The 144,179-nt window shown below is 44.5% G+C and overlaps 1 protein-coding gene and 1 long non-coding RNA gene across 4 annotated transcripts; one reads left to right on the forward strand and one right to left on the reverse strand.

Moving 5' to 3' along the window:
* Window positions 1–683: 683 nt before the first annotated feature.
* On the reverse strand, window positions 684–98,298 carry LOC311523171. 3 transcript variants are annotated; one of them, XR_014712281.1, is made up of 5 exons: window positions 98,156–98,298; window positions 72,156–72,222; window positions 4,830–5,033; window positions 2,856–3,441; window positions 684–1,322 (listed from the first exon to the last, which is right to left on the reverse strand). It is a non-coding gene; the product is annotated as an uncharacterized lncRNA (long non-coding RNA). The 3 variants fall into 3 exon arrangements; XR_014712282.1 differs by having other exon boundaries at window positions 2,856–3,447; XR_014712280.1 differs by lacking the exon at window positions 72,156–72,222.
* On the forward strand, window positions 65,987–77,682 carry PLAU (plasminogen activator, urokinase). The gene is made up of 11 exons (XM_084632925.1): window positions 65,987–66,077; window positions 67,735–67,851; window positions 69,038–69,095; window positions 69,258–69,362; window positions 70,005–70,179; window positions 70,603–70,700; window positions 71,174–71,369; window positions 72,167–72,312; window positions 73,310–73,450; window positions 74,876–75,024; window positions 76,313–77,682. The coding sequence occupies exons 2-11, from the start codon at window positions 67,792–67,794 to the stop codon at window positions 76,505–76,507; spliced, it is 1,323 nt and encodes a 440-aa protein (XP_084489051.1). The 5' UTR covers window positions 65,987–66,077; window positions 67,735–67,791; the 3' UTR covers window positions 76,508–77,682.
* Window positions 98,299–144,179: the final 45,881 nt, after the last annotated feature.

Below are 144,179 nucleotides of genomic sequence, written 5' to 3' on the forward strand. Positions count from 1 at the left end.
GGCTGGGAAAGGTACATGACGCTCGCATCTTCAGGAACTCTGGTCTGTTTCAAAAGCTGCAGGAAGGGACTTTCTTCCCAGACCAGAAAATAACCGTTGGGGACGTTGAAATGCCTATAGTTATCCTTGGGGACCCAGCCTACCCCTTAATGCCATGGCTCATGAAGCCGTACACAGGCAGCCTGGACAGTAGTCAGGAGCTGTTCAACTACAGGCTGAGCAAGTGCAGAATGGTGGTAGAATGTGCATTTGGATGTTTAAAGGCGCGCTGGTGCAGTTTACTGACTCGCTTAGACCTCAGCGAAACCAATATTCCCACTGTTATTACTGCCTGCTGTGTGCTCCACAATATCTGTGAGAGCAAGGGGGAGACGTTTATGGCGGGGTGGGAGGTTGAGGCAAATCGCCTGGCTGCTGGTTACGCACAGCCAGACACCAGGGCGGTTAGAAGAGCACAGGAGGGTGAGGTGCCCATCAGAGAAGCTTTGAAAACCAGTTTCGTGACTGGCCAGGCTATGGTGTGAAAGTTCTGTTTGTTTCTCCTTGATGAAACCCCCGCCCACCTTGGTTCACTCTACTTCCCTGTAAGCTAACCACCCTCCCCTCCTCCCTTGGATCACCGCTTGCAGAGGCAATAAAGTCATTGTTGCTTCACATTCATGCATTCTTTATTAATTCATCACACAAATAGGGGGATAACTACCAGGGTAGCCCAGGAGGGGTGGTGGAGGAGAGAAGCACCAGGAGGGGTGGTGGAAGAGGGAAGGACAAGGCCACACAGCACTTTAAAAGTTTTAAACTTTAAAACTTATTGAATGCCAGCCTTCTGTTGCTTGGGCTATCCTCTGGGGTGGAGTGGCTGGTTGGCCGGAGGCCCCCCAACCGCGTTCTTGGGCGTCTGGGTGTGGAGGCTATGGAACTTGGGGAGGAGGGCGGTTGGTTACACAGGGGCTGTAGCGGCGATCTGTGCTCCTGCTGCCTTTCCTGCAGCTCAACCATACACTGGAGCATATTGGTTTGATCCTCCAGCAGCCGCAGCATTGAATCCTGCCTCCTCTCATCACGCTGCTGCCACCTTTCAGCTTCAGCCCTCTCTTCAGCCCTCCACTTACTCTCTTCAGCCTGCCACCTCTCCTCCCGGTCATTTTGTGCTTTCCTGCACTCTGACATTGTCTGCCTCCACGCATTCGTCTGTGCTCTGTCAGTGTGGGAGGACAGCATGAGCTCAGAGAACATTTCATCGTGAGTGCGTTTTTTTCGCCTTCTAATCTTCGCTAGCCTCTGGGAAGGAGAAGATTCTGTGATCCTTGAAACACATGCAGCTGGTGGAGGGGAAAAAAAGGGACAGTGGTATTTAAAAGCACACATGTCAAGGTTCCTCCCCCACTCTGAACTCTAGGGTACAGATGTGGGGACCTGCATGAAAAACCTCCTAAGCTTATCTTTACCAGCTTAGGTCAAAACTTCCCCAAGGTACAAAATATTCCACCCGTCGTCCTTGGATTGGCCGCTACCACCACCAAACTAATACTGGTTACTGGGGAAGAGCTGTTTGGACGCGTATTTCCCCCCAAAATACTTCCCAAAACCTTGCACCCCACTTCCTGGACAAGGTTTGGTAAAAAGCCTCACCAATTTGCCTAGGTGACTACAGACCCAGACCCTTGGATCTTAAGAACAATGAACAATCCTCCCAACACTTGCACCCCCCCTTTCCTGGGAAATGTTGGATAAAAAGCCTCACCAATTTGCATAGGTGACCACAGACCCAAACCCTTGGATCTGAGAACAATGAAAAAAGCATTCAGTTTTCTTACAAGAAGACTTTTAATAAAAATAGAAGTAAATAGAAATAAAGAAATCCCCCCTGTAAAATCAGGATGGTAGATAGCTTACAGGGTAATTAGATTCAAAAACATAGAGAACCCCTCTAGGCAAAACCTTAAGTTACAAAAAAGATACACAGACAGAAATAGTTATTCTATTCAGCACAATTCTTTTCTCAGCCATTTAAAGAAATCATAATCTAACACATACCTAGCTAGATTACTTACTAAAAGTTCTAAGACTCCATTCCTGGTCTATCCCCTGCAGAAACCAGCATACAGACAGACACACAGACCCTTTGTTTCTCTCCCTCCTCCCAGCTTTTGAAAGTATCTTGTCTCCTCATTGGTCATTTTGGTCAGGTGCCAGCGAGGTTACCTTTAGCTTCTTAACCCTTTACAGGTGAGAGGAGCTTTCCCCTGGCCAGGAGGGATTTCAAAGGGGTTTACCCTTCCCTTTATATTTATGACAACACATTTTATAGAACAATGGGTACACTCTTTCACGGTAAACCTTGCTGTTAACGTTACATACATAGCACATGTGTTTTCGTTCCAAGGTCGCATTTTGCCTCCCCCTACAGCATGGCTAGCCCCTCATCCCTCCCCCCTCCCCGGGCTAACGTGGCTAACAGCAGGGAACATTTCTGTTCAGCTACAGGCAAACAGCCCAGCAGAAACGGGCACCTCTGAATGTCCCCTTAAGAAAAGCACCCTATTTCAACCAGGTGACCATGAATGATATCTCACTCTCCTGAGGATAACACAGAGAGATAAAGAATGGATGTTGTTTGAATGCCAGCAAACATACAACGCAATGCTTTGCTCTACAATGATTCCCGAGTACGTGCTACTGGTCTGGAGTGGTAAAGGGTCCTACCATGGTGGACGGAATAAGGCTGCCCTACCCAGAAACCTTTTGCAAAGGCTTTGGGAGTACATCCAGGAGAGCCGCAAATGCCAGGGCAAATTAATCGTTAAACATGCTTGCTTTTAAACCATGTATAGTATTTTAAAAGGTACACTCACCAGAGGTCCCTTCTCCACCTGGCGGGTCCGGGAGGCAGCCTTGGGTGGGTTCGGGGGGTACTGGCTCCAGGTCCAGGGTGAGAAACAGTTCCTGGCTGTCGGGAAAACCGGTTTCTCCACTTGCTTGCTGTGAGCTATCTACAACCTCATCATCATCATCTTCCTCGTCCCCAAAACCTGCTTCCGTATTGCCTCCATCTCCATTGAAGGAGTCAAACAACATGGCTGGGGTAGTGGTGGCTGAACCCCCTAAAATGGCATGCAGCTCATCATAGAAGCGGCATGCTTTGGGCTCTAATGCGGAGTGGCCGTTCACCTCTCTGGTTTTCTGGTAGGCTTGCCTCAGCTCCTTAAGTTTCATGCGTCACTGCTTCGGGTCCCTGTTATGGCCTCTGTCCTTCATGCCCTGGGAGATTTTGACAAATGTTTTGGCATTTCAAAAACTGGAACGTAGTTCTGATAGCACGGATTCCTCTCTCCATACAGCGATCAGATTCCGTACCTCCTGTTCAGTCCATGCTGGAGCTCTTTTGCGATTCTGGGACTCCATCATGGTCACCTCCGCTGATGAGCTCTGCATGGTCACCTGCAGCTTGCCAAACAGAAAATTGAAATTCAAAAATTCACGGGCCTTTTCCTGTCTACCTGGCCTGTGCATCTGAGTTGAAAGTGCTGTCCAGAGCGGACACAATGGAGCACTCTGGGATAGCTCCTGGAGGCCAATACCATCTAATTGTGTCCACAGTACCCCAAATTCGACCCAGGAAGGCAGATTTCAGTGCTAATCCCCTCATTGGGGGTGGAGTAAGGAAATCGATTTTAAGAACCCTTTAAGTCGAAAAAAAGGGCTTTGTCATGTGGACGGGTGCAGGGTTAAATTGATTTAATGCTGCTAAATTCGACCTCAACTCCTAGTGTAGACCAAGGCTAAGAAAACAGGAAGACCATGATTATATTTCGCAGTCTTTGTAAATACTACATCAATGTCAGCAAAACAATGTCACGCTGTCCCCTAAAAATCCAGATGGCTCTTAATTTGGCAAAGAAGAAGATATAAACCACACACAGAAGAGAGATTCTTTAGCTGTGTATTGCTTACATCTTAAATTCTTTCCTTGTTTATATGTTACTTTACATGTCATGGTTTTGTGTTTAGTTTAGTTTAAACTTGCAACATACTAAACTAAACATACTCTACTGACTGAGCTAGCCAGGCATGTTGCAAGGTTAAACTTGTTCATCCCAGCCACCAATTCTATTAGAAGTAGTAAAATGAAAAAAACCCACTTACACATAATGAGTGGGATATTCAAAAGAATGTATGTGACTTAAGAACACAAGTCCCATAGACTTTCAACAGGATTTGTGTTACGCCTGTGGCTCTCAACCTATGCAGACTACTGTACCCCTTTCAGAAGTCTTGACTTCTCCCAAGTTTCACCTCACTTAAAAACTACTCACTTATAAAATCAGACACAAAAATACAAAAAAGTGTCACAGAACACTATTACTGATAAATTGCTTATTTTCCCATTTTCCCATATAATTATCAAATAAATCAATTGTAATATAAATATTGTATTTACATTTCAGTGTATAGTATATAGAGCAGTATAAACAAGTTATTGTCTGTATGAAATTTTAGTTTGTACTGACTTCGCTAGTGTTTTTATGAAACCTGTTGTACAACTAGACAAATGTCTAGATGAGTTGATGTACCCCCTGGAAGATTTGTGCGCACCCCAAGAAATATACGTACGCCTAGTTGAGAACCACTGTGGAACATCACATAAATGATTTTGAAAATACCAGCCTAGATGTCCTAGCAATTTTATCATCATCCAGTTAATTTAAAAATATTTTGTTTAAGGAAATGTTCAGCATTCCATCATGGGTTTGTAAATAATTCCAGGGTAGACTCACAGGAAGAAATGAGTGAGCAGAGATCTGAATGCAAGTTACTTTAGGAATTACCTGTTTTGTTTGATGCTGCTATAGACATGAAATATTCCATCATCCTCTTCATGTCCAATGTGTATACAATAAACAGATGATCCAATAAACTGGAGAGCCCTATATGTAGGTCTTCCTACACCCAACTCCTTCGGACCATAGGAACTGCGTGGTTGTATCAGATCCATTGTCCATCTAGTCGGTTATCTTGTCTCTGACAGTGGCCTGCAACAGAGATATTTCAGTGGAAAATACAGGCAGATGTAGGATAATCTGCCCCCAACGGTAGGTCTCTTCCTGATCACTAACAGAGAATGGTTTAAACCCCAAACCATGAGATTTAATATCCCTTTCAAAATTTTTATCAAAATGAATTATAACTCTGGACTTCCTTAGAAAGAACGAGAAGTACTTGTGGCACCTTAGAGACTAACAAATTTATTTGAGCATAAGCTTTCATGGGCTAAAGCCCACTTCATCAGATGCATGCAGTGGAAAATACAGTAGGAAGATTATATATATAGATACAGAGAACATGAAAAAATGGGGTTGCCATACCAACTCTTAACGAGACCGATCGATTAAGGTGGGCTATTATCAGCAGGAGAAAAAAAACTTTTGTAGTGATAATCAGGATGGCCCATTTCAAACAGTTGACAAGGTGTGAATAACAGCAGAGGGAAAATTAGCATGGGGAAATAGTTTTTAGTTAGTGTAATGACTCAGCCACTCCCAGTCTTTATTCAAGCCTAATTTAATGGTGTCCAGTTTGCAGATTAATTCTAGTTCTGCTGTTTCTTGTTGGAGTCTGTTTTTGAAGTTTTTTTGTTGAATAATTATGACTTTTAGGTCTGTAATTGAGTGTCCAGGGAGGTTGAAGTGTTCTCCGACTGGTTTTTGAACATTATAATTCTTGACATCAGATTTGTGTCCATTTATTCTTTTGTGTAGGAGACTGTGTGGTTTGGCCAATGTACATGGCAGAGGGACTTCCTTAGTATCTACATACATGTCCAATTGCTTTTGGAATCTTAAATTCTTGGCCTCAATGACATCCTCGGGCAGTGAGTTCCATAGTTTAATAACACACTATGTGAAAAGTACATTTCTTTTACTGGTTTTGACCCACCCCCCTTTAATTTAATTGAATGCCCCCTTGTTCTTATGTTATATGACAGGGAGAACAGACATTCCTGATCTACCTTTTCTGGAGCATTCATTATTGTATATACTTTTATCACCTTCCTTCTTATTAATCTTCTTTCTGAAGTCAATAATCCCATTTTTCCAGTCGGAGAGGTTTATTTTATCTCCTTAATCATTTTGTCGCTCTTCTCTGTACACTGAGTTCTGAAATATCCTTTTTGAGATGGTGTGACCAGTCCTGCACACATTATTCCAGATGTAGCTACACACTGATTTATATAAAGACAGTAGAATATTCTCTGTATTGTTCACCATCCCATTCCTTAGGAATTCTAATACTTCGCTTTTTTGACCGAGGCTGCACACTGAATAGAGGTTTTCATTGAGCTGTCCACAATGACAGGTAGATCTCTTTCCTGAGTTGATACAGTTAATAATTTTGAACCCTCTAAGATGTAGGAGTCGTTAAAATTTTCCCTCCAATGTGCATTACTTTGCATTTATCAACACTGTATTTCATTTCCCATCAAGTTGCCTATTCACCTAGCTTGTCACGTCTGAAGTTTCTCACAGTCCTCTCTGGTCTTGACTAAGTGAAGTATCTTTGTGTCATCTGCAAAGTTTGCTACCTCACTACTCAGCCCCCTTTCTAGATCATTAACAATTATAATAAATAACATAGGATCTAGCCCAGAATGTTGGAGGACCTAGCTGTTAGCCTTTTGCTATAATGAAAATTTGCCATTTGACTCCTCTCTTCTAGACAGTTTTTGATCCATGACAATACTTCACCTCTCAGCCCACGACCACTTAAACTTCTTTAGTGGCCTGTTCTGCAGGACCTTGTCAAAAGCCTTTTAGAAATCTCAATAGTCAACGATTTGCCATTATCCACTAATTTACTGACACATTCAAAGGATTCAAAGAGATTAGGGAGACAATTTTCCGATGCAGAAGCCATGCTGATGAGATTCTCTCAGATCATGATCTTCTAGGTGTTTTGTCGTTCTGTTTTTAATTATAATTTCAATCTATATGTCAGGTACAGACATGAGCCTTACCTGTCTATAATTCCCTGGATCAACCCTACGGCCTTTTTAAAAGAAAGGTACAACATTTACTGCCATCCAATCTTCTGCAACAGTGGCTGTTTTGAATAAGAGACTGCATATTTTTATTAGCAGCTCAGCTTTTAATATTTAAATTTCAGTCACCAAGAGCACCTTGACTTTAATCCTAGAAAAATACAGGTCTAGGGTAGGAATCTCCCCAATCTTCTCCATGGTGAAGTCTAATGGAAAGAAATAATTTAACTCCTCAACATCCTTATCTTCTGAATTGCTCCTTTTAATCCCTAGAGATTCAGTGCACCCATAGATTCTTCATAGGCTTCCTGCTTCTAACATAGTCAAAGTATTTCTTGTTTGTTTTTACACCTTTAGCTAGTTGCTCCTGGAAATCCATTCTGGTCCTTCTAACTTCCCTCTTACTTAATGCCTCCTGTAATTGATATTCCTGTTTATTGGAGTCACTAGGGTCAGATTTCCAAATTTTGAAAGAGATCTGTTTGGTTTGAACAGCTCTTTGAACTTTGCCCTTTAGCCATCATGATTTCCCTCTTGTCTTTCTGATTCCCTTTTTGTTCAGTGGTTCACATATCTTCTGAGTCTTTTTTTTCGGTAACATCCATCCCCCCTCTCAGGATTTTACTTCCTTTCAAAGAAATAAAGTGCAATGAAAATGGGTCAAATTCTGCTCTGTCATACCCAGGCATTAAGTTCAAAGAGTCGGCACAAATGTAACTGAAAGCAGAATTTGACGCCATAGAAAAGGGGCATTAAAAGAGGGAGAAGAGTAAGCGGGAAGTTATCTGAAATAGGATCATGGCATTCAAAAACGAGACAATTGGGCAAATGATAACCCCATGCAAAGGAAGCATACAGAGGGCATACCAGATATTACACTGATACAACAGAACTTAGCCATAAGAACCAAAGAAATTATGGAATGCAATAGGTAATGATGAACAGATGAGGTCAGAGCACACACTGTATACAGTGTGGTGTTTGGAGGAAATGAATAAAGTGACCTTATGAAGCCAATCGCTCTATCTTAAAAGTTTTTTTTAAGTCACATCCTAGTTTGTTTGGAAATGCAACCCACAGCTATGTAAAGAAACACTGACTTAGCGTCAGGTCATGATTGCATAAACCTGTTTACAGTAGTTGGGGTTTGGGCAGAAATAAAGGAAGCAGCATGAGAAAGCCATCATAAACTGTAAGGCTGACTGATGCAAGGTGAGTCTCCTCACTCAAACCAGGACAGTCATTTCCCAGCTGTGGCAATCTGTAAGCTTTCAAAGGGGGAGACAAGATTTAGAAATTGTTCTTCTGCATCAAATTATTTAATATATATTAAAAAAGCTCACAACCACATTAAGACTGTGATGTTACTTGCACAGGAAACGCATAGGGATTCAGGTGGTGGTGAGCACCTGAAATATTCTTTTGAAACTCTGATGCAGCTAGAGGCTTTCATCACATCACCATGTGAGATGGCGCAATGTGCTATGCAACTCCACAAGGATACATCAAACATGCTGTGTAGAAGTTGTGCTATTTTCTAGACTTCTGGGCGGACCAAGTTAAGGCTGCAGAGGGGAAGTTTTATTCTGAATGCCCTGATTTTTGTGCAGCCACAATTGTAAATTTAATATTGCATTGATGTAGAATTTTGCAATTTAACGTTCTGTTTTTTATAAAAGGAGAATACATTAAAAATTGAAAAAAAAATTAGGAGAGGATTTCAACAATGTTAAAAATAAAAATTAAAAAACTGTACAAATTATTTTTTCAAAGAGAGAACAGATTGGAGAGAGACAAATATATAAAGGAGAAGTCATTTCTCATCCCTCACTACAGCATCAGTAGTGCGACTTCACCACATCCCCTTATGCACTTTATTGCTTTACTCATCATGGAGCCTGACTACAAATTGCTGAGCCCCTTACGTTCCCAATAACTTCAACAGGAGTTGAGGGTGCTCAGCAATTGAATGGTGCCCCATGCAGCTGTTTTCTCACCATCCTTATCCACTTCTTCATGGGCCGGCTCCTGCTCCCACAGAAGACCATGGGTTTTGCAGTATACTTCAGTGGGAAGAGGATTAATCTGATAGCCGAAATGCACATTCCTTGACTTCAATGGGACTTTTGGGTGTACCAGGTACGCTGCAGCAGGGCCTCGCTGTTCATTTAACCCCCTATAAGCTAAAACAAGTTGTTATGCAAATAAATACAAATGATACATTAGAAAGAATGAGGAGGACTTGTGGCACCTTAGAGACTAAATTTGAGCATAAGCTTTCATGGGCTAAAGCCCACTTCATCAGATGCATGCAGTGGAAAATACAGTAGGAAGGTATATATACACAGAGAACATGAAAAAATGGGGGTTGCCATACCAACTCTTAACAAGACCCTTTGTCTCGTTAAGAGTTGGTATGGCAACCCTCATTTTTTCATGTTCTGTGTGTGTGTGTGTGTGTGTGTGTGTGTGTGTGTGTGTGTATCTTCCTACTGTATTTTCCACTGCATGCATCTGATTAAGTGGGCTTTAGCCCATGAAAGCTTATGCTCAAATAAATTTGTTAGTCTCTAAGTTGCCACAAGTACTCGTTCTTTCTGCTGATACAGACTAACACGGCTACCACTCTGAAATGATACATTATGTCTTCACAAGTATCCACTTTCCCCCACCCAACTCACATCTGCAGCCTTTACTCATGTCAAATTCACATACACTAAAATCCTATTGACTTCTATGTATGCGGGTACGGAATGTTATCCCTTATATGCTATTGCATGGCAAAATTTCATGCAGCTCTTTGAATATAGATACCTGAATGCATTAGTGGATGCTGGCAAGAAGAGAATCACAAAAGATCAGAGCCTGATGAGGACAGTGCGGAATACAGGCACTTACAATCATTATGTAGGAAAGACAAGTGTGGTCCAGTGGTTAGAATACAGCACTGGGAGCCAGAAATTCCTGAGCTCTAATTCCAGCTTTGTCGGTAACACCCTCTGTGGTGTAGGGCAAATCACTTTAATTGCCCTAAGTCTCAGTTTCCCCATACAATGGGGATTACATTGGTACCTACCTCACGTGAGTGTTGTACGGCTTAATTAGTGTGTATAGTTCTCAGAAAGTGTGACGTATTATTGCACATGAACCTGTGCTGCTGTAGGCTAGAAAATGCAAGTGGAATACACAGATTTAAGAGCTTGTTTTCAGTTCTTCACGCTGCACGTTACAGGGGAATCTGTGCTGATATCACCCCTTTCATCTGAGAATTTGCTGTTATAGCTACACTGGCAAACCTTTTCTAGTTTAGAGCAGGCCAAAGGCTGGGACCGTCAGAAGAGCCTAAAAGAGATGAGTGATCAAATTCCATTGAATTTCAACTCCCTTTGGCTCCTTTGAAATGAGCCTAAAGGACTAAGGCGGGAAATACCACAATTTTGGTTTCATCTGCACCTCCTGCTTTAGTGAAGCAAATGTGATTTGAACAAAACTGGGTGTCTGTAGCTCAAAATATATCTGCAAAGAGGCAAAGATTGTGTGAACTATTTGACAGGGAAAATATAAAATTAGCAACATTGACTTATCCTCATTCAAAAGAAAAAATGAGTTCACCCTCTCATTATATATACATATTAAATATTATGACAGGGTCGGGCCAGATGGCTATAGGAGAGTAATTTTTTTTTGAAGCAAAAGATTTTTATTTGCATAACACACTTACAAAGTAAAAACAGCAGCATATGCAATGTGTAACACAGCAACCAATCACAACTGTTTTTTCATTAGCTTCAGGGGAGGGAAGTGTTCAAGCTTGCCTGGGCCCAGAGCAAGGGGGCTTCATCGACTCTCATGGTCTTCCACCCCCTCGAGTTACCTGGCGCCACGCCCGAGTGTCACCAACAATTCCCTCCTCTGAAAGCACCCAACAAGAGGGGCAGGCTGTGGGGTGGACAATCCGGGGGGGGAGACGGGGCATGCGTACCCACGTGTGAAATGACCCCTCTAAGGTGGTGGTGTGCGCAGCAGCAATGGCTGGGGCCCCTTACTCTCTTCCCCAATCAAAGGGTCAGACAAAGGGATCCGGATGGGGACACCGAGCAGAGAACCTCGGACAGCGCCCACCGCTCCTCAAAAGCATCAAGGGAGTCGGTGGACGCCGCCCAGAGGAACTCCGCCTGGATACGTGAACGGACCGAGGATCGGAAAACAGCCCCACAGTCACAGGAAACTCCATCGACCAACCTCCTCTCTCTGGTTTTATAGATGGCCGTTTTAGCCAGGGCCAGGAGGAGGTTAACTAGGAGATCCCGCGACTTTGTGAGGCCACGGATGGGGAGTGCATAAATAAAAAGGTGAGGGGAAAAATGCAACCAAAAATGTAATAGGAAATTTGTGAGGCGCTGGAACAGGGGCTGCAGCCTGGCGCACTCCAAATATACCTGCGCCAGGGTTTCCCTCACACCACAAAAGGGAAAAAGTATCTGGAATGGGGGTGAACCGCGCCAAGTACGTGCCTGTTCTCAAAGCTCCGTGAAGGAGCCGCCAACTGATGTCCCCGATAGGCCTCGGAACCAAGGTGGAATATAGGCTGGCCCACCGGGGCTGCTCACCCTCCAAAGGTGGCAGAAGGCCTCGCCACTTTGTGTTGGGGCGGGACACTAGGGTGAGGGCGTGAAGGGTGTGGAGCGCGAGCATGTATAGATGTTTCCTAGGCGCGGTTTGGAAGCGTACCGGCTGCAGTTCATGCAGCCAGCTCTCAGTGAAGGGGCAAGGGGGTCGATTGGATCGGCGGGGCAAGGGTCCAATTAAAAAGTCCGGCGGGCCTGGGGTAGAGGGTGGGCGGGGCATGCCCTCGAGCAGGACCCGGTTGAGGTAAGCTCAAGCAGTGGGTGGCAAAGCGGCCTTCACCTCCTGAAATACGCGCCGGGGGGTAGAAGGTCTGGAGAGCCCCATGCACCAGGCGAGCATCAGGGGATCCAACCAGTCTCCCCGGTCATAGTCCAGGAGGTCTCTGACTCTCGTGACTTCTGCCAGGATCAAGCTCTGGCGCACCGAGCGGGACTCCGCCACCTGCACACGGAGCTGGGGGTTGTGTAGCAGGGGCTCTGCGAGGAGATCTACCCCCTCGGTGGCCGCCACGGACCTGGTCGTTAAAAACAGTTTCCAAGTCCGGAGGAGGTCCTGGTAGAAGACCGGCAGCCCAGAGAGGTCTCGCAGAAGACCTCCCCGATGGAGATAAAAGAGCTGCTGGTCGTATCGGAGCCCTCGGATGCGGCGCAGGATGGCGTGCGCCAGTGTGCTCCATGCCGAACTGCCTGCACCATAGAGGAGCCTCTGTAGGGCCTGGAGGCGGAAAACACGGACCTGAGTGTGTAGACATTTCAGGCCCTGTCCTCCTTCCTTCAGGGGTAGATGAAGAACCCCTACAGGGGCCCAGTGCGTTCCTGACCAAAAGAACCCCAGAATCGATGTCTAGAGGTTGGTCAGGAAACCCGGGTCCAGGACCAGGGTGTTGAGCCGGTACCAGAGCATGGACAGGATTAGTTGATTAAGCACCAGCGCTCTCCCTCGGAGGGAGAGACATCGTAGTAGTCCCATCCATTTCCGGAGCTGCTCTATCACCCCGCCCTCTAAATTTTCCCAGTTCTCCGGCAGAGAGGGATGCGTGGCAGAAAGATAAACACCGAGGTAGAGCAGCGGACCCGCGCTCCACCGGATGGTCTGAAGCGTGGGTGGGAGGGAGCTCGCCTGCCGCCAGTCTCCTACCACCAAGCCAGAGCTCTTGACCCAGTTGACCCGGGCAGAGGAGGCTGCCGAATAGAGGGCCTGGCAAGCCTCCACCCGCGCCAAGTCGCCGGGGTCCTGGATCACGAGGAGCATGTCATCAGCGTATGCCGACAGGACCAGCCGCAGCTCCGGCTCCCGCAGCACCAACCCTGTCTACCTCCTGCGGAGGAGACAGAGGAAGGGCTCGATCGCCAGAGCATACAGCTGGCCCAAGAGGGGGCACCGCTGCCGTACTCCTCGCCCAAAGTTGACTGGTTAGGTCAGGGTCCAGTTGAGCTTAACCAGACACTCTGCGGAAGCGTATAGCACCCGGAGAAAACCCACAAACTGGGGTCCGAAGCCAAACGCCTGCAGAGTGCTCAGGAGGTACCCGTGGTCTACTGTATCGAACGCCTTCTCCTGATCAAGAGACAGGAGGGCGAAAGACAGACCATCTCTCCGCCCGAGTTCCAAAAGGTCTTAGACTAGAAATAGGTTGTCAAAAATGCAGCGACCCGGGACAATATAGGTCTGGTCTGGGTGGATCACGTCCGCCATCACGGACCCTAGCCACAGCGAGATTGCTTTCGCTATGATTTTGTAGTCCGTGCTGAGGAGCGAGACGGGATGCCAATTTCGTAAATCGCAGAGGTCCCCCTTCTTCGGCAATAAGGCGAGCACAGCTCGTCTGCACGAGAGAGGGAGGACCCCGCTCTGCAGAGACTCGGCCCAGACAGTGACTAGGTCTGGGCCGAGGACGTCCCAAAACACGCGGTAGAACTCCATGGTCAGCCCGTCCATGCCTGGAGACTTATTGGTGGGCATACAATGGAGGGCTTCCGAGAACTCGGCCAGAGTGAGAGGCAACTCTAGCCAGTCTCGGTCGCTTGCGCTGACCGTAGGGAGCAGGTGATGTCTTTTTTGGCCCCCTTCATTTTCTCCAGGGCATAGAAGAAGCGGGAGCCACGATCCATCTCCCGAAGGAGACGGATGCGGGATCGAACAAAGGTGCCCCGGGCCTGATGGTCCTCGAGGGCCCGGAGCTCCTCCCGCTTCTCCCAGCACGCTCCGCAGAGGAGCGGGTCTTTGGGGCTGGTGGCCAGACGCCTCTCCAGCTCTAAGACCTCCCGTTCCAACTGCTCTATCGCCGCATTTCCCCGTCAGCTGGTGCCCCGGGTGTAGTCATGGCAGAAAAGCCGGGCGCGCACCTTCCCTAGATCCCACCATCGCCACGCCGAGGGAAAGGCACGCCGCTGCCCTTGCCAGGCCAGCCAGAATTCCTGGAAGGACGTCACGGAGCCCTCATCCTCCAACAGGCTGTTGTTAAAATGCCAATAGGCCGGCCCCGGCCTCTCCGCACAGAGGGAGGCTGTCGTGGTGGCTAGGTGATGGTCAGAAAATGGGGCCAGCCGAATGCTGGAGGAGTGGGCTCGTGAGAGACGGAAGCGTGATAGATAAATGCGGTCCAACCGGGAGTGGCTCAACCGATGGGCTTCCACCCGGACAAAGGTGAACGTGGACGTGTCATCCGGATGGTGGTCACGCCGGATGTCCATTAGGGAGTGATGTTCAACTGTCTCCTGGAGGGTGTCCGTGGCGGCCCGGCACTGCTCGGTCCCCGAGCGGGCTCGCTCCTCGAGGGTAGTATTAAAATCCCCTCCCAGGACCAGGCACTCGTGAGAATCTAAGGTACCGAGGAAGGTGGACGCCTGCTGATAGAATTGCAGCCGCTCCAGGCCCGATGTCGGGGCATAGACGTTAATGAGGTTAACCACGAGCCCCTCTATACGGACCCGGAGATGCAGCAGGCGACCCTGCACGGCCTCGGCAACCCCTAGCACCTCGGGCCGTAGGTTGGGGGAGAATAGGGTCGCCACTTCAGCCTGCCGAATCGTGGAATGGCTAAAGTAGACCCTGTCCCCCAACTCCAGCTGCCAACTATCTTCAGCGGTCGGATCCGTATGGGTCTCCTGCAGGAAAATCACAGAGTACCCTCCCTCCCGAAGGAGAGCACCTGGGACCTGCGAAGAGCCATCCTACAACCCCGAGTGTTCAACGTTGCGATGGTGAGAGGGGTCATGGGGAGGGCCAGGGGGGATCCTCTCTGGCAGGGACGCTCGCATCCCCCAGCAGGCTGCGCAACAGTCCTTGACCCATCCCATAGGTGAGTAATTGGTCACGGAAGACGCGGACCCGCCAGTAGGCCGCAGCATTCTGCTTCCCCGTCCCTTTACCTTCCCCCATGAGGGCCCTTGTGGCCCAGAGGATTTGAAAAAAATCCCCCCATCGCTGGAGAGCAAGCTGTACCTTGTTGCGGGAGCCATGGACATCCTCTAAAAACTTCCGCAGCTCTCCTCGCAGCTCATGGGGGGGTGGGGTTATGGTTTCCCGGTTGTTCTCCGGTGGGGCCCTTGGTGCAGCCCCGTGGCCCACTAAAACGGGCAAGCAGGGTGCGGACCCCCGACGGGGTGCCTGATGGGCTGGAGCTTCTAGGCCCGCCTCAAGCCCTGGGGCGATACGGGGTGGTGGAGGGAAAATAGCAGCCCCTAATGGGTCGGGGCAGGAGAACGCAAAGGCTGCTCCCTGGGGGTCATCGTTTGGAAAAGGGAAGGAGACAGCCCCGGGGGCAGTGATAACATGGCAGGAGGTAGACTGGATAGGGTTAGGGGCAGGGGCAGGGTCAGAGGCGAGGTTCTAGGTTTCGGGAGGCGAGCAGCTGGATGGTGGCGCCTCCCGATCAGGCTCGAGGGTTAAGGGGGTGGGGAGGGAGCTCTCAGTGATACCGGGCGCGGGAAGGAAATCAATTGCTCTGCACCAATGGGGGGTGCCCTTGGTGGCTCGTGTCCCGGTCGCGTGGCGCCGGCTGTCACCTGAGCAGGTTCAGTGGTCATCAGCGGGGTGCCATCAGCGGCCGGGTCAATGGAGGAGTCCAGGGGCTCTTCAGAGGTGGAAGCAGAAGCAGCAGTTAGGAGGAGGGAGCATGGGGAAAAGAGGGGTGGAGTGAGGTCGCCCAAATCGAGGTTTGCTGGCAAAAGGTTGTCCTCCCCCTGGGGTCAGATCTAGGGCCTCAATCTCCTCGAACATGGAGGAGAGGATACTTTCTATCGCCCCGGGGTTCTCCCCGCTGGCACCTGCCATGCCAGTTGCCTTGGGGTTCACGGGGGCTCAGGACAGAAAGGGCTTCCTCGAGGGTCTCGGAGGGGAGGGGAGACACTACCTTCCGGTGCTACCACATCTTTCCCGGCTGACACCGGTGGATGGGATGCACTCGTGGGCAAAGCGGAAGGTTCGGCATCGGTGCCCCCCTTCCTGGTCTTCCGGGGAGCCTCCGCCTCAGGTAGATGAGGCGAAGCTCGAGCCTTCTGCTTGCCTTGCTTCCCCTGGACTAGGGCCCAGCGCTCCATGGCATCATCTGGGGGCTGGTTAGCAGGGGTCGTGTCAGGGGGTAAAGGCGATGGCTCAGGGGCTTGGGGGGGGATGGTGGGGCGGCATAAGAGAGGGAAGATTCTCCCTGGGGCAGGCTCTCTCCCATGCCTGGTGGTATCTTTGCCACACTCTCCTCCATAGGCCCCGCCAGATTGTCAACAGCGAGGGCGGGGCTCTCCCGCTCGTCTGGGCATTGTAGGGGAGGTGCCCCTTGGGCCTGAGCGGGAGAAGTGGTGGTACCCGATACCCGAATAGGACGGGGTGGGGGTTCGGGTATCGGGAAGCGGCGCAGGAAGGCGTGCGCCAATATGCTCCATGTCGAACTACCTGCACTATAAAGGAGCCTCTGCAGGGCCTGGAGGCGGAAAACGCAGACTTGAGTGTACAGACACTTCAGGCCCTGCCCTCCTTCCTTCAAGGGTAAATGAAGAACTCCAACAGGGGCCCAGTGCATTCCTGACCAAAAAAACTCTAGAATCAATCTCCGGAGGTGGGTCAGGAAACCCGGGGCCGGGGCCGGGGCCGGGGCCAGGGTGTTGAGCCGGTACCAGAGCGTGGACAGGACTAGTTGGTTAAGCACCAGTGCTCTCCCTCGGAGGGAGAGACATCGGAGTAGCCTCGTCCATTTCCGGATCCGCTCTATCACCCTGCCCTCTAAATTTTGCCAGTTCTCCGGCGGGGAAGGGTGCGTGGCAGAAAGATAAACGCCAAGATAGAGCAGTGGACCCGCACTCCACCGGATGGTCTGAAGTGCGGGTGGGAGGGAGCTTACCTGCCGCCAGTCCCCCACCACCAAGCCAGAGCTCTTGACCCAGTTGACCCAGGTGGAGGAGGCTGCCGAATAGATGGCCTGGCAAGCCTCCACTCGTGCCAAGTCACCCGGGTCCTGGACCACGAGGAATACGTCATCGGCATACGCTGACAGGACCAGCCGCAGCTCCGGCTCCCGCAGCACCAACCCTTTCAACCTCCTGTGGAGGAGACAGAGGAAAGGCTCGATCGCCAGAGCGTACAGCTGGCCCGAGACGGGGGCACCCCTGCCGCACTCCTTGCCCGAAGCTGACCGGTTCGGTCACGGTCCAGTTGAGCCTAACCAAACACTCCGCAGAGGCATACAGCACCCGGAGAAAACTCACAAACTGAGGTCCGAATCCAAACGCCTGCAGAGTGCTCAGGAGGTACCCATGGTCTACTGTATCGAACGCCTTCTCCTGATCAAGAGACAGGAGGGCGAAAGACAGACCATCTCTCCGCCCGAGTTCCAAAAGGTCTTAGACTAGAAATAGGTTGTCAAAAATGCAGCGACCCGGGACAATATAGGTCTGGTCTGGGTGGATCACGTCCGCCATCACGGACCCTAGCCACAGCGAGATTGCTTTCGCTATGATTTTGTAATCCGTGCTAAGGAGTGAGACGGGACGCCAGTTTCATAAATCGCGGAGGTCCCCCTTCTTCGGCAACAAGGCGAGCACCACTCGCCTGCACGACAGAAGGAGAACCCCGCTCTGCAAGGACTCAGCCCAGACAGTGACTAGGTCTGGGCCGAGGATGTCCCAGAACGCGCGGTAAAACTCCACGGTCAGCCCGTCCATGCCCGGAGATTTATTGGTGGGCATGCGACGGAGGGCTTCCGAGAACTCGGCCAGGGTGAGAGGCAGCTCTAGTCGGTCTCGGTCGCCCATGCCGACCGTGGGGAGTTCCTCCCAGAGCACCCCGCAAGCGCCAGGATCGGTCGGATCCGGGGAGAAAAGGCTTGTGTAGAAGTCACGAGCCCTCCCACACATCTCCTCCGGATCTGTGAGGGGGGTGCCGTCTTCCGCAAGAAGGCAGGTGACGTGTTTCTTGGCCCCCCTCATTTTCTCCAGGGCATAGAAGAAGCGGGAGCCGCGGTCCATCTCCCGAAGGAGGCGGATGCGGGACCGAACGAAGGCACCTCGGGCCCGGTGGTCCTCGAGGGCCCGGAGCTCCTCCCGCTTCTCCCAGCACGCTCCGCAGAGGGACGGGTCCTCGGGATCGGCAGCCAGGCGCCTCTCCATCTCTAAGACCTCCCGTTCCAACTGCTCTATCGCCGCATTTCGCCGTCGGCTGATGCCCCAGGTGTAGTCACGGCAGAAGAGCTTGGCGCGCACCTTCCCGAGATCCCACCATCGCCGCACCGAGGGAAAGGCACGCCACTGCTCTCGCCAGGCCAGCCAAAACTCCCGGAAGGACATCACAAAGCTCTCGTCCTCCAACAGGCTGTTATTAAAGTGCCAATAGGCCAGCCCCGGTCTCTCTGCACGGAGGGAGACCGTTACGGTGACTAAATGATGATCGGAGAATGGGGCCAGCTGAATGGCGGAGGAGTGGGCCTGTGAAAGATGGAAACGGGATAAGTAAATACGGTCCAACCGAGAGTGGTGTGACCGATGGGCCTCCACCCGGACAAAGGTGAACGTGGAGGTGTCATCTGGGTGATGGTCACGCCAGACGTCCACTAGGGAGTGATGGTCGACTATCCCTTGGAGAATATTCGCAGCGGCCGGGCTCGGTTCGGCCCCTGAGCGGTCCCGTTCCTCGAGGGTGGTGTTAAAGTCCCCTCCCAGGACCAGGCACTCGTGCGAATCCAGGGTGCCGAGAAAGTCAGACACCCACTGATAAAATTGTGGCCGCCTGGAGCTCATTTGCGGGGCATAGATGTTAACAAGATTGATCACGAGCCCCTCCATACGGACTCGAAGGTGCAGCAGGTGGCCCAGCACGGCCTCATTGACCCCTACCACCTCAGGCTGTAGGTTGGGGGAGAACAGGGTCACCACTCCAGCTTGCCAGGTCGCGAAGTGGCTAAAGTATACCCCATTCCCCCACTCCAGCCGCCACCTGTCCTCGGCAGCCGGGTCCGTATGGGTCTCCTGCAGGAAAACTACAGAGTACCCCCCTTCCCGAAGGTAAGAGAGCACCTGGGACCTGCGGAGAGCCATCCTACAGCCCCTGGTATTCAGGGTCGCAATAATAAGAGGCGTCATGCGGAGGGCTGGGGGGGGTGGGGGTTTCGTGTTGGCAGGGGTGTTCAGGGCCCCTGGCGGGTTGCACAGCAACCCGTGACCCATCCCATGGGTGAGTAGATCGCGTTGGAAGCTGCGGGCTCGCTCGTAGGCCGCAGCACCGTGCCTTCCTTGCCCCCTGCCCTCCTTTATAAGGGCCCTTGTGGCCTGGAGGATTTGATCAAAGTCCCCCCATAGCTGAAGAGCCAACTGTGCCCTATCGCGGGCGCCACGGGTGTGCTCCAGGAACTTCCGTAGTGCATGCCGCAGCTCATGGTGGGGTGGGGTTACAATTCCCGAGGTGTTCCCGGGTGGGACTCTTAATACAGCCTCGTGGTCCGCTAAGGCGGGTAGACAGGGTGCGGACCACCGACGGGGTGTCTGACAGGCTGGGGTTATTAAATTCATTTCACGCCTTGGGGTGGAGGGGGATGGCAGGGGAAAAATTGCCACTCCTAATGGGTCGCGGCTAGAAAGTGCAAAGACTGCTCCCTGGGGGGAATCTGCGAAAGGCGGAAAGGAAATAACCCCAGGGGCAGCATTAACATTGCAGGAGGAGGGGACTTGGGCAGGGACAGGGGTAAGGCTCTGGGGTTCAGGAGGCAAGCAGCTAAAGGAAAGTGCCTCCTGAGCAGAGTCAAGGATTAAGGGGTAAGGAAGGGAGCTCCCAATAATGCTAGGCGCTGGCTCCATGGTGGTCTTAGCGGCCATGGCATCAGGTGGTGGACCACCTTCTGCAGGGTGCTCACCTGGGAAGGCAATTAGGGGGAGGGAGCATGGGGAAAGGGAGGCTGGGGTGAGGTTGCCCAGCTCGAGGCCAGCCGGCAGCAGATCATCCTCTCCCTGGGTGACCGGGGTCAAATCTAGGGCCTCAATCTCCGCATACACAGGGGAGAGGCCAGCTCCTGCCACCCCGGGGGCCTCTCCTCTAGGGCCCGCCTCAACGGTCGCCTCGGGGTCCGCGGGGGGTTCGGGTGGTATCCAGGCAGAAGGGGCGTCCTCAGAAGTCTCAGAGGGGAGGGTCTCCTGTGGAGGGGGGATTCTGCCCTCCAATGCCAGTCCGTCTTCCCCTCCCAACACCAGCGGATGGATCTCGCTCGTGGCCGTGGCGGGAGGCTCGACAGCAGTGCCCCCTTTCCTGGTCTTCCGGGGGGCTTCCGCGTCGGATGGATGCAGCGGAGCTCAAGCCTTCCGCTTGCCTCGCTTCCCCTGGACTAGGGTTCAGCCCTCCATAGCATCATCTGGGGGTTGGTTAGCAGGGGTCGTGTCGGGGGGCGGAGGCGATGGTTCAGGGGGTCGGGGGGGTAGCGGTGAGCCAGCATGAGGGGCGGAGGTTTCTCCTTGGGGCGGGCCCTTTCCTATACCCAGTAATATCCTTGCCACACCTGCCTCCATGGGCTCTGTTGGATTGGTACTAGCAAGGGTGGAACTCCCTTGCTCGCCTGGGTGTTGTAGGGAAGGTATTTCTTGGGCCCGGACGGAAGCAGTGATGGGTTGAGTAGGAGGAGGGTTGGTTTCAGGTGCCGGGCAGCCAGGGGCGTCGGCAGCGACGGGGCCGATGTCCTGCCGGGTCTCGGGGGTTTCGGGTGCCCCTCCCCCCCGGGCCAAAGGGCAGTCTCTGCGGACATGCCCCGCTGAGCGGCAGAGGTAGCACCGGGCCTCTCCGGTAGAGTAAAAGACCCGATAGCGGGCTCCCTGGTAGGGGACTAGAAAAGACCCCTCGAGCGCCTCTTCGTCACGCGCCCCTGCCGGCGGTAGAAGCTGCACTGGCCGGCAGAACGAAAGGACGTGACAGAGGGTGGGGTCCTTGCAGCCCAACGGGAGAGGGCTGATGACAGAGACAAGTTTCCCCAGGGTGGAGAGAGTGGGTAACAGGGCAGCATTGGGTAAAAAGGGAGGAACGGAGGTGAGGATGAGGCGAACGCCCAGGTCTTCTAGCGGCTCTAGGGGGACAAACACCCCCCACCCCCACTGCCAGGCCCTTCTCCACCGCCTCCTGGGCGGCAGCCTCCGAAACTAAGAAAAAAACGACCTTCCCATACATTTTGGAGGCTGCCACAATAGCCGTGGGTCCTACCACCTTCGCCAACGCCTGCACGTATGTCTCCACGTGGGGCGAGGCGGGCACCAGGAGGCAACAGACACCGTGCCTCCTGGTCAAAGTGGGGAAGGGGCCCCGACCACTGGTGATGGTAGCAGAGGCAGTGGGTGGGCGAGATGACAAGGCAGCAGGCAGGGGGGAGCCTGCCACCACCCGGGCATACGTCCTGGGGGCCGGGGGAGGGACTTTCGCAGAGCTGGTGGAGGGAACAGCAGGGAGAGAAGCCATGGTCGATGACGAGGCCACAGTGGTGGGGGCAGCCCCTGCCATGGAGGGCCTAGTGGTTTTAGCGGGGCCCTTTCCTTTCTTCCCGCCCTGGCCTTTCCGGCCAACTGGGGGGGGTTCCTAGAATCTGGAGGGACAGTGGACGTAGCAGCGGCAGTAATCGCCCCGGTGCCTCCTGCTGCCGGTGCCCCGGCGGTGGCAGGTGTTTTGACAGTGGTGGTGGGGGGGATTGGGGATTGAGCAGGGGGGTAGGTGGGGGAGGGACAACTGATATTGTTAGAGGGGCCTCACCCCTCTCATTCCCCGCCATTGTGAGCAGGGAGAGACGGGGAGACACCAGAAGGAGGAGGGGGGAGGGGGAAGCAGATTAACTGCTCCTCCCTACTGGGCTGCAGGCGGGGGGTGGGTACAAAATGGGTTGAACTGGAAGGGGGGAAAAACAGAAATCGGGGTCCAGTGATAGGGGCAAGCTGTGGGGTAAACAGTCCGGGGGGGGGGTGTGGACCCACGCATGTTTGTCCAAAGAGTCTCGTTTGGTCGGCTGTTATGTCCGGTCCAAAAGGCAAAGCTTCAAAGCAAACAGCTGGATCCGAAGGCAGATGGCAGGTTGCCAGCAGGGATGGATGGCGGGGGGCCGTGACAGTTGTAATAATGTTGGGGGGGCAGCGATGGATCGGGGGGCAGCTCCGTGCCACACCCCCTGTGCCGCCACAAACGCAATTAAACCACAGTCAAACTCCCCCCCACGAGAGTATAATTCAAAAAATTACTCAGTCTTATGGCCCCCTCCACGATGATTTGTAGCTTCCCTGGGTGATTTCCTCTGTCTTCTATCTTCTTCTCCAGCTTTGTTGGTTGTGTACCAAGGCTTCCGGCAGGCCAAGAATGTTGCAGAGATAAGAAGAAATTCCGAGCTGACAGCAAAATGGCTGGGTCTGGGGGCTTCCACTCCCCCCTCCGGGTAGCGGGTCGGCAATCTTCCCCCCCTCCTCCGGGGGTTTCAGCTAAGGCAAATAGCTGCACCCAAGAGCAGGCGTGGGGGGGGGGGGGAGTGCTGGAGACAAGCTGGCAGCCGACCAGCACTCAAACGGCAGCAAAGAAAAATGGCAAAAAAACAAAACAAAACAAAAAAGCATCTGACCCGGTCGGGGGGGGGGGGGAAGAGAGAGACTAAGGCAGGGTCAAAAAGTAAGAAAAATCCAGGCCAGGGGGCTTTAGGAAAGAATAGAAAGCAGATAGCTGAGGAGCAAGTGAGGGAGGTCCCATTTCCCAACAAAGAAGGTTTCAGAACAATCAGGAACCTTCTGGAGACAATTAATACAGGCTGATTAGAACACCTGCAGCCAATCAAGAAGCTGCTAGAATCAATAAAGGCAGGCTAATCAGACCACCTGGGTTTTAAAAAGGAGCTCACTTCAGTTTGTGGTGTACGTGTGAGGAGCTGGGAGCAAGAGGCACTAGGAGCTGAGAGTAAGAATGTGGACTGTTGGAGGACTGAGGTGTACAAGCGTTATCAGACACCAGGAGGAAGGTCCTATGGTGAGGATAAAGAAGGTGTTGGGAGGAGGCCATGGGGAAGTAGCCCAGGGAGTTGTAGCTGTCGTACAGCTGTTGCAGGAGGTATTCAGACAGCTGCATTCCACAGGGCCCTGGGCTGGAACCTGGAGTAGAGGGTGGGCCTGGTCTCCCCCCAAATCATCCCAACTCCCGATCAGACACAGGAGGAGTCAACCTGTACTGTGAATTCAGAAAAACGGCCAAGCTGAGGGCTGCCGTGAAGCTCCAAGGCGAGCAAATCCGCCAATAAGCACAGGACCCATCAAGGTAGAGGAGGAACTTTGTCACAATATATAAATATTAGTCACTGGAAGGAAGGAAGAAAGAAAGGAAGGAAAGCCCTTCTATCAAAGTAGTGAAAACAATGTTCTATTTTTTCTTTTCCTGCTGAATCTGAATATCTCTGGAGGAGTGGACGTCTGATTCAGAATTTCTGCAAGTTTTTAGTGAACCATAGCAGAAATGACTAAAAGCATGAGGAAATGGGAACAGAGACACAAAAAGGTATCAACTTTTTATCTTTCTAAGAATGAACCTCAGTTTACAGAGCCCTTTCTTTGTAGCCGGACTGACACATGCCACGGTCTTCAGTGCACTGTAAAATGATTCCTGGCAGCCGCACTTTCACAAGCAATACTGATCATCCAAAATATGGCACTTTTTGCATGGACCCACCCTAGAACCACATAAGAATTGAAATTCACCCAAACATTTTTGGGGGGTTAATACTTTGTTCTGTTGAAAACAAAGCTTCATATGGAGTGTGACTGATCACAGAGAGAAAAAAGGGCACACGCTTTAACCAGCAGCACCATAACTAAAGCAATGCCCCACTTACCTCCCCAAGTAGAGAGAGAGCTACTTCAGTTGGTGAAAAAAGCAAACAGTATTTACAGTCTCTTGAGTTTGATCATGACCCTAAGTTGAAGGCCACAGTTAATCATGAGGCGCTTGGTTTCCCTGAAGGTTAGCAATGAGCTTTCCAGCTCCACAATATTTGAATGCTTATTCAAAGCTCTAATGCTATCAGAACCCTGTTCGTCCTATCAAGATTGCATTACCATGCTTCCACCCAACAGCCCCTTGATCCTCCATATAGATCCCCTTCCTCCCAACTGGCTTGTGTTCCCTCTAAGGCCCAGTTACCTCACACCCTCCCCAGTCATCCTCAGTGGGATACATTCTCTCATATCTGAGGCATCCTTGAATGTTAACATTCCCTGTTGTCACTCAAGCTAGTTACCTCCCTGAGGCTCATGGTTAGGGTGACCAGACTGCAAATGTGAAAAATCAGGACAGGGGGTGGGGGGTAATAGGAGCCTATATAAGAAAAAGACCTCAAAATTGGGACTGTCCCTATAAAATCGAGACATCTGGTCACCCTACCCATGGTGGAGTGTGCGCCAGCTGGGCATCCTTTGAAGATCAGGGAGGGAATTGCAGGCTTCTGGGCCTACCCTCTAACCCCATTCAAACCTGCCACAGCATGAAAGAGGGGTGAAGAAGGAGAATAGTTGAAATGCCTGCACTTCGCTTTGGATGAAGGTAGATAGGGTAGGAGAGAGGTGTCCATAACTTAATTGTCTTGAACCTCAGAGAGGTTTGATTTAAGGAATGGATGGAGATTTATGGGTAAGGAGAAGGAGCAGGCTTCCATTTTTCCTTCTGAACATGTTTGCCCATCCCTCGCAGAGTCAAGTGGCCAGCCACTGCAAACTCTGGAGGAGACTGACTTTTTCTGCTGGTGACTCAGGGTGGCCACCTACATTTTCTAGGAAAATGCAGAAACTTGTGATTTTTCTGAAATAATTCCCTATTTCCCAGAACATCTGTGCTCTCGGGCAGTCTGCACCACATGTGCTTAAGCTTCAGTTACCTTCTATCATCTCACAGTAACAGAATAGATACAAACACTAGAGGTGGCGCAGATCTAGCATGTATTCTGCTACACAGCTTTGTGTTCCCCACAGGTGCTGCTCTCTACCTCCCAGTGCCCTCTTTGGCAGTGAAAGATACTATTGCAGTAGCCAGCCTGAGAGCACTAAGATGATGGAGTTGCTTTGGTTAATTACTCTACTTTTAAAAGTAAACATTGTAGCTTGGCTTCTGAAGCACTATGCTGTTTGTGATGACTAATGTTTGTATGTCTAACAGTCAGACACAAGTTTTGCCTATATTACTGCGAGCTGACGGTAATGCCATGTGTCAATGAAAAAGTAATTTCCCGTTGTTTTAAGCTAATGGCTCAAATTTGAAGCTTTCCAAATTGACCCAGCATCTTGAACAGTTATTTGCAAATTCCTAGGCTATTTGGTGATGAACATCATGTCCTATATCAAAGGAAAGGTTATTATATTGGTGATCTCAGTATGTCAAATTCTGTACATACGTCTATCTCTAGGCTAGATCAACACCCAGGAGTAAGTTTTATTTTTAGAGAATGTATATTTAGATAACTTAGGTGTAAAGTCAATTCCTCTAAATGACAAGAGGCAGGGTCTTAGGGTTACAGCACTGGAATGGGACTCAGGAACTCTAGATGCCATTGCTGGCCCTGCCACAGCCTCCCTGAGCCTCAGTTCCCTATCTATAAAATGGGGATAATATTTTCTTCCTCCTGTCCTGTGACTGTCTTATCTATCATTGTAGTACCCACCTCCCAATTATTTAAAATCAGAAACACCTACACTGCTCACTCCCCCTTCCTTCCCAGCCTGGAGGTAAACCAGTTTGATTAGTTTCAGATTGGGGCCAGGATTTTAAAAAGTGTGAGCTTGGAGATGGTGAATTTCTGAAGGTTCCACCTGAGATACTTTCGAAAGGGGGCTGGTTTTCAAAAAGTGCTGAGCACCAACTTGAGACACCTTTAAGGAGCTTGATTTTCAGTGGGTTGAACACCCCAAAAGTGAGCCACCCACAATCACCAGCCACTTCTAAAATAGTGGCCCCAATCTATAAACTAACTGGCCTGGGATATTTTATATTTGTGTGTCAGTGTGTTGTTGGGTGTATTGCATGTTTGGGTGTGGATGTAGAAATTAGAAGGAAAGAGAAATAGCCCTCCCCCCATCATTTATTATTATCATTAAAGCAGCATGAAAACACAACAATCAAGATAAGGGCCTCACTGTTTTAGATCATGTACAAACATAAAATAAGAAAAGTGTATAAGCTAAATAGGAACAAGAGGCAGTAGAAGAGTACAGAACACAATGGAAGAGGAAATGGGAAAGATAAGGGTGATATTAACAGTAAACACACACAGCACGTACTATTAACTCTTTTTTAAAATGAATTAGGTGGACAAAAGCTATAGATGAATCAGTAACCACTCCCCCATCTCCCGTCAGCCATATTAATCAGGTGTTTCACTGTAAGCATCATGGCAGAGGTGGGTCTTAAGAAGGGACTTGAAGGACGACAGGCTGGAGGCTGTGCAAATTGATTGGGGGAGAACAATTCACACGTAAGGGATAAACTAGTAGAATGTGTAAAGGCGCTTGGTGGGGCAGAAGCAGACAAGTGGGAAAGAGGCTGCTATTACTGGCAAAGCAATGTGAGTGGGTTACAATGCAATGAGGTAAGTAGGAGAAAGTAGCCTGGGAAGGGCCTTGAGAGTGCGAAGCACTGTTGTGCCTCTCATGTGGCAGACTAGGGAGAGTCACCACTGAAGCAACAAGCTAGGAAGATAATTTTGACTTCACTGTAACTCCTAGTTTAGACAGGTTTCAGAGTAGCAGCTGTGTTAGTCTGTATCCACAAAAAAACTGTATTACACTTGCGTCTTCATGAAAAGACATACCCATCCCATGAAGATTCTCTTGAAAAGAAGTCCTTGCAGAAGGCTAGTAGGTAGTGCATTCAGGGCTTTTTAAAACTGTGCCAGATTTAAAACTGTGCCAGATTTAGTGTAAGCAGGTCCAACTCCACTGAAGGCAGTGGCATCGCAGACTCTTAGGGCTTGCCTATATGAACAGTTAATTTGCAGCAAGCTTGGATATAAATCTGCCCTGCATTAGCCTGCCCCACACATAGTGTCTGTGTGGATGCTACTGCTGCATACTAACATTCCCTAGTAGTGCATTTAGATCAGCTTCCATTTCAAAGCAGTGTAGATCAAAGAGCACTATGGAACTTTTGGTGAGTGGTAATACATGAACACTTAATGTGCAGCAGGCTACAGCAAGCTAGATTTACACCCTCTAGCGTGCCCTAAACTAACTGTTCATATAGACAAGCCTTGATACCAGCTATTATTTTGACCCACAGAGGCAAGTTCCATTCATTTCAATGGATTTACACAAGTAAGTAGCATGACTCATTGCATGTCTAATCCTTTTACACTAGTTTTCCAGCATTATGGTTTAGCAGATAGTGCTTTGCCTTCTTATGCCAAATAAAGACCACTCATTTAGGTCCATTGTGTAATCTTAGAAATTATAGCCCACACCCAAACCAAATAACCAGCCTACCGTGGATGACCGAGAATGTTCTCAATTCCACTTGATAAAAAGTATGATAAGGAATATGATACCTCTACATGTGTGGGAGAATTACATACTTAGTGCTGTCAAAGTAGTGCTTTGACATACTTAGTCATTTACATACTTAGTGCTGTCAAACAAAACCTATATATTCTACCTTCCTGAAACAACAAATCTATTGTAATTAGTAAGCTTCAGGGACTGACGTAGAAGCATATTCTTCCAAGCTGGAACATTTAAAATGTAAGGAAGGAATCTGACATGTACAATAACAAGTTAATGCAAATGTTTTATTATCTAGTTTAAAATACAACCCCAAATCTCCAGGAACTAGCTGATATGGAACTCCCCAAGTATAACAAGCTGAAAGGGTATTTATTTCAGCCCTGTTTGTTGGGGTTGAAATAAATTGCAAGATCAGTATCCACAAAGCTCATTTGAAGTATCCACCATGCTACTTAAGGCAGTTATTTTCCTCCTTAGCCTCAGTAAAGGCCAAATCTTTGAGGTGCTGTATACCTTCAATTTCCATTGACTTCAACAGAAGCTGAGGGTGCCTTTTTCTTTGCAGGATGAATCGTTTAAAAATGGAAAACATTTACCAAACAAATGTTTTGCACAACTGCAGATTGCCCATGGGATGTTACACAAAGGTGACAAGGTTTTATCTAAATTATTAATAAACAGGGCACTGGACTAGGACTCTGATACCCAGATTGTTGTCCCTGATCTGCCACTGACCTACAGTGTGCCCATAGGCAAGACACCTCACTTCTCTGTACCTGTACTTCACCTCCAGCCATATGTCTGTCTATTCAGTTTTTCAGCAAAAGGACTGTCTAGCACAATGGGGCCCTGAGTGGAATTAACACAATACAAATAAGTGCCTCAGTCCAGCCGTAACTTTTTGCTATATATTTTAAGTAATAACCACTGAAAAAGAAATACAGGAGCATTTGCTCACACATTCCAGGAGAGTATATTTTCCTTTGGTGAAAATTCCTTCCATTTACCAGCAGGATAGCCAAACAGCCCTTTTCAATCAAAGTGAGCCACCCCACTAGAGAAGTGCCATAGGCTGACTTGCTATCCAGGTATCAGCAGTGTTTTCTTAGGCTTTAAATCAGAGGAACCCTTTAATTTTCTGACCTTAGTGACAACTTTATTGAAGTTATTTATGAAAAATAACTAGAGACACAGATGGCGGTGCTCAAAGAGGCCTCTCTCCTATGATTAAGGATGACATTATTAAGAGGGACTTAATACAATTTAGCCAACACACTGAAGGCCAGATCCTCCAATCAATTAAGTCCACTTTGCACTGCTCCTGAGCCAGATGCAGCCCCACACTCCCAGTATAAGTGGAGGGAGGAGGTATGATGGACCAGCACAAAGAAGAATTTATGACAGTGGCATGAGTTAGAGCTGCTCCCTTGCAGCTCTAATTTGCACCAGGGCCAGGCGGTTCAGCATTAGGGAGTGAGAGTTGAGACTCCATCCCTACATCTTTTCAGATGAGTACTGAATTCCTAAACAGATCGTTGAACAGCTGATCCCAATGTCCACTCCAGATGAACGACCCCAAAAACATCCCTTCAGCATTGGAGATGCAGACTAACTAGTGTGTTATATGGGGATTAGAGAGAAATCTCGGATACATTTGAAGGTCATCAAATGCTTCCCTAACAACCTGACCCACAGGCAAATTTAATTTACTTCATGGGAGAAGACACTGTTGTTGGTGCTCAGTTCTGGGCTGCCTGTTTCAACTGGAAAACTTGTCATCTTGTTGTAAGAAATAAGACAAATCAGCACTAGCCGAGGCAAGCACAATGTTATTTTTGCAGAGTCAGGAGGATCAAACAGCTGGGCTCTACCCAACTCATTCCTTCACTGTGATTCTCCTTCTGAACAGAGAGTACCCTCCGGGATCCACAATTATCCATGCACAAGTTAATAATGTGATGTGTGCTAAAGAACTCAATGAGAGATTGGCGTTCATAGCACAACACCTACTTAGATCTAAGTAGTAAGAGCAGAGCAGCGGCCACTGTGCTGCTAACACACAGGTGTTGGGAAGGTTGCATATTTCACTGTGAATGTCTTCTACAACTTCGATACCTCAGCTCTCCGTATTAATTGTCACGATTTCCTGAACAAATGTTAGGACAGCAATAACTTGACTTAATTATAACTTTTTAGAGTATCCCAGTCATTCTTTGTGTGTTGCCCAACGTAATACTTATTTAATATGTACATATAAATATACCACTAGGACTAGTGAGTACTGTTAATCCTTTTAAAATCTGTCACACTAAACTGTTCAGTATGACCGGTTGAAAATTTTCAGACAAGTTTTTTTCCCCATGGAAAACTGGGCTTTTGATGAAATGAGAATTTTCATGAAAACTGTTTGCTTTCCTTGAAATGTTTCTGATTATTTGTTGGAAAACAGGTTTTTCTGGTTGAGAGTGGGTATTGGCTGAAAATTGTTGGTTTTCATTATTTTAAAACGAAAAAAAGTTTTCTGCTAAAAAAAATTGAAGACAAAAGGATTTGATAGTTTTTGTCAATTTTGGTCAGGAAAAAAATTTCTGAGGAGCTCTACTGCTCAGAATAGTGTTACTGAATGATATATTTGCTCTGTAATAGACAAAACGATGAAATTATGCAGTGAAGGTCTTTCAAATGGGCTGTTTCAGTCCAAAAAACTTATAATTCCTTTTATTACCAAAATCAAAACCAGAAATCGTAAATAAACATGAGGTTTTTAATCTAAATAAGAGTTCAGTGTTGAAGTTAAACCAAAAAAACCAGTTCATTTATTATATATTTCCACACTTTCACTGGAAATAAGCCATTTAGTATACTTTACAAACCCTAACATTTGCTTGGCTGACAAGATGCATTAAAAATGATAAATGTTGTTAGTTACCTCCTTCATTTTAGGAATGAGGCCTATTTTTTGCTAGCTGGGAACATCAGCTTAAAAAATCTTTAAGCTAACGTTAAGGCACTGATTCAGTTTCAACAAGGTATATAAAGATTTGCCTAAGAGCTTGTCTACACAGGGAAATGGATTGTTTGGAAGAACTATACCAGTATAACTATAGTGCTATGGCTACGCTGGTATAATTCCCATGGGGACACTATCTGAGAATAAAATTGACTTTTTCTAGTATAATTACTGCTTCTTATACCAGAATCAGGTTGCCTTTATCCTCAAAGTGTCCATATGGGGAGTTATAGCAGCATAGCTATAGCTGTATAATCATAATTATACTGCTGTAGTTCTGCTGGTCAATTGCTAGTGTAGACAAGCCCCAACTTTCAGCAAATGAGAAGACTCATGGGCCTCAATGGGGCTACGTGCTTAAATGAAGGCTCAGGCTTTAGTACCTTGCTGACATTGGTGAGGCCTCATCTGGAGTACTGTGTCCAGTTTTGGGCCCCACACTACAAGAAGGATGTGGATAAATTGGAGAGAGTCCAGTGAAGAGCAACAAAAATGATTAGGAGTCTGGAACACATGACTTATGAGGAGAGACTGAGGGAACTGGGATTGTTTAGTCTGTAGAAGAGAAGAATCAGGGGGGATTTGATAGCTGCTTTCAACTACCTGAGAGGTGGTTCCAGAGAGGATGGTTCTAGACTATTCTCAGTGGTAGAAGAGGACAGGACAAGGAGTAATGGTCTCATGTTGCAGTGGGGCAGGTATAGGTTGGATATTAGGAAAAACTTTTTCACTAGGACGGTGGTGAAACACTGGAATGCGTTACCTAGGGAGGTGGTAGAATCTCCTTCCTTAGAAGTTTTTAAGGTCAGGCTTGACAAAGCCCTGGCTGGGATGATTTAATTGGGGATTGGTCCTGCTTTGAGCAGGGAGTTGGACTAGATGACCTCCTGAGGTCCCTTCCAACCCTGATATTCTATGATTCTATGAATCAAGGCCTAAAGAAATATAAGGCCATATTGCCCCCAGCTCTTACACAGGTGCCTGGGTATAGGGGGTACCTTCCTGAGCACAATCCCTCGCTGAGTTCCCCCTGGGATGAGGGTGCTTGGGCCCCAAGACAGGCCAGTGCTAGAATGACACAATTTGGCCATAGTCCGTAGCTTCCTGAATTTCTCTCTCTATCTCCCCTCCCACCCCCAACACACACACACACCCCTGATGTGGTGTAATGCACATGTTTACAGTCAGCATGAGTTTGGGACGGCTGCATTACTCATAGGAGGCAAAGCAACAAGTGAAATATACCTGTCATCCTACACAAGTACTGATAACAGTTGATATTGCACCACATATGGCCTATATTATAGAACGTTATTCTAAGAATGTTTGAGAGAGTTTTAAAACATTTTAAGGGGACTATTTCTTGTATCCCTCTGCCTGCGAAGCCATGTGCCTCAGTTTTCATGAGGCCAACTGTACAACGCTCAGAGAAAAGGAAAAAAATCAAGCTAAAAATATAATAAAAATAATAAAAAAAACTATTCAAATGATCTAAAATAACTTTCCTATAGCTAAAAATTCAATTTCTTGTTTCTGATGTCATCAAAGTGCAGTTGATTTCAGTGAAAGTTGCTGGGTACTGAGAAATTTTAAAAACAATCAGACCACTTATTTAGGTGCTTAAACATGAGATTTTTAGACACCTGTTTTTGCAAATATCAATTCTGCCACAACTTGAACCTGTGGTTTCCACCAGGCTGCTGTGGGTATTTCAAATCGATGATCGCATCACTAAGCCACCACCCCTCCAATGGATGCTGCACCGTGAGGGTTCTGGCATTGCCTCTTTAAAGAAAATAGATGTATTGAAACATACTTTGCATCTTAGATAATTGACAGATTACACAGATTCAATCACTAGTCAGAACATGGACTCAGCACATCATTAGAAAGACATTTTGCTTGCAGCTGACATAGTTTTGGAACCTGATTCTGAGAAGGCTTTGCTGGTACAATAAAAGATCAAAGCAAGCAGAGCTAGTTAGATTGGCCCAGATCCACAAATCAACAGAAGTTAGAAGCCTACGTACCTTTGTGGATCTGGGCCTTTGTATGTGCCAGTCCTGTGCATATCTGGGTTTTATTTTCATTAACAAGTAGCCTGAGCTCAGTTCTTAAAAGGGAGAAACAAGGGCTGACCTAGGAAAACTCAGCCAGATAAAAGTTTTAATGTATTTTTGCTCTTCCTGTAAGAGGAAGGCAAGTTAAATATTGCTCTTGCAAGAGCAATGCCTTCATGTTGTGCTGTAGCACTTGGCATGATTAATTTATCCTAGCACTCTAGCTACCAAAAAGGCTTTTCCAATTCTGAGCTGATAAGTAGTTAACCATCTTCATTACCAAGAAATTAAATAAATAGCATTTCTATTCAGAGTTTCTTCCAGTAAGTTATTTTGGTGCATCCTGGTCCAACAGTGTTACTTCCTCTTATTGGTTCTATTCTTGATATCAGAAGCAGGGCTATTGTGATCGCAGCTAGAATTGTTTATTTAGACAGTAGATAAACATAGCACAGGATGAAGTATAGGACCTTAAGTTTCCTATTCACACCAAATATTGGTCACCATGGACACATTTTGAAGATCACAAATTATTAAGTCAGTGGAGTTGCAAGGGTGTAGTCAAAGATAGAACTTGGTCCCCTATTTGTAAGTTATAAAACAATAAATCTGATATAAAGGAGGAAAGATATGGCTAATATACAAAAAAGCTTCTAAATTACACTAGATAAAATCAAACCATTTAAATAGAGATTTAATGCATTAAAAAGGGTACTACCATGCACAGGTAGTTAAACACTCTAACATATTTCTATAATACACCGAATAATTTATTTTCATTGTAAACAATAATTACTGTTATGGACTTTTAAAAATACCAATATGAACACAAAATCTGATAACAGTATGGCACAGACAGACTGAATGAAGTTGCACCAGGAAGGCTTTAGTTTCAAATTTTCAAACTTGCTGCCAGTTAGAGAGGTAGCACGGTCTACGGCAATGTTTCTCAGACTACGGGGAACAACCTGGAAGTGGGTTGCACACCAGTCCTGATTGGCTGGTGGTTAGAACTGTTTGGAAAAATTATGAAACATTTAACAGTTAAAAAAAATTTTTTTTCTGTACATTTCCCCCCATTTTTACCCCCATGATGCAAAAGTTTGTTGGAGTGGGTAGACTGTACAACAGTTTTTTTTGGTATTTTGTGGATTGTGGACCAAAAAAGGTAGCGTCTTCTATCGAGAGGAATGAGATCAGGGTTAGGACATAGTCAGGAGTTTCTGGGTTCTAAGCCCAGATGTTACTCTAGCTTGCTGTGTGGCCTGGGGAAAGTCACCTCATGGCTCTGCCTCCATCTCTGCAGCTGTAAAACAGGAATAATAATACTTACCATGCCCAACACACAGGGATATTCACGATCTTACTTGTTTACTGTCTGTACAGCACTTCGAACATATAAAGTGCTAAGTATTATTAATAATGGAAAGTAATATTCATGGAAAACTTTAACAGTGAATTTCTAATCTTTTGTCCATTTTTTTTATTGTAAATCTTTTATAACTTGAAGGACAAATGGGAATAAGCTGTAAAATGAAAGGCCAAGTGGTGCCTTCTAGACTTCCAGTTTGGATGTCTCACTCTCACAGGCAATACATGCCATGAGCTCAGTGTCTCAGCTGGTGAGCTCCCAATCCCCAGCACAATGCTGGGGAATGAATGAACAGGTAAGGGAACTCCTCATTACAATACAGTGACACTCAGCACTCTCGTCTCTACCAGTGATCTTCCACCTAACTCCACAAAATAGTCCACCTAAAATAGCAGTCCATCTAATTAAATAAAAGATTGTCATTATTAACATTTTCAGGCTTAAGTCACATGGAATGTCACAGGCCTCAAGTGCAGCAGAAGGAAGCAAGAGGCAAATCTGAAAGGTTAACTCTCTTCTCAATCTCACCTTCAGCAAGGGAGGAATATTGGGCTGAGTGAAGTTGCCACCTCACTGGTCTCTGCCCCAGGGATGAGATTTGGAAAGCCAATCCGCTTCTTTGGTGAGGGGAAGCAGGCAGGGGAGTGCCATGGGGCAACTGAGTCAGAGGAGACCACATGCTTGCATGTCTATTCCAGCAGAGTGAGAAATCAGCTAGCCCCCTTGGGTCTTTGTGGGCCCAGAGAATGCTCTTGAAGGAAAGGATGGGCAGCATGCATGATGGGCTGGGTACCTCAAAGGGGTGAGGCTGTGAATTATTTGGGAAAACTTGTTAATGTTTATCGATTTATACCAGATGCTATTCCGTAAGCAGCGAGCTCAGTGTTTTGGGAGCCCCAACCACAATTAAAAAGGTCCATTAGCCAGTGTAACAACCGACTTCACTTCATGATAGGTTAATCCCCCCCCAAAAAAGCTCCTAGCAAATAATAAAACTTTCCCTCCCCAAAACACAACGGGCTTTGGAGTGGGGCCAGCAGGTTAAAGAGCTCTAGGATCTAGCAGACTATTATGAGAGTTGTGGAGTTGTAAGGCAGTCACAGAGAACACTCTGCTAACAGCTCTCTCACACGTATATCAAGAGGCTTTAGGTCAGCTGACTGCACCTTGGGCAGAACAAGGGTGTCTCCCGGGGCAGAGTTCATGTGTCTCAAGGAGCATCGTGAATAGGGGGGTAGCTACATGAGAGAGCTCAGCACCGCATCCAATTGTCTACAGGATGGGGAACTGGGAGAAGGTCAACTAGTCATTGGCATCCTTCCCTTAAAACTCACTGAGAACAGGGCCTGCTCATAACTATCTGGAGTACATGTATCTAGAGCAAATATGACTAATTCATAGTTACCTTTATCCTCAGGCACCTGCCCTAAGTCAGCTGCTTTACTCACACCTTGCATTGCCTCTCCTCAGTGACTGATTCAGTGGATAATAAGACAACTTCCGGTCTGCCAAGTCTCCTCAGTTTGGCATTTAACGATCAATGGCATGAACTATCTCCAAGACTATCATGTTATTTGTCTTCCATGTACCTCAGTAAACAAAGAACAGAAGAGTCAGGTAGGGCTTGACTCACTCAGGATAACAACAGAGGTGCCGTGTGAAATGATTAGCATAAAGTACTGATGTACAAAGTACATTTCTGGGACCAGCTCCTCACCTCTGTTTCAGCCCCTTTATGCTGGGGCAACTGAGCAGGTGAGTAAGTTACATTGTTTCAGTCTCCAGCAGATGTACCAAAATCACCACCTTGCTGACACTCATTTACACCCTTGGTGGTGGTATCAGAAGATAGGTCAGGGAGTGTATAGGCAAAACATATTTTGAACTTACACAGTTTATGTAAGGACCAAGTATAACCAACTTTATACCTATTTTACAGGTAGGGAAGTTGAAGCACAAAGACTGAATTATAGTTGCCTCTAGAGATGATCTCACCAAATCAAGCCTTAGGTGCATTGCAAAGACAGCGACATGCAAGCATTCATTGTTGCTCCCTGTGCTGTGCCTGTTCTGGTGATTTTAAAAAGTATTTTAACTCACACAAATGTCTTAAAGCTGCACTAATGGAATATTGTGGTTTGGAGACAATACACAAAGCATGCTCACCATTGCCTCAAGTTTGCCCCTCCGTGTGTACTATAGACCACATGGAGCACTCTCGGCAGGGTCTGGGAACGGAGAGCTACAGAAGTAGCTGACTTCCCCTTTGCAGAAAAACAAAAAACAGGGAGGATCTGAGTATGGAGGGCCCTTCTGTATATGGATCATGTGTAACTGAGGCCATAGGTCTATTTATTAAATCCCTCTTCCTGTTCCCACTGTGCTAGCTGTGCCGAGTCTGAAAGCAGAACCCTTCCAACCCTCACTGAAAAGATTTGCCCGCGCATAAAGCCCGGTATGGTACAGCACTGGTTTGCCATAACATTTGTGCCTAAAATTTCAGGTTTGGGGTGGGACAAATGTAGAGACTTTTCTCCCTGTCTAGGTTAACAAGTAGGGCATAGACCACCAGTGGCACCTTGGCCTCTCCCTGTGGCACATCCTGAGGACTGAAATGCTGTGGTCTAACAAAAGTCTTTGTGCTTAATATTATAGTGGCATCTGGGTTAAAATTAATGGCCTATGATATACAGGAGGTCAGACTAGATGATCTAATGGTCCCTTCTGGCCTTCACCTCTATGAAACTAAGTATATGAGCCACCAGTGATTCAGTATAAGACAGCATGGGTTATGTGAGCACTTCACAAAGTGGCCTGTTTTCCTATTACTGCATTGACTTTATAACTGTGCAGCTCATGAGCTGCCATAGTTTTTGTTGTTAAACCCTGTTTCCTGAAATGGATCACTAAACAGAGCAATATCTGGGTATGTATTGGATTGAAAATTGGCAGACAGTCTCCACCTGGGAGGACAACTGCACCAAATATTTAAAAAACAAATCAATACGGGTACTGCTTTTTAATTCAAAGAATTTTTCAATTGGCTTTAGCTGCCATTTTACATTACTCTAATAAAAAGGATTCTGACCTGCAATTTGGGATGTGTGACTGGTCTTGAGGAGAAAACTTCCTGCAGTTGAGCTAGATGCAGTATAATGAAAATAAAAATAGCAATAAATTATTTATGCTCTGTGATCATGACCATATTAAACTATGGGCTAAATCCTACAGTCCTTACTGAGTCGTCAAGGGTCTGGCTCATTGAAATCCACAGGAGTCTTTTCACTGAGTTTAAAGGGCTTTATATCAGACCTTATAGGCAGAGCTCTCATTGACTTCAGTGGGAGTTTTGACTGAGGCAGGAGTGCAATATTTTGTGCTCTCTCTGAATGGGAATCACTTGACCCATTACTAAAGTGCAGTCACCATTCTGATGGAAAGTAGCAGCAAGTTAATAGTGTACTTCTGCATAATGTAGGGCAGGAAGTAAGGGAAAACAGTACACTAAAGTGAAGAAATGTAATTCAGGCAAGCGGAATTTTACTATTCAGGCTAAGTTATCATAAACACTTCATGTCCATTAAAACAAAGCGATTCCATTGACTATGCCAGTTCCAAGAAAACTATTTAACTCACATTATTTACTGGCTAGTATACATCTCCAGAAATCTTATTTCCACTGTTTAGACTGTTCACCATAACAAGATTCTCTTGCAGAATTTCAGAGTGGAGCAGAATCATGGGATTTATAAAGGTGAGGGTACTTTCAGGTCTGTAGAACTTTTTGAAAAGGTAGGTAGAGAGGGCACCTTTGACAAAACCCCAGACATGCACCTCTTGCTGTAATTAAACTTACTGCAGTATTTCCAATCCTACACACAAGGCAGATAATGCAAACAGCGCAGAGGAGCGTCTGGTGACTCCAGTTTCTGCTGAACGGGAGAAAGCTTGTAAGATCCCTCATAAGAGACATAAGGCCCAATTCCTATTTACACCACTCCAGCAACCACTCCAAGGCCATTTTAAGGCATAGGACTGTAGGTTCAAACCTAGGGTCCCAGCTGCTAGAGACATTTCATGAATCTGAGCTTTCAGTTAGAGGAGGAAAGTAGCATATTGCTCTCATGCTTAAGAAAAGCTTGAAAATGACAGCTGAGGATGCAGTGACACTTACCTTCATCTGCATACAAGCTGAATCAATTGCTTTGGGGGTGTGAACTGCCCAGGCACCTCAATGAGGTGTTACCACTAAGACCCACTGCTTTGGGGGACCCTGCCAATACCACCCCAATGAAGAACACTGTGGAAGGATAAGGAGAGTGCAGTGTAGCTGGCCCGCCCACCTAAGGGATGTAAGAAATGGGGGACTCCCCCCTTCCCCCGCTGCCTATAAGGGAGTAGAGCTTTTGCTGTTGCTCCTGCAAAGACTGGGCAGCCCAGGCAGCTGTCCCTGCCTCTCTGGGAAGAGAAGGAGGCACCATGCCAATGCCCAAGGGAGTGGGCAGGGCTATAGGTGGAGCGATATCATGGTGCACCTAGGGTCCCAGATTGCCCCTTTGCAGTGGTAGAGTAAAGGGTGGTGTAAAGGGGCAATAATGTAAATATAAACCAGGCCCTTAGTACCCAACCTTCAGCCTGCTCATTCCCTATTCTACTAAACTACAACAGCTAAAACATTTAAAGTCAGCTGGGACAGAATCAAAATGTGGCTCAACTTGTCAGGCCACAGCAGGCACAAACTCACTTCTGTTAACATTGAATATGCCTTTATTAATAGGAAAATCAGCTATTAATTATTTGTATTCTCATAGTGCCTAGGAGCCCCACTCATGGACCGAGACCCTACTGTGCTGGGTGAAAAGACGGTCCCCACCCCAAAGGCTACAAATGGCTCAGATTGTAGTAATCATTCACTGTTCTCTTCCTGCAATCTCTGTGCATGGTCCTAGTGAATAAACATTGCTACATGTCTGAGTTCTCCAACAATAAAAACCTGTGTCTGATCCGTTTTGCCTTCACCCTGCAGGTCCAAGGAGAGGGTAGAGTGAGCCTGCCCTTTGAACAGCCCTTGCTCTGAAAGGTGTGGCTGCCATGGCTGTTCATTCATTCTCTGAGGTTCTCAAATGGCCAGGTACAGGAATGGATGAAAAGCCTTATTCATGAACCAGGCCCAGCTATGCCACAGGCAGGTAGGGACAACACCTTTTGTTTGCTCAGGGATTTTTCACCCAGTGCCCTGCAAGGAGTCACTCTGAAGCTGAAAGGGATTTCAGCCATCTAATGACTTCAGCACTGCTCCATGTGAGTAATGGCTTGGCCATGCAAACTACACTGCACATCCCCACAAACTAGAGGGGAAAACCAGAAAGTCACAGGTTATCAGAAGGATCCTTTTGCTGTGACTCTAAACCCATTTTCAGTTCCTCTGCTCAGAACACCTCACTGACAGCACTCGCTCAGAACCATTCCCCCTCCACTCGCAAAGTTTGTCAGGAGAGCGGGGTGTTTACTACCTGGGAACTAGGTTTGCCAATTTTGGACAGACATATTCCTGGAGGTTTTATCACATGACATGATCTTTAATTAAAGATTAATCTTTACATTCCAGAAGATTCCAGGACAATCCTGGAGGGTTGGCAACCCTACTGGGAACCAACAGACCCTACCTCCTGGCTGGATTCACCATTACCTCCTATAGTCATTTACATTAGTTCGAAGTGGGTATAAAACATAGCCATGCTGATTTAGGAGCCTTTTACTTTTCTCTGCACGATTTAATTATTTACACCAGTGCAAAGTGAAGCAGGCTTAAAATGCCTGCAGCTGAGTTGTATTGGCTCCTAGTAACTAAATAAGCATGGTTAGAAAGTTTGATACCCAAAAATTAACCTAAGAACAACTGGCTGGGGAAAGACATAAACATGCAAAGGTAAAGAAGTTTAAAGAAAATCTGCTTCGTGGACACCGCTTCTGTCACCAATGGCAATCCCTTTTAGCTCACCTTAAGTCCAGCCATTAACATTTGATGCCTTCTGCAAATGGATCAAAATATGCACAAGTGATGTATATCAGTCTAATAATAAGATACAAGTTAACCTTTGGTCATGTTGCTTTGCACATGTCAGAACATGGGCAGCAGCACTGTGCATACACAGGAGTCTGGATAACTGGGAGGGGAAAGCCCGGGTAGAGGAGATGAGGGCATCCGTGTGGATTCCAGCAGGTGTGGAATTGTGGCATACTCCAGCACTGTTACTGAGGCGCTGCTGAGATATTGCAGCTGGGGTTTGGTGCTAACTACCTGAATTGCAGGGATGAATGAGAAGGAAATTCAGAACAGGTTGGTATTGCTGACAAAGTATACAGATAGAACCAAGACATACTGCTGATTTCTTTAGTGTTGCATGTTCTCACACTAGTAGCTGGTTGCTGGTTACACCCAATGCTGATGCTGAAGAACTATTGACAGTAATTGTGACTGACTAAATAGTTTTTCCAGGGAGACTGGCCTTATTTGTTTAAAGGTCTCTTTAGCACCCTCTAACACAGATTTCTGCTCTGGAGAGCTCCACTCAGGATCTTATTTTTCAGTCATCGCTTCCTTCTCCCCTGCTCTACTTGACTCAGTGGCCCAGCCCTTCCTCTGACTTCCTCTTCCTGGCTGAGCTTCTGTCAGAGTCCCCTCCCTTCCTTCATGATTGAGTGGGGAATTTTATTTTGGGGGAGAGGGGAAGGCAAGGGGATGGACTGGTAACTACCAAACACCTTCCACATGTCACACAGCAGAGTCTGAACCTTTTAAATCTTGACAATGGTCTTTTGGAGCCAGATGCTGTCACCTTTCTTCATGCTGAATAATAACCCCACTCCTCACATAGTCCTTTTCATTTCAGTGGGACCACTCAAGGAGTAAGGTGGTACACTCACTGATAGGAAGGATGGCAGAATGGGGCTTTTATTGAATAGTCAAGGAAAAGGAAGACAACCACTGTGAGGACTATTGTACTTAGGCTGATAGCAGAGACCATAGAGGGCTCTTCATGCAAGGATATCCATCTACAGGTATTTGAAGGTCTTTAAATGTCAAAGAGTAAGGGAGTCCGAAAGGCTGGAACTAGGAATAATGAACTTTTAGGCTAGTTGGCACACACTGAAGTCTATGAGAGAGGGAGGATAGTCTGATGGTTAAAGCACCAGACTGGGATGTAGAATATCAGGATTCAGTTCCTAGCTCTGTTACTGACTTCCGGTGCGACCTTTGGCAAGTCACTGAACACCTCATTTCTCCATCTAAAATGGGGATAATCCTTCTCCTTTGGGCTGTCTTCCCTATTCACATTATAAGCTCTTTGAGGAAGGATCTCCCACTACGTGTACAGCATCTAGCACAAGCCTCCGAGAAGCGGGGGCCTCTAGGGGCTACTGGAATATAAATAATTATTATTTGTGGGACTATTTTTAAACACTTTTGCAGGTTGCATTTTTTCAAATAAAGAACATTGCTTTCCTTACAACATAAATACTTCCGCATGCACGTGCTGTAACTCCAAAAGCAACAATTGTGTAGGGAAGGTGGATTTTTACTTTTATAAAGGTGTGGAGTTTTTTTTTAAAGGTTTATATTACCTTTAAGATATGGATACTGTTGGAGATTTTGTGAGATACATAGCTTATAACAACATCCATAGGCCTAGATGTGCAATGGGATCTGCTCATACAGACCATGTTCTTTTCCACCCCTACAGAAAATGTCTACTCTTTAGCAAAAAACCAAATGCCAAAATCACTTGATTTGGAAATGGTGCTGCAGTGCCTGATGGGAATTGTATAGTCTGGATGCCTCATGCTCTCTCACTCCTCTGGAGGCCAGGTTCCTTCACTTGGCTACATCTCCCCTGATGCACTACAGTCTCCAATCTTGCCTGTGCGTTTAACATTTATGCATGTGCGTAACTTTAATGGGAGTTTTCACACGCTTAAAATTAAGCATGTGTGTAATTATTTCCAGGAATAACTAGCAGTACTCAAACACAAAACCCCACTAACTCCCACTACAGACAGCTTTATGTTTCACCTAGCCACCTAAAAAAATAGTAAATTTCACAACTCCAGAAATAAAACCAGTTAAAACCCAAAACATTAATTATGGCAGTTAATCAAATGGTCTAAAAATAGTCCTATTACTATCAAACCCAAACCATTCACATGTAGCTAGACATGATAATTTTAATAATGCTAATAGTTAGCAAAGAACAAACTTTAGAAAGGTTTCAGAGTAGCAGCTGTGTTAGTCTGTATCCACAAAAAGAAAAGGAGTACTTGTGGCACCTTAGAGACTAACAAATTTATTTGAGCATAAGCTTTCGTGAGCTACAGCTCACTTCATCGGATGCATTTAGTTGAATATACAGTGGGGAGATTTATATACATAGAGAACATGAAACAATGGGTGTTACCATACACACTGTAAGGAGAAAAGGAGTACTTGTGGCACCTTAGAGACTAACCAATTTATTTGAGCATGAGCTTTCGTGAGCTACAGCTCACTTCATCGGATGAAGCTCACGATGTAGCTCACAAAAGCTCATGCTCAAATAAATTGGTTAGTCTCTAAGGTGCCACAAGTACTCCTTTTCTTTTTGCGAATACAGACGAACACGGCTGTTACTCTGAAACTGTAAGGAGAGTAATCACTTAAGATGAGCTATTACCAGCAGGAGAGCGGGGGCTGGGGAGAAGAAAACCTTTTGTAGTGATAATCAAGGTGGACCATTTCCTGCAGTTGACAAGAACGTCTCAGGAATGGTGGGGGTGGGGGATAAACATGGGGAAATAGTTTTACTTTGTGTAATGACCCATCCACTCCCAGTCTCTATTCAAGCCTAAGTTAATTGTATCCAGTTTGCAAATTAATTCCAATTCAGCAGTCTCTCACTGGAGTCTGTTTTTGAAGTTTTTTGTTGAAGTATTGCCACTTTTAGGTCTGTAATCGAGTGACCAGAGAGATTGAAGTGTTCTCCGACTGGTTTTTGAATGTTATAATTCTTGACGTCTGATTTCTGTCCATTTATTCTTTTACGTAGAGACTGTCCAGTTTGACCAATGTACATGGCAGAGGGGCATTGCTGGCACATGATGGCATATATCACATTGGTAGATGTGCAGGTGAACGAGCCTCTGATAGTGTGGCTGATGTGATTAGGCCCTATGATGGTGTCCCCTGAATAGATATGTGGACACAGTTGGCAACGGGCTTTGTTGCAAGGATTGATTCCTGGGTTAGTGGTTCTGTTGTGTGGTTGCTGGTGAGTATTTGCTTCAGCCCCCAACTAAAACCTCTCCAATGCATCATCAAGGATCTACAACCTATCCTGAAGGACATCCCATCACTCTCACAGATCTTGGGAGACGGGCCAGTCCTTGCTTACAGACAGCCCCCCAACCTGAAACCTAATTCTGTCAAGAATTATAACATTCAAAAACCAGTCGGAGAACACTTCAATCTCTCTGGTCACTCAATTACAGACCTAAAAGTGGTAATTCTTCAACAAAAAACTTCAAAAACAGACTCCAACGAGAGACTGCTGAATTGGAATTAATTTGCAAACTGGATACAATTAACTTAGGCTTGAATAGAGACTGGGAGTGGATGGGTCATTACACAAAGTAAAACTATTTCCCCATGTTTATCCCCCACCCCCACCCCCCACTGTTCCTCAGACGTTCTTGTCAACTGCGGGAAATGGCCCACCTTGATTATCACAACAAAAGGTTTTCTTCCCTACAGCCCCCGCTCTTCAGCTGGTAATAGCTCATCTTAAGTGATCACTCTCCTTACAGTGTGTATGGTAACACCCATTGTTTCATGTTCTCTATGTATATAAATCTCCCCACTCTATTTTCCACTGAATGCATCTGATGAAGTGAGCTGTAGCTCACGAACGCTTATGCTCAAATAAATTTGTTAGTCTCTAAGGTGCCACGAGTACTCCTTTTCTTTTTGTGAAACTTTAGAAAGAATCCCATAAAAGTATTCAAAAGCTAAACCAAATAAATTTCAATTTAAAACTCATAATGGAAATGAAAGCCATCAAAATACCCTAAAGTTTTCTACAAATCCTTTAAATCATGAAAAATCATGACAATTTTCATTTATAAAAAACAAACAACACAAAACCACACCATCGGTGAGGATTTGGGATTTGATCCTAGGATTTTTTGCAGGAGCATTTGGCATAGTTTTGTAAAGTTGGATGCCAACATCTGCTATTTCTAACTTATATTTTTGATTAGAGGTATTATTGGCAAAATACATATAATTTTTACATTTTGGGAATTATTTATTTCCAAAGGGAGAACTGAGGAAGCATCTCTACTTAACCTAGACAAAAACACCACAAAACATTGTGTAGGGAACAATTCTGCACTGGCTAAAGGATGAACAAGGTGATTTAGCAGGCATTTTCCACATCTGATTTGCACATTGCACTCCTCAGTGACACTGGTTAGAACAGAGGAAGTCACAATGGCTGAGGAGGTAGTGTATAGTCTTGTACTACTCAAGTTTGTTTGATCAGTTACAACACTTTATAGAGCATGAAGCAAGGTCATCCCAGGAGAGAGCTTTCCTGTGTGATTCTGTTTTAGCACTCAGAACTTGGATTATAAATATCTGTTCCAGACTAGAGAGAGGAAACTTCACTTCACTCTAGCCCTGTCTACATTACAAAATAGAGCTGTTGCAGAAAATGGTTGCAGCTGAACCAGCATTGATCACTATTTAGCTGTCAGTGGAGACAAAGACAATTTATGTTCAGAGCAGTTTCAATGAAATTGCTATTGTATTGACAGGAGCCAATACAAATACTTTCTGGGGTACGTCAGCTGGAATATGCACAGCATGGGCTAGATGAAATGTTGCTGACCAGGTCCTCTTGTACGTACTTACAGCTCAACCAAGGCCAGATCCAAGTCCAAGCAGTTTATTTACCAATTCTTTTTTAACGGTCAGCTTGCTGACTCCTGTAAAGAATTCTCATAGGTTGGTAAGGCACTGTTTTTTTCTTTACTGAAGCCATGCTGGTTAATTCCTATCATACCGTGCGCATCCAAGTGTTTTATTGTTTTTGCTAATTTACTTAGTGCTGACGAAAGGTTCAGTAGTATAATTTACTAGGTCACAAGGACAGTTAGCTTAGGAGGGGGGGGTTCTCTTTAAATTCTGGAGATCAACAGCCAAGCCAGTTGGTGCCAGCTGTGAGCAAGCAGTATGGTCCGAGTTTCTCATGCATTGGAGTCAGATATAATTGTACAATGTGGTACAGAGACCCCAGGTGGAACTTTCTAACAAGTACCTTTGTTTCTTGTGGGCTGCTTAAGATATGCACAGTACAAGGCAAATTCATCCCTGGATTCTGTCCATGAATTTGTCCCTATGACTTACATGAAGTTTATCTAGGTCCCACACATGCAACTTCAGAACCAGTGACATTACAGTACAGCTTTTCTATCCAAGGTAGCAGTTCATCTAGTGTAAGTGACCTCCCGGGGCAGAGTAGGAATCAGAGTAGGACTCAGAATGGGATGGTGCATCTAGAAGGGATATGGCGAGCAGCCACGGCACCACCTACTTCATGTCCACCTTCACGGGAGAAGCAAGAGCAGTTTTCAGGGTCAAGTGAAGTAGGTAGCTCCTTGCATGCCCTTGCTCCCCTGCATACACGTATGCAGGTAAGTTCATGTTGGAGCCTCTAGTAATATCAAATCAGGTCTCTAAACACCACAAGCAATTTATGGGCCTAACTGTGCAAACACTTGCTAGCAGGCACCGTGTTTACTCCTGTGAAGTCTCATTGAAATCAATGAAACTATTAATGGGTGTAAGTTCTACTCCTGATACGAAGTCTTTGCAGAACCAGGCTTTATAATACTTAACAACAATACTCCGCTCTCTCATGACATCTTCCATCCAAGGCTCCCAAAGTACTTTATAAAGCTATGCATGAAAAACATGGGAGACAGCTATAATTTTTATCAATATTATGTGTATCTCTATTTGCTTGATGATTGTAGGGAGGCCTGCTGTATGGAGGGCTAAAGGTTAACTCAGTACTAGCTGGCTTGTAGCCCAGACAGGAAGCCAGACAGTGACTTCAACTCAACTGCTGGTACTCAGATGGACAATGCAGAGGTTAATTCCTTTGAAGATTACCTCCTCCTGGGCCTCTCAAGCAGGAAAAGTGAAACAAAGCACTTGGGAGGGGTTAAAAGCCTCAGCCCAGGGGCTAAGAGGGAGACAAAGAGAGGCAATGACTGCCATGGAGACACTGTCCCTCCACACCCAGACATTAGGGGTTGGGGGAAGTTACACATGCCTAAAGCTGGTAGGTAGGACAAGATGCATGTAGGCCTTTTGTTATTTTCACACTTTTCTTCTCTGTTCTGTCCCTGTGAGTAAATAGGTAATGCTTTGTTCTGAAGAGGCTGGTCTGAGTTACTGCATTTAACTACTGGTCACAAGCCTCTATGGCAGATACCAAAACCAGCTGGACCTGCTAAGGAAACATGGAAGGCAAACTGGTCTGCAGTAACCTGGAGACTCCGTTTAAAAGCGGGGTGAATCATGGGATTCCACCCCAAGAGAAGCTGAGGTGCTGGGCTTGGCACTTAAAGAGGTGCCCGTGAAGAGACAAAGAGGGTCAAAGGTGTAGCTTACCCTGAACTGTGACACTAATTCTCACAGTATACCTGGAAGGAAAGTAGTCTCCTGTGTGCTGGAATGTGGTATCCATTCTGCATCAGCAACAGGTTTTAGAAGGGGAAAGAGAAGAATAACTTTCCCAGTAAAGCCATCAGGGGAAAAGAAGGCAGAAAATAATTTTATTAAGATAATGTTGAAGTAAAAAGAAAATGGTACAGAGTTTAAGCATAGAAGTTTCTGGTTATCAGGGAATAAGGTACAGATTATCAAGGGGTGCAAAATCCCGTTTAGGAATGGGTGGCGTAAGGAATACATAATCTGCAATCTCCCCGATTAGGGGTAAAAGTTTAACCGGTCAAAGTACAGACATTGAGATATGGGGGTATGTTGTCCATATAATGGCTATGTTCAGGTGTGGAGTATAATGAATGGATATGATGATGGGGATGAATCTACCCTCATTTGGTGGGATTTAATGTTCAGTGAGTTTATGGTTCCAGTTCATATGGTCCAGTGGAAAAAGTCTCTCAGTCCCTTTCCCATAGTTGATGCACGATGTCGTACTGGCTCACATCTCCTGGTACTGTCGGTGGCCGGTGATGTGTTCGATGTAGATGTCCCTGGACCATCGGATGGTGTCCAAGACCATGAGGCACCACATGAGCCGTGCGTAGCATCGACCAATCCCACAGGTCTGCAGCACACGCTCGTTGCAGGGGTCCCAAGCGCCCAGGGCTCCGACGATCAGGGCATCCATCTGCACCTCATAGCCCTTTGCTCTCAGGGTGTCGGCCACGGGGGGCGTATTTTTCCAGCTTATGAGCTCGGGCTTCGCGGAAGGCCAGGGTCCTGTTCTCGAAGGAGACCGTGATGTCGACGAGGATGATCTTTTTCAACCACAATAGACTCCCCAAGGGGAGGTGCACCGTTCCTGGAGGTACTGCAATACCAGGTCAATGCGTGGAGTGGATGGAGCAAGCTCCTATTCCATCTCTCTGTTCCAAAAATCCATTTAATATATAGTCCTCAGATAGAGGACGTAATCTACTCCAAGCTGGAATCTGGCCAGAATGTTGTGGCCAATATCTCTGCTGTCATCAGTAGTGTTGATGAATCTGCCAGTGATCACATGTGGACAGGACCTCAGTTTTACATCTTACCCCCCCTAAAACCATGCTGGGGCGTTGGTTCAGCACTGACTCAGAGGGCAGAGTGCCATCTACTGAATCACCAACACCACTTCCTGTAGGACTTTGGGGTTTTGGATGTGGTATTTCCAAGTACTGATTAGATTTGTGGCTGTTTAGCTAAGGATATCACAGAAAGGATATGGGTGCAAGACATATAGGTTTTCCATAGGTACAGAAGAAATATTTGAAATGAAATATCCTGTCGTATTACACAAAAAATTTGAAGTGCATTATGCAAATATATACTGTTTCTCTGTTAGGTGCTGTTCATGTCTTACAGCAAGGAAAACTCAGTCATTTCAAATACAGGAAAGAAGGCAACATTATCTGTCCTTTGTGGCCTGTGCCTCCTCCAAGACACTTTAAGGAATGCACTTCTAAGAGAGGCAAAGAGTCCTGATGGCATCTTATAGACTAACAGACGTATTGGAGCATAAGCTTTCGTGGGGGAATACCCACTTCGTCGGATGCATAGCATAAGCTTTCGTGGGTGCATGTATGCATCCGACTAAGTGGGTATTCACCCACGAAAGCTTATGCTCCAATACATCTGTTAGTCTATAAGGTGCCACAGGACTCTTTGCCACTTTTACAGATCCAGACTAACACGGCTACCTCTCTGATACTTCTAAGAGAGTAGTCATCTTACTTAACAGCTAGGCATGGTTATCTCATATTACAAAAAGATTAGCCAAACTTTTCTGGGAGAGTTATACTTTTATCTGTAACTTTGGTTGAAGAAATCTTCTTTTTAAATAACTCCTAGATACACGTGCGCACACACCCATGCCCCGGCTCAAATGTATCTGGTTACTGATGCTGATAAATGTATTTGTCCCTTGATATGAAAAATGAAAGATCACAGCCTCTGGCTCCCTGCATGGTAGGTGGCTGGCTCTAAATGGTTAAACAGCACATTTTCACTGAGGTGGTGCTGGCATGCCAGCACAAACAGCCACAGTTGTACAGGATATATAACTTGTTCCTGCAACCCTGCCAAGTCCAGGCAACCTCCCCTGGAATTTGACTGCTCTTTTATAATTCCTGTGAAGAAAATTTTGCTCATATAAATGTTTGCAAAAAAGCAGCTGGAAAGGATTAGGAACATGTTTGAAATAAAGTTATAAGTTAGGAATGTTTGAGATCCTTACGTATGAATTTTTGACTGTTTACCCAACTCTAGCTGTTCCTCCTTTGCTGGCTTTTTAAAATCAATTTAACTGTCTCCATAAGAGATCCTGGTGAAGAATCCAAAACTTCCCCAAACAATCTTCTCTAACTAGTGCTTACTAATTTTTGTGTCCCTAAGCAAGGTCAAGGATTGAAACAGCTGGAGACTGAGCTAATCCAATTTATAACCAAGGCTCCTCACAAATGGAGCTGTGGGATGCCTGGGAGGTCTTACATCAGCCAGCTCATGGCCAGACAAGAAGGCCCAATCCAACCATGACAGTGCATTAAAATTTCCACATTGCAGTTAATGGGAGTTTCTGGTGCACAAGCACTGGAGCATCAGTGATGCTGGAATAACCCTATTAATGAGTTTCTCCAGACAGTGACTGTACTGTGCGTGTGCTCCCTGAACACTCCGTAAACGGAGACTCAAGCCTAAGATGAGCCAAAAAAGCAGGTTGTATGTAAGCCACTTAGAAGCTGTGCCAGGCTTGTCTCAGCCAGAAGCTGCTTTTGCAGAGTGAGAAGTGCTGCTACCTATGATGCAAGCGGTGCGCTGAGGATGTCAGCCATTAGGGAGGTCAATGGGGCATCTTCTATGGCCACTACAATAAAATATTTTAGCCTACAGGAATCCTAAGGACCCAGTATGCATCAAAAGAGTCCACTGCTAGAGAACACAGATTCCACTAAGCAGGATGGTAGTAATACAGTAAAACAATACTCAGTCAGAGTGCACCACTGCATTCAAGAATTCAGTGCACACTGACTATGGATAAGATCCATTATTACTACAATCCCATGTCGGATTGTAAAAACAAAAGCTTTGCCTTGCTAGACCTCACATCCTCAGCACCACTAAAAAGCCTGTGAGAGCATTTGGGACAGACCTCCAAGATGGGGAACGGCAGATAGCTGGGGCTATATCCCAATAAGCTCACATTCCATGGCCAAGAGACTCTGTCATGTTGTAGAAAGATAGGATGATGATGCCTTTCAGCAGCATTTGTAGCACGAGAGCCTGGGAATTTATTGACCTTTGAGTAAACTTTTCCCAGCCATTCGAAACACTTAATGCTTCCAAAGATGTTCTTCCTTATAAGGATTGAATATCAGTCTCCTTTTCTTTGGTCTTTACTCCTTCTCCTGGATTTATATTTCTTTTCTGCTCTTTTAGGAAGCTTTTGTTTCTTCTCAGCTGCCCTACGTGCCCTGACAAGTGTTGATCCTTCAGCGTATTCCCAGAAATATTCCTCTTTGTGAAGAATTGGGAAATGTGGATCAACTCTGTGGAAGACTCTTTTAGTGAGAATGTCTGTAGCATCTTTGCCAAAAGAGTCTAATAAAGGTGGCTTAATTTTTTTATTTTCCTTAATAGAGCAATCTTGCCATCGGCCCCAGAAATGATGGGATTGTTGTCTGCAACATCCTTGTTATCTCCAACCCATATCTCACAGCATCATTCCTGAAAATTTACATATCATACCAACAGGTGTTTACAAACTTCCTGGCAAGCTGCAATTCTTAACTAAACTACAGCTTCTGGACTACATTTGGCTCTAATGGGGTTGTTCGCAATTGCACAAGAGCTGAATTTGGCCTGCTAATGACATTGGAAGTGTACCATCTGGAAACACCTACTTGTAGAGTCACGCATCACCCTGTTTCAAAGCTTCTAATAAATTCTGGAAATGTTCCACAGCCTTTATTAAAAACCTGAATATGATGTATGGTTCCTCCTTTACCTTTCAACTAGGGCTGTCAAGAGATTAAAAATATTAATCATGATGTTAAACAATAATAGAATATCATTTATTTAAATATTTTTGGATGTTTTCTGCATTTTCAAATATATTGATTTCAATTACAACACAGAATACAAAGTGTACAGTGCTCACTTTATATTTATTTTTAATCAGAGGTGAAAGTAACCCAGTACGTTCCGGTACGGCATACTGGCAAGAGCCGGTGTGCTGGACCGGACCGGCTTTCCCAGGCGGTGATTTAAAGGGCCTGGGGCGCCCGGCAGTGGCTGGAGCCCCAGGCCCTTTAAGTTGCTGCCAGAGCCCCACTGCTGGAACCCCCAGGTAGCGAAGGTGGCCGGGAGCCCTGGGGCTCCCTCAGTGATTTAAAGGGCCCAGGGTTCCGCTGTGGGTAGCAGCAGCCGGGAGCCCCTGGCCCTTCAAATCACCACTGGAGCCCTCAGCCGCCGCTGCTACCCTGTGGCTCCAGCAGCAGGACTCGGACGGCAATTTAAAGGGCCCAGGGCTCTGGAGCCCTGTGCCCTCTAAACAGCTCCCAAGCCCCGGGGCTCCCAGCCGCCTCTGCAGCTGGTAGCTCCAGTGGTGATTTAAAGGGCTGGTGCTCCAAGCTGCCTCTACTGCAGCCAAAGCCCGTAGCCCTCTAAATCTTGATTTAAAGGGCCCGGGGCTCTAAAGGCCCTGCCTCTTCTGGTTGAGGCCCCGCCCCTTCCGGTCAAGGCCCCGCCCCTGCTCAGGACTCCAGCGTACAGGTAAGTCCTTTAAGTTACTTTCACCCCTGTTTTTAATACAAATATTTGCACTGTAAAAAACAAAGAAATAGTATTTTTCAATTCACCTAATACTAGTACTGTAGTGCAATCTCTTTATCATGAAAGTTGAACTTACAAATGTAGAATCATGTACAAAAAATAACTGCATTCAAAAATAAAACAATGTAAAACTTTAGAACCTACAAGCCCACTCAGTCCTACTTCTTGTTCAGCCAATCACTCAGTCAAACAAGTTTGTTTACATTTGCAGGAGACAATGCTGCCCATTTCTTGTTTACCACCTGAAAGTAAGAACAGGTGTTCACAAGGTGCTGTTGTAGCAGGCGTCACAAGATATTTACCTGCCAGATGCGCTAAAGATTCATAGATCCCTTCATGCTTCACCCACCATTTGAGAGGACATGCATCCATGGTGATGACGGGTTCTGCTCAATAAAGATCCAAAGCAGTGCAGACCGACGCATGTTCATTTTCCATCATCTGAGTCAGATGCTACCAGCAGAAGGTTGATTTTCTTTTTTGGTGGTTTGGGTTCTATAGTTTCCGCATCAGTGTGTTGCTCTTTTAAGACTTCTGAAAACATGTTCCACACCTTATCCCTCTCAGATTTTGGAAGGCACTTCAGGTTCTTAAACCTTGGGTTAAGTGCTGTAGCTATCTTTAGAAATGTCAGATTGGTACCTTCTTTGCGTTTTGTCACATCTGCTGTGAAAGTGTTCTTAAAATGAACATACACTGGGTCATCATCCGAGACTGCTATAATAAGAAATATACGGCAGAATGCAGGTAGAACAGAGTAGGAGACATACAATTCTCCCCCAAGGAGTTCAGTCACAAATTTAATTAACCCATTTTTTTTAATGAGCATCATCAGCCTAGAAGCATGTTCTCTGGAACGGTGGCCAAAGCATGAAGGGGCATACGAATGTTTAGCACATTTGGCATATAAATACCTTACAATGCTGGCTACAACAGTGCCATGCGAATGCCTGTTCTTTCAGGTGACGTAAATAAGAAGCGAGCAGCATTATCTCCAATAAATGTAAACAAACTTGTTTGTCTTAGTGATTGGCTGAATAACAAATAGGACTGAATGGACTTGTAGGCTCTAACGTTTTACATTGTTTTGTTTTTGAGTGCAGTTATGTAACAAAAAAATCTACATTTGTAAGTTGCACTTTCACAATAAAGAGATTGCCCTTCAGTACTTGTATGATTTGTTTTATCATTTTTACCATGCAAATATTTGTAATTAAAAATAGTAATATAACGAGAGCACTGTACACTTTGAATTCTGCGTTATAACTGAAATCAATATATGTGAAAATGTAGAAAAACATCCACAAATATTTAATAAATTTCAATTGGTATTCTATTGTTTAACAGTGCTATTAAAATTGCGATTAATCGCAATTAATTTTTTAAATCATGATTAATTTTTTTGAGTTAATCACATGAGTTAACTGCGATTAATTGACAGCCCTACTTTCAACCCATCTATGTTCCAGGTACAGATTTTTTTTGCAGATACTGCCTGCTCTCGAGGACACATTCTCCACCATATCCCAAGTCACTCCAAAAGCTGTGTAAGAGTACCATAATACTTCAGTACTTACAGACAGCTCCATACTCAAAGAACTTCCCAATGTCATTGCTGCCATTTGGCAGGTATGTATAGTGACGTGCAAAGAGGGTAAGCACACAAAAGATACATGCAGTCAGTGACAAAACCAGAAACAGCACCCAGCTGCCCTGACCCTTAGTTCCATGCTCTATTTCCTGGAACCTACTGCTTCCAAAAGCAAAAAGTATATATATATTCTTTCTGCTTAATACCTTGAACATGGATTTCCTTTGGTTTTGCAACATGTGTCTGTTTATCCTCTTTTCCTGTGTTTTCTCACTCATTTGGAGTAGGATTAGTTCTTCTCAGTGATTATTTAAGATAGAAAAAAATGTTAGATGATATAAGTTACATCCTGTGTACATCACAAGATCCAAAGACAGTATACATTCCTTTTTAATATGAATTACAGTGGGAAGGACAGAGAAAACACCATTAGACAGTTAACGCCAAGCAGTGCAAGAAAAGCCGATAAGTAAAATTTTCAAAACTGTCCAAGTGCCTTGGGAGCATATGTTCCATTGACTTGAAAATGGTATGTAGCCTTTGAGTGCCTAAGTCACTTCTGAAAATTCACTTCTGAGACATTAAATGCTTTTGAAAAAAATTTACCCAAAGCTTCTGTATTGATTTTGCCATTTCTGTAAAGATAATAGGGGCATAAGGCTATTTGTTTAGGACCAAACTGTAAGTCTGTGAAGTGTTTCTACTGAGTTTTATCGTATGCTGCTGCACTTTTAAGTCAACAGAAAATCCTGTAGCCAAATGCCAAAAGCAGCAGTGTTAACTCAACTCCTAACCTAAATGAACCTCTTTCACCACAAGGAAGAGAACTCCACAGGGACTGAAATAGTAACATTAGCAAAGAAGCAAAAAGAAAAGGAGTACTTGTGGCACCTTAGAGACTAACCAATTTATTTGAGCATGAGCTTTCGTGAGCTACAGCTCACTTCATCGGATGCATACTGTCGAAACTGCAGAAGACATTATATACACAGAGACCATGAACCTCCTCCCACCCTACTCTCCTGTTGGTAATAGCTTATCTAAAGTGATCACTCTCCTTACAATGTGTATGATAATCAAGGTGGGCCATTTCCAGCACAAATCCAGGTCTTCTCACCCCCTCCCCACCCCCCACACAAACTCACTCTCCTGCTGGTAATAGCTCATCCAAAGTGACCACTCTCCTTACAATGTGTATGATAATCAAGGTGGGCAAAGAAGGCGAGGTAAGCAGCACTTTTATAAAATGTTGTCTTTGTTCCTGCTCCTCTCCCTCTTCAAAAGGGAACTCTCAGCTAGAAGGGGATTGGGTAAGAGTCCATCACTACATCGCTGTAGCTAGGCATGGGATTAGCTGCCACAGGGGATATATAGACAAGAAAGGCCATGTTAGTGCACTGCGCTCTATCATGTTAGGGGTGGTATGGATTATAAAGGGTTTTTTTATTGTTTGTGGAGGCAGGAAAAGAGGGTTCTAAGTGCCTAGATACCCTAGGTCAGATTCTCATCCTTGTTACACAAGTATAAATAAGTGGAGTGACTGGATTTATAAACAGAGCAACTGAAATCAGCATCTGGGCTTCTAATTCTACCAGATATTTTGGAGACCAATCCTGTTCCATTGAAATCAGTGTCAGCAAGACTAGGACCATCCTGTTCTCATATCTGTTTCAATACTATGTACAACATTTTAATGAGCATAACACAGTAACTTGGAGTTGGTTCTGTATTCCTTATTCACATTCCTGATTCCTGCAAGCACTTCCATTGAATTGAATTGTGTTTCAAGGGATAGGTAAGAAATAAATATTATAACTACATGAAAATTCTGCTTTTTTTTGTTCACCAGTTTCTATTAGCCTAGCGGCTCTGGCATAGCTTTCCTGTTAGACTGCAACATGAATAACCACCAGTGTGCTGAGGGGGAAAAAATGAAACAGGCAAATTTTCCACTGAAACTGTGGGGAAAATCTCAGCAAATTTTATAATAAAGTTAGGGAAACTCTCTCTTCCTCCCAACCCCCAATCCACAATTTTACAAAACGTTAGTCTCTCCCATCTTAAAAAATACTACCCATGACCCCACTTGCCTCTTCAACTACTGCCCAATCGCCTTCTTCCTTTCATCTCTAAGCTGCTTAAAGACACAGTTTACAATTGCTATTTGGAGTTACTCCCCTCCAATTCCATCTCAAAGCCTCTGGCTGCCACCCCTTGCATTCCATTGAAATTGCTCTTGCCAAAGTCTCCAATGACTTCTTCTAGCCAGAGCTCAGAAGCAGTAATTCATCATCATTCTCCTTGATCTATCAGCTGCCTTTGACCCAATCAACCATGCTCTTGAAATCTGCCCTCCCTTGGCTTCCACAACAGTCCTCTCCTGGGTCTCCTCCTACCTCTGTAATTCCTCCTTCAGAGGATCCTCCTTATCTCTTCTCTAACTTTCTGTAGGGATTCTACAGGGCTATGTCCTTGGTCCCTTTCTCTTCTCCTTTTATACCTTATCTGTGGGTAACCTCATTCAATTACCATCTCTGTTGACAATTCACAGATCTTCCTCTCTACTCCAGACCTTCTCTTTCCATCCAAGCTAAAAATCTCTGACATCTTGTGGATGTCTAGCAATCAGCTCAAGCTCAATGTCCCTAAAAAATAAACCCGTTTAATATTCCCCCTCAAGCCCTGCCCATTATCTCCTCTCTCCGTCACTGAGGACACCACTGCAATCCTGTCCGTCACACAGGCCTATGACATGGTAATTATCTTCTCCTAAAACCTCTCTCTAGGTGCTCACATCCAGGCTCTTTCTAAATCTTGCAGATTCTTTCTGGATAACATCTCTAAGATACAACCTTTCCTATCCATCCACACGGCTATTTTCCTATCCATCCACACGGCTAAAACTCCCATCCAAGTTCTAATCACCTTGCATCTTGATTACTGCAGCATCCTTCTCTCTGGACTTGACAAAGGCCATCTTGCCCCATTCATATCCAGTCAGAATGCTGCTGTGAAGATCATTTTCCTCGCCCATTGCTTTGACCATGTTACATGTCTCTTTGCATCCTTCCACTGGCTCCCCCTTCTCTATTGCAACAAACACCTTATTAAATTGCTGTTCACAAATACTGCCATGACTCCTGGGAGGTGTGAGGGGAAGGTGTGAGCCTTACTTAATCAACAATATCGGTCTATATTTATTAACTATTTCTGGCTGTTTATTCTGTGCCCCCTTTTCCCCATAATAAAGTTTTCTTTGTTGTACTATGGACACAGAGCTTGCGCAGGGGCAATATTACTTGTCAAAAGCATCCAGGGGATGGGAGGGATTCAGTTTTCCCAGGTTTCTGGAATGGGGCTTGAGTTGGTATTATTTGTTAAGTTTTTAGAAGCAACCACTAGACAATTGAATCTGCCCTTGTGCTGCCAACAGCACTTGGCAGAAGTGGTGCACAGGAAGACCTTTGTGCTTTCTCCCATGTTGCCACTGACACTTGGGAGCAGCTCCCTGCCAACCGCTGAAAAGCTGCCTCATTATCCTTCTTCAAAAGACTCCTGTTCTGTGATGCCTACAAAATAATCTTTTCCATGTTTAGGACACTGGTATGCTGAGACAACTGTCAATTGTGCTGAGCAGTATCATCTCATACTTTCCTAGAACATCAACTTGTACTGTATCAACTGCTGTCTCATTTTAGAATTAGATTGCAAGCTCTTTAGGGCAGGAACGGTCTCTGTCTTTTTCGTACAGTGCCTAGCACCACGCAGCCCCGGTCCGTGACTAGGGCCCCCACGCACCATCAGGGCCGGCTCTAGGTTTTTTGCCACCCCAAGAAAAAAATTTGGGGCTGCCCCCCACCCCAGCCCTGGGGTCCCCCCTTCTCCCCTGTTGCCCCAGCCCTGGGCTCTTCCCCGCCCCCCCACCGCACCCCCCTGACGCCCCAGCCCTGGATCACTGGTAACTTGCTCCCAGGGCGGGTCATCAGCATCCCGCTCATGACACTAGCAGGGGCGGCGGCTGCATCCACCCGACTCCTTCCTGGCGCTCAGGGGGCCCTGACTCTGCCCGCTCCCCCCTCGCCTCCAGCCAGTTCGGCGCTGGCAGGATCGGGGTAAGCAGTGGGACTCCTGGGATGTGCCTCAGCCCAGGGTCCCTCCAGCTGGGGCTCCCACCTCCAAGACTGGCTGGGAATCTGGAAGGCAGAGCCAGGGGGACCACCCAGACAGGGAGCTCAGGAGCCAGGGCAGGGCAGCCCCAGAGGGAGCGGCCAGTGGAGCCCCAGAGGGTGGGACGTGGGCCCTGCATGGCAGCACCCCGGGCACCGGTCCCCTCTATGGCCCTGATGTTGCTGCTGCTCCTGGCCACCATGCCACAGCCCCTGGGCAGCTCGGGCCATTTCGCCCAGCCATTGCTGCGGCGGTGGGGGGCGGCCGCCCTGCAACACTTGCAGACGGCTCCTCCGTGCGCCCCATGGGGCGGCCCCCAGCCTGAGTGTTCCGCGCTCCACGTGTCGGACCCCGCTGGCAGCACGAACCACAGTGGCTACCTGGGTGAGCGCCTGCAGGGCCGGCCCCCAAGCAAAAAAAAAAAAGAAAAAGAAAAAGATGGCCCGAATACCGCCCCTACGAATGTGCCACCCCAAGCACCTGCTTGCTTTGCTGGTGCCTAGAGCCGGCCCTGGGCACCATAGTAATACACATAATACAGACATATTTTTCTGCATACTCTGATTAGATGTTCTACTTCTTTAGAAGTTTGGATGGGGCCCATTGCAAAGGCACTTGATTGATTTACAATCAAAATAATCCTTTTACATATCAGGGATACAAATCTAGTTCCAGTCTGCAGCTGTTGACAGAGCTCTGCAGTTCATGGAAGCTGGGAAGAATTAACACACACCAACTCCTGCCCTCAGGGCAGACAAGTCTCCCCTGGAGGCTACTGTTACAACTCTGAATTCCACCTGAGAGGGTGGAGGTGTAAGAGCTAACAACCACACTCTTTCTTCCCCGCAGACCAGCAAAGGCTTCTGAGAGAGGATACTTCTCCAGGTATGGTAGGAACTATTCATACTTGTTAAGCTGCCTCTCCGCCAGGACACCTGCTATGGTGTTGGTACTGCTTGGCTAGGTGGCCCACAAGGTCAGTGCTTCCTTCCCCATGGGCAGACCAACCTAGGTTAGTCTAGGCATTTGTGGTCCTTTGCTGTGTGAGGGCCTGCTGCATGAGCAAGCAGGGAGGAATGGAGTCTCTAATGGCGTCCAGGGTGGGGATCTCTTGAAGAGAATAGTGCCCAGTGGTTGTATAGCATGAACAGCTGGAGTTAGACTGCCTCCCCAATTATATTACTACTAAGACTTGCCTTACAGATCTCACCCTGGGAGATTTGTTTGCTTCTCATCTTTCACTAAATCTCTCTTGTTCCTGTTGCAATGGTCTCAGAATGGAGATGCCCCAGCATCAAGAATCTGGGGGATGGGGAAGTAAATTGGCATCTGGTTCTGACCCAATTTGTCATTTTCAGTGCAGGTTACAGCTTTCTGACTGGCTAAAACTCTGCATACACAATGTTCCCTGTCAGCTCTTTCTGCGAAACTCCTGTAAGTTTCCAAATGCTTGGTTTCAGTGTGCTTTTTTCAGAGCAGTATAGGGTATGTGAACATAGCATTCCCTTGAAAAACTGCCTTACAGAGTTTACGGTCAGCATTAGCAGGACAGCTGACTCACCAAAAGACTCTCGGTATGTTTCTGTTTGTCTTGTTTGCCTTCTGGCCTTGGAGAGTCAAAATGAGGTTCTCACCCCCAATGGGCCAGCTGATTTTAAACTAAAGATGGGCCCATGCCTGCACACAAGCAGACATTTTGGGATGTTTTATAACTGGATCCAACATCTGCACCTCAGACTTTAGACATTAATTGACTCATCACAGCATGGCATATTAGTTTGTACAGAAACAAGTGACAGATGACTATCCCAGCTCTGCACATTTTCAGGCATCTACGCAAACCCAATCAACCCCAGAGAGGGTTGGAAGCGTATACAGACTGAATCTGCTTTGGGCATTTGTCACAATTCATGCACCATAGGTTAAAGACAGATATACTGTGCACCAATGTAGCAACCCACCAATGCAGCCACTTCTGGGGCAAAACAGGCAGCAGTGTGAGAGCACACAGCAACTCTATATTGAAAAACAAGGAAGAAAAACCACACCTCAGATACCCACTTTATACACCCAAGCTCCAAAGCAGAATGAATAAGATCAGAATGATGGCTGGGATTTATTTTCAAAGGTTTCCCAAGGAAGTTAGGCACCTAACTTCCTCCAAAGGAACTGGGTTCCTAATCCTTTCAGCCTCTTTTAAAATTCCAGCTGAAGTGTCTAACAACACTGTACTTGAGCAGGATTATATTGTTTTGATTTTTCAAGCTCCGTTCCTATCTGGGCACCACACTAAAACAGCTGAGCAAACAGTTGGTTTCTGGACTTGAGTGAAGCAAGTTTTTAAGACTGATTACATTGGCATTTGTTCAGGGATAAAAAGCAGACTATTACAGCTATTCATGGAGAAACATGCAACCTCAACCAGCTTCCCAAGAGTGGCCAGGGACCTACAGCTGATAAACTCTGATACTTTCACCAACAGGAATAAAAAAGATCACTGAAACAACACTAAGCAGGCTAAGTGCAGGACAGGAAGACAGTTAGTTTAAAAAATACAACCTGAGCAGCAGAATTATACCTAAAGGAAATGAGATCATCTTTCACTCCTTGATTAACACCACAAACAACTGACAAGTAACCTGGAGTCATTAAAGCATGAGAATTTTTATGATTCACATTTACTTAAAAATCAACTTCTTTGGAAATTCCTGACAGCCTACAGATGAGCTGTAGTTTGAGTGTAACAGTTAAAAAGGAAAATCACATATATTTGTTTAAGTTATCACCCTCCAGTGTTGCAAACTTTACCAGTTTATTAAAACATAATTGTCCTCCTTGTAAGAGCCAGAAGTGACCCGATTTGAAAAATAAACTTAACTGCTAAAGGGAGAAAACGAAATGGTTTACTGAACAGGTGCCCAAGTGTGTGAACTTTCAGCTAGAATATTCTAAAACAGTGTCTGTAATAGCACATTCCTTTACACATGTACCATTAAGACTACAACTGAGTATCTTGAGATCCATTCCCCTGTATTTTAGCATAACCCATTATCGGTTAGTTTTAAAGTGTAATTCTACAGTCAAAACAGAACAGATTCAGGAAACCTGCTGTCTGTATGTATTTATATGTTCAGTTTTTTACTCCAGTGAATGCTGCAGAGATTACAGTTTACAGGAGAATAAACTGAACTCTACCTTGGCTTGCACATCCTCAGAATTGTTGGCTAAATGTCAGATGCCAGGCTATATCCAATGCTCAGTTGCATTCATGTAACTGTGTAGAAGACAGATGAGTTTTACAGATAGCTGATGGAGGGCAAACTTAGACCTGTAGAATTTCTATGGGCCACAAGCAGGGAAGAACCCAGTTTGACTTTCATATTCCAAGTTGAGTTTGAGTTTGTCCAAAACCACAACAAACAACATTTTACTGGTTGTGGGACTGATTCTGATCTCAGTTATACCAGATGTAAATCATGAGCTACTCCATTGAATCAATAGAGTTACACCATCGTAAAGCCAAAATTAGAGAAATCAGAATCAGGCCCATAACAGAGCAAATACGGAGCCGTGGTCCTGCAACTGCATCCATATAGCAAGCCTGCTGCAGGTGTACAACCCTGCTAGCTTCAATGGGGTCCTGCGGAAGGATTTGTCCATGCAGCTGCAGTTGCAGGATTGGAGCCCTGATTTGGAATCACTGAGGCTTTGATTCAGCCAAGATCCTAAGAACGTATGTAACTTTAAGGACATTAACTTTAAGGATTTAAGTGTTATTCACTTCACACATGTGCCAAAGTTCCTTACTGAATCAGGGCCTGAGGCGCTAAATCTGGAACTTATGACACCATTTTTAAGAGGCACTTTTCAGGCTAGAACTTCAGTTCCATGGAAAGTTTCTATATTTTAGATAATGCTTAAATTATTTATTTAACTGACTATTTGATAGTTCTATCTATTGGGCTTTAAATAGAGGCCACAAGAACAAGTGTATGGTGAATGCATTTTATTTCTTCCTGATTTTAATATCTGACTATCACTTGTGAAAAAGAACATCCTGAACAAACAATTCCCAGGCTTTCACACAGGGAAATGAAAGCAAATGGAGATCTACTGCCTTTACAATCTCTCAAGCCCATACTGCTAGATAACCGAGCCCATGCTTTTTTAAAAACAGTCAGACATGTAGCACAGATACACACAGTGAACAATGTAGTGTCATATAGGAAGCAGCAGACCAGAGAGCAAGACTTGCTCACAGGTCACCGATCTCAATTTCCATATAGTACTGTAGATTCCTTCTTCAGCTACATGACTTCTCAGTCTTTAGTCAAAGTCTTTCCTGGGCACATCAGCTCATTGTGGCATTAGTTCTTTGGTGATCTCTTCAGCAGGCCTTTCATTCCCTCAGTAGTGCTCCCAGATATCTCAGCTTTGGAATTCTGAAGGCCTCCCTTATTTTTCTGTCCCATCACAGCTTTTGCATCAGACTTGCCAAGTGAAAAATCAACCCTATGCAGAGGTTGCAGGCAAGGCCTCCCCATCACTTAAGGCAAACGATAATGGAGAAATCCTGCCTCCATAGCTGCAGAAGGTCCCATGGCAGCAGAACAAGTCCAGCCTCTGGGGAACTGTGCACTCCCACCACCGTGCAACACAGATCCCTACTGTGGGGTTCTCCCTGTGCATCAGCACTTGGGGGCAAAGCCAGAACTGCCATAGTGCACCTCCTCCTGATCTCTGCCCCTTAGCCTGGTGGATAATGGGTGCACAGAGCTACGCCCACCGCAGCCTCATTCCCCAGCACCATTTACTCAACCATTCAGGCATGAGGATTTGGTCTGAAGGAGTTGAGAGGGGGTTGTTGTGATGCAGAAGGCCTTGTCAAGCCTTTACTGTGGTGAATGTTGCCCAGTATGTCTCAAATGGAGAGACAGTGGGCCAGAACCTCCCCTAGATGAGGCCTCATTGCTGCATCTCCTCAGCCGAGGTTTCCATCCACCGTCATGCCTGTCAACATGCGACAAGCCAGTGTAGCATGGGACAAAACAGCTGAAGTGTGGAATGCTGGGATTCTGCTGCACACTGCATCCAAAGGCAGATTATGAAGGTTTTTAACTCCAGAACATTGATGTCAATATTTTCTCTGAGTGAGAGGATGAGATGTGGCAAACAAGTAGAATTTAGGGGGGAAAGGAAAAAATCTACAGCATAATTTAGCCCATTTCTGAACTATTTCTAATGACACTGTTACAAGAGGGAAAGGAAACTAATATAACACTACAGCAACATTTAGCCCTTTTTTATCGACAAGAAGAACAGGTGGTTTGGAGTGATGTAGCTGAAGTGTAGTTCACTGCTTGTGGGTAGTTCATGATGTGTGGGCATATGCTATAAGGGGACAAATTCATCCCTCCTGTAATTTCATTGGCCACAGGGGTTTTACACGAGGGATGGATTTAACTCAGGGACTGTAGCAGGGATCTGAAGCAGTCTATCAGATGTGTAATAGTGAAGAAGGCAAAAAGGATTTTATCAAAGGCTTTTAATGAAGGTCCCATTTCTTCCTTTTCCTACTATCTGAGTGATCTACCTCCAGTCTCAACTGTGCAAATGGCATATTAAAAGTCAGCAAATAAACCAGTCTTCTGGGTTTCCTTAAAAATCTAGAGCAAGGTCTTTGCTGACTTACACCCTATAAAGCCCTGTTGAAGCCAACAGGGTTTCACTGGGATTGCGGCTTGGTAAAATTTGGCCCATTTTCTTCTTGGTAGCTCAGTCATAGATTTCCAAGATGGACGATTCTTCAAATGATTACATTAAATCACCATGCCAAAAAAAATGAGTGGTTCTAATGAAGCTTAAAGGCCGTGGTTGGTTTTCTATTCACCCTCAATTTTGGGCTTCCAAGTTAATCTATTTTCATCCCCCCTTGATACAGTAACCATAAACTCAACTTGCTTTCCTCAAACAAATGACCTGTTCTAATACTAGTAGCCCTGGCTGCATAAACAGAGTATAGGATTTGAGAGCATAAGTAATCCCTTTACGAGCTCCAACTGAGGGGAGAAGGAGATATAGGAGTCAAAGAAGTTCTGTGTCAGTGGTTCTCAAACTTTTCTTTTTGCGGACCACTTGAAAATTGCTGAGGGTCTCGGTGGGCCACTTAATGTTCTTTCCGAATGTTGGTTTCAGAGTAACAGTTGTGTTAGTCTATATTCGCAAAAAGAAAAGGAGTACTTGTGGGGGGAAATAACCTATTTCCCCTTGTTTTTTCCTACCCCTCCCCCCCCCGCCCCTCAGACGTTCTTGTTAAACCCTGGATTTGTGCTGGAAATGGCCCACCTTGATTATCATGCACATTATAAGGAGAGTGATCACTTTAGATAAGCTATTACCAGCAGGAGAGTGGGGTAGGGGGAGAGAAAACCTTTTGTAGTGGTAAACACCCATTTTTTCATGGTTTGTGTGTATAAAAAGATCTTATGTACTTTCCACAGTATGCATCCGATGAAGTGAGCTGTAGCTCACGAAAGCTTATGCTCAAATAAATTGGTTCGTCTCTAAGGTGCCACAAGTACTCCTTTTCTTTTTTCCAAAGGCTGTTTGTACATTTAGCTAACTATTGTAAAGCGCTTTAGATAAAAGCGCTATATAAAAGAAACCTTAATAATAATTAACGTTTTTTTGTTCTACAAATAAAAGCACACAACTCAGATTTGAATATCAGTACTTACACCTTTCTAACACAATGGATATGCCCTCTCTCCCCTGCCGTGGCAGCCCCAGAGCTGAGTCTAGGAAGGAGGGCGGTCTCTCCCCCGCCACAGCAGCCATAAACCTGAGGCTGGGAAGGATGGCCATCTCTCACCGGCAGTCACATCCCTGGAGCTGCAGAAAGTCACCTCTTTCTCTGGCCACTGCAACCCTGCATATCCCAAATTCCCCCCCATCCCCTCTTCTCACACCACTGTCCCCTCCCACCTACCCCTATTCCCCCCAAGGCCACCACCTCACCTTATATGTGCATCTTCTCCAGGGTCCAGGCATCTAATTAGTAGAGCCACACCTGCGCAGCTCCACTAATTAGGTGGGTGGCCCTTCATTCTCTCGTGTGCAGCCGTCCAGGCATGCACCTTAGAGGGAACTATCCGCAGACCACCTGAATGGAGCTCGCAGACCACGGGTGGTCCTCAGACCACAGTTTGAGATTCTCTGTTCTATGTTGTTCCATGTCAGTACATTGTTGCACAATATTATTGTGTGCTGATGTTGTTGCCATTCACCATCCCGCTACAAAGTCACAACATAAAGTGGGAAAATATTTGAGAGGCCAATTTTATTCAAAATAGATAACTGGAGAGTCCAAGCCCTCATTATTCCAACCGTTTCCCTGCTGGCACCAAACAAGAGCTCTGCCAGGGATGTTCGATCATATATCCTTGACTTCCATCTATCTTTCAGACCAGACATATGTAGGATGTTGCTCAAATTCTACTGGTCAGTTCGTAACAGGCAAGTCCCTTTTCAAGCACAGATGTTCACATGGGCCAGCTTTCTTAGACGCAATATCCTAGGATTCATACCCAGTGTAACACCTAAAGAAATACCCATGTTCTTGCATGCTCTTTCAGACATGACAAAACTGAACCTCTGTAATCCTCTGATTATTAGAAAGATCCCATAGAACATTTCTCAGAAATACAAGGTGCCACGTAGTAATGGGCAATTCCAGGGCAAATCACTTTCAATAGAACAACAATTGATCCCCATTCCCCGAATCCTGTGTTCTAGCCAAATTAAAGCTAGGGTAATATATTCTGCTAATTTAAAATTACCTCGAGTTTCATCTGGAGACAGTATTCTTGATTCACTGTTCTAAAAGCTTGTGTAGTTCTGTTGGTGCACAACACATGCCCTTCATCCCTAAGTGGTGGCTGTTTCACCTGAAAGGAATTATTTCCCTAACATATAGGGTCAAAGTCTACCCTAGTCTACAGGTGTGCCCTAACGGAACTCAGATGGTAAAGCAGTGGGATCCTTCAGAATAGAAGGTGCTGTATATTTTTACGTAAGTTTATATAACAGTCACTAGGTGCTGTTACAACACAAATAATGCATTTCCTCCCTTATCAAAAGCCTCACCCATATTTCTCCTCCATTTTTAGATACTACTGTAAGCGATTATTGATTGCCAGGAGGACACATTAAGATAAGGAACTCTACAAAGAGATAACTCAGACTACATTTAACTGTTAGATTATAAATGAGTTGCAGTGAAACTACAGTAGGAAGAGATTAGAATCCCCCTCCTGAGTCATTCTGCTCGGTTTTTGTTTAAAAAGAGGTAAGTGACCTCTTTTCTAAAAAAAAATTCTCCCAAGGGTGCAAAGCTTGAGACAACCTTAACCGGTATCAATCTTGTCATCGGGCTGGAATGCTAGTTGGAGCCAGCCAATCATCTTTCAGGCTAAGGGTTTATATACAGATGCACTTCCTCTGCAGAACAGTGAGAAACCGAGCACAGGGCTCAGATTGCTAAAGGACCTACAAGACTAAACCTGCTGCTGAGACAGCACAGAACACTGCAAGCCTTCCGCATTGTTAGTGGAGTGGTAAGTGCAATGTCTTTACAATCTAATTGTATTTTATAAACACACATGCAGTGTGCCATGCCAGTTGGAAATGAGTGGCTGCTTTACTAAAACCCACAGGCACAAGTTGTATTTTTAGCAATTTGAAAGGTTCATTTCAATTGCTAGTTCCTACTCCAAACATCATATAATGCAACATTAAAACATCTATCACTGCAGCCTGCAAGATTTTATGATTTGGGGTTCTAAAGAACTGAGCTTGGAAAATTAATGTTGGAATATCAATGACTGATGTCCCACTCTAAACTTGTGAAGAATTGCAGTCCACTAGCTCAATACAAATATTGTTTGTAAACAGAACAATAAGTTTTCTGCAATCTAAAATGGATTTGAGAAACATGTATTTGTCTAGCTACCTGAGGAATGATTTATTTCTTGCAGTAGTATACTGGTGCTTCTTATACTTAAGCTACTCTAGACATTTTTAACTTTTAGATATATACCCCCGTTTTGGAATTTGGGGCATGTAATATCTGATTTCAGGGGGGAGGGAAAATATTCCAATTAGCTGCGCTGATTTTCTTTAGAATGGTGAAAACAGCCATTTTATGGACATTTTTTTTTCATTCATCCATCATGTTTTGTAAGCCAGTTCGTTTGTTTGTTTAACTAGTCACTTATAGGCAGATTACCATTAACATGCTATGCTGCCTTTGCTGCACATGCACAACACCTCTGGCTGTCAGTGGCAACTACATATGCAGAACCAAGGCAGAATATGCCCCAGCGTCTCTTATATGCCAACTTTTTATATTGTAAATAAATGGGGGAGGGTGAAGAAAAAGGCTAGATTTTTAAAAGAATCCCATATAGGCACCTACCTGAAGAATCCGGGTTTTCTAGAGTGCTCAGCAGCTCTGACTGAGAACAAATTAGCTACTTAAATGGGAGCTGAGCTCTCCTGAGACTGCAGCTCCAATTTTGGGTGCCGAGCACTTTGAAAATATGGCCACGAACTACTGAATGCCCATTGAGAATAGGCAACCACAGTTGGACAGCAACCGAACAACACTTACACTGAATTCTGTATTGACAGCTCTGCTCTGCAGTTGTAGTTAAAGAGGGGAGCTCTCCACTTCCCGAGCCCTCTACTCTTTTACTTGAGTTTATACAGATGGGTAGTTTTAAATTTGCACAAATGCTTTGAGAAGGATGCAAAATAACGTTACTGAACTGACCATGGCTGGGTGATTCGAGGTGAAGGTTGCAACCAAATCCTTAACTGAGAGCAGGATTTGTCCTTGTGTTTCACCCATGAATGTACAAGCGTTCACACACAAGAGTGGGTCTGTTTAGACTTGCCCAGCTTCCAGTTCCAACTGCTATGATAGAGGTCTCAAGAAACAAAAGCTTTCTAGCTCCAGGAAGGGTTTTAAGGAGCATTAGCAAAATAAATCTATAGGGAATCTATCCTTTAAAACGAGTTCAAGACCAGGTTCAGACAACAAGCTCTCTTTTAATTCATGGGAAAGAAGAGCAAATAGTCCAAGCTAACTTATTCTTTACTCCTTCTCCTAAGCGTACTGTGGTTCATGCTGAAGTTCAAACTGCTGGATGAACAACTGTAACCTAGCACTCCAAGCCACAACACCACTTTAAGTTCCTCTTTTATTTTCAGAAGCAGAAATACTGCAGGTAGAAGAGGAACCAACCAAGTCACGACTTCCCCAACAGCATGAAGTTACTCATCATTATCTCAGTTATGCTGGGGGCACTCGTCACAAGCCTAGAATCTGTAAGTTTCGCAACAAGCACAGCCACTCACTCAGCACAGATCCTGCTTATTTCCATTTTTGACTAGACGATAAAATCTTCCCCTTTGATCACTGAACTAGGCCTATTATTACCGTCCTGCTTTCTGCCACATGTATGCACCAGGCTTTTTTCTGTGACACAACTGTGGTTTGAACCTTCTTTCCTGTAGTTGTCACCTATGGATATAGAAGAAACACTATGGTTTTCTGGAGAGAACTTTGATGGGGATTAGATAGGATGGAGAGAGCAGCAGCCTCTGCCATTTTTGCTCTTACTTTATTTCTTCTTAATTCTAGCGCTATTGCAGGACATCAAGTACTAGGAATTAGCAAAGATTTAATGCAGGATATTAGGCTTTATTTGAATGCCTCCCCCGCAATCCCCATGCTGACTTTGGATATTTTGGTTCCTATCAGCTTGTATCACGTAAGGCAATGCTGTCCATACACAAGGATTCAGCAGAAGCTTTCTGTAGCCAAGTCCTGCTTTTGAACTGACCGATCCCCTTCACTCCAAAGGGCAGAGTGCTAGGAATCTAATCCTGTCTTCTCCTGCTTTCGAGCAGAGGCCCCTGCCTGCAGTATAGTTCCAGTGTGCCAGGCAGAGTCAGGATCTGGAACACAGGACAAGTAGAACTACTGCTGTATAGATCCACTGGCCATCACTACCATAGAGCAAGGATGCACCAGCAGCAGGGTTAACAAAAGCTAAGGACTGTAGTGGTGGATAAGTCCTATGCCTTTATTCCACTGTCTGGTGTAGGTGAATGGGAAGGAGGTGGATTCCCCCAATGACCCTTTGCTCACTGTCTGGCCATATGGGCTTTGTTTCTGAGGCAACTTTGGCCTTCTTAGCAGAATTGCAAAAGAAATGTCAATTTGGTGCATTGAAGCAGTTGGGTGTTTTCATTCTACTTTATTGCAGTAGACTTTCACTGTATCCCCACTCATCCTACCTGGACTGCACTGAATGCCCCAAGTTCTGCTGTCAGTCGCATGCATATAACACTAACAAAGTCATTAGGGTTGCAGGCATGCAGGAAGGGACAGAGCTAGGGCCTGTCTATGTACACTCCAGAGACAGACAAAAGTGAGCACATAAATAAAGGAACAATCTGTAAGAAACTTTCCTTAAAAAATAAACAAATTTTTATTTTCCCCCCTTAGGCTGTGAACAGGCAGCAGCGACACAAGCTATCAAGCAAACATAAATCAGGACACCAGGGTAAATACTTGCCATTTCTATTTCTGTCTCTCTAAAACAACACATACTAGACAACAAAATTCCTTTGGAATAGTTACATACCAGACATGCGTCAACTATCCTTCAATTTATGGATCTACTGAAAGATTTATAACTTTGGTTATTGGTGTCTTTTGCTTGCAGATTGTAACTGTGTAAATGGAGGAACCTGCATTTCCTATCAACTCTTTTCCCAGATTAACCGTTGCTTATGTCCAAAAGGATACAGTGGACAGCACTGTGAAATAGGTATGATACAGTGGTTCCTATCCCATTCTATATTCCACCTTCCCCCCCACAACTGCCCATTTTCTAAAATTAAGGTGTTTCTAATCTCAGTTTCTGTGCACCAATAAAAATGAAAGTACCACTGACAGAAACACAAATGGATATTTCTTAATAACTTGTATTAATGCATAAGGGAAGGCGCAATGCCTAAATATTAGGGCAAAGACAACCAGGACTCCTGGGTTCTATTCTGTACTCTGTCACTAGCTGATCTTGAGAAGGTTACAACCTCTCTAATTCAGTTTACTAGTTTGTAAAATACAGTTGGTTTGTTTTACATTCATCTCCAGAAGTATTGTGAGACTTAGGTTGTGAAATATGCCGAGATCCTCACATAAAAGGTAACAGATTTGATTCAAGACATGATTTTTGTGTATTTTCGGGAGAACCAAAACACATATACATTTAGTCTTAGAGCTGCATGTGTCGAACACAGCAATGAAGTGACATTCCAGTCCACATACTGACCTGTTTGTTGGCAAGTGTGTCAGTGACAGGAATCTCATCCTGCTTCTCATTAGAATGGAATCACCTGGCTTCTTTCCACCGTGGCATACGGTGAACAATCCAGAATATGCTGCCAACTGTGTGTTCATATTTCAGACACTGAAAGTCAATGCTATACTGAGAACGGTCAGGACTACAGAGGGACTGTGTCAAAGAATAAGAAAAATGAAGAATGCTTATCCTGGGACTCCCCTTCACTAACAAGGAGAGCTTACCATGCAGGCATGAGAAATGCCCTGCAGCTTGGACTTGGGAAACACAACTACTGCAGGTAATTCCTACAGCTCTCATGCCTGTTGGGCTGGCTATTCCCCAGAGCACCTGGAGTGATAGGATGCATTCCGTGGAGTACCAGGAGTTTCCAAGACTGCTTGCTAAAATTTGGACTTGGTCCTTCAAGGTGTCTAGTCCCCTTATTCTTCCACTGAAATTAATGGTATTTGGGTGCTCTCTGTACTTGCTGTCTTGGGCCCTTCAACAGCCTTATAAAGAAATACCAGTGCAGCAAATAATATGGACGAGCTGCAGGTTTTATGCATAAAATATTTGCTTTTGTCCTTCTGCAAATTTACTCCTTTGACATGCTTTTCAATAGAAGACCCCTGACAGCCTCTTCAGGGGGAATTCAGATTTTATTGAGTCACTAGCACTTAGAAGCACTGTTTACAAAAAACATGTCTCCCTCATTTTCCAGAAACCCAGATGGAAAAGCTAAGCCCTGGTGTTACATTAAGAGGGGATATCTGACTCTGGCAACAGACTGTGACATACAACTGTGTCGCACAGAAAGAGGTAAGCTAGGATTTACTTGAAAATCACTTGGAGATTTGAACTTGACTCTAACCCCCAGACTTCTACAAAAGAATGGTACAAGATATGTTCAGTGCAAAACAGAGGAGCAGGAGAGATCCTTTAGTTTTTAAGGCACCTTTTCACAGTACACGGTGAATTTCAAACTGGAGTCCTCTAGTACAACTGGGGGCCAAATTCTTCTCCATTGCACTTCTACAGCCCCACTAGCTTCCATAGATTATCTGCAAGTAGAATTCAACCCATAATATCCACCATTTCGAATTATACATGCTCTTAAGGGCTAGATGGTGTGACTGAATGAGAACATCACAACACATTTTCTTGAAGATTTGTTGGACAGAATTAGTGGTATTTAAGCTAGTTTCAGCACCAGGACTGGTGCTTACTTGTAATTCTATGAGTGCACTTTAACTGAGCACACTTCCAACAAGTTTTTTCCTTTCCTTTCACAGAACCCACATGTGGCCAGAGGAGCTCCAGCAAGTACTTCAAGATCGTTAGCGGGAGCATTGCCACTATTGAGTCTCAGCCTTGGATAGCCACCATCTTCCATTATTCAAAGAGAATGGAGCAGGACAAATTTGTGTGTGGTGGAAGCCTCATTGACCCTTGCTGGGTGCTTACCGCTGCACACTGCTTCTCCCAACTGTAAGCACTCATTACCCCTCCCGTGTCTACTGCTGATTTATTTTTGCTTTGCCGCTTTGGGCAATGCCCCATGGCTAAAAACCACACACGTGTAACTCAGCCACAGCAGGACTGTTCTTTTCTTTAAGCAGAGCAGGGAGAAAGTTAAGCCATTAGAAGCCTATATCTTGTACCTTGTAGCAAAAGGGAGATATTTTGCTAGAGAGTGGAGCTCTGAGGGTGAAGTTTAAAACAAATTCAGATAGCAATTTATCCCTCCCTGACAGCCAGGATTATGTTCTAGCTCAGCTGTTTTCCAAACTCAGAACTTGTTCTCTGACTGGGGTCTGCTTACCTCCTGCACAGAACATTTGGTGATTGTGGAAAGCTGACTTCCCCCTGAATTCTAACAGTTTCAAGAGGTGTCATTGCCCAGAAAGCCCTGGACACCTATAGAACCAGCTAGAAACAAGACAGCCAGCTAGAAATACATTCTGGCTGAGGTTTTTCTAAGTAACTGAAGGGATTTGAACACCCAGTTTCCATTCATTTTAAACGAGGGAATCAGGACCCCAAATCCATTAGAAAAGTATTTAGGCTCAGACTCTCAAAGCTGTCTAGCTTCACTTTTCTACATGAACAGTTGCTGTAGTTGACACAAGACTTTTGAAACAGGGAATGAGAAGGGAGAAGTTCACAGGACTCTAAGATGTTGTTCACATTATGAACCAAATTATTTTTAAAACAAACAAACAAACCTATCCTTGCTCTCGGAAACCCGACAGTTTTCATGTCTCCTTTATTTACCTTCTTCTCAGGGGAACGGATTCATCAGGCTACACAGTTTTTCTTGGAAAGTCCAAGCTTGATGCAACTGATGACAAAGAACAAATATTTCAGGTGGAAAGAATCATCAATCATCATGAATATTCAGATGAAAGAGGTGACTTCAACAGTGATATTGGTAAGTGGTGTCCGAAATACATCTATAATCCTGAGCACATATGAAGTACACTGTTATAGTAGGGGCACTGATGCAGAAAGAAGCAATGCCTAGTAGTTGTCGAGTAGGGGGATCCCAGGAGCCAGGCACTCCTGATAACTAGGCCTGTTTTTGGCTAGAATTCCCTCTTGGGCAAGTCAGTGTTTGTAAAGCACTTTGAAGATGTGAAGTGGAATGTAAATGATAAGTATCATTGCATGACACTTTCCCACGCTGTAGATAAAAATTGATTTCATATTGCCCCCTCCCCCCACAAAATACAGACTTTACGTCTCTAATTCCATTGTACGCAATACAGATTTGCTAGTTTTACACCTGCTAACCTCAACCCCATCATCCCTCCACCAGTTACCCATTAGAAAAGACAGAGGCCTTGTTTTCACAGGTCTAGGCTCAAAACAGCTGAAGTTTCAACCAATGTTTAGATCTGAAGGCAGCATCTAGTGGCTGAGTGCTGTAGCACAACACAGCACATCCTCTTCCGCAGACCCTCAGCTGGAGGGACAGTAGATGCCACCCCCACTCACAAGTCACCGAGCTGTGTTCTTACAAAATGCTGAAAGGAGCACCTGGGGATTACAGTCTCACTCAAGAGAAGTTTTTTCATTCACTGTCACTCAGATGGATGAAGTTAAAGGGTGAAAAACTTGCCAATTTCAATTTGGAAAGATCTGTGTGACTAAAATAATAGTAAAAAGAACAGGAGGACTTGTGGCACCTTAGAGACTTGTGGCACCTTAGAGCATAAGCTTTGTGTGTATAAAAACAAACATCTTCTGTATTTTCCACACTATGCATCTGATGAAGTGAGCTGTAGCTCACGAAAGCTCATGCTCAAATAAATTGGTAAGTCTCTAAGGTGCCACAAGTACTCCTTTACTTGTTGGAAAGTTATCATTCCAGCTGATTATTTTCCTACTTTACAATATTAACTGTAACCACTTTGATTTTTATGTAGCTCTCATGAAAATAAAGTCTGCTTCCGGACATTGTGCAGTAGAGTCTGAATATGTCAGAACTATCTGTTTGCCATCTGAAAACCTAGTACTGAGGGACAATACCCAGTGTGAAGTTTCTGGCTATGGGAAAGAAGACAACTGTAAGTGAATATCATCTTAAACTTATACTGATGGAATGAGGCATATACGGCTAGTCAAACTTGGGAATCTTCTATACTTCAGCTTTTCATCATGGCAACTCAAGTCTGCCCAGTATACAAAGCTAGGCACTGTGCTATGGGGGGGAATTGACCAAAGTTCATTTTTTACTACAAATTAGAAGTGTAGGTGAGGGGATTTTTTTTGTCTTGAGAATGACAGGACAAGTCGATGTGATCTGAGCATGGTGTATTAAAACTAAGTAGTCTCCAAAACAGATAATTCATGTGTCTGGAACCACAGTCCTTCTGAGTAGTCTGACTTTTCCCCAACAAACAGTCACATTCTTCTTCACACCCTCTCCTGTTACAGTTATCCATACACTGAGTGATCTCTCCCCTCTACTGCCATATACCAGCATAGGTTTCCATCCCTCTCCTGAAATCTCTAGCACCAGTTGATCTTGGGCACCTTTATTCTTGGGAGAATCCTTCTTTAAAACCTCAGCAGGAATGAGGAACAAAACATAGGTACTAGAAGAGAAGTATAAAAATCTTAAAACCAGGAGATAGAAGGTGACTTTATGAAGAGCAATGGCTGGGGATTTTCAAAGGGCCTAAGAGAATGGAGCTCACCTCTCACTGGGTACTTAACTCCCTTGGGCTCCTTTAAATTCCACCCTATAACAACTGCAGCTTGCTGCAGTGCAGAAGAGGCACATGTCTGGGGCAGCACAGCTTGTGCATGTTATAGAAGTTTTAAAAGAAAGCCATGCAGTGCTACCAGTGTCCACTGAGACCCACCAAACTCAGATGAAACAATCACATTTACGCAAGTCAATGAGTCATGCAGATTGGCTGTTTTGATGTGCCCCATCATGCCAACAATTCAAGAGTGTCTTCCTCCTTTTATGCCAGACACATTCTTTTGGGACTCTGAATCCCAGCACCATCTCTGACTCTCCATGTCCATTTCCCTTGACATGCCCCAGTTCTAGGAAGAACTCTTACCAAAATTACCTCACACCTCTATAAAACTACACAAATTAATACAAAAGACACAAAGCATGCCCAGTCTTCTGTTCCTGCTGCAGACCAAAGAGCTGAAAGTTAGATTGGTCTTCTGCATGAATAGAGACTGCAGGTTTGGCTCCACTAAGAGAAGTTATCAAGTCCTGTTTCTGTCTGAGAATCAGGTAAGTTTTCTGTTTGAGAATCAGAAAATTCTAATGGAAACAATACATTTTGCACCTTATTCATCTACTAAAAGTAAAAATAAAAACATTTGTTGTATAACAAAGATGTAGTATTCTCAAAACTGATATTTTGTGTGGACAAGTTAACTTCTTCTGCTGCATGAAGAGGGAACATAACAGCATGAGGGTTTGTGGGGGAAAGCCAATCTAATCAAGCTCCTCGTGTTTGCAGGGGACATTTACTATTCCCAAACACTGAAGACAGCCAACGTGAACTTAATATCACAGTCATTGTGCCAGGATGAATACTATGACCAAACCAGGGTGAATGACAACATGGTCTGTGCTGGGGATGTGCAGTGGAAGTCTGATGCATGCAAGGTAGGAATGCTTACATTTTGTTTTAAAACCATTTGCTGACAGAGTTCCTCTAACATAATCCACATGGTTTGTGTTAATGGTAAATCATTGGAATCTTTGAAGTCCACTGGCCTTGCAGAGAGGGACCGGGGTCATTTTTTGAACAAGAACTCAGCTACTCAGCGGAGTTCACCTTACAGTAATCAGGTGTGATACAGAAAATATTCTGCTGGTGATGGAAGAGCAGCAATCTTTCTCCCCACCCCCACCTCCTTCCAGCTTGTGAAGGAACTGCAGTGCTGTTTCATGGCCTAGGGCAGTGGTCCCCAACCTTTCTGTTGCAATAGCATATTCATGTTCCCAGAAGAGTGTGGTGGGCGCTGGATGACCAGCCGCCGAAATGCCACCGAGAAGCAGCGTCATAGAGAAGCGCCGACACCAAAATGCTGCTGAGAAGCGGTGTCATCAAGAAGTGTCGCTGCCGAAATGCCGCCGAAAAGCAGCGGCATTTCGCTGGTGACACTTCTTGCTTCTGGGCGGCATTTCAGCAGCTGGTGGCCATGCTCCTCGGCGGCGGAAGCACTCCCATGTCAGTAGGCAGGCACACATAAATGCCCCAACGGGCGCCATGGCACCCGTGGGCACCGCATTGGGGACCACTGGCCTAGGGCTATAATAGCTTCTGTAGCTACTGCATGGCCACTCTGTTGGAACAGCAGTGGGTGGGTGTACACAGCAGTGGGTGGATGTACACAGCAGAGGAACTGCCCCTGCTCTTCTCCAGTTTACTCTAGTTTCATTTAACCAGCTGTGCATGGTTGTGAAAAGAACTATAGCAGAGCTGGTCTCCACAGCCTGGAGGAGATGCAGATCCCTTGCACAGGTTCCTCAAATCCATCTCTGTTCCCCTCGACCCTCACACTGTGAAGCAGGCCCTGCACGGAGTTGGAGGAGGAGGGAACATGACTTGCAATTAGCATTAAAATTCTCTTAGTGTTAATGGGCAGACACCTGAATATTTATTTCTCTTTTTCCAAGTGAGGATGGAAGGGGAATGGCTTTTGATCCTGCAAGACAATACCTGCCATCCTGGCTTAGGCCTTCTGTAACAAGAATGCTCCATGTACTAATCTAATGATACCAGACAGAGGACTTCATGTAACATAACTCACTCCCTTCTAGCCCATTGAGGGAGGTGCCTTTTCCCTTACAAGTATAATGCTGACCATAAAAGTTACTTGAGCATTCTATCCTAGCTTTCCAGGATCCTCAAAAATCAGATTGTGATCTTTTTTATTTGCTTTGTCAGGGAGATTCTGGTGGACCACTGGTCTGCGAGCACAATGGCAGGATGTCTCTCTATGGGATCGTCAGCTGGGGAGATGGCTGTGCTAAAGAAAAGAGGCCCGGCGTCTACACCAGAGTCACTCAATATCTTTCTTGGATTGAGTCCCACATGAAGGGAGTCAATTTCAAAAGCCGTAGCCTCCCTAAATGGAAGTGACCTTTCCTCAAAGCCTGGACCCAAAGCAGGAAGTCTAGAGCATTCATTTCAAATAACTGGAACTGAGCCACATATTGATGCAGTACATTGAAACCCTGAATGTTAGTTTGGAGTTGATTTGTGCATGTTTGTCTCTCGGGTCTTCATTTTAAATGCCTATGTGGTTTGTTTTCAGCATTCATAGCCATGTATCTGACAGATATCTCCATTGGCCACTACGTGGCGTACCTGAAAGTCCTTCCATGGAAGACTCAAATATTTAACACTGAAATCGTATTTCCAGTCAAGATACTGTACATGTCATGTTATCTCCCTACTTTATATCTGAATCACTATTAGTCACTTTTATAAGTACCTACACAAGTTTTATCAACCATCCAGTTATTGGGTTTAAATTGTAAGTTTTTTTTTTAAAAGTGTCTATTTTGTAAATATTTGGCCTAAATGAATAGTTGTTTTATTTTAACATTCTGAGGAATGTTAGGATACAAATCACTAGGCAGCAGGAACCCTATGCAGTGAGTGCCTGGTGCTAGTGAACAAGAAAGAGAATTTTTATCACTGCATTGCCATGAGCTGACTGCAGTTCTGATTAGACAAAACCAAAACAAAACAAGAAAAACGCCACACACCACTCATCTTAGAACAAAGGTAGTGAAGCAATTTTTGGCATAGAGGCTCAATCCTGTACTCCTTAGACATGCCGAATGCTCATGGACGTCAACGGGAGTTTTGCCTGGGTGAGGAGCCCTACTAGGGTGCTTTGGTGTAATGAGGTTAAGTAGGGACTGTGCTGCAAGAAAGCAAGTCATTATAAATAATCCGAGTTGACTTTCAGGCCACCTCTCAGGAATGTTTGGTCCCTTCCATAGAGCTTGATCCTGCCATCTCTGCATTTCTGTCATGACTGATGGCAGGATTTAAGGATTTACAATCACTCTTTAAATCTGTGACCAAATGCTGCCCCTGAATACATGCCCACTGTATGTTGCAGGGGTGTAAATTCCAGAATTGTGTCCCCACTCTTAAGTCAACGTTTGGGAGCTACCTCTTTTCCCAAGACTCATAGTATGCCAGTGCATTTTATTTGTTAACTAGCTTTTGTTTTTGTATGAGGGCTGGAACCTCAACTGTTATTTAATGATTTTACTTTGTTTAACTTATTGTTTGTATTTTGGGGGTAAAAACTGTCAATAAAAATTGCTATTCCTATGTGGATGTTTCCCCTCTTTTCTCTATTCTACAGTTGCAAGGGCATGATCTGAACACAGGACTGGGAGCTGTGAACTCCCAGTTTTCATCCCATCTCTGGCCTTGAGCAAGTCATGACTTCTGACTCAGTTGCCAAGTATTTTAAGTGGGGATAAACAACTCAGGGTTGTTGGACTTCATGTTTATAATGCACGCAAGAATAAAAAATGCTCAATATTGGATTAGCTGCTTCAGCCATGGGTAATGCTCAGGCTTATGAGTGAAGCAGGAGGGGGGTGGAGTTTAACACAGTAAGGTTCATTAAGGATTCTGTCATTTTTATGATCCTTAGTCACTAAAGCAAAGAGAACCAGATGTTCTCTAGAAAGCTGTTTGCGGTATGCAGAGGAAGTGTCGGCACAGCAAGTATGAGGCAACAGAAGGTGCTTCGTTCCTGACTCTGCTATATGAGGTTTACTGTAGCTCTTGGCTGTGGGAAGGAAAGAAATGGACCTTAGGAAAAGAGAGGTGGGAAGAAGATGCACCAGCTCTAATAACGGAATTAAAGTGCAATTCAGACACTTAACCCAATCTTGCTCTCCTTTCAAGCTCACATTAGAACCGTATGTTCAGACTTTTACCCTTTGGTGCTGCTATAGATGCCAAGGAGTTAGAAAGCAACAGATTCTCTTTCTTATCACCACCACCAAGGTACCAACCAGGGCCAGCTCTAGGATTTTTGCCACCTGAAGCAAAAAATTTTTTGGCTGCCCCCCCTTTTTTTCCTTGCTGTGCCCCGCCCCCCCGACTCCGCCCCTTCCCAACTCCTTCCCCAAATCCCCGGCCCCGCCTCCTCCCCTGGGCGTGCCACATTTCGCCCCCCACCCATTGTTTCCCACAGCTCCCCCACCGCAACCCCCCGCCCTAGCTCACCTCCGCTCCGCCTGCTCCCCTGAACACACCGCCACTCCCCTTCTGCCCCCTCCCTCTTAGGTGAGGGGGAGGCAGCATGTTCAGGGGAGCAGGCAGAGCGGAGGTGAGCAGGGGGGAGCGCAAGAAGTAACTGGGGGGTAGAGGAACCGCTCCCCACCGCAGCTCGCCTCCGCCGCCGCCTCCCCCAAGCGCGCTGCTGCTCGGCTTCTCCTCCCTGCCTCCCAGGCTTGCTGCGCAAAACACCTGTTTTGCATGCGGCAAGCCTGGAAGGGAGAAAGGGGGGAGAAGCGGAGCGGCGGCGGCGTGCTCAGGTGAGCAGGCAGAGGCGGAGCGGAGGCAAGCTGGGGTGGCGGGGGCACATTTCTAGGGGTGGCATGGCCGGCGCCGGAATGCCGCCCCTAGAAATGTGCCGCCCCAAGCACCTGCTTGTTTTGCTGGTGCCTAGAGCCGGCCCTGGTACCAACAGCAGCTTCTGCTAAGTCTGACAGAAAAATAAGGTCTCTTTGGTGCCGGCATCCAGTGAATATGGCCCCTGCCTAAGGAGACGGCAGCGTGCACGGGTGTGTGGGAGCCGACCTGCTTTTCCCTGCTGTCCCAGTGGTATCCCAAATTTTCGGGTGCCCTATGCAGCTGCATATGCTGCATATGCCTAAAAACGACCCTGACCACCAACCTAGACTAGACTGTAATGCGTAACACAAATATGGAATGTTCATTAATGAATGCATGGGTCCAAATTTCACCCTGGCATATACACCTTGCAAAGCCATCAGAGCTATTGGGATTGCACAAAGTGTGAAGCAGCACAGAATTTAGCACATCCTGTTTAAATCCTTTGACAGGAGTGGCCAAACAGCGGCTCACGAGCCACATTTTACAGTTAAAGTGCAGCTCGTGGAGCCCCCCCTGCCTCCCTTTCTCCACGTATCAGACTGCAGGGAGGGGAGCTCAGGAATTCTGCCCTGCAATGGGATGGTGGGGCTAGGGGATTCTGCCAAGCGGGGTCGGGGGGGGGGCACAGAGGGGAGGTTCTAGGGCTTCAGCCCCAAAGGAGACACCTGCTGGGGCTCTGCTCTTGCTGAAGTCCCAAGCTCCAGCAGGTGCCTCCCACAGGACTGAAGCCTTAGCCCCACCACCCTGCCACAGGGCAGAAACCCTGGGCCCTGGCAGGTGCCTCAGGCTCTTGAATGTCTGAAGATTATCGTGTGCAGCTCAGAGGGTCAGGAAGTTTGGCCATCCCTGCTCTATGGCATGTCAAGAACTCCAGCTTTACAAGAGAAAGCTTCAGAAAAAATATGAATCAAGGCAAAAACCTTACGAGTCAAGTACAATTTGCACTTATTTACACAAATTGCAACATTAAGAAAAAAACAAAACATAAACAGTCTCAATGACACAGATGACTAAATTAAAAAAAAAAAGAAAAACATCCCAGATCACAGGGAAGTTTAAAAACTGACTGATATTAAGCAACTTTGTATGTAATTGTCTTTTAAAAGCATTTAGGAAAAACTTTTGAAAGAGGCCTTGATTTCAGTCTCTGAATTAACTCTCAGACAAACCTGTTAACGAAAGATTTGTAACTATAAAGAAGAGAGGAGCAAAATTTGGTTCGGAGCCACACAAGCCAATGTTCTAGATGGAATGGGATTCTAATTAATTGCTTCCACCTCGCATTAACTGTGGCTCAAAATTGTTTGAATGCATTGTGTGTGTAATTTACTAGTACTGGATGACAAAGAACGTCCAATAGACTGCTAGGACCTTATTCCTCCATCAAGCGACCAGAAAAATATGTAAAAAGAAAAGGAGTACTTGTGGCACCTTAGAGACTAACCAATTTATTTGAGCATGAGCTTTCGTGAGCTACAGCTCACTTCATCAGATGTATGTGTATGTAAAAGAGACTATGACTGGTGTAAGTGTAAATTGCCACAGAAGGATTCAAACTACAAACCTAGAAGTATGAAAGGCGATGCATGAGAGGGGCAAAAAGGATCACATGCTCCTCCGCAGATGCCTGGGGAGGGGGCACATTTAGCAGGGAACTCCTGTGGCGAAAGGAGCCAAACGTGCGGCCACTGCTCCCAGGAGCCAGTGCCCTGCGCTGGCAGCTCCTCCAGGGCAGCTGTTCCAGTACCGCCCCCAGCCCTGTCCTCCGGCAGGGCTGTACAGACCCCAGGAGTTGCAGCCGTGTGGAAGGGCTGGGAGCAGTATAGCCGTGCCAGAGGAGCTGCCAGTGTGGGGCCCCACATTCTGCTTCTTTCGCCAAGCCCTGCAGTTCAGAAATCTGTATCTGGCACAGTGGGAGGACCAAGGCCCCCCCAGAGGCAAATGTGAGATGGAGAGGGGACGGTGAGAGCATGGGGGCCCCGGGCTGGGGGCAGGGAGGGGTCACATGGGGAGGTCACATGCCCCTTTAGCTGATGCCCCCTTTTGTGTCCCTCCCATGAGTCGCCTAATCTGGGAAGACGTTCCAGAGATTAAACAAACAGCAAGACTCATCAATCATGGACACCCACACTTTTGAATCTGATGCCCTTTCAGTGACATAATTCCAGCAAGATAGCTTGAAGCATTTCCAATTAAATATTCCCATGGGACAATTTCATCATTTATTGAAAATGGAGTGAGGTGTCCATCCTAACCAGATCTAAAATTTTTGGAAAGTAATTTTTGTTTGTTACATTTGTTATTTTCCTCCTCCTATTTCCATTTGTGTTTCAGTACCAACACAAGCTGACCACCAGAAACCAGTCAACCAATATGCAGCATAGAGCCCTTTGCATTGGGAAATGCTGCTGGCCTTCTACCTGTGTTACATAATCTCCCCACATTTCATAGCACAAAGCCTGTTCTGAACTCCTGGTAATCCACAGAGCTAACCTGCAAATCTCTCGCTCTGGGCTCCCTATGTTGAAGGCCTGACAATAGTTTAACCTTACTTAAACTAAAATATGAGAAACAACCAAACCATAATAAATCAAAGTGTCCCTCTAGTTGTGGAGTTTGCAGCTGTTCCAAAAAGAGACCTAACATGCAGAGACACCAGTGCTGCTAGCCATGACATTTTTAAAATCCTTGTCATAAATATAAAGGGAAGGGTAAACACCTTTAAAATCCCTCATGGCCAGAGGAAAAACCCTTTCACCTGTAAAGGGTTAAGAAGCTAGGATAACCTCGCTGGCACCTGACCAAAACGACAAGATACTTTCAAAGCTGGAGGGGGGGAGAAACAAAGGCTCTCTCTGTCTGTGTGATGCTTTTGCCGGGAACAGAACAGGAATGGAGTCTTAGAACTTAGTAAGTAACCTAGCTAGATATGTGTTAGATTCTGTTTTGTTTAAATGGCTGATAAAATAAGCTGTGCTGAATGGAATGTATATTCCTGTTTTTGTGTCTTTTTGTAACTTGAGGTTTTGCCTAGAGGGATTCTCTATGTTTTGAATCTGATTACCCTGTAAGGTATTTACCATCCTGATGTTACAGAGGTGATTCTTTCAGTTTTTTTCTTCAATTAAAATTCTTCTTTTAAGAACCTGATTGCTTTTTCACTGTTCTTAAGATCCAAGGGTTTGGTCTGTGTTCACCTATGCAAATTGGTGAGGATTTTTATCAAGCCTTCCTCAGGAAAGGGGATGTCAGGTTTGGGGAGAATTTTGGGGGGAAAGACGTTTCCAAGCGGGCTATTTCCCTGTTATATATTTGTTAGATGCTTGGTGGTGGCAGCAATAAAGTCCAAGGGCAAAAGGTAAAATAGTTTGCACCTTGGGGAAGTTTTAACCTAAGCTTGTAAAAATAAGCTTAGGGGGTTTTCATGCAGGTCCCCACATCTGTACCCTAGAGTTCAGAGCGGGGAAGGAACCTTAACAATCCTAAATTATTCTTCAAACTCCTTTATCCCCGAGAGTGCTGGTCAACTCCGGTGACCCAGGACAAACTACTGTGTATCTATTGTTTTTTAAACACGCTCATATGCAATGGTAATATCCATACAAAACAGCAGAGCCATATGAAAAACTGCATTTCAGTGTGCACCTTTGATCATCTCTGCTGCATTCTGCACAGTAGTTTGTCTCCACCAGGACTACCTCCAACTTTCCAAAACAATGAGCTGCTTTAAAACAGCTGCCATTCATTTATTTAAAATGGATTTGCCACAAAATTTGCTCTGAGTCTATTGGTCAGAAGAACTCGACAAACAATATTCAGACTTGGATCAATTGTAGACTTAGGGTATGGCTATACTTTGAGCTAAGGGTGAGACCCCTCCCCAGTTCGAGAAGACACACCTGCACTAGCTCTGATCCGGCTAGCACATGGCAGCAGATGGGATGGGACTACGATCCTGCCCACATACTTGCGGTGGCTAGCCCCTCCCATGGCTCATCCAGCTACGCTCTATGTTTCACACGCTTGCTGATTCAGGGTTAGTGTGAATATGTCTCCTCGAGCTGGGAACCATACCCCAGCTCAAAGTGTAGACATACCTTAAGGTCCCATATTTCCTTCAGACAGGGGAAATTTCTAGCTTTCCAGCTGGATAAATAGCTCTTGCTTCTAACTCTGGAAGTAACCAAGGTACCATTTTACAATTGTGACTTAACAGAAACAAGAGATACATTTCATGTCATTTTAGAATAGTGGCCTAAGGGAAGGAGGGAGACTGGGCATGTGCACACAGCCCCTGGCATGAGAGGAGAAGAATAAGGGACCCTGCTGTGGGGGAGGAGGAAGGGGCAGGCAGAACCCCTATCATCGGGGCAAATGGGATAATGAGGGTTCACAGAGCCCCTGCCATGCAGGGAGGATGAGAGAAGGAGGACCACATATAGCCCCCGCCATGTGGTGGTGGTGGGGGGCAATGGGACACACAACTCCTGTCAGCGGGGCAACTGGGGGACCCCGTTAACGGCAGGGGAATGGTGGGTATTGAGGACGAGGGAAATGAGGGTGCACATAGAATCCCTGGCAGGAAATGAAGGAGGATGGGAGGGCGGCACACATGGAGCTGGTGCAGTAGAACGGATGAATGCAAGGAGCCCCTGGTGTGTGTACTAAGCTCAGCCTACAGAAGCTAGGGAGTGTGCACTCCCCAAGTAGTCCAACAACAGAAATGAAATGGGGTCATCAACATCTCCAATTTAAGCGCACATAGCACATTCTGTTCTAATTCGATTAGACTCTCTATGGCTTTGATGTATATGGAGCAGAAAACAGATTCTACATGAGTCCCTTTGGGTGGGTTGACAAAGAGTACATGCCTGGGAGAAGACCACTAAGCAAAGAAAGTGATGCGGTTAATAAGCGTCTCTGCAAACATAACCCCATTTTCTTGTTGAATATAATGCCTCTCTTGAACATAAAATGAAAGATCTGGGGAATTAGCTCAATTTGGAGATTTGTGAACACAAGGGGATACTTTTTTTTTTTAAAAAAGGGGGAGGGGGTAAAGCCAACATGATGGAAGTTTCCTTCCCACACCTCTGATGAGCAAAGGTAGCTAGACTGCAAAATAATCTCATTTCTGGATTTATTCCACTTGGGTAGATGAATCAATCATCTCATTTCTGGATTTATTCCACTTGGGTAGATGATTCAATCAAGTCCCCAGCAGACAGGACTAGTCCTTCCTTAAATTCTGTCAGATTCTTTGTTGAAGGGGAGGCACCTACTTACCATAATTTATGGATCAGAGATTGGCCAAAACCAAAACTGACCCAAATGTAACCAGACTTTGAGGGAATCCCAACTTTTTTATTTAAATCTGTTTCTAGTTTAAGTACACTACAACCTCAGAGTTACAAACACCAGCGTTACAAGCTGATTGGTCAACCACACACCTCATTTGGAACCAGAAGTACACAATCAGGCAGCAGCAGAGACCCCCCAAAAAAGCAAATATAGTACAGTACTGTATTAAATGTAAACTACTAAAAAAGGGAAAAGCAGCATCTTTCTTCTGCATAGTAAAGTTTCAAAGCTGTATTAAGTCAATGTTCAGTTGTAAACTTTCAAATGAACCAGAAGGTTTTGTTCAGCGTTACGGACATTTCAGAGTTATCCATTCCCGAGGTCTGAGTAATTCTGAGGTTCTACTGTAAGTCTGTAACTCTAAGAAACCATGACCTGTCCTAGAGCTTTGGGAGCAACCATATTTCCCCCTGCCTCCAAACTACACTATCAGATTTAAGGAGTTGCCCCTAGGTGGAGCACCAGCCTCAGACAATGAGATGGGTTCCTTCCCCACAGTCAGCGCTAAGAGTGAACTCATTGTGCCTGCAGACATAAATCACAGTCAAGTGTTTATATTTATATTTCACCCTTTGCTCTCCTTTAATTTCAGCATTCAGAAAAAAAAGGGCAACAATAGACACTCACTAAACACCGAGTCCCTCCCTTATCATTTACGGCACTCACAAGCTCGGCTTCTGACAGAGGAGAGCAACCGAATCCTCTACGCTTGTTATGATCCTATACCTTTCTGGTTTTGCCTAGATTTACACCCAATTGTAGAAGAATTACCAGAAAAAAACCTGTCACGACAAAATTTCCCATCAACTCAGAATATCACTAAACCAGAAAGCAACCATGTCTGCATACTGACACACTCACAGAAAAGCAGGCAGGCTGGGGAATGAACAGCTGACAGGTGGTTTTATAAACTGTAGGGCTATTGATTTACTCACAGTTAACCCACGCTATTAACTCAAAAAAAGTAATTCTGAAAATTAATCGCAATTAATCACAGTTTTAATTGCACGGTTAAGCAATAGAATATCCATTGAACTTTATTAAATATTTCTGGATGTTTTTCTACATTTTAAAAATATATCGATTTCAATTACATCACAGAATACAAAGTGTACACTGCTCACTTTATATTATTATTTTTTATTACAAATATTTGCACAGTAAAAATAATAAAACAGTATTTTTCAATTCACCTCATACAAGTACTGTAGCACAATCTCTATCATGAAAATGTAACCTACAAATGTAGATTTTTTTTTGTTACACAACTGCACTCAAAAACAAAACCATGCAAAACTTTAGAGCCTACAAGTCCACTCAGTCCTACTTCTTGTCCAGCCAATCACTAAGACAAACAAATGTGTTTACATTTATGGGAGATAATGCTGCCCATTTCTTATTTACAATGTCATCTGAAAGTATGCCCCTTCATGCTTCGGCCACCATTCCAGAGGACATGCTTCCATGCTGATGACGCTCGTTAAAAAAATAATACATTCACTAAATTTGTGACTGAACTCCTGGGTGGGGGGGAGAATTGTATGTCTCTAGCTCTGTTTTACCCACATTCTGCCATATATTTCATGTAATAGTAGTCTTGGATGATAACTCAGCACATGTTGTTCATTTTAAGAACACTTTCACTGCAGATTTGAAAAAACGCAAAGAAGGTACCAATCTGACATTTCTAAAGATAGCTACAGTAGTCGACCCAAGGTTTAAGAATCTGAAGTGCCTTCCAAAATCTGAGAGGGATGAGGTTTGGAGCATGCTTTCAGAAGTCTTAAAAGAGCAACACTCCAATGCAGAAACTACAGAACCAGAACCACCAAAAAAGAAAATTAACCTTCTGCAAGTGGCATCTGACTCAGATGATGAAAATGAACATGCATCAGTCCACACTGATTTGGATCGTTATCGAGCAGAACCCGTCATCAGCATGGACGCACGTTCTCTGGAATGGTGGTTGAAGCATGAAGGACATAGGAATCTTTAGCGCATAAGGCAAGCAAATATCTTGCGACACTGGCTACAACCGTGACATGTAAACACCTGTTCTCACTTGCAGGTGACACTGTGAACAAGAAGCGGGCATTATCTCCTGCAAATGTAAACAAACCTGTTTGTCTGAGAGACTGGCTGAACAAGAAGTAGGACTGAGTGGACTTGTAGGCTCTAAAGTTTTATATTGTTTTATTTTTGAATGCAGTTTTTTTTGTATATTATTTTACATTTGTAGATTCAACTTTCATGATAAAGAGATTGCACTACAGTACTTGTATTAGGTGAACTGAAAAATATTTCTTTTGTTTTTTACAGTGAAAATATTTGTAATAAAAATAAATATAAAGTGAGCACTGTACACTTTGTATTCTGTGTTAATAATGAAATCAATATATTTGAAAATGTAGAAAACATCAAAAATATTTGAACTGTATTTTATTATTGTTTAACAGTGCGATTAATCATGATTAATTTTTTTAATCCCTTAACAGCCCTAATAAACTGCATTTATTGCCAAAATACAAATGGCTGGTTTTCCTGCAATGGTTCTTGTCCTTTTCAACCCCTTTTCTAACAAGTGAGCAAGTTACATCTAATAATGTAAAAAAGTCATTGACATCTAATACTGACCAATAGCTATGGACAGAAATGGAAGGTATATTATTATTTAGAACTGTCTCACTGTTACCTTTTGCTCCTCACATCTATTTACTGGGTTCACCTTGCCTTATAGTTAGACTGTAAGCTCTTTGGGGCAGCGACCACTGTGCATGTTTGGGGGGGGGAGAGAAGGTGGCAATAAATGGGACTTGGTGCTACCACAATATAATAAATATGTAGACTGTATATATGGTTATGAAAACTACCACAAAACTCTTGGTATTTCACAAGTCACAACATTCATCTCAAGCTCTGTGTCTTAAGAAACACACACACTTACTTGTTCTATATAGCTCTTGGGGGGTGGTACCCAGCTCCACACAGGCCAGTGGCATTGTTTGCCATGAACCACTTGGAGGTGCTAGAACATAGCTCGAAGCCAAGAGGATTACTGCAAGGGTGTCAGCAGCATAATTCAGGGGAAGCAGCATGGGAGGAGAGTCCTAGGAGTTCCCTCACCCTGGCCCTCAGGGAGCTACCTGCCAAATTCTGTGAATACATCTAAAAACTTTTAAAAGGAATAAATTGTTCCCCTTGTGCATCCCTTAAAATGCAGCCCATTCAAGGGGCAGAACCTGCCTCTGCTCCCTTCGCAATGTGCAATACCAGCTTCATAAGGGGAAAGCAAAGGGAGTCAAAGGGCTTGTCTACCCTTAAAAGTTCTACCACTTTAACTATAGCCATATAGTTAACACAGTTAACCTCTCTAGTGTGGACACAGTTGTACTGGTTTAGGTCTGCTTATTCCCATATGAGGGAAACTAGAAAGGAACAAGCTATATTTTGTCAAATGCTGTGAAGTTTTACAGCAGCTTGTTTGGGAAGACTTGCATCAAGCACTCACAACACTGTTGCTTGTGTGTAAAATTGGCAGCCCAAACACATGGTAGAAAGGAGCTAATGGCACCCTATACCATGGCATATTCTTCCACTCTCCCTTCAGGTATGTACCAACATGTGCTCAACTCTGCCACCTCACTTCAAAGGAGCTACAGCAAAACTTTCAGTTTGGGTTTTTATTGGTCCAGTCCATTGAATCTGTGTTTGCTTGGACTTTCTGCCTCCAAAAACAGTTCCCGAAGTCAAAACCAGCAAGCCTTGCATGTACTCCAGTACAGGTGAGTGAGCACTACACAACACCACCACCAATATGTGTTCAAGTTTTTTTAAAAAATTATTTCTGCCTTGGACCTTTCTACCAATATTGGGATGGCTGAGTTCTAGTAGTTTGAATATTTGCAAATAAATACACACACTTGAATACTCTGAGAAAGTAAATTTTAAAATTTGTTCCCCACCTGACAAGTCAGATCATCCATAGAGGAACAGAAATGATAGCATGCGAGTTGTGATCACAGACTAAGAAGCTCAAGTTTTGAACAGCAAATGAGAGTAAACTAAATTTGCAGGAGCCATCAAACAGTTTTGCACAGGAAAAATCTCAGCCTATTCAGGGTTTCTGCTTATAGGGAGAAGGCACAATTCATCAATAATTTGTTTACTACAGGTTAGTCTCTACTCCTATTCCCACCCTAAAAGCAACATAGGTGTAACACTAAACCAGGTGACTTTTGCATGGCTGCAGTGCAGCATAGCCATACGGACAATTGCACGTGAGCCTTTCAAAAACTGAAACATTAGCTGCTGTGGAATAGAGACCTGATTTGCCTTGGGTGCTCAGTTTATGGGCAGATTTGTGTAATCCACTGGTCAATGAATGTTATGACTCTCTCTCTCTCTCTAGTCTAGATGATCCAGAGGATGTGAATCTGTTACAACCCATGTAGACACAAAACCTGGCTCTTGAGCTCAAGTGGCAGAAACTCAAGCTTTCAGTTATGTAGATTCAATCACCAGCACTGGCCAAGACAGAGATCATACTTTTAGTACCCTTGATGTTCTAGAGTCCAACTGTGTTACTGTCCAGGGGAGGGAAATCTGTTAAGAAAACAGAAAATCTTAGTTCACAGTCACACTAAAGAGCACTTGAGAAAAGATGAATTTCCACAGACATATTTAACCTAATGAACAGAACTCAATGTAGCTTAAAGAAATGAATGCTGCTTGTTACTATCAAAGTCTATGTTTGTTCTGTGTCATTCTGGAAAGATAAAATAAATATCCAGGGACATTTCCAGGGATCAATCAGCATGATTGTGAAGTTCCACATTTCTTCCAGGCTGTTCTCATTAGAAATGGCAATTCTGCATATTTTGAACAGTTTACACTACAAGGATTATTAGACTAGTACAGCAGCATAATGTACAGAAGTTACTGAGCAGCAGCTCACTTCATTGCAAATTGGTAACACTTGAAAATAAGGGTCTAATCATTCATTCCTTTGGCACCAGTCAGTTCTGCCGCATGCACATGACATACCATTTAGAGAAAACAATTGAGGATATATTGTAGGGAAAAGCCCTAAGCTAGCAATTGTGGGACAGGACCTTTTCAAACTAATTTCTCAGACTATTATCCTATGCAAAAAGTGATGCTTCAGCTCCCAAGTGCAACTAGTGGAATTCTGCATCACAAGCAGATTACAGCAACAATCAAAGGCAAGATCCATTTTATTCTTGAAGACAGGTTTCAGAGTAACAGCCGTGTTAGTCTGTATTCGCAAAAAGAAAAGGAGTACTTGTGGCACCTTAGAGACTAACAAATTTATTTGAGCATAAGCTTTCGTGAGCTACAGCTCAGTTCATAGGATGCATACTGTGGAAACTGCAGCAGACTTTATATACACACAGAGAATATGAAACAATACCTCCTCCCACCCCACTGTCCTGCTGGTAATAGCTTATCTAAAGTGATCATCAAGTTGGGCCATTTCCAGCACAAATCCAGGTTCTCTCACCCCCTCACCCCCCTCCCAAAAACCACACACACAAACTCACTATCCTGCTGGTAATAGCTCATCTAATAGTGACCACTCTCCCTACAATAGCTTTGGATGAGCTATTACCAGCAGGATAGTGAGTTTGTGTGTGTGGTTTTTGAGAGGGGGGTGAGGGGGTGAGAGAACCTGGATTTGTGCAGGAAATGGCCCAACTTGATTATCATGCACATTGTGTAGAGAGTTGTCACTTTGGATGGGCTATCACCAGCAGGAGAGTGAATTTGTGTGGGGGGGTGGAGGGTGAGAAAACCTGGATTTGTGCTGGAAATGGCCCAACTTGATGATCACTTTAGATAAGCTATTACCAGCAGGACAGTGGGGTGGGAGGAGGTATTGTTTCATATTCTCTGTGTGTATATAAAGTCTGCTGCAGTTTCCATGGTATGCATCCGATGAAGTGAGCTGTAGCTCACGAAAGCTCATGCTCAAATAAATTGGTTAGTCTCTAAGGTGCCACAAGTACTCCTTTTCTTTATTCTTGAAGATACTCTGCAACTAAATCCATTAGAAAAATTAAGTGAAGGATAAAATACTAGGTAAGTAATGAATCTTATCCAACTGGACATTAATGACATGTTAACATCTGTTACTGAAGCCCAAGATGACATAACAGACCATGAGAGAGCACAGTGATGTACTCTACATGTGAAAGGCATCTTTCATGAATGACATGGAAGCTGGAGTAATCTCTCAGTCATGCAGACAATCTCTCCAGGTCATTAGTTCAGAGACATTAAGTAAGTTTTGTGGAGAAGTTTCCACTGTTACTGCCCCTGCTTCACTCTGTATGGATAGAAGACTCCCTCCTCCTGCACCAAATTCTTGTATTCACCATATTTGATAAGAATCTAAGATATGAATAATTTCAGAGAATTTACTGGATGAATTTCACATTTCCAATCACATTTTCTCTGTGAAGAGACAGAAAAACCAAGATCTGGTCATTCAAAATTAGACAATGAATAATCTGCACAAGTAAAGCTTAGCTTGTAGCTGTTTCCTGAGCAGTTCATTGTAAAATATTGGATACTCAAAATTACTTGAATTTTGAATATGTAGACTCCTGGAATGGCTTCTCTCCTCCGATTGGAAGAGTGACACTATTAGAATCTATTTTCGGAGGCAGTTGTGCTTACCGATTCCAAATTTGCTTTTCATCATTCTTCTGCAATATTTGCTTAAAATTGACAAGACATTCCAGAGTGAATTAGTTTGATGAACTATTAGTAGAAAACAAATGCAAAGGCAATCATGGAAGCTCATTTTTTAAAAAATTCAAACTGTTTGAAGGAGAGTTTTTGAAGTATGTAACCAGCTCTAGCTGCAGTCGAGACTGCTTTTTACAGCTAAGTAATTTACTCCAGGAAACAGGCTTTGTAACAGAAACAATGATGTCCTGAATTAACAAGGTATGAGCAGCTGCACCTCTGTTATATCAGATCTACAGGATGGTTGCCTTTACGGTATAGTGTAAAGCTTTCCTCTAAAGTATGTGCGCATTAGGAGTGGGTGTTCCTTAAAGAGGGCAGCTTTTCCCATAAGGATTTGCATTTACATAGTGTCTAATCAGAACATTAGAAGCCCTGGAAGTAATTGTGTTATATATACAGTATAGTAAAATGAAGTGCAAGAGGTCAAACAGACTTACCGAAAGTCTCACAGAATGACTGAGCAAGATGGTAAAAGAACTAAGAGGTCTAGTTCCTCAGCCTCTGCTACATCACTTGATCACTCTTCCTTCTAAAACACACTCCCATATTGCAATAGAAGCCACAAGAAGACTCAGACAGCAAAGCAAAGCAAAGCAAATACAAGCCTGAATGAAGCCAGACACATGTTAAGAACCTGAGTCCACAGCGACCAGACAGAATTAAATCCCCCAAGGACATAGGGACAAATACACTTCTGGTTTAACCGGTCATTCAACAGAGCTACTTTCTGCAGCATTTTCCATGCAACTCCAGGGTGAATGAGTAAATTAAGACTGATCCTTTCTGCATTAATTTACCATGTTGCCTTCTAAGGAGTTGTGGGGCAGTGGATTTTGAGAGATTCCCTGGCAGTGCTCCTCTGGTAGGAGCTGTGCTGTCAGGGATCCAACTGGCATGAGGCCCCTGCTAATCACTTTGGATCTGCTGGTTTTGAAGGTGGAAACCCCTAGCAAACTAGGACAGGTGAACCCCGCAAAGAAAACATTAGAGTTGACAGCCCTCTAAGCTAATAACTCCTTCACAGGAATGTCCTGTTCATAACCTAAGAACTTGGATTCTTCCATTTCAGCAGAGAACTGTCAGCCTGAAGCCACCCCGCACCTCCATATAGGGCAGTCACACAGGAAGAAGCTGTAGCAAAGAGACAAGTTCAAAGTGGATGATTCAGGCTCTGAACTGAGAGTGGAGAAATGGCCTCTCCCAGTACAAGTATGAAACCAGCAATTCCCCACCTTAATGAACATGGATGCTCAACAGTTCCTATAAGCCACTTAATCTATTAACAAGCATGTGTCTTTCACAGTGCACAGATCATATGGCTTTTAAAAGGGGAGTCTGGAACAAGGGAGACCAGACAAAGGTACAGAAACTTAGTAAGTGCCCTGGGGGGGGCAGCTCTGAAAGCCAACCTGTGAGAGAGTCAAATTCCGATTGTTGTATGCAGTGTAGTTGTAGCCATGTCAGTCCCAGAATACTAGAGAGACAAGGTGGGTGAGGTAATAACTTTTATTGAACCAGCTTCTGTTGGCGAGAGAAAGCTTCTCTCTTACCAACAGAAGTTGTTCCACTATGAGATATTACCTCACCCATCTTGTCTCACTCAGCGTGACAAATTTAACAGGGCTCTGAGCAAAGTCAGCCATGTATGACAAGGACTCGTATCTTATGTGATCAATCTGCTAAGATTGTTTCTGCTGCTGCTCTTTACCTCCTGCTCAGGAGAGAGTCACCAGGAGGATATGGCTCCACAGAAGCTGGGACTAGTAAGATGTGGAAGCTACCTTACTAGGGATTCTGAAAGGCATGGAGTAGTTGGAGACAGTGGGTAAGGATCTGTTTGGGAGCCACCAGCTACTAACTAACATCGGAACTTGCCTGGCGGATGGTAGCACACCAGGCATACCAGGAAGTGTTTCAGGACAAAGTCTGTCAACATGCAATACTGCAACTACTCCATGCGGGAAAGACAATCACACGTGGCTGAAGGAACTTATTTCCAGCCATATGTTGGATTTCACCATTCACAAGACATACTATGTTGATTAGCTAGGAAGCAATCAATTCAGAAACAGACATGAGCTCTGAAGCTCACCCCTCCACAAGCTTTGAATACTCACAATGAACTACCTGTATAGAGCAAAATGTATTTAATGAAGAAATTCAGGAATAGATTTTGAATAAGTAAGCTGAAGTACCTGTCTGATCACCATTTATGGACAGAAAATAAGGGCAATTTGAATTCTACTGCTCTTTTTAGTGAAAATTATTCACTCAGCTCCAACAGGTACGGACATGTGCCTGTGCCAAATGGTTGCTGCCTGCTCTATAAGAGCTTTTCGAATGAGGGCCACAAATGATACCACAATATCAGCTAAATAAGCCCCTACCACATGCATGTGTGTTGTGTCTTCTACTATAACCATCTGTCATGACTATTTATTTTAGCAAACAAGAACATAAGAACAGCCATACTGGGTCAGATCAAAGGTCCATCTAGCCCAGTATCCTGTCTACCGACAGTGGCCAATGCCTGGTGCCCCAGGGGGAGTGAACCTACCAGGTAATGATCAAGTGATCTCTCTCCTGCCATCCATCTCCACCCTCTGACAAACAGAGGCTAGGGACACCATTCCTTACCCATCCTGGCTAATAGCCATTAATGGACTTAACCTCCATGAATTTATCCAGTTCTTTTTTAAACCCTGTTATAGTCCTAAACTTCACAACCTCCTCAGACAAGGAGTTCCACAGGTTGACTGTGCGCTGAGTGAAGAAGAACTTCCTTTTATTTGTTTTAAACCTGCTACCCATTAATTTCATTTGGTCACCCCTAGTTCTTATATTATGGGAACAAGTAAATAACTTTTCCTTATTCACTTTCTCCACACCACTCATGATTTTACAGACCTCTATCATATCCCCCCTTAGTCTCCTCTTCTCCAAGCTGAAAAGTCCTAGCTTCTTTAATCTCGCCTCATCTGGGACCCGTTCCAAACCCCTAATCATTTTAGTTGCCCTTTTCTGAACCTTTTCTAATGCCAGTATATCTTTTCTGAGATGAGGAGACCATATCTGTACACAGTATTCAAGATGTGGGTGTACCATGGATTTATATAAGGGCAATAAGATATTCTCCATCTTATTCTCTATCCCTTTTTTAATGATTCCTAACATCCCGTTTGCTTTTTTGACTGCTGCTGCACACTGCATGGACATCTTCAGAGAACTATCCACGATGACTACAAGATCTTTCTCCTGATTAGTTGTAGCTAAATTAGCCCCCATCATATTGTATGTATAGTTGGGGATTTTTTTTCCAATGTGCATTACTTTACATTTATCCACATTAAATTTCATTTGCCATTTTGTTGCCCAATCACTTAGTTTTGTGAGATCTTGTTGAAGTTCTTCACAGTCTGCTTTGGTCTTAACTATCTTGAACAGTTTAGTAACATCTGCAAACTTTTGCCACTTCACTGTTTACCCCTTTCTCCGGATCATTTATGAATAAGTTGAATAGGATTGGTCCTAGGACTGACCCTTGGGAAACACCACTAGTTACCCCTCTCCATTCTGAAAATTTCCCATTTATTTCTACCCTTTGTTCCTACCCTGTCTTTTAACCAATTCTCAGTCCATGAAAGGATCTTCCCTCTCATCCCATGACAAATTAATTTACATAAGAGCCTTTGGTGAGGGACCTTGTCAAAGGCTTTCTGGAAATCTAAGTACACTATGTCCACTGGATCCCCCTTGCCCACATGTTTGTTGACCCCCTCAAAGAACTCTAATAGATTAGTAAGACACGATCTCCCTTCACAGAAACCATGTTGACTTTTGCGCAACAATTTATGTTCTTCTATGTGTCTGACAATTATATTCTTTACTATTGTCTCAACTAATTTGCCCGGTACTGATGTTAGACTTACCGGTGTGTAATTGCCAGGATCACCTCTAGAGCGCTTCTTAAATATTGGCATTACATTAGCTATCTTCCAGTCATTGGGTACAGTAGCTGATTTAAAGGACAGGTTACAAACCATAGATAATAGTTCCACAATTTCACATTTGAGTTCTTTTAGAACGCTTGGGTGAATGCCATCTGGTCCCGGTGATTTGTTATTGTTAAGTTTCTCAATTAATTCCAAAACCTCCTCTAGTGACACTTCAATCTGTGACAATTCCTCAGATTTGTCACCTACAAAAGATGGCTCAGGTTTGGGAATCTCCCTAACATTCTCAGCCGTGAAGACTGAAGCAAAGAATTCATTTAGTTTCTCCGTGATGACTCTATTGTCTTTAAATGCTCCTTTTGTATCTCGAACGTCGAGGGGCCCCACTGGTTGTTTAGCAGGCTTCCTGCTTCTGATGGACTTAAAAAACATTTTGTTATCATCTTTTGAGTTTTTGGCTAGCTATTCTTCAAACTCCTTTTTGGCTTTTTCTTATTACATTTTTACATTTAATTTGGCAGAGTTTATGCACCTTTCTATTTACCTCACTAGGATTTGACTTCCACTTTTTAAAAGATGCCTTTTTATCTCTCACTGCTTCTTTTAAATGGTTGTTAAGCCACGGTGGCTCTTTTTTAGTTCTTTTACTGTGTTTTTTAATTTGGGGTATACATTTAAGTTGAGCCTCTATTACGGTGTCTTAGAAAAGTGTCCATGCAACTTGCAGGGATTTCACTCTAGGCACTGTACCTTTTAATTTCTGTTTAACTAGCCTCCTCATTTTTGCACAGTTCCCCTTTCTGAAATTAAATGCCACAGTTTGGGCTGTTGAGGTGTTCTGCCCACCACAGGAATGTTAAATGTTATTATATTATGGTCACTATTTCCAAGCGGTCCTGTTATAGTTATCTCTTGGACCAGATCCTGCGCTCCACTCAGGAGTAGATTGTTGCCTCTCCCCTGTGGGTTCCTGTACCAGCTGCTCCAAGAAGCAGTCATTTAAAGTATCGAGAAATTTTGTCTCTGCATTTCGTCCTGAGGTGACATGTACCCAGTCAATATGGGGATAATTGAAATCCCCCACTGTTATTGAGTTCTTTATTTTGATAGCCTCTCTAATCTCCCTTAACATTTCATCGTCACTATCACTGTCCTGGTCAGGGGGTCGATAATAGATCCCTACTGTTATAGTCTTATTAGAGCATGGAATTACTATCCATAGAGATTCAATGGAACATGTGGATTCATTTAAGATTTTTATTTCATTTGATTCTACATTTTCTTTCACATATAGTACCACTCCCCCACCCCCACCCCCGCACGGCCTGTTCTGTCCTTCCAATATATTTTGTACGCTGGAAAGATTGTGTCCCACTGATTGTCCTCACTCCACCAGGTTTTTGTGATGCCTATTATATCAATATTCTCCTTTAACACGAGGCACTCTAGTTCACTCATCTTATTATTTAGACTTCTAGCATTTGTGTACAAGCACTTTAAAAACTTGTCACTGTTTATTTGTCTGCCCTTTTCTGATGTGTCAGATTCTTTATGGGAATGTTTCTCGTCTGATCTGGCCCACACTTTGTCCTCTTTCATCCCCTCCTCCTGACTAAAACCTAGAGAATCTCTATCAATAGACTCTCCTCTAACAGAAGTCTCCTCTAACAGAAGTGATCAATGGCTCCATGTCTAGTTGGCAGCCCAAGTGGAGTGCCCCAAGGGTCAGTCCTGGGGCCGGTTTTGTTCAATATCTTCATAAATGATCTGGAGGATGGTGTGGATTGCACTCTCAGCAAATTTGCGGATGATACTAAACTGGGAGGAGTGGTAGATACGCTGGAGGGGAGGGATAGGATACAGAAGGACCTAGACAAATTGGAGGATTGGGCCAAAAGAAATCTGATGAGGTTCAATAAGGATAAGTGCAGGGTCCTGCACTTAGGACGGAAGAACCCAATGCACAGCTACAGACTAGGGACCGAATGGCTAGGCAGCAGTTCTGCGGAAAAGGACCTAGGGGTGACAGTGGACGAGAAGCTGGATATGAGTCAACAGCGTGCCCTTGTTGCCAAGAAGGCCAATGGCATTTTGGGATGTATAAGTAGGGGCATAGCAAGCAGATCGAGGGATGTGATCGTTCCCCTCTATTCGACATTGGTGAGGCCTCATCTGGAGTACTGTGTCCAGTTTTGGGCTCCACACTTCAAGAAGGATGTGGATAAATTGGAGAGAGTCCAGCGAAGGGCAACAAAAATGATTAGGGGACTGGAACACATGAGTTATGAGGAGAGGCTGAGGGAGCTGGGATTGTTTAGCCTGCAGAAGAGAAGAATGAGGGGGGATTTGATAGCTGCTTTCAACTACCTGAAAGGGGGTTCCAAAGAGGATGGCTCTAGACTGTTCTCAATGGTAGCAGATGACAGAACGAGGAGTAATGGTCTCAAGTTGCAGTGGGGGAGGTTTAGATTGGATATTAGGAAAAACTTTTTCACTAAGAGGGTGGTGAAACACTGGAATGCGTTACCTAGGGAGGTGGTAGAATCTCCTTCCTTAGAGGTTTTTAAGGTCAGGCTTGACAAAGCCCCGGCTGGGATGATTTAACTGGGAATTGGTCCTGCTTCGAGCAGGGGGTTGGACTAGATGACCTTCTGGGGTCCCTTCCAACCCTGATATTCTATGATTCTATGATTCTCTGTCCGATCCACGAGCGCCTCTGCAGCAATTGGCTTTCCCCCATCTCTTAGTTTAAAAACTGCTCTGCAACCTTTTTAATGTTAAGTGCCAGCAGTCTGGATCCACTTTGGTTTAGCTGGAGCCCAGCCTTCCTGTATAGGCAGCGCCATCCTTAGCCATAGGCAGAATAGGCAGCCGCCTAGGGTACTACTCTGCCGGGAGTCCAGACAGAGGGGAAGCAGTGGAGCATGTAAGAGCAGGGATGCTAGGTCCTAGAGAGAGCTGAATGCAGCACAGTCTGAGGGAGGGGATTGGCTGCTGGGGTCTCTGGGAAGGGGTGGGGGAAAGGGTGGTGGAAGGAACTGACCTGTGAGTGTGACTCTCTCCCCTGGCGTGAGGTGAGGCAGGCTCGGCAGTTGCAGTATCCTTTGTTGCCCCCCCCCATAATGCCCATTCTTCTCCCCCTCCTCATGGAGCACCCCCCCCTCCCCTCCCACAGGGCTGGGTTGGGTGAGGGGAAGGGGGGGACAGGGGCTGACTGGCTGCAGTGCTGAGGAATGAAAGTGAAAGTAACTCATTCCTGGGCAGCCAGCCAGGATTGGAAGGGTCACAGGCAGCTGGCTGGGCCAGAGAGCATGAGTGAAAAATCAGGCTGCAGTTTGGGGTAGGATCCCACTTTTATAGGGACAGTCCCAATTTTTGGGTCTTTTTCTTATATAGGCTCCTATTAACCCCCACCCCCTGTCCAGATTTTTCACACTTGCTGTCTGATCACCCTAGGTGGGGGTAATTGGTGCCTATAAAAGACAAAGCCCCAAATATCGGGACTGGCCCTATAAACTCAGGACATCTGGTCACCCTAGCTGGGGAGCGCGTCTCTCCCCTGGGCTGGCAGTGATCCATCACATCTGGGGGGGAGCTGCGCAGGGCAGGATGAGCTGCTGTGGCTCCGTAGGTGCCCCGTCCCTGAGATCAGATGCTGTGCTAACTTCACCATGGTCCATTGGGCTGGCAGTGGTGCCCACTGGTGTGTGATTGGACCTGAGGGTTTGCTGCTGCTATTGCTACTTTGCCCCCCAAGAGGTGGATTTTGGGGTACTGCAGGTTTCCACCCATCTCCTCCTCTACTGCAGCTGTTGGACCAGCAGGCTGGGGCGTGAATGAGCCAATCATGAAAGCAGTACTGTGTTGCCATTTAGATTGTCATTTAACACCTTTTTCAATAAAAAAAAAATCAATATCTTAGCCAAAAACAGAAAATTAAGTTGTTGACAACTATTTGTGACAAGTTTGGTTTGGGGCAGGGAGTGGGCCAGTTTTCATCAGAGAAACAAAAAATGTTGACTGGCTTTCCTATAGCCCTGTTACCTCTAAATAGAGCCCTCCAACAACTGTAATATGATCATCTCCTTACTAGTGTATAGAGTGACCATATGTTGTACTAAGATTCTCTTGCTTTTTTTTCCCAGTGAGTCAGCATAGCTTTTGCCAGCCCAGAAGTTGGGCAGCCAATGTCTTACGTTTTCACAATGTTTTGTCCAACTTTCATAAAGTAAATACACGATTAATATGAGTTAAAAACGCCAGGGACACTTCCTTGTGAAGAATCTGTGCAGCAGATCATGCTAGAGTTGTGAAAATGTCAGTTTTTGATGGAATTTTAGAGGCAGTGATTTATCTTGTTGCCCAAAATATGCTGCTAGTGCTAATGTCTTTCCAAACAAAACTAAGGCAGAATAGGACTTCTGTAACAGTTCTGTGCTGCCTTAATCTAGATGAGACGATTCTGTGCTGACTTCATTTTGGTCACTTTGTGCTTTACCGAGGAGTAAAACTAGGGTTATATTTTGCCACTGTTTGGAAACCCAGCTTATTAAACTGGATAATGCCATTGATCTATTTACAGTATAAGGTTGATATAGAGTTGTAACTAACATTAAGACTGACCCCACTATACATTTAAAACTAAAAAGTGGCTTTGTAAAAATGACATGGGTTTCCAACAATGTGTCTCAGTCAGGGAGGAGCGCCTTGTGAGGTGTCTTCACTCTAGCTCAAAGTCACAGACTCACGATTATCATATATTAGTTATTTTAAATAATACTTCTGATAATCTGATATTTTAAACAGTTATTTCTTTAAAAAACACCCTTATAAGTTATGTCGTATAGAAAAAAACTTTCCGGGTCACAAAAAAGAAAACGGAAAGATGAAATAGGATTAGCTGTACAAGCACAGAAGGGTTCTATACTTAAGTTTGTACATTATGAAAAAACGAAGTTGATCAAGATCATCAAGTAACTGCCGAAGAAAATATTTATGCAGGCGAAGCTCAAGAAATGCAACAACACACAGAACAATCATTTGAAACAGATGCAGACACAAAACAAGAAATTACAACAGTTGAAACTCTACTAGCATGGGATATAGATGACATTGGCACATGGCCACAATCTTTAAACAATGAATTCCATGCCATTATACTTGAGAATGGCCCTGGGAGAATAAAAGGTCTCGAATATCCTAAAGACATCAGAGGTAGGAAATTCACAGAAAACAATTACTACAAAAGACTTTCTAATGGTGAAATTGTCAACAGACGGTGGCTTGTGTACTCTAAATGAAAGGATGCTGTATTTTGTTTCCCATGCAAGCTTTTCAATAGTTGCAATTTTAAGATAGCAACCATGGGTATTAATGATTGGAAAAATCTTAGTCACATATTACCGCAACATGAAAAGGCACAACACCACATTGAAAGTATGCACAAATGGCGTGAGCTGAGTGTAAGGTTAAAAATTAGACAACTCTTGATGCCCAAAATCAAAGATTGCTGGAGTCAGAGAAGCAGCATTGGCGTCATGTTCTTGAATGTCTATTATCTATTGTAGAATATCTATCAACAAACAATCTTGCTTTTAGAGGAAGCATTGAGAAATTATTCCAGCCCAAAAATGGAAATTTTGGGGGCCTTGTACAACTGCTGGGAAAATTTGACACAGTGATTCATAGATTCATAGATATTTAGGTCAGAAGGGACCATTATGATCATCTAGTCTGACCTCCTGCACAATGCAGGCCACAGACTTTCACCCACCACTCCTGCAAAAAACCTCACACCTATATCTGTGCTATTGAAGTCCTCAAATCGTAGTTTAAAGACTTCAAGGAGCAGAGAATCCTCCAGCAAGTGACCCGTGCCTCATGCTACAGAGGAAGGCGAAAAAGCTCCAGGGCCTCTTCCAATCTGCCCTGGAGGAAAATTCCCTCCCGACCCCAAATATGGCGATCAGCTAAACCCTGAGCATATGGGCAAGATTCATTAGCCAGATACTACAGAAAATTCTTTCCTGTAACTCAGATCCCACCCCATCTAATATCCCATCACAGGCCATTGGGCCTATTTACCATGAATATTTAATTACCAAAACCATGTTATCCCATCATACCATCTCCTCCATAAACTTATCCAGTTTAATCTTAAAGCCAGATAGATCTTTTGCCCCCACTGCTTCCCTTGGAAGGCTATTCCAAAACTTCACTCCTCTGATGGTTAGAAACCTTCGTCTAATTTCTAGTCTAAATTTTCTGGTGGCCAGTTTATATCCATTTGTTCTTGTGTCCACATTGGTACTCAGCTTAAATAATTCCTCTCCCTCTCTGGTATTTATCCCTCTGATATACTTATAGAGAGCAATCATATCTCCCCTCAACCTTCTTTTAGTTAGGCTAAACAAGCCAAGCTCTTTGAGTCTCCTTTCATAAGACAGGTTTTCCATTCCTCGGATCATCCTAGTAGCCCTTCTCTGTACCTGTTCCAGTTTAAATTCATCCTTCTTAAACATGGGAAACCAGAACTGCACACAGTATTCCAGGTGAGGTCTCACCAGTGCCTTGTATAACGGAACTAAAACCTCCTTATCCCTACTGGAAATACCTCTCCTGATGCATCCCAAGACTGCATTAGCTTTTTTCATGGCCATATCACATTGGTGGCTCATAGTCATCCTATGATCAACCAATACTCCAAGGTCCTTTTCCACCTCCATTACTCCTTATTGATGAGTCCCTAGCTTATAACTAAAATTCTTGTTATTAATCCCTAAATGCATGACCTTACACTTCTCACTATTAAATTTCATCCTATTACTATTACTCCAGTTTACAAGGTTATCCAGATCCTCCTGTAGGATATCCCTGTCCTTCTCTAAATTGGCAATACCTCCCAGCTTTGTATCATCCGCAAACTTTATTAGCACACTCCCACTTTTTGTGCCGAGGTCAGAAATAAAAAGATTAAATAAGATTGGTCCCAAAACTGATCCTTGAGGAACTCCACTGGTAACCTCCTTCCGGCCTGACAGTTCACCTTTCAGTTGGACCCGCTGTAGCCTCCCTGTTAACCAATTCCTTATCCACCTTTCAATTTTAAGGACACAAAATTGAAAGGACACAGTGATGAGTGAACATCTCCGAAAAGTAACTGAAAATGAAATACATGACCACTATTTAGGACCAAGAATTCAAAATGAACTGATCATGCTAATGAGTGATAAAGTGAGAGATAAAATTGTTTCATTGGTTACTTTGGCAAAATATTTTGCCGTAATTCTAGATTGCACTCCGGACATAAATCATGAAGAACAGATGTCGTTAGTCGTGAGATTTGTCGACATTAACAATTCAGCACAGATTACAGTTAAGGAATCATTTATCACATTTTTAGACGTAGAGGACACGACAGGTTTTGGACTTCTTCAAGCTCTCCTTGATTAACTAAAACGAATGGGGTCATCCGTAATGAACATTAGAGGACAAGGCTATGATAATGGTGCCAATATGAGAGGATGCATTTCTGGCGTGCAAGCTAGATTGCTGGCAGAAAATCCACGAGCCTTTTTTGTTCCGTATGCATGCCACAGCCTTAATTTGATTTTGTGTGATATGGCCAAGTCTTCTGTAGAAGCTATTTCTTTTTCTGGTTTACTGCAATGCGTTTATGTGCTCTTTTTAGCTTCCACTCAACGATGGCAAATATTCAAAGCACATGTCAATGGTAATACCGTTAAGCCTCTATCTGAGACACACTGGGAAAGCAGAGTAGAAAGTGCAAAAACGTTGAGATATCAATCTGAGGAAGTTTACGAAGCACTGGTTGCTATTTCGGAAGAAGCCAGAGATCCAAAAGCGAAAAGTGAAGCACAGTTATTGGCCTCTGAAATATCCAGCTTCAAGTTTCTAACATCTGTCGTAATCTGGTATGACATTCTTGTTAAAATCTCAAGTATAAGCAAAATAATGCAGAGTCCAATGATGCACCTTGATTCAACACTTACCTTACTAAACAACACACAAGACTTTTTAGTGAAGTACAGAGAAAATGGATTCAAAGAAACACAGGTTACAGCGAGAGAGCTTGCACAGGCACTCCGTGTAGAACCAAAATTTCCATGTCCAAACATGACAGGAGTTTCAAGGAAAAAATGGCAAGTGGAATATGAAGGCGCAGATGAGCCCATAGACAATCCAAAAAAGAAATTTGAAGTTGAGTTTTTGATGTTGTGATGGATAAAGCAATATCTGCCGTTGATGAAAAGTTTAATACCTTACGAGCACACCATGAACAGTTTGGATTTTTGTATGACAGAACTAAATTCAACGAAATAGGAAAACAAGAGCAGCAAATGACAAAGTGCAAGAACCCAGAGAGCCTCCTGAAGCACGGTGATAGTTTTGATTTAAATGGACTTGAACTGTACGAAGAATTGAGTACATTGTCATCAATGTTGCCACATGCAAAATCGGTGATGGACATTGTACAGTTTATTCATATCAGCAAACTTGTTGACATATATCCTAATGTGTACATTGCCACTCGTATTCTACTGACAATTCCTGTAACAGTAGCTTCAGGAGAACGGAGTTTCTCAAAACCAAAGCTCATTAAAAACTATCTCCGTTCTACAATGAGTCAGGAACGATTGACTGGTCTTGCTATTCTTGCAATCGAACAAGACATCACTTTGACTTTGTCTTTGTCATATGATGACATTATTACTGATTTTGCAGCCAAAAAAGCCAGAAAGATCACTTTGATTAAAAACAAATCCTTGTTTCAATACCTCTTCATAGAAATTTCCAGTGAAATGTTGACAAATTTAAAAGATTATATTATTTGCATAATTCTGTCAATAAATCAGAATTTTTCTATAGCGCTACTTCTTTAGTGCTAGTCCACCAGCATTACAGTGTGCTTAATGAAGTTAAAGTGTTTTTAATAAAGTGCATGTGGCAAGTTTTCCAGTACTGTAAGCTTATGTTTGTGTTGCTAAGAGCAAGTCAGGCATAGGGGCACCAGTTTAATAATCCCGCCTAGGGAACCATAAATCCTAAAGACAGCCCTATGTCTAGGCTCCCCCATCCCAAAAGTTTTCCCAGTTCCTAATAAATCTAAACCCCTCCTCTCTATACCATCGTCTCATCCACGCATTGAGACTCTGAAGCTCTGCCTGCCGACCTGGCCCTGCGTGTGGAACTGGTAGCATTTCTGAGAATGTTACCAGAGCGGTCCTGGATTTCAGTCTCTTTCCTAGCAGCCTAAATTTGGCCTCCAGGACGTCTCTCCTACCCTTCCCTATGTCATTGGTACCTACATGTACTACGACCACTGGCTCCTCCCCAGCACTACACATAAGTCTATCTAGATGCCTCAAGAGATCCGCAACCTTTGCACCGGGCAGGCAAGTCACCATATGGTTCTCCCAGTCATCACAAACCCAGCTATCTATGCTTCTAATGATAGAATCTCCCATTACTAACACCTGCCTTTTCCTAATGGCTGGAGTTCCCTCCCCTGGAGAGGTAACCTCAGTGCGAGAGGATACCCTATCATTATCTGGGAGGAGGGTCCCAACCATGGGAAGGTTTCCCTCTGTTCCCGTTGACTGCTCTCTTTCTCTGGGCTTTTCAAGGTGGGTCAAATCTACAGTGTCCCGGAAAGCCTCAACAACATACCTCTTTGCTTCCTTTAGCTCCTCCAGTTCTGCCACCCTGGCCTCCAAAGCCCATACACAGTCTCGAGGGCCAGGAGCTCCTTGCACTGAATGTACACATACGCCACCCGCCCACATGGCAGGTAATCATACATGCTACACTGAGTGCAATAAAGCTGCTGGGCTTCTGCCTGCATTTTCTCCTACAGTTACCTAGGTTAATGATAGGGTTTTTGTTTGAATCAAGAAGTTTTGATTATAGTTTAGTTAAAAGGCTCTAAAGAATGGTAAGGGTACCTCACCCCCTTCCCAACTCCCTCTCAACTGCCTGTTAGCAGTCGCAAAGCTCCCTGGTCGCTTGCTCACTGCTTTATAAAGCCCTGGCCTTCTTGATAGCCCCGCCCCCTGATGAAGGCTCAGCCAATGAACAGAGGCGTCTAGATTTCAAACCAAGCTTCCAACTGCCAGCCACAGCACACGGTCCTTCAAACAAACAAATAAAATGTTATTGAGTATGTCACTTAATCAATTCTCCGTCACTGCAGTGGCCCCAGGCCCTGGTGCACCTCGGTCCCTCCAGTTTGCTGCCTGTGGCATGCGATAGTTTAGTCTCCTGAGATGTAGGGGCTGCGGAAGCTTCCTAAAAGGAGTGGGGGGGTCCCACTGGAGCCTGAACCATGACCCCACCCCTCTCTGCCGCCCCTTCCCTCCAAGGCTCTGTCCCTGCCCCAACCCCCACCGCTGCACCACCCCTTCCTCCCAAGATCCTGCCACCTGCTCGCTCTTCTCCCACCCACCCCCACTCTCCCTTATAGCCGGTAAAAAGTGAGGGGGCCGTGGGCCCTGGCCCCCCCGTCTGGTACCCCTGCCTGGGGACTGTAATACTTTGATCGAATTCTGGTGGTTGGGCTTGAGGTGGAGGTGGCAGGGTGATACTGAGGATCCAGTAATGCACAGAAGGCCTTAACACTGAGCACAAAGCACTAACAAGAGGCAGTGGTTCTGCAATCAAACCTCATTTTCCTTCCAACCTATGCAAACTGTTGCTAGAGGGGAGATTATATGCGGTCTCCTTTTCGTTGGTTTCAAACTGCCAGCCTAAATAGCAATTTGGTTTGAATAATTCCCCACGTCATAATGCAGATGTCAAATACCAGCCTAAAGAGACACTGGCTACAGTCTATAAAGCAGCTTTGATTTAAAAATGAAGGCTATTGAATGAGAAGCTAACAGAGCAGGTACTTTTGATTTTTTTTAATCTTGTTTCCAGCAGGAGACTGGAAATTCCACAGGCGACAGAGTTCTGAATAATTCAGGATGCTTCACGAGTTGGAGGAAATATTTAAGAGGGTAAAAAAAAAAGTACTTACGTTTGCTTAATTTGATGTGTTTGATCTACAAAGAGTGCATTTTTCTTAGATAAGGATGTCTAATAGCAGAGCAGCCAGAGTCAGAAGCATTATCATATAAAGCACCACAGCTTGGAAGGATGCATGAATATGGTGCAGTTTCATACAGTTTGTCAAGACAAGGGTGACAAGTTCAGTGGTAGGACTTTTCCTTTGTCATCATGACTGAAGAGGAAGAAAGAACACTGCTGGACTGTAGGACCTATTCTGATATTCAGAATAGGCAAAGCCCAAGGGGAGATGGAGGAGGGATCAACCAATGATCACTTTCAACAGTTCTCTAGTGGGTTTGAAGCTTACAACATCAGTCAGCTGAGACAAGTTCCACTTAAATGAGCCAAAGTCAATGGTGATGCATAAGGTGGGGTAAGTTAGGTGCTGAAAAGTGGGTCTGAAGGAGTCTAACTTATTATTTACCAAGGCCAGAAAGGAGATGTATAGCAGGAAGAGCAACTAGCAGGGAGTGAGTAAATTAAGGTATCCCTTTGTGCATCCTCTTCACAGGTGTGTTGCCCCAACTTGGGCAAATACAGAGCTGGGGTTTGAAATATAAATAAAGCTTGCATACAGATAAGCAGCTGTTTTACCAAGAAACCCCATCACTCTGAAAACCTTGTTTGTCCAGATACTGCAGGCTCAGTCCTGCTCCCATTGAACTCTATGGCAAAGATTTCATCAACTTCATTAGTCTCAGGACCAGGTCTGAAGGGGCCAATCCTGCATTCAGCAACACCTGCATCAGCTCTCATTCAGCTCCACAGGTGCTGGGCATATGTCTCAAAGACAGAATTTGGCTCAGAGGAGCTGTTTTAACCTCACCATGCTTTTAGGTGACCAAGCACTAGAAATGCACATTAACAAGACCAATTGCCTACTCAGCTAGCTATAAAGCACTGTTTTAGTTCTCCACCTGCACGTATTCAAAGCATGTTAATATGTAGGCTTTACAAGACCCATGAACGTGGAGACATTATGCAATTTGTGCTTTGCAAACATTGGCACAACATCTATTTAGAATTGTAGCACTGCACGGTGCCTTTAGCACAGGGTGGTACATAAGCTGCACTGCTTCAGGAGTAGCTCCAAGAGACACTGTTCCTCAGAGGGACCACTCTGAAGCACAATACCTCCATGTGCTCCCTTCATGTGCAGTGTGTGGGATGTAAGATAGAACAGTTGTACCTCTCATCCAGCCAGAAATGCTGCACCCACATGGAGAAAGGTCAAGCCAAGGCTAAAACCTGTGCTAGTTTAGGCCACCAGACTTTTGTGATGTAGGCGTCTGTCCACTGGGAACCAAACAGACCATTAGCTCTGTGATGCATGGCTAGAAAGGGTTAAACATCCTGCAAAATAATCAATCCACAGAAGACATGTGGGGAGATAATGTCTACGTTTTTGTGTATTTACATATGTATGAGTAGGGTTGACAATATAAAGTCCCTGTCTATGCTGTATTCTGATCATTCAGAGGTCAAAAGAAGATCCTAGCATTTAAATGAATTGTAAACACATCTCTCTTTGAAATGAACTGTGAATGGTGAAGGAAAAAGCAAATGGCCTTATGTTAATTTGTATAGCTAAGTATCGGTGATGGACCTCCTTCAAAGTCATCCTAATTACCTTTTGTTCCCTGACGAAATCTCAACTTGTCAAAGAGGACATGAAACTGTATAAAAGATCCTTGGGTCCTGATTCTGTCATCTCAGATCTGCTTCAGCTTCAACAGGGAAGTTTGAGTGGCAAGACTGAGGTCCCAGTTATGCTGGTATGCCCTGAATGTGATATTTGGACATTGGTCTATGACCTATGAACTGAATTCTAAAGGAACTCTTTGCAACTACAAAGCTCACCATCTCTGCTATGAATCTGAACCTCAAGAATTGAACTCATGTCTGTATGTATATTGATCCTTTAACCACACTCGCTCTCTTTTGTTTTTTAATAAATTTTAGTTTAGTTAATCAGAATTGGCTGTAGCGTGTATTTGGGTAAGATCTGAAACATTCATTAACCTGGGAGGTAATGTGTCCTGTCATTTGGGATTGGTAGAACCTTTTCTTTTATATGATGAAGTAAGATTTACAGAAATTCTCATCATATTTGACATGGGTGGAGGCCTAGGGCTGGATCACTTTAAGGGAACTGAAGTACTTGTGGCACTTTAGAGACTAACAAATTTATTTGAGCATAAGCTTTCGGAACTGAGCTGTAGCTCACAAAAGCTTATGCTCAAATAAATTTGTTAGTCTCTAAGGTGCCACAAGTACTCCTTTTCTTTTTGCGAATACAAACTAACACGGCTGCTACTCTGAAATCTGTCTTTAAGGGAACTGTGTTGTTTAGACTTCTGAGTAACCAGTAAGGTAATAAAGACGCGGTTTTATGCTGGCCTGGTGAATCTAAGTATTGGAATATTCACCAGCTTTTGGGGGTTTGGCTGTCCCATTCTTTGCAATTCACTCTAATTGAGTGACCACAGCTGGCTCCCCACTAGGATCCTGATCACAGTGGCATAGTCATGCTTAAATACATATTACCACAGGTTAATTGGGTTTTTGGATCAGAACCACACTCTTGTCAAAATTTAATTTTGATATTGGAGAGTTTAACTGTTAAAAATCAGTTACAGTCAATGTTCCCTCTATTTTTTGACAGGTCGTGTGCGCAAAAAATTTCTTCTGCGCAAATTTCTGAAGCAGAGTTCAAATTTGTGCGCCATGAGGCAAATGCGCCCAAGCGAGTAAAATGCTTATATATTTAAAAAGTTTTAATTTGCAATTTGTGATAATAATAGTTTTACACCCTGTTATTTTATAAATGTCATTTTTAAATACTTAGAAAAAGGTAATTTAACCTCCTTTCCCTTTCCCCCTCTTGCCAGCTAGTACAATCTGGCTTTGTTGATAGACGGTGGGTGAACAATGTCAAAAGTCGCCCGCGTATGATATTTCAGCCTGGCTCCGATGTAGTATTTCATTTTTTGTGCGCGTGATGTTTCGCCATGTGCACAGGGTTTAGGATCTGTGTGCGCACGCACACTCGCACAGCTGAGAGGGAACAGTGGTTACAGTGAGTGACCCATGATCAAGATCCTGACAGAAAAAGCCTGGAAGAATTGTGCTTACAGAGAGGGTTGCATTTTAAGCAAAAGGCCCCAGAGCAGGAACTGAAAAATCTGTTAATTGCCAGTGATAAGGAAGCAGACCCAGTGAAAATGGTTGCGGTGAGAAACCAGCAGCTACAATTTGAACAAAAGCAAAAAATAGCTGATATGGAAGGAGAGGCTGCTGAAAGAGAACACCTGCGATTTGAACGTGAACAAAAAATGGCATATATTCGATTACAGGAACTAGAAGCTAAGGCAAAAGTGGACAGACTTAAGCTCCAACTCAAGAGAATAAAGGAACAACAGGAACTGTATCATCCTGAAAAACCAGCTCCTCTCAACAGCAAAGATGGAGATAGAATCTATTGGAGATAGAATCTATCCAGTTTGTAACAATGTTGGTATGTTGTGTGTGTGTAACCAAATTTACCCCAACACGGCCACCTTTTATGTAAATACTTTTACTATGAGCTCAGATGAAGGTAACCCCATAACTTGTGTAGAGAATGTAATAGTCGATGGTAAAAGCTGTTTAGGGCAAATTACAGCTTCTAACATCAGTCTTGTTAAAGCAGATCTTGTCAAAGAGGAAGTTTACTTACCAAATAAGAGTGTGAATATTGTAATCCTCTATGAGTTTACTGTAAGTGTGCCTTTAGCCAGAATCCATCTTGAATAGAATGGTGTTAAACATGAAGTTATAGCTGGTGTAAGGAAGCTATCGCCTAAGGATCTTTTGATTGGTGATATTAACATTTTGTTCAGTCAAGTTGATGACATAAACCAGTCACAGGAAAGAAATAATCCTGAATCTGTGTCTACTGGGAGCAAGGGTTTGCCTATGGAGGGTTTCTCCAAATGTTTGTATGAGAAAGACAGCTGTTTATCTGTACAGAGAAGCAGTGCACATGTGAGTATACCAGTGTCCACAGTGAGCAGAACTTTCATAGTGATCAAGGAAACTCCCCATAGATTTATCTCCTTCCTCATTCAGACCTTCAATAGCCATGTCTCCAGTTCCACCCTATGTCACCAGTCACTGTATGTGGTCCTACTCTCACCTCAAGGTTCCAAAGCCAGTAGATACCTGATCAATTCTGACAAATCCCTCCCTCAGCACCCATCCTGCCATTTGAGCAAGCCACTTGCAAACACCATTTCCCCAAAGTGAGGACTTAGCCCTTGGGAATCTGAAGACGCCAGCCTTTCTTCCTCTGCTCCCTTCTACATGCTAGTCTACTACCTGATCACCACTACCTCTCCCCATACTTGTTTCCTTTCTACTTTGGACATGCTGCCCAACCAGCTGGGGCTATTCTCCTGCTGCAAGCCTGACCTGCTTCCCCTTTCCCTGCTCCCCTTGACATTCCTTTCCTACTGGTGACCTCTGTTCCTTGAGGTTAACTCCAGTTTCTTTATCTGCTCTAGCTTCATGGCCCCCAGTAGTCACAGAGCCACCTGCAGCTTCTCTGGCTATAGCCATGGGGCCAATTGCCAGAGGCCAGCCTTAGATAGCTGCAGCTACTAGTCAAGGGAGGGGTGGCTATTCCAAGACTGAGCATGCTTGAACCGTACAATGGCAGCACTAGGGACTCTAAATCCTCAGCGCTGGACCTAGGCAGCTGCAGACTTGCAGTTATGCACTTCCCTTCTCTAGGCCATGGCTTTAAGTACCTGAGATACCCATCACCTGCAGCAGAGGCCACCAGTTCCCATGCACCCCTCAGCTAGCACAGAGTGCAGAAAGTGCAGCCTGAATGATTTTGGAGGCTGGGGTGCCAGAAGGTTCCCATCCCTGAGCAGCAGCTCTGCAACAAGCTCACATGCTCCCCCTTCGCTGTGGGACCAGGACCCTGTGAAGACAGTGGAGTTACCCTGTGTATAACCAGTTCTGACCAAAGCCTCTTGAAGTGAGTGGGAGTCTTTTCATCGTCTCTAATGGGCTGTGTATAGAAGCAAAGGACCTTATTCTAGACTCTAGGAGCAAAGTGCATTCTGTGGTGCCCCGGTTTACTATTGTAACAGGAAGGTCACACATTACCTAGTGAACAAACAACACCTCCTACAGCACCTAACTTTTTCTGAGAGGCTTCCCACCCAATTACTAAATGTAAACCTGCTTCGCTTACCAGGGCTGAAAATATCAGGGAGTATGGTCACAAAAGCAAGGCACTTCTGAATTCAGTAAGAATTTTGGATGTGCACAGAACACAGACAGGACTGGTTCCCACATGGTTATAGAACTGCAGTAAAGTGGAACAATTTTCAGTTTGTGTGATTGGAGGATATCTGGATCCATATTATAAGACTGTCCTACATAAATGAGGGAAAGTTGAGGTGTCTTTATTATTCTTTTCAGAGTAGCAGCCGTGCTAGTCTGTATTCGCAAAAAGAAAAGGAGTACTTGTGGCACCTTAGAGACTAACCAATTTATTTGAGCATAAGCTTTCGTGAGCTACAGCTCACTTCCTCAGATGCATATCGTGGAAACTGCAGCAGGCTTTATATATACACAGAGAATATGAAACAATACCTCCTCCCACCCCACTGTCCTGCTGGTAATAGCTTATCTAAAGTGATCATCAGGTGGGCCATTTCCAGCACAAATCCAGGTTTTCTCACCCTCCACCCCCCCACACAAATTCACTCTCCTGCTGGTGATAGCCCATCCAAAGTGACAACTCTTTACACAATGTGCATGACAATCAAGTTGGGCTATTTCCTGCACAAATCCAGGTTTTCTCACATCCCCCCCACCCCCATACACACACAAACTCACTCTCCTGCTGGTAATAGCTCATCCAAACTGACCACTCTTCAAGTTTAAATCCAAGTTAAACCAGAACATCTGGGGGGGGGGGAGGTAGGAAAAAACAAGAGGAAACAGGCTACCTTGCATAATGACTTAGCCACTCCCAGTCTCTATTTAAGCCTAAATTAATAGTATCCAATTTGCAAATGAATTCCAATTCAGCAGTTTCTCGCTGGAGTCTGGATTTGAAGTTTTTTTGTTTTAAGATAGCGACCTTCATGTCTGTGATTGCGTGACCAGAGAGATTGAAGTGTTCTCCGACTGGTTTATGAATGTTATAATTCTTGACATCTGATTTGTGTCCATTTATTCTTTTACGTAGAGACTGTCCAGTTTGACCAATGTACATGGCAGAGGGGCATTGCTGGCACATGATGGCATATATCACATTGGTGGATGTGCAGGTGAACGAGCCTCTGATAGTGTGGCTGATGTTATTAGGCCCTGTGATGGTGTCCCCTGAATAGATATGTGGGCACAATTGGCAACGGGCTTTGTTGCAAGGATAAGTTCCTGGGTTAGTGGTTCTGTTGTGTGGTATGTGGTTGTTGGTGAGTATTTGCTTCAGGTTGCGGGGCTGTCTGTAGGCAAGGACTGGCCTGTCTCCCAAGATTTGTGAGAGTGTTGGGTCATCCTTTAGGATAGGTTGTAGATCCTTAATAATGCGTTGGAGGGGTTTTAATTGGGGGCTGAAGGTGACGGCTAGCGGCGTTCTGTTATTTTCTTTGTTAGGCCTGTCCTGTAGTAGGTAACTTCTGGGAACTCTTCTGGCTCTATCAATCTGTTTCTTTACTTCTGCTGGTGGGTATTGTAGTTGTTTGATAGAGCCAGAAGAGTTCCCAGAAGTTAAAACCCCTCCAACGCATTATTAAGGATCTACAACCTATCCTAAAGGATGACCCAACACTCTCACAAATCTTGGGAGACAGGCCAGTCCTTGCCTACAGACAGCCCCGCAACCTGAAGCAAATACTCACCAACAACCACATACCACACAACAGAACCACTAACCCAGGAACTTATCCTTGCAACAAAGCCCGTTGCCAATTGTGCCCACATATCTATTCAGGGGACACCATCACAGGGCCTAATAACATCAGCCACACTATCAGAGGCTCGTTCACCTGCACATCCACCAATGTGATATATGCCATCATGTGCCAGCAATGCCCCTCTGCCATGTACATTGGTCAAACTGGACAGTCTCTACGTAAAAGAATAAATGGACACAAATCAGATGTCAAGAATTATAACATTCATAAACCAGTCGGAGAACACTTCAATCTCTCTGGTCACGCAATCACAGACATGAAGGTCGCTATCTTAAAACAAAAAAACTTCAAATCCAGACTCCAGCGAGAAACTGCTGAATTGGAATTCATTTGCAAATTGGATACTATTAATTTAGGCTTAAATAGAGACTGGGAGTGGCTAAGTCATTATGCAAGGTAGCCTGTTTCCTCTTGTTTTTTCCTACCTCCCCCCCCCCCCCCCCAGATGTTCTGGTTTAACTTGGATTTAAACTTGAAGAGTGGTCAGTTTGGATGAGCTATTACCAGCAGGAGAGTGAGTTTGTGTGTGTATGGGGGTGGGGGGGATGTGAGAAAACCTGGATTTGTGCAGGAAATAGCCCAACTTGATTGTCATGCACATTGTGTAAAGAGTTGTCACTTTGGATGGGCTATCACCAGCAGGAGAGTGAATTTGTGTGGGGGGGTGGAGGGTGAGAAAACCTGGATTTGTGCTGGAAATGGCCCACCTGATGATCACTTTAGATAAGCTATTACCAGCAGGACAGTGGGGTGGGAGGAGGTATTGTTTCATATTCTCTGTGTATATATAAAGCCTGCTGCAGTTTCCACGATATGCATCTGAGGAAGTGAGCTGTAGCTCACGAAAGCTTATGCTCAAATAAATTGGTTAGTCTCTAAGGTGCCACAAGTACTCCTTTTCTATTATTCTTTTGTTTCACTCTTCGTTTCTATGGGGAATTTGCCAATGCAATATTACTGTCTTCCTTTTAAACAAACAAAACTAAAAAAAAAAAAAAAAAAGGTAATGGCTGTTGAAAATAGCAATTCCAGTTATAGTTAGCACTGGGAAGACCCCAGCATTTGTTGCTCAATTTTATCCTACTTTTTCTATAGCAAATTACAGTGCATCAGCATATTTGATTTGGGAGAAATGAAGTAACAGCCGCCCAAATTGAGCTTGAGCATCCTGAATTTTGAGAGTGTTCAAATCTGGAAGGCAGGTGCTAGATTCCCTTTCTGAATATTAGGTAAATCTGGAAAGGAAAAGTCAATTTCTATTTTCATGGCTCAGAAGTGGAAATCCTCCTGTACTGTATCTGAAGCTGCCCAGGTCCTCCTCCCCTCCCTTACTTTTAATTTTAACTTCTGGTGGGATCCACATACCTCCCTTGCTAGGCTTCAGATAGAGAGGTGCACTGTCCATTTAGTCCACCCAGTTCCTTCTTTGGGGGCTGCCAGGCGACATCACACCAGCATCCCTAATCCAGTCTGGGGAAGTCTTCTGAGGGTGATATCTGGGCCAAAGCCTTCTACTCCTTGGGCATACTTGTTCCCCACTCACATTGCCAGCCCCTTCTAGCAGCCAGCTCTCCATTCACAGCAAGCTGCGGTGCATGGGGTCTCACAGCTTCCCCACTCCCTCCCCTCCCCTGTCCTGTTGATAATGGCTAAGGGAATGCAGGAAATGTAGTTCCTTCCCTGCTCCAGGGCCGGCACTATAGGCAGGGAGCTGGCCAAGAAACTACAGTTCCCAGGGCCCTGTGGGTTCTCAGCTCCCAGGCTGGATCCCTGCCGCTCTGAGGCTCCATTTTTGCAGCGCTGCGAGAGGGAAGGAAGTGAGTGTTATGGGCCCCCTTCTGAGCTTGGGCCCAGCACTATGGCACCATTGGCGCCATGGTAAATCCGGTACTGGTTAAGGGAGGGGAAGGCAAAGAAAGTTTAGATTAGCATAAACAACGAGGAGTCCTTGTGGCACCTTAGAGACTAAAATGTATTTGGGCATAAGCTTTCGTGGGCTAGAACCCACTTCGTCAGATACATGGAGTGGAAAATACAGTAGCAGGTATAAATACACAGCACATGAAAAGATGGGAGTTGCCTTACCAAGTGGGAGGTCAGTCTAACAAGACAATTCAATTAACAGTAGGATACCAAGGGAGGAAAAATCACTTTTGTAATGGCCATTTCAAACAGTTGACAAGAAGGTGTGAGTAACTGTAGGGGAAAATTAGGTTTTGTAATGACCCAAGCACTCCCAGTCTTTATTCAGGCCTAATTTGATGGTGTCCAGTTTGCATATTAATTCCAGTTCTTCAGTTTCACGTTGGAGTCTGTTTTTGAAGGTTTTTTTTGTTGAAGAATTGCCACTTTTAGGTCTGTCATTGAGTGATCAGGGAGACTGAAGTATTCTTCTACTGGTTTTTGAATGTTATAATTCTTGACATCTGATTTGTGCCCATTTATTCTTTTGCGTAGAGACTGTCCAGTTTGGCCAATGTACATGGCAGAGGGGCATTGCTGGCACATGATGGCATATATCACATTGGTAGATGTGCAGGTGAACAAGCCCCTGATGGTGTGGCTGATGTGATTAGGTCCTATGAAGGTATCCCTTGAATAGATATGTGGGCAATGCTGGCAGCGGGGTTTGGTTCCTGGATTGGTGTTTTTGTTGTGTGATGTGTAGTTGCTGGTGAGTATTTGCTTCAGGTTGGGGGGCTGTCTGTAAGCAAGGACTGACGTGTCTCTCAAGGTCTGTGAGAGTGAGGGATCGTCCTTCAGGATAGTTTGTAGATCCTTGATGATGTGCTGGAGAGGTTTTAATTGGGGGCTGTAGGTGACGGCTAGTGGCATTCTGTTACTTTCTTTGTTGGGCCTGTCTTGTAGTAGGTGACCTCTGGGTACCCTCTGGCTCTGTCAGTCTGTTTCTTCACTTCACCAGGTGGGTACTGTAGTTTTAAGAATGCTTGGTAGAGATCCTGTAGGTGTTTGTCTCTGTCTGAGGGGATTGGAGCAAATGCGGTTGTATTGTAGAGCTTGGCTGTAGACAATGGATCGTGTGGTGTGGTCTGGATGAAAGCTAGAGGAATGTAGGTAAGTATAGTGGTCAGCAGGTTTCCGGTATAGATGGTGTTTATGTGACCATCGCTTATTAGCACCATAGTGTCCAGGAAGTGGATCTCTTGTGTGGACTGGTCCAGGCTGAGGTTGATGGGGATGGAAATTGTTGAAATACTGCTGGAATTCCTCAAGGGCCTCCTTCCCATGGGTCCAGATGATGAAGATGTCATCAGTGTAGTGCAAGTAGAGTAGGGGCATTAGGGGACGAGAGCTGAGGAAGCGTTGTTCTAAGTCAGCCATAAAAATGTTGGCATACTGTGGGGCCATGCGGGTACCCACAGCAGTCCCGCTGACTTGAAGGTATAAATTGTCCCCAAATCTGAAATAGTTGTGAGTGAGGACAAAGTCACAAAGTTCAGCCACCAGATTTGCCATAATAGTGTCAGGGATCCTATTCCTGATGAGCATAGGCAGCCTTCTGAGCTGATGGCTTTGTCTAATCAGCAGTTTGGGAAGGCAAGGTTAGTGGAACATGAGTATCCCTATACCTTACCTGTTACCAGTGTGGAGAATTGTGATAGTGAAGGACGTGTTCCTGTGTCTGTTAAGGGTAATGACTTGCCTACGAAGGGAGCTACCCGAATCTCCAAGTAATTGACCATGAACAGCCATGTGTGCTGGGACAAGGCAAATGATATCCCAAGCTGTTTGTCTGTTCAAGGGGAATGTTTCTCCAGCTCTTTTCTGTTTGTAGAGCAGACAGAAGAAGGCTGTCAGTCTATGATGGTTGAAAATTTATCAGTTAACCCAGAGCTGATTCTGGATACAACTAAAGCCCAGGAAGGAAGTGATCCTGAATTTGTGTCTGCTAGGGATGATGACATGGTAACTAGGTTGCATCCAGTTGATGTCATAAATAGCTCCCAGAGACCAAGTGATTCTGGTGTTTCTATTTTACTAGTGTGTTGCTGGGTAAAGATATGACAACCTTGTCTGATCAGGGTGCTATCATAGGCCAGGCACAAGGAAACCATGAAGGTGATTGGACTATGTTACTCACTGACAGTGTAGAAACTTGTCACAAGGAAGAGAAGGCTTCTAATCTTGTGACTATGAAGTCTACCAGTTTACCTGAAAGGGGGTTTTGTGAAAATCCTCCTGATGGGCCAGAGGTGATTCTGGATGTATGTGAAATTCAGAAGGAGTTTGGTGATTTGTCTGTTGTGCCAAAGTCGGTTCTGGACATAAATAAAGCTCAGAAAGAACCTGTTGCAGTGCATGATATTGCAGAAGGAAAGGAATTTCTTGGTGAAGTCTGTGAAAAGGAATTGTTTCCACTGACTCTTAAAGGGCAATTATTGATAGTAAACAGTCTTTCTTCTGAGGAAAGTGTGTTGGTGCCTAGTGGCCAAAGTCTTTCAAATGAAAATGAATCCACTGAATTTGAATCCACAGATTGCAGAGCAAGGACATGGTCTCTGCTTTTCCCTAATCCCATAAAAGCATCTAAGGCTACATTTACACTTGGAGCTAGGGATGTGATTCCCAGCTCACATTAGACTTACCTGCACTAGCTTTCATTGAGCTGATGCACTAAAGATAGTAGTGTAGCCAGGGTAGCATGGGCAGTGGTGAGCAGAGGAACAGACTAGCCATGCCAGCTACATACCCACAATGTTCAGGTAGGTTTGTGCTCACCATTGCTAGTCCATACCACCACTTGCCACTGCCCATGCTACTCCAGCTATCTTTAGTGTGCTAGCTCAAGAACCGCTAGCTGGGAATCACATCACTAGCTCCTAGTGTAGATATACCCTAACTGTGGTGTACTGAAAACCATGTTAAAATTATAAACTATTGCATCAAGTGGTAAGAGGTTCCTGGTCTTTCTTGCAGGCTAGCAGGCTCTGTCAGGAAGCATGTGATCAGAGTCATCAAATATTTGTCTACAAAACAGCCGATCTGCAACCCTCTGCCTAAGGGAGCAGCCTGCTTTCTCTCTCTGTGTAGTTGGTTGTGTGTCAGATTTCTGAATTCTAATAAAGAAAGCAGTATTATACTCTTCCTAAAAGGTTGCAATATGGGATATTACCATTGTGTGGGTGGGTTTTTTGGTCCTGGGCTTTCATGATCCCACATTAGCTTAAAGTCTTGCTCAGAGTTAATCAAAATGCGCACTCAGAAAAAGGAAGACTTTAAATTCATACAAGCAGTGTGAATTTATGCATGATCCTGATAAGCACCATACTTTCTTCTTGCACAGAACTTTGCTGTGAGAGATAATTACATTATCAAAGGCTCTAATCGCTGCATTGTTTCTTCATCCCTTATGCAGATTAATTAAAATGGCACATGAAAGCCATCAAAGCATAGTTCTGTTAAGCAAGAAATTTATCAATTTGGCCTAACATTGATGCCTTAATTGAATTTTTTATAAAACCATACTAACTTCCCAAATGAACAAAATAGCAAAGACTCTTGCTGATCTTCATCCAGGACAGTTGCCTGTATATTCAGAACGACAGTGTGCTCAGTGCTGTACAGAGATGGGAAAGCCCCAAAGAGCTTACAGATTAGCATAGAAAAAGTCCCAAAATACAGTGACGGGGTGTGGTACCTCTTAATCCCTAGGGTTGGTTACTCCAGAACAAGAAGGCAGAACAGTGGTGGGGAAGCTTGCTCTCAGCTACCCATGCTTCTTTCCATAAAGGCCTTCAGTCTTCAGTGATGTCCAGTGATACCAACACTATCTTTTAAGAAATTTAGGAGTCAAAAACAAAGGCCACCCAAACTGAAAAGCTGATGGAGCTAGAGTTTCTGAGTTCTCAAGCTCATATGGTGTTCAGAAAGTCTCTTATCAGTACATTACCCACTGATTGCTATACACACCAACAGCCCAAGCCATGCCCCATTGGGAAACCTGTGTCTTCAGTTAATCTTTTCTCCGACGTTGACCCACGCCTGCAGGAACTAGCAAGAGACTATGGGTATAGAAGCTTCTGTCAGAGCACACTTCTGTGTTTACAAAACACATACAGTAGGACTTGTATTAAAAGGTGACCTGCAATAGATGAAATTCTTCATGGGTCTTTTTTTGTTCCTTCAGCAATGTATTTTTAAAAAAAGTCAAAGTATTTCTACCACCCCACCTCACTCCCTGCAAAAAAACCATCCATTAACAAATTGGGAATTGTCTAGACTGGAAGATTATCATGATCTGAGAATTAGTGAAGTGATGACATCAAAACAGTCAGAGTGAAAGCTGAGCAACTGAGAGGGCAGGGAAATTTCAGAGTACATCTGCACTGCAAATTAAGATGTGACTGCAGTGCAGGTAGGCATACTCATGCTAGCTTTAATCTAGCTGGCACAAGTAACAGTGGTAGTAAGGATGTAGCCTACTAAGTATTCTGGGTATGTATTGGTTGCTCACCCAATCTGGGATCCATATACAGCTCTGTCTTTTACTACCTTAAAACTAGTGCAGGTATGCCTTCACCCATTACAATTACACCTTCATTTGTGGTGTATGTACCCTTAGATTGCTTTTGTTAATATCTATTTAATTTAAATGACTATTTAAAGAGGCATCTTTGTTAGAGATCTCACACACACACTCTTCAATTACGGTAGAAGAGTTCCCTATGCAAACCTGAACACCTCCCCCAAGACTGTCCAGCAAAACCAGAAAGAGCCAATGTTGGCACACTAAATATTTCTAAGATGATATACAAGCAACATTTTATTTTAAAGCTCTTTGGGGCTTCTTTATACATAATGAAGCAACAGAAGAGAAGATAACCCGGTTCTGCCCTGCGGTGGGGTGGTGGGACTAGGGGCTTCTGCCCTGTAGGGATGGAGGGGGGGGGGTCTAAGGACTTTAGCCCCACGGGTGGGCATCAGTGCAGAAGCCCCGCACTCCGACAGATGCCACCCCACGGGGCAGGTTGGGCATGTCTTGCGGTTCTCGAACTTCTGAAGATTGTATGTGGTGGGAGGTCAGTAAGTTTGGCCAATCCTGATCTATAGTTTAAGGTAGCTGTACTGTTATGTTATTGCTAATGCGCAGTATTAAAAAGCAGAACTGAAATACCACTTCCTTGTGATTGCTAAATAAAACCTTAGAGCAGCAAGCATTTCCTGAAATGATTTGTTTCCATAATGTTACAGAAGAGCTAAATTTCCATCATAATACGGGGACGATTATGGCACGGCAGCTAAATATCAACCACAATTATTGTTTCTGCAGCTGGGGCAGCTATATCCAAGACAAAGCAAGTTTAAAACCAGTCTTCCTGTCTCATTTAGCCTTCTCAGGAAATGAAGACACGGAGTCTCATCTTAAGATGTCCTTGGCATCCATCAACTCAGCATCCTTTCATTATTGCATCCCTAAAAAGGGTACTTCTTGAATCATACAACCTGGTGCACACGGTTCATAGATCTCACAATTTAATCCAATTAAATCAATTCATTTTCTCTGAGTTTGTAGCTCCAAAAGTAGCAACTGGAATTAGTGCTGCAGTGCGAGAGAAATGACACCTTTCATCCCAGCTCTTCTGATGTTTTTGTGAGCCTCAAGATAGTTGGTATTTTTCTTAAAAGATCTTGCTTCTGGTGGGATGGGATTGAGGTGAGAATATCAACTATCTTTTTTTTAAAAAAAAGGTTTTAGGCCACACGGTTGCAAAAGAAAGCCTTAAAATATGACTTGACTATGCCCATAGGACTCAAATTCAAGAGGGTATATAAAAAGAGAGCTCCCCATTTTTTTCAGTCTCATGACTTTTAGGGTCCTGACTCATAAATTTTTTGAGTGTTTGGGTTGGCAAAACTGTAAGCTAGGTACCCCAGTTTTCATGCACCGAGCCTTTGGACAGAGAGTGGCAGAAGTATAACCACCACATGAAAGTCTGAAGACAGAAAGTGAAGAAATACTGTAGCCCACTCCAGAAGAACCCAACTAGTCAGAATGGAATGATCAGAGGTTAGAATGTAGCACACACTGTAGGGCTAAACCCCCTTCTTTTACAAGAAGTGCCATGGTAACCCTAAGTGCTTAGAACTGACACTCACTAGAGGATGATAATTCTGGTTTGGGTCAACTTTTAAGGTTTCAAACTTTTGAGGTTAAACCTAGGTCTCCCACATCCCAGGCCAGTCCTATAAACACACCACACAGCCTGCTGCCCTTAATTGCCCACTTCAAACCCCTTATGCTGCAGCTGTATCACTGTAGCACTATAGGCTAAAGAGTGCAGAGAGAAGGGATTCTTCCATCACTGTAGTAAATCCACCTGTCTAAAAGGTGGTAACTAGGGCAATGGAAGAATTCTTCCATCCACCTAGCAGCATTTACACCTGGGCTTAGGTCAACTTAACTACATCTCTCAGAGAACTGACTTTTTCACATCCCTGAGCAACATAGCTAGATCAGCCTAACTTTGTAGTGTAGACCAGCCCTCAGAAACTGATTTCCTTCCCCAGACCTGAAGAAGAGCTCTGTGTTGCTCAAAAGCTTGTACCTTCCACCAACATAAGTTGGTCCAATAAAAGATATTACTTCACCCACTGTGTCTCTCTAATATCCTGAAACCACGATGGCTACAACACTGCAAACATCAATTCTTGAGGCAGATTTGCTCCATGGGAACTGGATATTTGTGAATGGGCTGAGATTCCTGAAAAAAAGGCAGTGCTCTGAATGCTGTCTGTGACCACCTCTGTTCCAGGACAAGAGAGAGAGAGAGAGAGAGAGAGAGAGAGTGTAAATAAAACAGGTTACACTTCGATTATACACCTGGATTCCATATCAATGATTTCTCCTCTACCAGGAAACTGTCCAGCAAGGATCCAGACATCTGCTACTTCTTGACAAAGGGGAGAGGACTAGATGCCACAGCACAATGATGCTAGAGTGTGAAGGAGCACACTTGATTTTGCATCTCATCTGACAGACCGCATCTCCAGCAACACAGAATTCTCAGCACCATCTTTCATATTAGTTAAGTACCAACTCGGGGAAAGAATGCCACCTTCTCCAGGTGATTATCACCTTCCTACAGGACCCTAGCTTTTTCTTGGAAGGTACTGACTCCAACTAACATGCTCAGCTGGCAGGGGTGCAGGAATGATGTATATGGTGGTGGGGCGGAGGGTGCTGAGAACCATTGAACCAAACTGTAAACCCTGTATATAATGGAAACCACATCAAGACAGGGGGTGCAGCAGCCCCCCCAGTACCCCTAGTTCCAGCACGTATGTCAGCTGAATGAAAGTCTGAAGTGATGTTCGGCATTTACTCAAATGTTTTTAAATAGTCATAAACATGAAAGGTTACCTTTAAAGCAAACAAGCAGCCTATCCATTAGTAACCTCAAGGATTACGATCATTGCTAATGATCTTATAGCGCTTCACTTAAGAAAGCTGGTTAGTGCTGGATCAATAAGGAGATAATTTTGGACCTCCTTCCTTGAAAAACAAAAAAACGATTTCATTGCTTTTAAAATAAACTGACTCATGAAAGCAGGATACATGTATAGTCTGTTGCCTTTGGAAAGATATCATATGAAGTTATGTACTTCATCCACCTCTCTGAATGCTTTATAGTTTTAAAGAGAAAGGGGAATGTAGAGAAGAGATTTGAAGAGTGGGAATTACTCATGATTCAAAGTTAAAGTATTCTAGTTAGATGACAGCACAAAAGGAACATATACAGACAAGGCCATTTTTTCTTGAGTCTTGCTGAGCAAAGCAAGGCTATCTATGAAATGTCTATACTGCCCATTACTAGTATCCAGGTGCCTCCCTCAATAGATTTCATGGAATTTTCTGCTCTTCTCCTTTCCCTGGGGACAGAAAACTGCTCTTCGGCTAGATACAGAAGACCAGATCCTCAGGTTCAGCATAGCTGAGCTCAGAACACCCGAGGAAGGGGACATAGGAAGGAAGTGGGCGGAAAGCCAATTCCCTGATCCTTGGGATATTTTGGCCCATCTCAAGATTGAACAGCTTCAGGATGGTTCTAACCTGCCCTAGCAGGAATAGGAACCTGGGGCCATTCCACCAGCTGAGAATTATTTCACCCAGATACCCACATGTCTTTCAGCACACCCACTACGCCAGAAGTCTATGTTGTACAGCTTGCTAGTGGATCCAGCAAGAAAGTGCCTTAGCTAACCTCTCTGTGATTCCCTATGCTCAGCCACCATGACTTGTAGGGTCCCCAGTGAGACATGTGACATGGTCTCCACAGCCCTGATTTTATAAAAGGCCTCATTTTGACTACCAGTATTTGTGGGTGCATCTTGTAGCGCTTAGTTATTCTAAGCATCCAATTGCACTTGCAAGACATTTTATAAAACACGCTTACAAATATTTGCACCCACTGATACCAGAGGCCATTTGTAGGGTAGCAAGTTAGGCCCCATGTTATTAGGCTCATAGCAAAATCACTGATGTGCTAGAAGTGATTGTTGTGCTTTGTTCCCTAAACCAGCCCTTGCAACTCTCCCATGCATGGAATCAGATGCAGGAGCAGATAATCTGTGCCATTACTGATGGCCCATACTTCAAATTAACTGGAGAAAATCCTTTTTTGGGGCATAGGGTATGTCTACAAAGCAAAGAAAAACCCACAGCTGACCCAGCTCTAGGACCCGGAAGTCTACACAGCAATAAAACAGCCCACGACCCACGCACCCGAGTCAGCAGGCATGGGCCAGCCATGGGGTTTTTTTTTGCTGTGTAGACATACCCTAAGAGGCCAGCATGCTTATCTAGTGCAGCGTCTGCCCCCTCCCCAAATCCCTGGACAGATATTGCCTATGGACCCTGGTCTAGTACAGTACAGAACTACATGAAAGGGCCAAACTTGTCTGAATTACCATGTTGGGAATGGATTTGTGCTTACAATAGGATATAAACTGGAGCCTCTGAGTACCTGGCCTTGACAGAAAGATCTGAAAATTGATACTTTAAGTGACTTTTTAAAAACTTTCAATCATGGCTCCTTTCAGGGGGTGGAAAATCGCTGGAGGAGATCCCTCCATACTGCTTCCCTCACTGAGCGAAATACAGTCTACCCTTTGGCTGTCAGCTCAGGGCTGGCATTGGACTCACTGGGGCCCAGGGCAGAAACTAAGGAGTGGCCCCCACCCCGCCTCCCTAACTTGCTCACACGTTGGATTTCTGCAACGTTTCGGTTTTATCAATATCATAATAGTAATATTACTGCTACTACTGCCACTCAAGCCATCATACAGTGTAAAAAGGACTTTTATGCAAGAAAAAAAAGCAATTCAGAACGCATCTCTTAAGGAGTATGAAACACAACAAACTTATCCAAATCACTTAGAAGGGGACCTTCCTAGCTTTGAGGAGGCAAAATCTTCAATTATTTTAGAGAAGTCCAGCTTGTGACGAATTTTGCGTTCAATTGAAATCTCAGCCAGACCATTCGGACGATCTTGTGATACTGTTGAATGTAAATAGTTCTTCAGTAAATTTAAGCATAAGAAGCTTCTCTCTCCTGAGGTCATGGTTAGAGGTACAGTCAAAAGGAGATGCAATGCAATGTTTAGGTTTGGATACAGGTCCAACAACTCGACTCAGTGATTGCCTAATTTTACTCTGCTCTCTCTCTCAAACTGGGGCACAGGAACAGGGGGAGCCAGGGAGCCATGGCTTCATCACTTTTTACCAGCCTGAAGGGCGAGTGATGGGGGGAGTTGGCGGAGAGGAGCGAATGGAGGCAGGGCCTCATGGGGAAGGGGCAACACGAGGGTGGGGCCTTGGAAAGAAGGGTTGGCCCAAGGGCAGGGCCTCGGTTCAGGTGCCGGTGGCCCCACACACACACTTTTAGGGAGCTTCCGTCGCTCCTGCTCTGGAATCCAACACCAATCAACCATCAGCGATTTGCTCTTTCGAAGTGCAGATGTAACAAATCAAACAAACACAATGGAGCTGCGATTCAGTAAGCAAATGAGTTCACAAAAAATATGCGATATGAATTTGTTCTGCCACAGTTATTTTTTAGACTTTAGTGAGATTTATTTCCAGTTTTAGAGATTAAATTGCTGTAATACTTGCATTACATTTACCCACATTGACACTGCAGATATGATATAACTCAGTGGTTTTCAAACTATGGGTTGTGATCCAGTACTGGGTCGCAAAATGGAAGGCACTGGGTCATGGTGGCTCTGGTCAGCACGACTGACCAGGCCATTAAAGTCCAGTGGGCGGTGCTGCCCGGCTCAGGCAGGCTAGTCCCTACCTGTTCCGACGCTACGCTGCACCCCAAAAGCAGCCAGCAGCAGGTCCAGTTCCTCGGCAGGGGGGCCATGGGGCTCCACGCACTGCCCCCAACCCGAGCACCAGCTCCGCATTCCCATTGGCCGGTTCCTCGACAATGGGAGCTTGGGGTGCAGTGCCTGTGGGCAAGAGCCGTGCGGAGCCACTTGCACTCCTCTGCCTAGGAGCTGGACCTGCTGCTGGCTGCTTCCGGGGCACAGCGCAGTCTGCAGTGCCAGGACAGGCGGGAAGCCTGCCTCTACACCCCAGCTGCACCGCTGACCGGGAGCCACCGGAGGTAAGCCTGCACCCCAACCCCACACCCCAATCCCATGCCCCAGCCCTGAGGCCCCCCTCAAACCCAGAGCCCCCTCCTGCACCTCTAGCCCCACCCCAGAGCTTGCACCCCCATCCCAGAGCCCTGACCCCCTCCTGCACCACAACCCCCTGCCCCACCCCAGAGCTCCCTCCCACACCCTGAACCTCTCATTCCCAGCCTCACCCCACAGCCCTCACCCCTGCACCCCAACCCTCTGCCCCAGCCCTGAGCCCCTCCCAACACCCCAAACCCCTTATCCCCAGCTCCGCTGGGTCACAGGCATCAACAATTTTCTTCAGCTGGGTTGCCAGAAAAAAAGTTTGAAAACCACTGATATAACTTAGCTTTGTGGGGCCCTGGGCAATGGCCCTGTTTGCTACCCCCTAATGCCGGCCCTGAGTCTGCCACAGTGATGATGGGGTCTGCAGGAGAGCCATAGTACATTTCCAGGAATTAGAATTTCCAGTGCCGACTGCAACCACAAGAAAAAACTGCCCCAGCAAAGCATACTCATTTCCTCTGTGGTTTATGCCTCACCAACAGTCTAGAGCCACACCACAGATGCCTACGTGGAGATACCAGGAACTAACTCTATAAAGACACAATCTTAGCTGCCCAGGGTCCTTTAGCTGTGGGCGGGCTTGTACTGCGCCCCCCCTCCCCAGAACCCAATAGGACGGGCCTACTAGTTCAGGTGGTCAGTAATGCATCCCTGACATGGGGCTTTGTGATGAGGGTTTTAAAGGGGAAAGTGGGAGGTTCCTGGGACCTTCCCCCCATAGGCAGCCTGCCAGCCATACACTCTTGCACACTGTAGATCCCTGCTGCTGTGGCTAACATATCCCACAGAACTGGAGATTGTTACCAATGTATAAACAACAAAAGTGAGCCAGAGCACAGACTAAAACCTCACTAGTCCTGTGGGGCTTTCACTGCTAATAACATTAGTTTTATTTGCTGCCTCCTGGCCTTTATCTACATACTCTGACCAGATGTATACATGTATGTCACGCACACACACCACCCTTTGTCTTTGATTTTCACATCCCCAGTCAGCAGCTGCAGAAGTCAACACATCTCAATTCAGTTCTCAAGGTCTGGAAAACAGTTCTTTAAAGTGATCAGAGGTCAAACCATGTATGTAAAAACCCAGAGCCAAGACAACAGTGCACTCATCTGAACTGACCCACCAACATGACTTTGTATTACTTCAGCTCACAGTGTGTAAGTGAGCTCATGTTTCTCCAAAACAGGTCACGCAGCCCTGTTAGCAATAATATCTTCCCCCAGATGATTTGGAAATTGCAGTTTAGAAGGCTCAAAAGCAATTACTATGCAACTTCTGCTTTGATGGAGGAGACAGAAATAACAATGAATTTGCTTTATAATTGGATGGTGCTTACTAATGTACCACGTAAACCCCCCATCATGACACACTTGTTAGCATGCACTGCAAAGTAACCATCAGCCATTCTATGCATGAATTGTGTGCCCTGTAAAGCACTGCTGAAAAAATTCCAATCTATTCATAACAGATTCTTAAAGTTTACAGCTCCCAGGCTACAGATGGAGAGTTTGAAGTCCAGAAATTACAAAGAGCAGGAAACACAACTTCTCTAACCCCATTTAAATTCATTCAGAACATGATCATGTAAGATGGGTTGCAATGACACCTACACACCACTATGACTGGTGCATTAAAACCCAGCCACACTGTCCCAGAAGAGCTTGCCACCATGTGTTGCAACAGCTGTAAAACACAGCTCTGTCACAGAGTGCTTCTAACTGTGCAAGAGTGCTGTAAGTGAGATTTCTCAACATCCCCCCTCCATCAACCCTGACTCGCTTCATATGGGGGTGCCAATGCACAGGTACAACAGAATGCAGCTGATCCCACAATCCTATTCAGCACCTATCCTACCCACTCCACCACTCCTCAACCAACAAGACTAGTCTCCTCAAGCAGCAGCATGCAGGTTTGGTGGTGACTGGCAAAACAGAGGCCGAGCATCTGACCCTGAACTTCCTATTTCATTGGCACAGGAGTGGTAGATCATAGCAACAGGAAACAGCAAGGAATTTTTTGTCTACAAACCAGTCCTATCGAAAGCAGCTGATATGCAGAGAAAACCACAGAGAGCAAAGTACCTGCTGCAGGCAATGAAAACTCTTGCCTCATGCGAGACTGCAGTCAGTTAGGTGCTAAACAGGGCCCCATTTGCCCCTGTAGTCCCTTTTTGCAGCTGTGCCCCATCTGCCAATTGCTCTTCTATAACCCTGTAGCCTGGCAGTGTCCCCTCACTATTTTGCCACAAATGTTCTTCAGTTTTGTAAAAATCCATTTGTGCTGGCTGACAATCACTTCTAGCACCATGAAATGCTGCAGTGACAGGAATGACTGATCACAACAGTGGTAAAGGTTAAGGGATTTATTCAGAGCGGTTTCAGAGTGGTAGCCGTGTTAGTCTGTATCAGCAAAAAGAACAAGGAGTACTTGTGGCACCTTAGAGACTAACAAATTTATTTGGGCATAAGCTTTTGTTGGCTAAAACCCACTTCATCTGATGCACGGACTGGAAAATATAGTAGGAAGATATATAGATATAGATAGATATACAGAGAACATGAAAAGATGGGGTTGCCTTACCAACTCTAAGGAGACAAATCAATTAAAGTGGGCTATGATCAGCAGGAGGAAAAAAAATCACTTTTGTAGTGGTAATCAGGGTGGCCCATTTCAAACAGTTGACAACAAGGTGTAAATAACAGCAGGGGAGAAAATTAGCCTGGGGAAATAGTTTTTAGTTACTGTAATGACTCATCCACTCCCAGTCTTTATTCAAGCCTAATTTAATGGTGTCCAGTTTGCAGATTAATTCCAGTTCTGTAGTTTCTTGTTGGAGTCTGTTTTTGAAGGGTTTTTTTTTTTTAAGAATTGCCACTTTTAGGTCTGTAATTGAGTGTCCAGAAAGGTTGAAGTGTTCTCTGACTGGTTTTTGAATGTTATAATTCTTGACATCTGATTTGTGTCCATTTATTCTTTTGTGTAGAGACTGTCCGGTTTGGCCAGTGTACATGGGAGAGGGGCATTGCTGGCACATGATGGCATATATCACATTGGTAGATGTGCAGGTGAACGAGCCTCTGATATTGTGGCTGATGTGATTAGGCCCTATGATGGTGTCCCCTGAATAGATATGTGGACACAGTTGGCAACGGGCTTTGTTGCAAGGATAGGTTCCTGGGTTAGTGGTTCTGTTGTGTGGTGTGTGGTTGCTGGTGAGTATTTGCTTCAGGTTGGGGGGCTGTCTGTAAGCAAGGACTGGCCTGTCTCCCAAGGTCTGTGAGAGTGAGGGATCATCCTTCAGGATAGGTTGTAGATCCTTGATGATGCGCTGGAGAGGTTTTAGTTGGGGGCTGAAGGTGACGGCTAGTGGCGTTCTGTTACTTTCTTTGTTGGGCCTATCCTGTAGTAGGTGACTTCTGGCTCTGTCAATCTGTTTCTTCACTTCACCAGGTGGGTACTGTAGTTTTAAGAACACTTGGTAGAGATCCTGTAGGTGTTTGTCTCTGTCTGAGGGGATTGGAGCAAATACGGTTCTATCTTAGAGCTTGGCTGTAGACAATGGATCATGTGGTGTGGTCTGGATGAAAGCTGGAGGCATGTACGTAAGTATAGCAGTCAGTTCGTTTCCAGTATAGGGTGGTGTTTATGTGACCATCGCTTATTTGCACTGTAGTGTCCAGGAAGTGGATCTCCTGTGTGGACTGGTCCAGGCTGAGGTTGATGGGGATGGAAATTGTTGAAATCCCGGTGGAATTCCTCAAGGGTTTCTTTTCCATGGGTTCAGATGATGAAGATGTCATCAACGTAGCGCAAGTAGAGTAGGGGCATTAGGGGACGAGAGCTGAGGAAGCGTTGTTCTAAGTCAGCCATAAAGATGTTGGCATATTGTGGGGCCATGCAGGTACCCATAGCAGTGTCGCTGACTTGAAGGTATACATTGTCCCCAAATATGAAATAGTTGTGGGTGAGGACAAAGTCAGAAAGTTCCTCCACCAGGTTTGCCGTGACATTATCGGGGATACTGTTCCTGACGGCTTGTAGTCCATCCTTGTGTGGAATATTGGTGTAGAGAGCTTCTACCTCCATAGTTGCTAGGATGCTGTTTCCTGGGAGATCACCAATGTGTATAAAATAAAAGTGCTCCTCAGAGTTATCATCATTGTTTTTAAAAACGCATTTTACCACATCTAATGTGCCACTGCAGCCTGGCCACTTGGGATTGCTAGAGGATGTCACACTGTGTCCCAGGCAACACAGATCTATGTCACACACAGAAGGTGAAAAAGAAAGCAGGGTCCCACTAGCCAAAGTTCTGCTCATGACACTAGTTCAGGTTCTGTGGGAATTGGGATCTCTTCTTACCTGGTTACAGCAAACAGACACCTGAGTTTGACATCTAGAACAGTGCTTCTCAAACTATCTGATGTGGCGGACCGGCAATTTTTTTTCCCCAATGTGCCAGGGACCCGGTACCATATTTGTGCCATATTATTATCGTTTTCGCATAGGCACGTAGCACATCAGATCAGAAAAACTAACATTCTTCACTGTATTAATTGGAATGGGAGTGTGGCGTACATGCGGAGATGTTCCCATTTAAATACACTGAAGACTGACTGAAAGGCTGTGCGTCTGTGTGGATAGTATAAAATGACTATTATTCGTTTACAATCCAAGAAAATATTATTTGAGCATTCGTAGTAATATTAATTTAGACTGGAAACAATATAATGAATAAAATAAATTTTGGCAGACATTTTTTATTTTATGTTTATTTTGTAAACAAATAATATTACAATACAAATAAAAAATATTTAAAAAATCAAACCAGCAAAGTCTCCTAATAAATATATTATAAAAAAAATTATTAACACAGTAATAGGCATGTTAAAACCTTAACCTTTATTAATGTGAAAGGTGAGCCTGCTTCTTCTTTGTCAGTTTATCTAGTTGTGGTTCAATTGAGGACAGTGCCACACACAATGGAGAATGACTATCCATACTATTTCTGTACTTTGTCTTCATGACACTCATGGTTGAGAAGCCAGTCTCGCAGAGGTATGTTGAAGGAAATGGGAGAAGAGTTTTCAGAGCAATTTCAGAAAGCTCAGGATATTCTGCTTTCACTTTTATCCAAAAGGAAGCAAGTGATGTTGTAGTTTCGAAACTCATCTTCAATCTTTTGTCAGCAGCCAGCTCCAACAATTTATCCTCCATAATGACAGTTAAGTCATCTTTCAATGGAATAAATGGATTTCGGACCCATCCAGTCCCTTTCCGTGGATCTTCTTCTGCTGGGAAGTAAAACTCAAAACGTTCTGCTAAATTCATCAAGTGTTCACTGATGACATTTCATAGAGATGTAACATCAAGGTCTTCACCTGCATCGGTGATGACTGTCGCTAAGTTGTGAAACACGTCATAACAATCTCTTGACACTTGACTCTTCCATGCTTTTAGCTTTCATTTCTGTCCGTCGATCTTGTCTGCCATTGTAAGACACGAAGCCATCCTTCCCTGCATGGAGGTGTTGAGATAATTAAAGATGGCAAAGATATCAGCTAAATAAGCCAGCTTGGCTATCCAAGCCACATCTTGGAACAATTGTGACCAATTTGGTTTTCTGTCCTGAAGAAACTTGGCAACCTCGTTTCGGAGCTCAAATACTCTTGACAGGACTTTTCCCCTCGATAACCAACGTACATCAGCATGCAATAGGAGCTGTTTATGATCAGCTCCCATATCTCACATAATGCAGCGAATAGTCTCGAATTTAAAGCATTCGCCTTTACATGGTTCAGAATTTTTACGACCTCGCTGAGCACACTGTTTAGTTCTGTTGACATTTTTTTTGTTGTAAGACTTTCTCGGTGAAGGAAGCAGTGCACTGACTTGCATTCGGGTGCAAGCGCCTTAATCTGGGTAACCACTCCAGAATGCCATCCTGTCATTGCGGTGGCGCCAACAGAACATACGCCTACACAAAACTTGAAATCCAACCCACATTTGTTAACAATGTAGACGCTCACAGTCTTGAACACTTCAGAACTAGTTGTTTTTGTTGGTAGTGAAGCAGAAAACAAAAACTCTTCCTTCAAATCACCCTCATGTTCAAAGCGCACAAACACCATCAGAACTGCCGTATTAGCAACGTCTGTACATTCATCAAGCTGCAAAGAAAAGTACTTACCTAATTTAATCTGTCCTATGAGCTGATCTTCCATATCATGAGCCAGATCGTGAATTCGTTGAGCTATAGTGTCATTTGAAAGTGGCACCTGAGCCACTTTCTTTGCCGCCGGCTCACCCAGCATTTCCATGCAGACATCTTTAATACAGCCTATCACTAGTGTCTCACCGATTGTGTATGGGCTTTTTAGCCTTAGCAACGCGAAGCGTTACTTTATAAGAAGCTCACAGAGCACAAGTATTTATGTGTGACACTTCAAAGATCTGTTTCTGACGGCCTTTTAAATTAACATGCTTTCTTTCGAAGAACTCTTTCGGCTTTGAACTAATTTCATTATGTTTTTTATTTAAATGCCTCTTCAGCTTTGATGCCTTCATTGCGTTGTTAGCCAACACATCGCCACAAATAATGCACTGCGGTTTTGGCACTCCACCATCATTCATGGCTACAAAACCGAACTGAGGAGTCATATTTCCGAGTAAAGCTAGTATGAATTCTTTTTTGTTGACAATACTTCGGTTTCATTTACATTGCCGTCATCTGATTCAGAATTACTTGCGTGTTCAGCAACTGGATGTCTCTGCTTGATAAATATGTCAATTGGGCCTCACTTCGCCGTCTGTAAATTAGGCATAAAAATAATTAATATAAATTCCATTACTCCGGGTATGTACTTAATTTATGATATTAGGATGAAAGCTGAATAAATGCAGTGGGAATGCTTTTATTGAGAAATATGTGCGGGAGAACATTGATTAATAGGGTAAGTAATGTTAGGATAAGAAGATAATATACATTTTAAAATTAAATTGCAAACAGGATAATAATTGAAAAGTTAAGATGGTTTGAACATATGGAAAGAATGAATAATGAACGTCAAAAATAAGATTTACCTGTCTGAAAGATATGGAGTGAGAAAGTGAGGAATTTCGAGAACTTCCTGGAAGAAACATGGAGGTTTGATTCTAAAAGAGGGGAAAGCTATAAGTAAGAACAATGAGAGCATGTATGAAACGATATATGGATATGGAGGAAGTGAGGATGTTATGCTCATACAAAGCACATGGGATCTTTTCAGGGGGAAAAGGCAAATACACCGCATTTATTGAAAATACAACAGTTAGCATATGCTTTTCAGTTACACACACACACAAACACACACACACACACACAGAGTCCTGCCAGTTGTTGTTTATAGTCACCAGTCTGTTGTAGCTCGAGTCAATCTAATGGCCAGTTAGATTGAGCACGAGTGAGGAGCTGGGCTCTGTCGGTCGTGATCTGATGCTCCGAGGCTTTGCAGGACTGAACCAGAGTTCCATGGCAAAACACCCCAGCTTTATAGTTGTAAATTCCCATTTGAGTCCATGCATTTTGCAATGTCATCCTGTAATCATTAGTCCTTAAGTGGTGTTAATCTTGTGGTTTTCTGCTGTTACCATTTGATGGTTATTGTCGGGCTTCCCATCATTATCTCCTATTTGTTGTCTCGCCTTCGGGGGTGCCTGTCTCACCTCTGAGGTCGTCAACGCTGCTAACATGCTTAGCATCCGATACAACAGATGTTTTCTGATTGTCTCCTGGTCTTTCCAAATCTCTCACTTTTTCTTTCAGAGTAGCAGCTGTGTTAGTCTGTTTCCACAAAAAGAAAAGGAGTACTTGTGGCACCTTAGAGACTAACAAATTTATTTGAGCATAAGCTTTCGTGAGCTACAGCTCACTTCATCGGATGCATGCAGTGGAAAATACAGTAGGGGGATTTTATATACACAGAGAACATGAAACAATGGGTGTTACCATACACACTGAAAGGAGAGTGATCGGGTAAGGTGAGCTATTACCAGCAGGAGAGAAAAAAACCCTTTTGTAGTGATAATCAAGGTGGGCCACTTCTAGCAGTTGACAAGAACGTGTGAGGAACGGTAGGGGAGAAAAATAAGCATGAGGAAATAGTTTTACTTTGTGCAATGACATATCCACTCCCAGTCTTTATTCAAGCCTAAATTAATGGTGTCCAGTTTGCAAATTAATTCCAACGAGAGACTGCTGACACGTTCTTGTCAACTGCTCGAAATGGCCCACCTTGATGATCACTACAAAAGGGGTTTTTTCTCTCCTGCTGGTAATAGCTTACCTTACTTGATCACTCTCCTTACAGAGTGTATGGTAACACCCACTGTTTCATGTTCTCTATGTATATAAAATCCCCCTACTGTATTTTTCACTGCATGCATCCAATGAAGTGAGCTGTAGCTCATGAAAGCTTATGCTCAAATAAATTTGTTAGTCTCTAAGGTGCCACAAGTACTCCTTTTCTTTTTTCACTCTTTCTTGACCATCTGGATATTTGTAATGGCTTTCATACCTTATCTTTTCCTGATGCATTCATTCCTCATTCACACAAACAGAAACCTTCAAAGGTATACAGACAGCAGTATTTTATATTCAGCGGAATATATTGTAAATCAAGCCTTGCTAAATCTTATAACTAAAACAATTCACATTGGGGCTTCAGGCCCTCAACATTTCTCTAATCTATTTATCATAGACACAATACAAAATCCTGTCTCTTACTAACTAAACTTTATAACAGGTCCTAATTGTAATGCATATTGGAAACAGGATCCCAGTCTCAGACGGTCATTCCTTTCTGTTATTCCAGAAGGGTGGCTGGCAGAATGAAATCAAAGTTTACATCAATTCTTATAGTACAATTAGTACAATTATAAAATCATGCTCCTCCAAGGACTGTCTGTCTTTTTGGCTATAGGTGTGTGGTGTTCAATTGTCTCCATCTACTTCATAAGGGATATGGTGGGATTGGAGAGAAAATAATTATTAAAATTTATAATATTATTAGTACTTTCATTCTCAGACCAGTGCGTTCGGACGGGGTCCCAACTGACAAACGCGCAGAGATCCATATGACGCTCTTTATTCAACTTCTCGATGGTAACTGCCGGTGGGGCGGGGTCTTTATATGAGAATCATAGAATCACAGAATATCAGGGTTGGAAGGGACCCCAGAAGGTCATCTAGTCCAACCCCCTGCTCGAAGCAGGACCAATTCCCAGTTAAATCATCCCAGCCGGGGCTTTGTCAAGCCTGACCTTAAAAACCTCTAAGGAAGGAGATTCTACCACCTCCCTAGGTAACGCATTCTACAATACAATACAATGAAGAAACAGATTGACAGAGCCAGAAGAGTACTCAGAAGTTACCTACTACAGGACAGGCCCAACAAAGAAAGTAACAGAACGCCACTAGCCATCACCTTCAGCCCCCAACTAAAACCTCTCCAAACCATCATCAAAGATCTACAACCTATCCTGAAGGACGACCCATCACTCTCACAGATCTTGGGAGACAGGCCAGTCCTTGCTTACAGACAGCCCCCCAACCTGAAGCAAATACTCACCAGCAACCACACAACAGAACCACTAACCCAGGAATCAATCCTTGCAACAAAGCCCACTGCCAACTGTGTCCACATATCTATTCAGGGGACACCATCATAGGGCCTAATCACATCAGCCACACTATCAGAGGCTCGTTCACCTGCACAGCTAACAATGTGATATATGCCATCATGTGCCAGCAATGCCCCTCTCCCATGTACATTGGTCAAACTGGACAGTCTCTACGTAAAACAAATCAGACATCAAGAATTATAACATTCAAAAACCAGTCAGAGAACACTTCAGTCTCTTTGGTCACTCGATTACAGACCTAAAAGTTGCAATTCTTCAACAAAAAAACTTCAAAAACAGACTCCAACGAGAGACTGCTAAATTGGAATTAAATTGCAAACTGGACACCATTACATTAGGCTTGAATAAAGACTGGGAGTGGATGTGTCATTACACAAAGTAAAACTATTTCCCCATGTTTATTTTCCCCCCTCCCCACTGTTCCTCACACATTCTTGTCAACTGCTGGGAATGGCCCACCTTGATTATCACTGCAAAAGGTTCCCCTCCCGCCCCCCCGCTCTCCTGCTGCTAATAGCTCACCTTACCTGATCACTCTCGTTACAGTGTGTATGGTAACACCCATTGTTTCATGTTCTCTATGTATATAAATCTCCCCACTGTATTTTCCACTGAATGCATCCGATGAAGTGAGCTGTAGCTCATGAAAGCTTATGCTCAAATAAATTTGTTAGTCTCTAAGGTGCCACAAGTACTCCTTTTCTTTCATTAGACAGGCTTTCCATTCCTCGGATCATCCTAGTAGCCCTTCTCTGTACCTGTTCCAGTTTGAATTCATCCTTCTTAAACATGGGAGACCAGAACTGCACACAATATTCCAGGTGAGGTCTCACCAGTGCCTTGTATAATGGTACTAACACGTCCTTATCTCTACTGGAAATACCTCGCCTGATGCATCCCCAGACCGCATTAGCTTTTTTCATGGCCACATCACACTGGTGACTCATAGTCATCCTGTCAACCAATACTCTGAGCTCTTTCTCCTCCTCCATTACTTCCAGTGATGTGTCCCCAATTTATAACTTAAATTCTTGTTATTAATCCCTAAATGCATGACCTTGCACTTTTCACTATTAAATTTCATCCTATTACTGTTACTCCAGTTTACAAGGTCATCCAGATCTTCCTGTATGATATCCCGATCCTTCTCTATATTGGCAATACCTCCCAGCTTTATGTCATCTGCAAACTTTATTAGCACACTCCCACTTTTTGTTCCGAGGTCAATAATAAAAAGATTAAATAAGATTGGTCCCAAAACAGATCCCTGAGGAACTCCACTGGTAACCTCCCTCCAGCCTGACAGTTCACCTTTCAGTTGGACCCGCTGTAGCCTCCCTGTTAACCAATTCCTTATCCACCTTACAATTTTCATATTGATCCCCATCTTTTCCAATTTAACTAATAATTCCCCATGTGGCATGGTATCAAACGCCTTACTGAAATCTAGGTAAATTAGATCCACTGTGTTTCCTTTGTCTAAAAAATCTGTTACTTTCCTCAAAAAAGGAGATCAGGTTGGTTTGGCATGATCGACCTTTTGTAAAACCATGTTGTATTTTGTCCCATTTACCATTGACCTCAATGTCCTTAACTACTTTCTCCTTCAAAAATTTTTCCAAGACCTTGCATACTACAGATGTCAAACTAAAAGGCCTGTAGTTACCCGGATCACCTTTTTCCCCTTTCTTAAAAATAAAGGAACTATATTAGTAATTCTCCAATCATACGGTACAACCCCTGAGTTTACAGATTCATTAAAAATTCTTCCTAATGGGCTTGCAATTTCATGTGCCAATTCCTTTAATATTCTTGGATGAAGATTATCTGGGCCCCTGATTTAGTCCCATTAAGCTGTTTGAGTTTCGCTTCTACCTCAGATACGGTAATATCTACCTCCATATCCTCATTCCCATTTGTCATCCTGCCATTATCCCTAAGATCCTCTTTAACCTCATTAAAGACTGAGGCCAAGTATTTGTTTAGATATTGGGCCATGACTAGATTATCCTTGACCTCCACTCCATCCTCAGTGTTTAGCAGTCCCACTTCTTCTTTCTTTGTTTTCTTCTGATTTATATGGGCTATAGAACCTTTTACTATTGGTTTTAATTCCCTTTGCAAGGTCCAGCTCTACTTGACTTTTAGCCTGTCTCACTTTATCCCTACATGTTCTGACCTCAATAAGGTAGATTTCCTTGCTGATCACTCCCATCTTCCACTCTCTGTATGCTTTCTGCTTTTTCTTAATCACCTCTCTGAGATGCTTGCTCATCCAGCTTGGTCTACAACTCCTGCCTATGAATTTTTTCCCCTTTCTTGGGATGCAGGCTTCCGATAGCTTCTGCAGCTTTGATTTAAAGTAATCCCAGGCCTCCTCTGCCTTTAGATCCATAAATTCTTCAGTCAGTCCAATCCACTTCCCTAACTAATTTCCTTAATTTTTGAAAATCAGCCCTTTTGAAATCAAAAACCCTAGTTGCAGATTTATTTTTGTTAATCCTTCCGTTCAGTTTGAACTGAATTAGCTCATGATCACTTGAACCAAGATTATCTCCTACAACCATTTCTTCTATGAGGTCCTCACTACTCACCAAAACCAAATCTAAAATGGCATCCCCTCTAGTCAGTTCAGCAACTACTTGATGAAGGAATCCATCAGCTATCGCATCTAGGAAAATCTGAGCCCTATTATTATTACTAGCACTCGTCCTCCAGTCTATATCTGGGAAGTTAAAGTCTCCCATGATCACGCAGTTTCCATTAGTATTTACTTCATTAAAAACATTAAAGAGGGCTCTATCCATATCCAAATTAGATCCCAGCAGTCTATAGCACACCCCAAGCACTATCCCAGGGGAGACTCTAATAGTTTTCTTCCCCAATGTAATTTTTGCCCAGACGGACTCTGTCTTATCCATTCCATTGCTTCTTATTTCTTTACATTCTATATCATCATTGATATACAATGCTACTCCACCACCTTTACCTTTATTTCAGTCTTTCCTAAACAGCACATACCCTTCAATACCCGTAGTCCAGTCATGACTACTATTCCACCATGTTTCTGTTATCCCTATAATATCTGGGATCACTTCCTGCACCAGTAGCTCTAGATCCTTTATTTTCTTACCTGGGCTCCTCACATTGGTGTACAAACATCTTAATTTTTGCTGTTTGGCCTCGCTCACATTCTGCACCCGATTAGGCACGGTCTTTCTACAGCCAGTATAACCTATTAGACTGGTATCCACACTGCCCTTACTCCTTATATGCATTCTCCTACCCACAGCTGTATCCTTTCTTACTTCGTTTTCTTCCCTCTCAATGCTAAAATCCGGCATGGAGATTACCTGGACATCTCCCAACCATCTCCCCCAAATTCCTAGTTTAAAGCTCTCTTAATCAGTTGTGCCAGCCTCCATCCTAGAAGACTATTTCCTTCCCTACTCAGATGAAGTCCGTCCCAAGAGAACTGTCCTCTGTCCATGAATACCTCCCAGTAACCATACATCCCAAAGCCCTCCTTATAGCACCACTGCCTAAGCCATCTGTTGATCATCATAATCTTGTCACACCTTTGTTGCCCTTCTCTAGGAACATACAGAATCCCACCGCTGCTACGGCTGTCTGTGCTGCTGCCTGACAGGCTGGCTACCTTTATAGGACCCCTTCTCCTCCAACAGAACTCCCACTGAAACTCCGCTGTTTACAGCTCTGTTTGCTAGCTCCTGTGCCGCTACAGCTGTCTGTCTGAGGCATCACCTATCCTAAAACGTGAGGGATTGTCCTGCTTTCACAGGGCAACCAGCCATGTCCCAGCATGCATTTCAGACCAGTGCAAGATCATGTCCTGACTATGGTGACCATATTTTAGAATGGGAAAGGGAAAAATAGAAATGGATACCAGATAATTGGCTACAATGGAGGTACAGATTTCTTTATTTGAAGAGACTGTACTCAAAAATGTATACAAAGTAATTCATTTAATTGTACCAATCTAAGCACCAGTAGAAAACATACCATCCTGACTGATGCAGCTAACATCTTCATTGGCAATGTTTCCCAGCAGGCCCAGGAGCAGTGTTTTATGTTTTTTTATAACTTCTCGAAAGGCAGCAAGAGCCCTATAAGACAATATTCGCATTTCATCTCTGAAAGGAGAACCAGCCCACAGTGAGGTGCCTAGTTAGACATGGAGCCTTTCTAAACCTAGATCTGAAAAACAATGGGACTGGGCAGTTTCGGGGGTGGGGAGGAATCAGCAGTGAGACACAGACACTTTCACTTCTAGGCTCCTATTGTGAATCCATTCAAGTTCAATAGCAACTGATTCTCCCTTTAATCTGGAAGTGAGTTTGTGGATCTCAATCCAGTTCCTAGAGGACAACGGTCCACAATCACAAAAGCCACTGGTGTACTGTATTCGGCATGCCTCTTGGGGGTCACCGCAAAAAGACCAAGGACTGAATGGACACTGAGCTACTCTCTCACCCCTGCTAGTGAGCTCTCTGCAACACGATGAAGACACAGTAGCTAAGATAATGTAGGGAAAGTTGCACTGTCACTGCTTGTTCTGTGGATAAAAAGAGGATGCATTTATAGTACTATTAACAGAATCTTTCAAAAGGCTTTTAATTAATTCACTTAGACTGAAGGGGGATTTCAGAGATTCACAATTAAACCTCTCATCTCACAGGTTGATTACCTGTAATCTCATTTATAGCACTTCATGACTGCAATCAGTGAACATAATCAAAGTCTTTCCCTTTGCACAATTTTTCCCCAAGTAATGCTGCCACGTAAGTTGCCAAGCTAAAACCAGAACCCTTTTAGACAGCCGTATTAGACATATGCACTGTGCCTTATTATGAAAGCTCAGCTCTCTGTACATGCTCCAAAGACACCACCAAGCCTGAGCTGCTTTTGCAGACAATGAAACTGAAATCACTCAGGCCTACCTCAAAGCATGGCTAAATCCTAGAGGATATAGCAGAGGCCTAAGCGCCGGTACTCTGCCCAGTTGGAGATGCTTTGAATTCCATGAACTAGCAGGTCTCATTCTCACTCTAAGGATTAACCTGCCAAGAGAGATATTTTGCCCAGTTCCTGGGACTACCTTCAAGAGGAAAATTTTACCTTCAAGTAACCCATCCTGTTACTACAAGTGAGTATTTCCCAATGGCTGACAGGCAAAGTCCCACACAGGGTCAAAGGGCATGGAGTCAGAGAAGCTTCAGGTGGACAATTCTCCTAAGGAAGGAAGGGAGAAATATTCTCTTTTCCTCATCAGAGACCCTCCGATACTGTATAGGAAATGGAGCACAGGCAGCCTACATACAAGCACCTGAAACACTTTGCCTTTTGATCAGTGGCCCCACACAGAGGGATGATTTTTTTCTCCCAGCTGAGGTTTTGTAGGTCTCTCCTCAGGCCAGTGCTTTCTGCAAATGTACAAAATATCCTTTGGGCTCCATATTTTTATGGCCCGTCTCTCACATGCTGTTGTGCCAAAATAATGCTGGGGTTAAAAAACAAAGGATTTTCTTTGCATAAATTATTCACACACCAAGCACAAATGACAGCACAATTCAGCCTGCTTGCCCATTTTGCTTTCAACACACAGGGACAAAAAGAAGCCAAAAGACTCCAGACATGGGTTTTTCTGTACATCATAGCATGGTGCATGTGTACCCAGCAGATAAGGCAAACTGTTTTCAAATAACCCTTCCTTGAAGAGTAGAGGGATTCATTTATCTACTGACATTTACACCTGTCAAAAAGTTGAGGGCTCAATAAGCAGGCCCAGCTTGAAAATAACTGCATTTTTCACAAAGGATGTGCTTTATGAACCTGACCCAAGCCTTAATGCAGCCCTCTGAGACGGGCAGATACTAATTCCCCTGCTGGGGGAAGGCTCAGAGATGTTAAGTGACTTGCCTGATATCAGACAGCAGTTCTGTGGTAAAGCTGAGATGAGAACTCAAGCATCCCAACACCCAATCCTTTATTCTAACCACTAAGAAATGCTGAAAAGCTAGTTATGTTCTGAAAAGTCATTCAGGTGACAAACAGTTTTCACAACAGCATCACACTATTGACTCATTCAATTTGCGACCATTTTGACTCCCAGATCATTTCCTCCAGTACTGCTGCTTAATCAATTATTTCCCATTTTGTATTTGTTCATTTCATTTCCTTCCTAAGTGTAGTACTTTTCACTTGTCTTTATTGAATGTCATCATACTCAAGTGCAGCAAGCTTGTTTCACTAGATGGCTCACATGGATACTGACTGTGCAAGTTGCCCTTGTTTCTCTAATATCCTGGGACCAATATGGCTACAACTACACTTCATACAAGTTGCCCTTGGTAACTTTAAGCAGATGCCTCCAGTTTCACACTCAGGGCCAGTTAGACAGGCAGAACTGCAGGGTCTCAATGTGTAGATGAGACGATGGGGTAGGGAAGAGGGTTTAAGGTTTATTAGGAACTCGGGAATGTTTTGGGAAAGGAGGTAGCTATACAGGAAGGTTGGGCTCCACCTAAACCACAATGGAACCAGGTTGCTGGCAAGTAAAAGTAAAATCGTTGTAGAGGAGTTTTTAAACGAAGGGCTGGGGGAAAGCCGACAGGTGCAGAGGAGCACACTGGTCGGACTCAAACATTCCTTAGGGAAGGATTTATTAAAGGGTATATTCTATACCCTGGTAAAGAGGAGAGGATAGAAGTTGATAAAGTACAAGTAGGAACTGAAGAGGAACAGTCACACACAAAAGAGTCCCATTTAGTCACATCACATGAAGGCAGACAACTAAATTTTGACAAGTTGTATTAGCGCTTGTATACAAATGCTAGAAGTCTAAATACTAAGATGGGTGAACTTGAGTGCCTGGTATTAAATGAGGATATTGATATAATGGGCATCACAGAAACTTGATGGAATCATGACAGTCAATGGGACACCAATACCAGGGTACAAAATATATAGGAATGACAGAATAGGTCATGCTGGTGGGGGAGTAGCACTATATGTGAAAGAAAGCAGAGTGTCAAATACAATCAAAATCTTAAATATAATCAAACTGTACCATAGAATCTCTATGGACAGAAATTCCATGCTTGAATAATAAGAGTATAACAGTAGGAATATACTACTGACCACCTGACCAGGATGGTGATGGTGAAATGCTCAGGGAGATTAGAAAGGCTATAAATATAATGCTGCTATATAAATATAATACTGCTATCACCAGCAGGAGAGTGAATTTGTGTGGGGGGGTGGAGGGTGAGAAAACCTGGATTTGTGCTGGAAATGGCCCACCTGATGATCACTTTAGATAAGCTATTACCAGCAGAACAGTGGGGTGGGAGGAGGTATTGGTTCATATTCTCTGTGTATATATAAAGCCTGCTGCAGTTTCCACGATATGCATCTGATGAAGTGAGCTGTAGCTCACGAAAGCTCATGCTCTAATAAATTGGTTAGTCTCTAAGGTGCCACAAGTCCTCCTTTTCTTTTTGCGAATACAGACTAACACGGCTGTTACTCTGAAACCTATAAATATAATATAATATAGTAATTGGGGATTTCAACTATCCCCATGCTGACTAGGTACATGTCACCTCAGGATGGGATGCAGAAGTAAAATTTCTAGACACCATTAATGACTGCTTCTTGGAGCAGCTAGTCCTGGAACCCACAAGGGAAGAGACAATTCCTGATTTAGTCTTAAGTGGAGCACAGGATCTGGTCCAAGAGGTGATTATACCTGAACTGCTCAGTAGCAGCACCCATCATATAATTAAATTTAACATTCTTTTTTTGATGGGGGGCAGGAGGGATACCAAACAAGCCCAACACAGTAGCATTTAACATGAGGAGGAGGAAATACACAAAAATGAGGGAAGCTAGTTAAACAGAAATTAAAAGGAATAATCACAAGAGTGAAAGGCCTGCAAGCAGCATGGAAACTTTTAAAAAACCACCCTAATAGAGGTTCAAATTAAATGTGTACTCCAAATTAAAAAGAATAGTAAGAGGATCAAAAACATAGCACCATGGCTAAACAGAATAAAAGAAGTGGTTAGAGGGAAAAAGACATCCTTTAAAAAATTGGAAGTTAAATCCTATTGAGGAAAATAGAAAGGAGACTTGCCAGAATTTATGCAAGTGTAAAAACATACTTAGGCAGGCCAAAAAAGAATGTAAAGAGCAACTAGCAAAAGAATCAAAAATTAGCAGCAAAAAATATTTTTAAGTAGATCAGAAGCAGGAAGCCTGCCAAAATCTGTGGGACTACTGGACAATTGAGGTATGTAAGGAGCACTCTAGGAAGAGAAGGTCATTGTGGAGAAGCTAAATGAACTGTTTGCATCAGTCTTCACTGCAGAGGACATGAGGGAGATTCCCATGCTTGAGCCATTCTTTTTAGGTGAAAGATCTGAGCAACTGTCCCAGACTGAGGTGTGAATAGAGGTGGTTTTTGAACAAATTGATAAATTACTCAGTAATAAGTCACCAGGACCAGATGGTAGTCACCCAAGAGTTCTGAAGAAACTCAAATATGCAATTGCAGAACTACTAACTAGGGTATGTAACCTATCACTTAAA

Source organism: Lepidochelys olivacea (genome assembly GCF_965140295.1).
Source record: "Lepidochelys olivacea isolate rLepOli2 genome assembly, chromosome: 7".
Classification (NCBI taxonomy): domain Eukaryota; kingdom Metazoa; phylum Chordata; order Testudines; family Cheloniidae; genus Lepidochelys; species Lepidochelys olivacea.

Coding starts and splice junctions, on each gene's coding strand:
- PLAU (XM_084632925.1), top strand. CDS start 67,792: ATGAAGTTACTCATCATTATCTCAGTTATGCTGGGGGCACTCGTCACA. Junction 69,363..70,004: donor TGGACAGCACTGTGAAATAG/GTATGATACAGT, acceptor TTCATATTTCAG/ACACTGAAAGTCAATGCTAT. Junction 72,313..73,309: donor TGACTTCAACAGTGATATTG/GTAAGTGGTGTC, acceptor ATTTTTATGTAG/CTCTCATGAAAATAAAGTCT.